Source organism: Peromyscus californicus, unplaced genomic scaffold (genome assembly GCF_007827085.1).
Source record: "Peromyscus californicus insignis strain IS unplaced genomic scaffold, ASM782708v3 Scaffold_22__1_contigs__length_63687245, whole genome shotgun sequence".
Classification (NCBI taxonomy): domain Eukaryota; kingdom Metazoa; phylum Chordata; class Mammalia; order Rodentia; family Cricetidae; genus Peromyscus; species Peromyscus californicus.
Window position 1 is genome coordinate 25,095,533 of NW_026294525.1, and position 144,179 is coordinate 25,239,711.

The following is a 144,179-nucleotide window of genomic DNA, read 5'->3' on the forward strand; positions in this document are numbered from 1 at the left end:
TCAACTTTAGACTTTTGATTGTCTGCTCTTTACTATGTGCTCAATAAACATTTGCTGACTGGCTGAATGAACAAGCACTATTAATTCTAAAAGGGGCTTTACCATTATAAATATATAAATGCAATGGAGTTACAATATGGTAATTGATACGAGTAGAGAACAGGTCAAACTAATGAGTAGGTGAAATTATTCTACATTATGGATTGATTGAATTATTTCTGTTTAATTTTTGTGGGTTTCTGTAGTTACTAAATTTTTTTTAGATTTGTGTATATGCAAACATGTAATGTGTTTCTATTACTTATCATAGTCAAGACTTTAGTGTCTAAAGTAAGCCAAGTTTTATGGGTTGCTGCCTCAACCCAGGTTTACTTTCATATGACTCACTCAAGCCTAAGGAGTCAAGACAACGTTTGGAAGTTAGTATGGTAGCCTGTTGAGAGCTACTTCATGAAATGTAAGCACATTGGTTGTACATGTATAGCTCTCTATGCAACCAAATTCTTCTCTTTTATGCATTAAAATAAGACATTAATTACACTAAGTTGCTCTTACACTAAGTGGTAACAATTCCCATGCCACAATTCCTCTTCTCTTCAGAACAATGCTTTTTGCTTTTCTTGTGATTCATCAGAAGCTGTTTAGCAAAAATATCATCTGTCTCCAACAAAATGACCTAATATTCTAGACAGAGTTTTCCTGTCCTGCAGTCTCTCTCAAATAAACTCACTGAGACTTAATATTACTTATAAATGTTCGGCCAATAGCTCAGGCCTATTACTAACTAGCTTTTACATTTTAGCTAACCCATATTCCTTATTTATGCTCTGCCACATGGCATTACCCTTATTAGCATGGCACATTCATCTCCTGTTCCCTCTGTATCTGGCTAGTAACTCTCTGACTCCGCCCTTTTCCTTCCCAGCATTCTCAGTTTGGTTTTCCCACCTAACTTTATCCTGTTCAGCTATTGGCCAGTCAGCTTGTTTATTAAAGCAATCATAGTGACGTATATTCACACAATGTACAGAAGGATTATTCCATATCCAAATGTTATCTTTATTAACATGAAGACTTTTCTGTCATTCTTTTTAAGATTAAATATTTTCTCTCTTTGTTTCCCTCTAGTCATGACGTTCTGAGGGGTCTTAACGGTGTAGCCAGTGACTTCCTCTTACAGAGACAGTTTCTTCTCTTATTAGGTCATGCTTGCTTAACCACTGTGTGGCTCTCCTCATCATAACTTCCAGTGGGCAGTGTAAAAATTGGAGGGAGAGCCAACAGTTTGCAGTGACTGCTAGTCATAACCAGTTTCCATATACAGAAGAGTTTCATTAGCAGCCTCCCAACTTTCTTTTTCATAACAAAAATGTTAAGAATATTATCTCCAACACCAAAACCATTTTAATTATTAAAATACATGTTAGGGGCTGGAGAGATGGCTTGGTGGTTAAGAGCACTGGCTGCATTTCTAGAGGTCGTGAGTTCAATTCCCAGTACCACATGGTGGCTCACAACTGTCCATAACTAGTCCCATGGGATACGATGCCCTCTTCTGATAATGCAGATGAGACATCCATACACATTTAAATAATAAATAAATCTTTAAGAAAATAAAATAAAATACATGCTAGAATATAGTTGTCCAAAGCTATGGTTTATAAAATACCAAGAGTGATTATGATGTAAACTATGGACTGTGGATGACCTTAGTGTCACTGCCAGCTCATAGATCATAACAAACGTAACACCTATCTCCTGGGGGCTTTGGATGCTGGAGGTGGCCTGTCTGTGTGTGAGGACAGGGCATGTATAAGAACTTTGTACCTTCCACTCAGTTATCCTGTAAGCCTCAAACTGCTGTAAAAAAAAAAAAAAAGTCGATTACACATAGTTTTTCAAGCTTGGGAACCTGAGCTTGATCCTCAAACATGTGTAAAAGATGTGGTGGCATTCACTCACAATTCCAGTACTGGGAGCCAGGACAAGTAGATCCTGGTGGCTCATTGACCGGGCAGCTTAATCTATTTAACAAGTCCCAGGTCAGGGAGAGTCCTTGCCTCAAAAACCAATGGGGAGTGCCTGAGGAACAATAACTGAGCTTGTCCTCCAACATCCATGTGCACGTGTACATACACATATGAGCACACATGAATAGTACACATGTATATGAACAGACAACATACTTATATAGGACATAAAATTATGGCATCTCAAAACATTTCATACATTTTATGAATATTAGTATGTGTAATTACAACAACATCAAAATGGCACTATAAATTATTCTCTACTAACAGTGATACATCTCAATAAAATCATCATGAGGTAGAAATATCTAGGCAGAACTGCACGTAGCATAGCTAACCTACCAAATATCACAGATTAGGGATGATAGAATGCTGTATAGTATTCATTGTTTACTCTCCTGAACACATGAATGGCTGACAGCTTTATATTGCTGCTGTTGATCAATCTAGCAAAAGAGGATCAATATCCTTAGCCTAGTAGAAGAACAAACACCAGAATTCAAGTTATGGTTTCTACAGCTTTTACCACCGCATTGTAGAAAAGTTATAGCTACAACTATATTAAATCAGGAACCAAGTATATCATACCCCTTTTAACTGATGAGGAGACTTCTGCTAAGAGATCACCGGACCCTGAATATCCAATTACACCTCAATCCTGCTGAACCATGCCTCCAAGCCCTCAAGTATGGTTCCTCAAACCAGCAGCTACAGCTGTTTCATGGAAGTACTACACACTCTACATGAAACATTCCGTAGATGATATATATTAAAATCACTGCATGTGTCTACTCAAGACAGTGGAAACGAACACACTCCTAACAGGTTTTTTCAGGAAAGAGGAATGTAGAAATCATTTGAGATTTTCATTTGCATCAAGGTCACCAAATAGCACTGCTGACTTTGGGTATCTGCCCAGTTCTGAAAGAGTCCGCATGTTCATGACATTCATTTGGTAGTTTATTTCCCTGGCAATTGCATGTTCATTGAGATGTTACTTTTATTTCCTTTATTTTTTTCTGTTTTAAAAGTTATCTGATAAAGTCCACCATATCTAAAAAAAATCAACAAGATTTCCATTTTTTAGTAAAGAAAATGTACATCTAAATTGTTTAAATAATTATTCTGCTATAGACCAGGGAAAATTTCAAAGGATGTGTGTGACTGTTCCCAATGTCCAAACTCCTCTCAAGAGAGTTAATTTCATGAAAAGTATTCCACAAATAAAGTTATAGCTAAATATAGACATATTCTGAATATACCACCTACCCCTGCCCCCAAACAACATTATTTATTTATTTTTCTTTTAGGCAGAGTTGCTTGGATACAAGAAGAGTCTGACAAAATGTAAATAAACAAAGGGAAATTCATAGGATTTTTAAACAATAGAAAATGGTACTAATAGGGAACAAAGTCTCTGAAATTGGGAGTCGATGAGAACAGAATATAAAAGCAACATTATAAGCATCTGCTGAAAGATTTTTAAAAATATTAATGACTATTGAAACAGAGAAGTGTCTACACTATGGGATGGACAAAAAATTCTCCATAATGAGATTTTGTGAAGTAAGCAATAGTTTTCAATATTTTCCAAGTCATTAGTTTGCTATTTTAAATTGCACAAAGTATTTACCTGTAAAAACCAGATGTGTGGTCAATTCAGAAGTGATTATAGACCATTAAAGTAGAAGGAATTTCTCTGACCTGAAATATCACAAAGAAAATAATAGTTTGCATCCTCTATGGCAAGTCTTAAAGAGTCTAGATGAACACTGACTTCAAACAATGTTGATCTTCAAAATTGAGATTTACAGGAGAGAGAGAAAATATAGAAGCAATGTGCTGAGGACACACACAGAGGCTGCATTGTTTCTGTGGGTTGTGTAACCACTTTGAAAGAGGTTTTCCTTTTTTCTATCAGCAAAGAAGAAATTGTGCCACCACCAGAGTCCTCCACTGTTTGACCCCATAGACCTCAAGGAGAAACCTGCGAATGGTTGGCTAGTTTCTCAAGAGCATTCTTACCTCCTCTGAGTCTGTGCCTTGGACCCACATGGAACACTCCAGTTGTTTGCATGCTTGCTTTTTGTTTCTTTGTTTTGTTTCTGTTCTATTCTATTTCGTGTTTTTATCTCATCTCATTTAATGGAACTAAAGTGAATTACCTCACCTGTATGTCACCTGGCCTTTGTGTCATAGAAACCTAAAAGGGTTAGACTTGGGACGACAAAATTGTGATTCAATAGGACTTTCATGAATGGTATTTTGTCTTGTTTTATGTTTTCTTCCCATTTTTATTATAAAGAGATACCATGAATTTTAGACTGAGTTTTTATCTGGTACAGAGCCTTTCCCCTTAAGGGACTTTGTTATCTAGATCACAAGTCAGCACGTGAACTTCCACGTGATCCGCATAATGGCAGCGCTGAGTGCATACTTATATCTGCTCCCAGAAACAGCACAACACATTGGATACTATGCTTTTGCCCAACTCCAGGTGAAAACACAAACACAAAAAGACTACATAACTTCCCCAGTTATTCAGCTAGAAAGGGACACAGACAGGCAGAGATGCCGGCACTGTCCCAAAACAGCTAGGGCATGTGACGACAGCATACCATACCTCCTCCACTTGGCTGTACTGACTGACCCTCAACGGGAACTTCAAATACACACATTATTGATTGAATCAATAAAGTATGAATAAAATTAAGTTTTCTTTGCTGGTGATGGCTTAATTATTGCAATGGTTTGGGGTTTTCACAATAGTAGAGCTCTATTCAATAAAGTTAATAATTTTAATGGCTCTTCTCCAACCCTTATATGTAGTAGTAGATTTTACTGTCCAGTGGGCAAATAAAGATAACAGAGGGAAGATGCCAATTTTCATTCTGCTTTAGGGTCAGTTGAAGTTTCTAGAAATTCATAGCTAATAAATTATAAGATGATCCCAGGTGTTAGGACAATGCATGGTTGCTAAACAAAAGTCAAATATTTCCATGATGAAAACCAACAATATCAAAACAAATTAATTCACACCTGAAGTAAATATGCTTGCCTCAGGTATCATTATACACTTTAAAATATTTTTAATTAGAGAGACATTGCAAATATATTTTAAAGAGATTTTTAATAAAACACGTCTAAGGTTATTATAATAGAATTCTGATTTTCTTCGTATGATATTAGTAGAACTTGGCTAGGACTGATAAATGTTCAAATAAGCATATAGAATCTTTTCTTTTCATACTTACAGTGTTTTGTTTTAGTCAGTTTGGACAATTATGACAAAACACCATAGAGTTTGGGTGGCTTAAATAATACACTTTTTCCCCCCTCAGTTCCACAGGCAGAGAAGGCTAAGATCAAGGTCCTGGTAGACTTGATTCTTGGTGAGGGATATCTTCCTGACTTGTAAGAAGTTGTTTTCTCATTGTTTATTCAAATAGTCCTGGTACACAGCATGTGAACAGAAAGGGTATTGGGGACCCTTCCTTTACATAGAAAGGCACTAATTTTGTCACAAGGTGCCTATCCTTATGACCTCATTACTGATCACTTCCCAAAGGTCCCGGCACCTTTGAAACAACATATTGGAGATGAGGATGTGTTAATTTGGAAGGAAAAGAGACTTACCTCCATTTTGTTAAGATTTATCTGGTGCTACCATACGACAGAGAGCTGAGAAGAGAGGGAGGGAAAAAAAAAGAGTGTTATCTTAGCACTTCAGCTCACCACTCAAGGACCTAGGAACAGATTTCCAACTTAGAAGAAAACCAGTGACTGAACAGTAACACCTAGTGCTTGAGGGGGTCACACATAATCTCGCTAAGAAAGAAGTAGAAGAGAAAAACAGAAAGGGTGTGAAGAAAAAGGAAGGCAAGGGGTAGGAGGAAGTGAAGTTTGGGGCAACACTGCAAATCTGGAACAGTGGAAAGGAAAGAGAGGATGCAGAGAGATGGGAAAGGCCCAAGAAATAGAGAAACAAGAAAGAGCATGCTGCTCTTTCACAAGACCCGAGTTCCATACCCAGCATCCAGGTCAGGTGGCCCACAAGTGCCCATAACTCCACCTCCAGAGTGATCTGTTTCCTTGGGCGCTGGCACTCAGAGGGACAGGCCCCCACACAGATATATACATATATACATAACTAAAAATAAAATAAATCTTTAAGTACAGAGGTTGAGAATCATTGTAACTGATTTGAATGTAAATGAACTCCCTTGCATATAGCTCAGGCGACAGATTCCAGTTACCTAGTGATTTTGATGCCCTTTCCTTGGAAGTGACAATGTCTGTCTTCCTCCTGTTCCAACTTTCTGTTCTTATTGAAACCGAATATGGTTAGAGTAATCACTGTCAGCTTTATTGTCTTTGCATTTTTACTACCTCAAAGCTTACATGTAAGGGGTTTGTTAAACTGTGGTTTATCACCTATAACCCCTTTATGAAATGTGAATGAAAACTAACATATTGTCAGTGGCTGCCTATACACATAATGACCTTATCAAAAACTAAATAAGTAAATAAATGAATGAATAAATAAAACCAAGGGGCTAGAGAAATGCTCTTAAGTAGTTAGTATTTCTCTTCCAGAGGACCCTTGGCCAGTTCCCAGAACCCATGTCAGGCAACTCAAAACCACCTGTAATTCCAGCTCCAGAGAATCTGACACCTCTGGCCTCCATAGGCATACACACACAGGTGGCATCCACATATGCAAGACTTAAAACAAACACATAAATAAATAATTAGTTGGGGCTGGGGAGATGGCTCACTGATTAAAAGTACTTGCTTTTGAAGAAGACTGACTTTGATTTCCAGTGGCCCACAACTATCTATAACTCTAGTTCCAGGGGCTGGAGAGATGGCTCAGGGGTTAAGAGCACTGGCTGCTCTTCCAGAGGACCCCAGTTCAATTCCCAGCACCCACATGGCAGCTTACAACAGTCTGTAACTCCAGTTCCAGTGGATCCAGTATCCTCACACAGACATATATGCAGGCAAAACACCAATGCACATAAAACAAAAATAAATATTTTTTTTGAAAAATCCTTTAAAAAAAAACCTCTAGTTCCAGGGAGTCCAACACTCTCCTCTGACCTCCAAAGGAACCAGGCACACACACATGTGATGCACAGACACACATGTGAATAAGACACTGGTGCACATAAAATAAAGCAAAATAAAATATATTTTAAAAACAAATCCTGTGTAATTTAGGTGGTAGCACATTTGTCCTAGTATTTTGGGGTACTGTTTAAATACTAAATAAAGCAGATTTGATGAGCAAGTTCATATATGGGTGGGTGTATGAATGTGTGTGTGCGCATGCGTGTATGTGTGTGTGTGTGTCTACACTATTGATAAAAAAGGTCAAGGCAGCTAAATTCACCCTAACTTGGTGACAGCTATGAAGCTAATTGTTGACTTCTACTGTAGAAACCGTGTAAATTCCAGTAGGAAAGGGGTTTCTCAGCCCTTGGGAGCAGGGGGTAGTAATTATGTCTAATGGAGTCAGTTGAGAAGAGGGACATTAGGCATATCAGGAAAAAAAATATTCCTCCAAATGAAAACTATTCGATAATGGAATGACCTCCCAGGAGAAAGGTGAAAAACCCGCACAAAATATGTAGAACTCAGCTGGACACTAGAGGACATCCCATTGTCTCAGCATTCATGATCTTTTTTATGTCCCATGTGTGTTAATATTTTATTTGATGAAGCATTCAAATCTCTTCAACAGAGATTGTGAACACAGAAAGACTATAATGTATATGTAAAAGATAATATAAGCATATGATTATTGATTTCTCTCTAGATAGTGCATGCATACTCATGTGTGGAAAGATGATAGAGAGATGATACATAGATAGAGACATACATATATACATACATACATGCATACTAAATGATAGATACATACATATATACAATAATACATGATAAATGAAATGATAGATGATAGATAGATAGATAGATAGATAGATAGATAGATAGATGATAGATAGATAGGTAGATAGATAGACGATAGATAGATAAATAGGTAGATAGATAGACAGGTAGATAGATAGATAGATAGATAGATAGATAGATAGATAGATAGATAGATAGGGTAGATAGAAGAATAAGAGAAAGAAAACCAGAAGGAATATGAATAATTGAAGTTCTTTATGCTTGTTTTTAAACTTTAATCTGGCAATTAAAAAAAATAAAACTGTGGCTGATGGATGTTACAGAAATATGCTAAGAAAGCAAATCTCTCCATTGTCTGCTTTACACTGCATACATCTTCAGTATGAGAAGCAACCACGTTGCATTTCTCTTCTCTTTGCACTGGTTGCCTTTGAAATAAGCCCAACCTTTCATCTAAAACTCCAAAAACAGCCAAAAAAGTTCAGGTGACAAATTAAAAATGTCCCAAATATGAGAGCAAAAGTTTCAAAAAGTTAGCTTTTTCTTGAGAACAGGACAACCACTTTCCGAAAGCCTCTATCCCCCCACGAAGTAACACAGTCTCTTCCTAAGCACAGATCATTTTATCAGCGCTGGCAAATGTATCAACAGCATCCTGACCGGTGAACACTGTGTTTATCTAATGGACCAGTCCACAGCCAACTCAAGCAGGGTTGGAGACAGCAAGCTCTACAGTATTTTCCAAGCCAATTCTGTTTCTTCTTCCCTTTTACAATTAAAAGAAAGGAAGTTATTAAGGCAAGACAGAGACAACAATACTGTTTAGATCGCTGCACCGAACCCATGCCTGTTTGGTGAAATGTCACATTTTCTTGTCGTCACACAAGAACTAGACCACATAGGAAAGCACACCATGGAGCAAAGTTTGTACCAAATGTCCAATCAAATCCACCATGAACCTCACAGAGGCAATTTGTAAGGACTCCTGAGAGAAATTCTTAGCTTTTACCCTCTGCACAATGATACAATCCAACGCTGAGGAACAGGATGGGGTCGACAGGAACTTTATGTAACTACTTTGAAAAAATAAAATCATCCAAACAACTCCATGTGGCTTAATATCAGATCGAATACATTTTTTGTTATAAAATGTTCAGAATAGATATACATAAAAGAGAGAAAGTAAGTCACATAGAATATTACAATGCCAAAATAAATAGTATTAAAATTGTGGTTTATATTCTTTTAACCTGATATGTTCTGAAATCTAGTATTTTAGAAATAAAAATTGGATATATATATATATATATATATATATATATATATATATATATACATATATCTCACCTTGCTATTTTGTACAGCAATTTCAATATACACTATGCTGTTCACAAATTTTTATTTTGTTATTTTTCTGTACCATTGTAGTTACTAGATAATGCTGTTTTGTATTCTCTGCCCACTGTTCCTTTAGACTTTCCTCAATTGTTGCCCAGTGTTGGTGATTATTCTGAGTTCTATGATTTTCCTCTCATCTTTTCTTTGACATATACCATAAATATTTCCTTGAGATGAATCATGTCAAAATATAAATGAAACTCTTAAGACTTTGTGATATAATTGTTTCAAATGTCCTTAAAATGCTTGTAATGCCTTTCTTGTATCTGTTATGGTTTTAGATAGAGCAATGTTTTGTATGTCTTTGGTTTCTGTACCCATGAGCCTATAAATTCTGCTGTATGGTTACTTTCATTGATTCATATTTTATTGGTCCCAGCCATCCCGCCTTACTGATTTGATGTGCTATCTCACAAAATTATTAAGACACTACTCTCTAATTAAATCTATAAATTGATCATAACCAGTCTCCTTGCATATCTCTAAAAGACCCGAGTCAGATTTACTTCACGTACATAAGAAGCAGTTGAAGTTGAAAAATTTATCTCGTATGTTTTTCTCTTCCAGATGGAAAAAGAAAAACTATAACTATTAATCTCCGTTCAAAACCTTAGTCTATGAATGGGTATAGAAATTGACAAATTACAGTAAGACCCAAATGGACAGCACTCACGGGAGAGAGGAAAGCCATGCTGCAGGAAAAGCCTACTCTCTTCCCTATCTCAAGGACCTCTCCCCTTCTCCTATCCTCTACCTGTATTTCATTAAAGAGATCTCATTCAAAGTGATATCTCTAGACCAGCAGCATTTCTGAGACTTTGTTAGAAGTGAGTTCCCTGCTCCAGGGACACTGAATAGCAGCCTATGCTTTAGTAGGCCCCTCACATGGTACTCACGCACAAAAGAGCACAAGAACACTTGATATAAAAGACCTTTGTGGTGAAACTATCCAAAGAGAAGCCAATAAAATATTACAGAGGTGACATTGTTCTAGAACCATCCTTGACTGGATTCCTCAATATAGATCTTCCTCCATTTGCCTCTTGTCATTTGTCATGCATTTTTATTTATTATGCAGTTTTAACGTATCTAAAATACACATAATGAATGAATTCAACCCTTTCCTCAAAGGCATCATAATTTAAATGCACACACACACACACACACACACACACATACACCACACATCTTGTGTTATCTTTTAGGAAACTACAATAATTCATAATAAGAAATAACACCAAGCCATTAGTTTTCTCATTTGTCACTTTTTTCATCTATGTGACTAATTAACTAATGCCAAGTATTCTGCTCTGTAAAATATAAGCTTTTGATTGATTTAAAAAAAAAAAGCTTCATAGTAACGTGCAAGATATCTAACAAATATGACATTACAAGTAGTTCTTAATTGAATTGGGATTCTGAGGGAGTGGACATGGAGTCATAGGTCATGAAGAAGCCCAACGGGCACGGGTTGTTGGGAAGGGGAGATAACTGAGAGAGCAGAGCCTTACAAGATAGCAATTACAATGAAGGACAGCCATGCAGAACCAGAGACTTTAGGTCTGGGAAATGAGTAGGGTCAGATGAGATGAAGGGGACAAACAGACACCTTAGGAGGATAGGAGGGTGGGTATAGCATTAGAAGGAAAAGGGAGGATGATCTTGTATGTAACCTTCCTCAAATGGGAAAGGTTAGCCATAAGAAAAATGAGGGGCAGGATGGAAGAACTAATTAACTGGGCTTGCAGTAACTACACTCGCTATCAGTTTTTTCTCTGAATCTGAGGTTCCCTCCATGGGGAGGGAGATGGCCTTAGTCTCCACCTTCCCTTCAGGCTCTGCTCAGAGCAGCATGCTTTCCCTGCTCACCCTTCTCCAAGTTGACTATGCACTGCTTCCAAGCCTCTCACTCAAACTCTCACCCCCATGACAGGGCCCAAAACTATCGTTAACAGTCTAGTACAGGTTTAGAAATGACACAGGGAGATGAATTCATTTAGACTGCCCCCAAAGGGAAGGTGAAAGCAGAGAATAACACAGGAGAGCAGTGGTCTCCAGAAGGTTCCGGGGACACTTCCTCTGAGTACTTCCTGCTCCCTGAAAAATAACAATAGCAACAATAACAAGAGTGAAGTTTGCACGACCCAGGTTTGATCTCACTTCCTTATCAGCCAATGTTCTTGGTTTTTAAATTCATACAAACCCTAGTCATTCTTCACAGAGATCACTTGTGACTTCTGTCCCCAGAGCTCTTTCTGATTCTCTGGAGCAGTTCAAGTCCCTCTGGGAGAGGTTCTCATCTTTGCCTCTCTTCACATCATCTACTGTATATACAGTACTACTTTTGCTCACATGACAATAGTGAAGTTACTCCACCTGGCTCTCCTGCCCATGTCTACTTTTAATAACTCTTTGGTCATTGTGGTGATATTGTGTCCCCCAATATATTGTGCACCTTAATAAATTTATCTGGGGTCAGAGAACAGAACAGCCACTAGACAGCAATAGAAGCCAGAAAATGGTGGCACACACACCTTTAATCCTAGCATTCTGGAGGCAAAGATCCATCCGGATCTCTGTGAGTTCAAAGCCACACTGGAAACAGCCAGGCATGGTGACACACGCCTTTAATCCCAGGAAGTGATGGCAAGAAGCAGAAAGGTATATAAGGTGTGAGGACCAAGAACTATAGCCTGCTTAAGCTTTTAGGCTTTCAGCAGCAGTTCAGCTGAGATCCATTCTAGATGAGGACTCAGAGGCTTCCAGTTTGAGGAAATGAGATCAGCTGAGGAATTGGTGAGGTGAGGTGGCTGTGGCTTGTTCTGCTTCCCTGATCTTCTAGCATTCACTCCAATACCTGGCTCCAGGTTTGTTTTTATTGATAAGACCTTTTAAGATTCATGCTACAGGTCATTATGACCCAGGGAACTGTCAAGCACATAGTAGGGGCTTATAAAAATAGAGCTGGCTCAGCAGTTAAGAGTAATCGATGCTCTTGAAGAGGACAAGAGTTCAATTCCCCAGCACCCAATGGTAGTTCACAACCCGGTGTAACTCCAGTTGCAGTGAACTTGACAGTCTTGTCTGACTACTGCAGGCACCAGGCATGCATGTGGTACACATATACACATACAGGCAAAACACTCACACACATAAAAAATAAATAAGTTTTTTAAATGTAATGTAAATCTTTTGCTGAATGAATACACCACTTGTAACTTTCATAAACAAGCAAAACAACTTCCCTTTCCCTACCTTTAGGTCTTTTTACTTATTATCTTTGTTCTTGTGAAGTCTGTGTTTCATTGCCACAATTCCATTCATACTATTTGTTGAGTCATGAATGGAGTTCTTTCATTCTCTTATTTTAATACAAAAGCCACTACTCTCGCCCAGTTTACAACTCGTGTGTGTGCCTGTGTACTGCCTCTGTATACACACAGCCCACAAACATAATATAATAAACAGCTATGGCAACAAAAATCACTTGGTTTATTACTTTCATTCCAGCTCCATGGAGTGTTTGAATGGGAGTGGGGGAGAACCAGCATCCTAGAGTTGGAGCAGAGCTGAGACACGTTAGAGTTGACTACATGGATTATGATTAGCCACGGTAAGTATCCTATCCGCTCTAGGTCCTCCGTAGTTAAGGAAACAAAAAGAAGAGTAGCAAGAAAGAGCTGAGGAGGTGATGGAGTATACAAATATGAAGATGTCTCACATTCTGAGTCCTCATAACCAAAGCATATGATAGCTAAGCTTTTGGGGACTGAATAGCATGAGTGAGGAGGCCTACAGAGTCTTTTCCAAATGTGGGATAATTATAACGCTGATATGCATTATGTTCTGATAATATACCAATACAGCTCTTGGTCATCACACTCTGTGAAATGTAGGTTATGGTCACAAAAAGAAACACTGTTAGGCCAGGTGGTGTTGGCACATGCCTTTAATCCCAGCACTCGGGAGGCAGAGCCAGGCAGATCTCTGTGGGTTTGAGGCCAGCCTGGGCTACAGAGTGAGTTCCAGGAAAGGCACAAAGGTACACAGATAAACCCTGTCTCGAAAATAAAAAAAGAAAAGAAAAGAAACACTGTTGAGTCAATATAGTTAGTCCACATCTCCCCTTAGGTTAGCATGAGTGTCAGAACCTCACAATTTTCTGGTAATTGTCAGCATGCAAATGGTATGCACCTTGTGTTCAATATGTTATCATCGTCCATGTGTGCTGAACTGTGTGTCCACCAAGTCCACCTGCTAAGACTCCCATTGCCTCAGAAAATGGCTGCACTTGGTGACTGAGTATTTATGCAAACAATTAAGGTTAGGTTAAGTTCATGTCATTTTGGTGGATTCTAATCCAATTTAACTGATTTTATAAGAACTTAGAAGAAACACACATAGAAGAAAATTAATCTACTAGCCAAAAATTAAGACCCCAATAGAAATCAGCCTTGGACGTGCCTTGACCTCATATCTCCAGACTCCAGAACTATGAGAAAATAAACCTACCCCATGCTGTTTGGTAATGGCAACCCTAGCAAATGAATAAACCATCTATTTTTAAACGTCAGAGTGCAATCATGCAAACTTAAGAACCAAGTGGGTACTTAATATTCTAAAAACTTAATTGTTGACTGATTTAATAAAAAGGGGGAGAAGTGTTCAAAGTGGACAACAGGAAATACCAACTGCAAAGTTCAATGAACAAAATATTTCAAAGACATTCAGCAGAGAAAATTCCATCACAACGAAAAGGATTCTCAGGCCCGGGGTGGTGGCACATCCCTTTCATCCAAGCACTGGGGAGGCAGAGACAGGTGCATCTCTATGAGTTCAAAGCCAGCCTGGTCTGAACAGTGAGTTCTCAGACAGCCAAGGCTAGATAGTGGGACTGTGTGTGTGTGTGTGTGTGTGTGTGTGTGTGTGTGTGTGTGTGTGTGGAGAGAGAGAGAGAGAGAGAGAGAGAGAGAGAGAGAGAGAGAGAGAGAGAAAGGAGAAGAAGAGGAGAAGGGAAGAAAGGGAGGAAGAAGGAAAGAAGGAAGGAAGGTAGGGACGGATGGAGGGAGGGAGGAAGAGAAGGAGGGAGGGAGGGAGGGAGGGAGGAAGGAAGGAAGGAAGGAAGGAAGGAAGGAAGGAAGGAAGGAAGGAAGGAAGAAGGAAGAAAGAAGGAAGGAAGGGAGAAGAAAGAAAACTAGTCTCCAATACTACACATATTCTAGCTCCTGTAAACTAACACCTCAGGCTCCACCATTGAAACCTACGCATAAAACAGGAGGCAAAGCCGGGTGGTGGCGGCGGCGGCGGCGGGTGGCGGCGGTGCACGCCTTTAATCCCAGCACTCGGGAGGCAGAGCCAGGCGGATCTCTGTGAGTTCGAGGCCAGCCTGGACTACCAAGTGAGTTCCAGGAAAGGCGCAAAACCACACAGAGAAACCCTGACTCGAAAAAACAAAACAAAACAAAACAAAACAAAACAAAACCCAGGAGGCAGGCGTTGTGCCTACTTTTAATCCCAGCACTCGGGAGGTATAGATAAGTGAATCTCTGTGACTTCCAGGCTAGCTACATACATAGTAAGTGAGTTCTAATCCAAACAGGTAGAGATATAAATACAGCTGTATACATAAAATTTTAAAATAAAAAACATAGGAGAAGATACAATAGAATATCCATGAAAGATATTACTGCCGGGAAAGTAACAAGCAGATTTGGAAAAATGGAATCATCAAAAAGATAAAAGTGTAGATTATAAAATAAACTTTAAAATAACCCATAGAAAGGGTAGTAAATGAGTCTAAAATGTAAAGTGGAGGCAGAGGAACAAAAGAGAAACATTACCATCATTGACTCAAGATAGGGCCATATAACATTTCAAAGGTCAATAGCAAGGTCTGAAGTTTTAACATAAAATACAATGGACCCTTAAATAAAAAGAAAAAGAGTCAACACTTAAAATCCATAATGGTTCTCAAATAGAACCATAATGTTCTTTAGCATTCCGGATCTTCCATTTATCCAGCCATCACATGTCAGTTTTATATTAATTACCTGGCCAAAAGAACAGCTTAGCATGCTAGATGGGGTGCATCTAAAAGAAAGAGAGCCAGGGGTCTTCCAAAGCCTTAAAATTGCTCTGGGAAAAGGGGGCAAAACAATGTCAGAGAAGGATATAGTAGGGGCAGGTGAGTTGTAGCTGTATTAGGGTATCGCTAGGTTTCTAGTTGTCTCTGTGAGGGTCATCTGACAGTCGTTCCTAGAATGAAAGAAATAGGGGCAGTATCCACAGCTGAAGACTAGGAGTGTCTTACCCTTGGTGTTACAGTTGCTAAATTATAACCCGAAAGCATGCCTTTGCCTCAGCAATGTTTTATTTTGTTCTAAGTGCAAAGTTAGTCTAAATTATGGCAGTTAAACATTAATTCAGCATGCTCAGTGAGAGACACGTGCTGTCAGAGGAAAAACTTACTTCACCAATTGCTCCGTATGAAGAGAGAGCTTTTATTTTTCTTACTTTTTCAAGAGATTGAACTGTTGCTTCCCTTGGAAATTACCCAATAAAACATGTCCAGTTGTGCACGGCAATGTGAGTCCATAATTCAGGAAAGGGTGGCTACACTGGACCATTAAAAAGCAAAGGTTCTGTAGAATGCAAATAGGCAGGCATGTTAGTATCTTCAGAGTAACTTCTCTAACACTTCAAATAGAATAAAAGTCTATTGATTAACACTTAATTAAAGAGATAAAGCAACCAGTGTGATTTCACACTTGAAAGAAAAATTATGACAATTTAATTTAATGCCAAAATAAGAACTTTATTTTTTAATAGAATAGTATGGGAGTTTTAAGAAGGACATAACTGCTAATAAAAATTGGGATGTTTATCATATTGATAGATCATAATAAATTTTTACAACACTCTGTCACCATGTGAAATATGAAAATAAATTTGACTGGAATATATAAAAGCCTGTTTCAGTTCTCAGAAGAGGAAAATCGATTATTTAAACCATGAAAATTAAAACCATATTTTAAGTTTCCCATCATTAAAGCTTCTAATGTCCAGCAGTAGGCATTTCACAGTATGTATTTAAGTACATTTTTAGGAGATAATTCTAAGTAGATTCAGTATCCCAAATGTTTCTCTCAACATGTGCAGATTACAGGTTTTAGAATTAGTTTGATTTCCCTTGAAACTGAAACTATCACTGGATGCAAATTTACTGTTATACATTGAGTTATTGCATTTTGAATGCCTGTGTCATTGTAGCCCATCAATAAAGTATATTAACCACCATCCTTCAATTCATAGGTCAGCATTTCTATTATAAAGGAATACAGCAAATGAACTTCCGTTGCTAGTGTGAGCAATACTGCCAAGAGATAACAATGGCTTGTGATACTTACCATCATGATGGGGTACTTGGAACTCCATCTGAGACCTTGCACATGCTAAGTTGTAACTATATTTTTCTCTTTTATTGAAAATATATTATTTTCCCATACAATATATCCTGATGACAGTTCCCCCGCCTCTATTCCTCCCAGTTCCTCTCCATCTCCCCTCCAATAAGAATCCACTTCCTTTCTGTCTCTCATTAGAAAAGGAAAGGCCTCTAAGAGATAATAACCAAACATAGCAAAATAAAATATAATAAGATAAAACAAAAACCATCACATTGAAGTTGTACAAGACAAACCAACAGAAGAAAAAGAGCCCAAGAGAGAGCACAAGAATCAGAGACCCACTTGCTCACACATTTGAGAGTCCCATAAAAATACTAAACTGAAAACTGTAATATGTAAACAGAGGACCTGGTGCAGACCCATGTCAGCCCTGTGCTTGCTGCTTCAGTCTCTGTGGAGTCATATGAGATTTGCTCAATTGATTTAGATTTTAGAGCGACCTCTTCTCCTGGTGTCTTCCATCCCTTCTGGCTCTTACACTCTTTCCACATCCTCTTCCTCAAAGTTCCCTGATCTCTGAGAGAAGGGATTTTATGGAAACATTCCATATAGAACTGTATATTCCAAGCCCCGCCCCCCTCTCTCTGGCATAATGTATGGCTGTAGGTCTCTATTTACGCCCATCTGCTGCAGGAGGAAGCTTATATGTTGATGGCTGAATAAGGCACTGATCTATGAGTATAGCAGTGGAGAATAGCCTTGAACTCATTGGCACAAGAGAAGAGTTCCTGTTGTGAAATATTAGTTGAAGACGTGTTACATTTGTTTGTGCTGTGGAACATTTGTTTAAGGATGCAAATATGTGCTACATTCTTTTATGTTGCACTTGACTCTGTGAAGCTGTTATTTTGCCTGTCTAAAACACCTGATTGGTCTGATAAAAAGCTGAACAGCCAATAACAAGGCAGGAGAAAGGATAGACGGGGCTGGCAGGCAGAGAGAATAAATAGGAAGAGAAATCTGTGAAAAGGAGATCAGGGAAGGAAAAGAGAAGGAGAGGAGGACTCCAGAGGCCAGACACCCAGCTACACAGATAGCCACTGAGTAAGTAGTAAAGAAAGGTACATAGAAAGGTAAAAGTCCAGAGGCAAAAGACAGACGGGATAATCAAATTTAAGAAAAGATGGTCAGAAATAAGCCAAACTAAGGCTGGGCATTCAAAAGTAATAGTAAGTCTCCATGTGATTATTTGAGAGCTGAGTGGCATACCCCCCACACCCACAAAGAGCAAAGAGCAAAAAAACAGCCAGCTACAAGTTCTTTAATAGAACACCATTAGCACAGGTACTAAGACCAACAACTGATAAATGGGACCTCATGAAACTGAAAAGCTGCTGTAAGGCAATTATATGTTTAGCCCTGCATTTTTATACATTAAGTTAAAGAATACACATAACCTATATACACATATCAAGCCTTAAAGTCAATCCTATTACAGGCTAAACTTTTCTTGTTTGTTCTTATTGGTGGCACTAGAGTGAGTCCACTGAGTTCAGATGCAAGGTCAAAGTCAAACTTGTTGATTCAAACTCTGGAAGACTAGCCCGTCAGTGAACTTTCTGAGGCCAAGGTTTCTTCATGTAAACACGAGTGTAATTGTTCTCACACTGCTTGAGTAGCCCATGTATCGCACAACACTAAATGATTATTGTCAAAATACTGACTCCAATAGAGACCAGGTGTTCTTAAGAGAGTTATTACGTAGGTCCATGTGATATTGAATTATTCAGTCCATCTCTTGGACCTCCATTAAGGAATATCGAGAATAATAAACAACAACATTGTCCTTATGTCAGACACAAACCACACAACAAGTGTATTACTATGTTTCAAACATGGTAGATTTTGAGGACTACAGTAAAGAGTCTGTTGAACAAAAGCTAAGTAGATGATTAAGAAAAGCAATTGAAATACAAAATTTTGACAGTATTTCTGTGTAACAGGAAGCACCTAAATATCTTCAATTCATGAAAAAAAAAGAAAAAATAAAATCTCTCTGTGGGTAAAATAAATATAGAAGAATATAGTATATTTCTAATGTTATGAAAAATGTGTTGAAGAACAAAAGCATGTGAAAACCTGATAAACTACTGATAAATACACAAAACAGTCCATGTTGTTAGGATTTGCTCTGACGCCTCTCTCAGAAAACAAGATAGCTTTTTGTTTGTCTGTAGCAGCTTTCAAGTTAAAGGCCCCACTCTAACTTTTTTATTTAGCGGTGCGTGGTTGCTAATTGGTTAGGGACTCTCTGGAAAGGGCAGTTAAGCTGATGGGCAAATTGTCTACTAATAATTAATGTAAGGAGAACCATGGTCCATTTGTAGGATTTCACATCAAGAGTGGCAAGAAGGAATAATTATACTGGGATAAACACACACATACACATAAACACATGGAGATAACTTTAAAACATTTAATGGTAGTGAGGAGTAAATTATTTAACTCTAACCAGGGATAAGAGCCTTTTGGTAGCTATCACTCATTGCTGTAAATCTGCTGAAGTCTGCATTTCCTGGCTGCTGGCTCTGTTTATTTAAAGTCATTCTTGATGCTCTGCGGGAAAGGATTTCAGTGCGGCTGCCAAGCACTCACTAGATTAAAAATGTGCTCTACTGATAATATTTTTACAAACACTACACACTGAGCATGAGCAACGTTCTTTAGTTATCAATTCACTGCTCTTCCCCAGCCAGGCTTGCCAGGAGGGCTTGTCAATCCACAGGTTCAGGTCAGTCTGGCTAGTTCTGGTATTAGAAAACTAACATCCAAGTCCTCTATTGCTTAATACTGAATCAGGTGTCGCTTTCAGGCAAAACAGTAAAGACAATGTGTCAGTGTGAATGTTGGAATGTCTAAATATTTACTAGAGAGAAAAAAAAATGTCCAGATAGCAAAGGCAATTCTGGGAAACAAATGATGTCACACGTGACTAATAGACAAGGGCTCTGCTTTTGAAAACGTGCCCCTCTGTTCCAACAGTCAGCAGAAAGATGCCTTCACTACAGCTAAAGCAGTCATGGTTAAGTACTCTTAGATTTCCATTACTCCCTTAGATGTATCCACAGACTCCAAAATCACCAACTGCCTTAGAACAAATTTTGTTCACAGTGTGTTTCATGAGTAGCTGGGAGAAGTGTCTAACCTGAGAACGAAAGATGAATAGCTGAGCAGAAGAAGAGAGGACAAGGAACAAGAGATGAAAATGTATTTCTACAAAGTTAAAGGCAATAGACAATCGGGTAAGGAGGTCAAACACATAAGGCTAAGAGGAAGGAAAGCGTGGAAGTAGCAACAAAGATAAATGTTAAGCCTCTCTCATTACCCAGTCTCTGGACCACTTCCTGTGGATTCTCTAAATTACTTTCAAACTCCAAATTTCATCCGCCAAATGACGTCTGACTCCTTAACGCGGGCTGAACTGCCTGTGCTGAATTAATTTTGGAAATGGGTGGTAGAGGACTTTAGTGTTATTTTAAATTTTTAGTTTTTTAGTCTTTGAAAATAAACATGAATTCATTTAAAGAGAAAACTTGAGAGATTTTTTTGTAATATGGCAAACTAGAATTTCCCCATAAGGATGGTGTCACTTTACGTTTTTGACCCTGACTTTTATATCACCCGTTCTACTTAGGGACACTTTGAATAGCACAGAAGGGTAATTATTCCAGCCACTGCAAAGAATAGTATTTTAGAGTAAGTTCAAGAAAAGCCTCTTAATTCTTCCCAGGTACTTAGGCCTCCATCTGGTAGCTGCTCTCCTAGCTTTTTAATGGGGCCTCATTAAGGCAGAGCAGTAATGGCCTTTTGACTTTCAGCGGAGATAACTGAGACACACGGGCATGTCTATATATAGCATACGCACGCATGGAAATAAAATTTTAAAACAGATAAATTAATTCTATTTTTATAAAAATAAAACAAGATAGAACAAAAAAAAAAAACAACAAGTAACAGGAGTCAGTCCAGGGCTGCAGCATCTTAAGCATTATGGTTCTGCTAGATTTGGTCTATTTTCTTAGAGCACTGGATACAGAGCAGAGACCTGTGTGTGCTAGGAAACTGTTGTCCCACTGGGATATAGCACCAGCCCTTTACTTAACCTGTAATGCAAGTAACCTCCAATGAGCCCAAGAATATTGAAAATGGGATGTTGCCTATTCCCTATGCAATCTTACCATCACTGCTAGCTTTTATTCATGGTAAGGTGTCATCCTTAGAAAGTAACATCAGTTTCATCAATAATTGGGTTGGGGCTTATGGTGATATTTTATTTGTATTAAAATGTTATTTGTATGTTAATAAATAAAGTTGCCCGGGGGTCAGAGCTATTAGCAAGCCATAGGAAAGCAGGGCAGTGGTAGCGTACGCTTGTAATTCCAGCACTTAGTAGGCAGAGCTGGGTAAGTCTCTGTGTGTTCAGGGATACAGCCATTATTGGATACACATGCCTTTAATCTTAATACCAATCATGGAAAACCTGGAGGCCTATACAGACAGGCTGTGAGGAGGCGGTCATGTGGTTGGGTTTACAACCAATGAGAAGGCAGGACAGGAACTCTATATAAAGACTTTAACACAGGGGTAGCTCTGGTTCGGAGAGATAGGACCACTGCAGGAGGAAGGGTAAGGTTTTGGCTCTTGGCTCTGACCTCTTGGCTTTCTTCTTTGCATTGGTTCTGTGTTTATTGTTTGATGGGAAGGTTGGATACATCTACATTTGGCGCCCAACGTGACAAGAATTCATTAAAAACCGATTGGCTTGGCTTGGCGGCAGGTCCGGTTTCCAGCCTGGGCGGCCCGGCTGCCTAGCTTGGGCCCAGGCCTGACTGACCTGCAGCTGGAACTGCTACAAACAACTCAGACCTGCCCCGCTGAACAGGGCCCCTGCCTGTAAAGCCAAGGCTTGACTCGGCTCAAGCGGCTACACTTTCTCTCTCTCTCTCTCTCTCTCTCTCTCTCTCTCTCTCTCTCTCTCTCTCTCTCTCGCTGGATTCACACCTCGAACACCAGGTGGCTGTGAAATTCCCTGGGATCCTACTGTTCTACCCAGACTTGGTAAGTCAATTAACATATCTATTTAAAAGAGAATTTTTTTCTACATTAAAAAAAAATGGGCTTTATGTGTACATTGGAAGAAAATTGGGCTTTGTTTGAAATTTTAGGCACTCTGACAATGGAACAACTATATGAAAAGATTAATATTGATCGAATTATTCAGTTTATTACTTTTCTTATCCTCATTTTACTATTTAAAAAGATCGTCAACTTAAGTGCCAGGATAACAGTCTTAGAAAAACTTGTTAAACCGGTAAAAATGAATTATAGAGAAATTCAAATTCAGACAGAAGAAATAAATAGTGAAGTTGTTTCAAAATTGGATCGTAAGGTTACAGAAAGAAAGCCAGTTTTCACACAATCACCCTTAATTTATCCAGTAGCCGTACAGCAGTTACCTGATGAAGAGAATGAACAAAATACTTGGGTTCCAGTTGAAATGTTAGACTTACGAAGATTTAAGGAGGCAATAGCATCTTATGGCATGCACTCCCCATATGTAAAGCAAATGTTAAACACCTGGTCAACTTGTAATAGGATTATACCAAAGGACTGGCGGGAATTGGCACAGGCTGTTCTTGAACCCGGACAAAATCTCCAGTGGAAAATGTGGTTCAGTAATGAGGCTAAAAATATAGAAAGACAATGGAGGGATAGCGGAATACAAGTCTGCCAGGATCAGCTTATTGGCGAAGGCCAATATGCTTCAGTACAAACACAATGTTCATATGATGTCCAAACCCTACTTCTATGTAAAACGGCAGCTTTGAATGCATGGGACAGAGTTGAAGAACCAGGAAAAAAAACTGAGTCATTTACAAAGGTTATACAGGGCCCCAAAGAATCTTTCACAGACTTCTTACAAAGATTGACTTCAGCAGTACAAAAAATGGTCCCGAATTCACAGGCTAGTCAGATAATAATTGAATCTTTAGCCTTTGAGAATGCAAATGCAGCGTGTAAAAGAATAATTAGGCCGTTAAAGGCAAGATCTGCACCTTTGGAAGATTGGATTAGAGATACAGTTAATGTAGAGGCTTATGACCATGATGATATGTGGGTAGGAAAAGCAATTTCAAAAGGTTTGAGCAATGTTAGATGTTTTGGATGTGGAAAGCAAGGACATTTGAAAAGGGATTGTAAACAGGTCATTCCTAGAAATAATGTTTATTCAAGGAACACTGGCAACAGAATGCCCCTTCCTTCTGGAGTATGCAGAAGGTGTGGTAAGGGAAAACACTGGACCAACGAATGTAGATCAACAAGGGACAGACAAGGTAACCCTCTGCCTCGAGCTTCGGGAAACTCCCAGAGGGGCCTCAGGCAGGCCCCCACAGTAAATCCAGTTCAAACCTTTCCTGCAGTTGTAGAGGAAACCCCTACTCAAAGCAACTAAATAACCAAATGTCTATTGGAATAAATCATGTTAGTCGAGATGATGAAACAGAGAAAATAGGAAATACAGGAAAAAACATAAAGAAAATTTTTTGGCAAACTTCTATTAATGAACAAAGACCAAAACTAACAATAAAAATAAATGGCGTCCAACGTGGTGGCAAGAGTTTCCACCTAAAACCTGAGAAAAGATTCTAAAACGGAGCTAAAAACAGTTCCTAATTGTCTCTCTCAAATGAGCGGCAGTTGCCGGTTTGAGCTACTTGTGGGTTCCTAGTATGCGTGCTCGACCTGCGGTATGGTGGGAATGAGGCCTCTGCAAGTGGCACATTAAGCTACATGGTGGATTTAGCCTTTGCTAGTGCAAAACAAAAAAGGGTTTCTGGGCTACTTGCTGCTTGGATAAAAGCATAGACCCACGATAGCTCCCAGAGCTGGCGGTAAACCACTGCCATGTTGGGAAGCTGAGGTGGGCGGAGCCAGCAGCCACAGCTGCTGCAGTTTAAAGCAAGAGATTCACAATAAGACAGATTCAGATGTAATAGTTTGCAATGTGTGTAAAAGATACGTAGGCTTGAAAGAGACAAAAAAGATGATATATAGAGTTATAGAAACAAATACATAGTTTTAAAAATAAAGTCTTTAAAGAGACAGTAAAGGTAGTATAAAAAATAAGCCACGTAAAAATGGATATTACACAGAGAATCTACATTGTGTTGTCTTTGGGACTTTTAACTGCAGAAAAACATTTGATTGTAAAAGCTGTTGAGTTATGCCAAAATGTATATTTTAAAGGTACCTTGACTTCAAAATTTGGATATAAGGATATGTTACTTTGGAAAGGAGACTCTGCTTTTGTTTCCACAGAAAGCCAGAGGCTATGGATTTGTTCCAGATTAAGACACATCAGGTTTGACCAGCCAAGACCCCCTGAAAGGTCTCCGATGACACCATGGCCCAGATGATCCAACATCCAGAACGGTTTGAAGGCATCTGGCTCAGACGATACACCCTCATGGACTATTCCATAATCCTAAAATTTTCTTTGTATCCCCATAAGATACAGCGCCCCCCTCCAGCAGGAAGTAGTAAGAGAAGCTACGCCCAAATTCCCAAATTATATGTAATTTTACTTTGTTAAGGTTAAAACCTTCCTTTTTTTTAAAAAAAAAAAAAGGGGGGGGGAAGTGCTGTGGGATGTTCTGTATGGCAAATGTGTTGCTAATTAGTCAATAAATAAAACACTGATTGGCCGTTGGCTAGGCAGGAAGTGTAGGCGGGGCAAGGAGGAGAATAAAGCTGGGAAGTGGAAGGCTGAGTCAGAGAGACACTGCCAGCCGCCATCAGGACAAGGAAGATGTAAAGTACCGGTAAGCCACAAGCCACGTGGCAAGGTATAGATTAATAGAAATGGATTAATTTAAGCTGTGAGAACAGTTAGCAAGAAGCCTGCCACGGCCATACAGTTTGTAACCAATATAAGTTTCTGTGTTAACTTGATCGGGTTTGAGCAGCTTGGGACTGGCGGGTGAGAGAGATTTGCCCTGACTGTGGGCCAGGCAGAAAAACTCTAGCAACAGGGGCTTCTTTGACTATAAAGAACCTGGCCAATATCATGTGTCAAGAGCAGAAAGTGAAAAAAAGAACTGGGAAGATATATGAGGCTTTGGGGAGAAAATTTATCCCAAGGAGGAAGTCTTGTGCAGTGAGGTTGATGTATAGGGGAGACAGTCAGTCACTGAGATAGCTCAGTAAGCAAGGGTACTGGCTGCCAAGCCTGGTAACCTGAATTCATTGGATTCTCTGAACCCACATGGTGGAAGAAGAAAACCAGTTCTCTCAAGTGTTCCTCTGACCTACACACACACACACACATACACACACACTCCCCACACACATTTGTACTCAGGCCCACACTTCATGTCGTGCCTATGCCCCACCTTTCACCCACTGCATAAATGTGAGTAAATTTTTTTTTAAGGCAAATGAGGGGGAATAGCATGGTGTTGGCATGTCCATTTTCTCTGCTGTGTGAAACCAACAGGTTTGTTCTGCCACATGCTCCCACCACCATGATGTTCTGCCCCACTGAGGGAGCCGAGAGTATTACATGAGAGCTCTGAAGCTTTTGGGAACATAAATCCTTCCTCTGTCTGTTGTTTCTCCCAGATATCAGAACACAGTGATGATGAGAAAGGTTGACTCATACAAACCCTGCTGTGTAAGGGACCTGCAGATTGTAAAAAACAGGCAGGGACAATAATAATAATCTGAGGGCCTAACCTATACTACAGTATGTAGCCGGCACTGTTGAGTTGGAGACGATTCTCCACTCATTGACAGAAGGACAATAAGAAGCAATCCCCAGGAAGACATAGTAGCACCATTTCAAGTGGTAGTCCAAACAACAGCAGCTAGAATCAGCACTGAATCATCTGCCTCGTGGTGATAGCAGCACTGAGAAAAAGTGTAATATCATCCTAAGACAGTGACAATAAAACAGACATCAATGAAGATTGATCCATAGAAGATTAGAGCAGCTGTCAAGGGGGTAGGGGGTGTTGGAGAAACCATGATGGCTAAATGGAGCCTTCATCTTTTCACTGTGAAATGTTAAGAAACAGCCAGCTAATAAAGTCAGGTGTGCATCTGTGGAGACGCAGTACCTACAACCTAGAGAAATCTACAAATACTGAGAAAAGAGAGCTAGGTATGACATAAGATATCATCAAGGCAGTAAAAGGGCCCAAGAACCAATAGAAGAGCAATAAGAAAGAGGAGACAAGTCAGAAGACAGTGACGTCTTGAATTGATGTGACTTCTGATAGATGATCGGGGATATTTTTATTAAAAATGTTAAAGATAGATATAAATGCCTAATAATGTCAATATCCTCTGATTTTCTGGGGAGTACATAAATTTGCAACCAAAATATCTTCAAATGACCCTTCTCTTTTGCCTGTTTTCTTTGTCCATTTCTTCAGCCTCCTGTACATTCGTGTTCAAATAAGTCCCGCCTTCTCTAGCTAGGCCCCCTCCTCATCATGCCTACTCAATATCTGAATATTCTAGATTCAACCTCAACAATGTTTTCTATTTGTCCTTTTTCACTAAGGTATAGAACATGCCATCGGATTCTCTTAAATGTCTTTATAGAAAGTTATATCAGTCACCCATTGTCACAAGTTCACCTTCCATGGCTTTCATTATTCATAGTCAATAATCTTAAAATATTAAATTGAAAATCCCAGAAATAATTTACAAATCTTAAATTGTAATCTCTTGTAATAAGTATAATGAAATCTCATGCTGTCCTTGTTCTTCTTACACAGGACATAAACCAATCTTTCCCTCTTTGTTTATTTTTTGTTTTTTTGTTTTTTTTTTTTTTTTTTTTTGGTTTTTCGAGACAGGGTTTCTCTGTGTAGCTTTGCGCCTTTCCTGGAACTCACTTGGTAGCCCAGGCTGGCCTCGAACTCACAGAGATCCGCCGGCCTCTGCCTCCCGAGTGCTGGGATTAAAGGCGTGCGCCACCACCGCCCGGCCCTTCCCTCTTTGTACAGTGTATCTGTACTGTATAAGAAGCTACCCACCCACTAGTCACTTAGTCACTTTGTAGCCCTCTTGATTATAGAATATACTGTAGCTTGTCACAATTAATAATGACCACAAAGAAAAAAATAGCTATATAGTTAATTCAAGTATGCCAAAGCTGAGCCACAAAGTATTTCCTTTAACAATAATGAAAACACAGTAAAATAACCTAAGAGAAAAAATTACATTCACATATATTTTTACAATGTATTTTATGACCACGATCCTATTTTATCAATTATTGTCGTTAATATTTTACTGTACTTAATTTATAAGCTACGTTTTTTAACAGGGATGTAGATATAGGAAAAATATAGATACATAGGATTCTATATCACCCATGATTTTCGCTATCTACTGTGTGGTCATGAGTTGTAGCATCTACAGAGTAGTGGAGACAAATATGTTTTCTGAATGCCCACATTTCTTAAGCTCTTTTGCCATTCAAAAGCCTGAAACTTTATCTATGTTGGGCTGTAAAGTTGTGGGACAAATTTTCAATGCTTGGTTTTTAGGAAGCTCAAACGTGCTAGCTGTAAAGTAAGTATTTGCCTGAATTGAGTGAACATATGAAAAAAAGGATGAATGGAATTCTAATTATTGGGTAATGGGCTAAATATTATCAGTGTCAACATTTAATATAGTATTTTTAAATATTTACATTGACATTTATAGGGTCTTCATATAAATTTTATTGCCTTATTGTTTTCCTACCTACAAATATCTGAATATATATTAGCTTAAATGGCTGTAATTAAATACATGACACATATGAACTAATGAAGAAGAGAGATTTGTTTAATAATCCTAGAGATTCAAATGACATAGCGAAGGTTTTAGGGTGCAGAGTGGCCCCCATCTACATCACCTTGCTTTGTCTGCAAGAAGCAAAAATATTCTTTCCAGAGCCAGGAAGTGGAGAGAACTGGATGGATCCAGACTTGTTCATTCTGTAGCAACCATTTCATGAGAACTAAAGAGGCTAAGCCCTGTGGAGAGCATGAACTTAGGACGTCCCACCAAGGTAAGGCTTCCACAGAACTTCCAAACACCGCCATCCTGGAGACAAAGCCTCCAATCACATGAAGCCCTCAGGGAACACCCAAACCATCGCAGGTACCCTTTATACACATATCGCTATGCTACACACACACACACATGCACATCCACGCACGCACGCACGCACGCACGCACGCACGCACGCACATGCACACCTTCCTATACTACTCTAAGGAAGCAACATGGAACAGTGGTAGGCTTAACTGAAAGACTTGAATTCTAGTTAAGTTCCACCAGTTGCTAAGTTACCTCTCTGGAAGCCTCTGGTTGTTTGGATACAAATGGTTTCATTTCTAGATTGTTCTGGGGCTATAATGGTGCGACAAGTGACAGAGCATACAGTTTATTCGCATAGATCGCAGTACTTTGTAGGCACTTAGCTTGGTGGAAACTGATTGCATATTTTCCTTTTACCTTTTATCTCTTCCCTTTATTGCCTTGTTCCTTCCTCTCAGTTTCCATCTCTCTATTTGTTCAAACTACTGTTTAATGTACTGTGCTAGAACAAATATAAGACCAGAAGCCAAAGACTTACATTCTACAGTTTAATATTTGAATGACCTTGTGTAACACGCTCCATGTTTACAGAACGGCTTCCATTTCTATATAATGAAAAAAACTCTGAATGTCATGAAAGCTATAAATATTTATTAATCTATAAGGTTTTTAGAAAGTTAAAAACAGCATGAGGTCATTACAGCTTCCCTGTTTCACCTAACATCTTCCTTTGAGGTCAGAGTCTTGACTTTGAACATGAGCAAGGTTTTTAACAGACGGCTTTCTTCTAGCAAAACCTGAATGTGAAGTTTTCTTTTAAATGCACAGATCTCCATATGAAATAATTCAATTGATAAAGCCTTGGTAAGGTTAAAGTATGAGGGCATAAAAAACAATTAGTTTGTGTGTATGTTTATGTGATGTGTGTGTGTGTGTATGAGTGTGTGTGCACTCATGTGTGTTGGTGGGGGTGGGGGTTGGTGGGGTTGCATGTGGAGGCCAGACTTCAGTGTTAACTGTCTTCATCTATTGCTCTCCTTGTTTTCTGAGATAAGGTCTTTCACTGAATCAGGAGCTCAAACATTTGGCAAGACAAGCTAGCCATTAAGTGTTGTCTTCATTTACCAAGAGATGGGATTACAGGTACTTGACTTTTTATGTACACAAGCGATCAAAACTCAGGTTCACATGCTTATACACCAAGGGCGTTACTTTCTTACCATCTTTTCAGTCCCCCCCCAACAAAATAATCCTTATACACCATTGTAGTGTTTAAGGTAACTTACCTGGACATGGACATAGATACATACACTGTAGGAAGCAACAGAAATTCTGAGTCTGATAAGAAAGTCCCCAAAGACAGACTGGCTGAGGAAACCAGGTTCCCCACCTTATACCTTATTCAGTGGCTCAGGATCTCCCGTGCTCCTCAGTCTTCCAGAAGCTGGTAGACATACTGGGTACCAGGTTGGTTGAGCCCTTTCTCCATACTACCTCAGGAATTCGCTAATGCCAGAAAAGAATCAAACCAAATGGCAATCAGCAAAGATCACCCCAGTACTTTATTACTTACTGTGTTTAGTATCATCAATAAAATCTAAAAATGGAAGCTGTCAGATATGCAAATTCTCAGAAATTGACTAAAATTTTACGTAGCCTCTCTTCAGAAAATTTTTGCATGTTCTGGCAAAGATGATCAAGCCATCATCACTGAAAGAAAACTCAGTTTCACAGGCTGCTATTTGCTGTATTTTTCCAAGAGTCTGTCATTACCACCTGTACACATTAGGTAATTATCTCCTGTCTGTTGTTTAAATAAATGTATTTTGTTTACATTACTTTGTACTGCTAAGTAAGAGGCCTTTAAAAATAATCGATGATGGAAAACTTGTTTTCAAAAATGAAAGAAAGGCTGGGAACAGTAAATATAATTTAGGGAAAGGATCATATCTTAAGAACTGAAAAAACACCATACAGGAAGAATAGAAAAGGAGAGCTAGGGGAGGGATATGTGCATGTTGTCACATACATGGTCACTTTGTAAAAAAATAGAAACAGGCTCACATGAAAACTAAAGTTAATTCGCTTCTTTTCTGTTATAAATTATGAAAAAATTGTCTGGATTTGCCTTAGGCTGTGCGATGAGCAAGAAAGATAATATTCATTGTGTGAAGGCACTGAGAGATATCTTGGCTATTTCTTAACAAGGTCATAATTAAATACCATGATAATATATTAATTAAATGCTAATTCATAAAGTGAAAAATCTTAGGTGCCATAGAAGTTTCTTTTTAATGAAGCTCTATTAACACCTAGACATCATGTCCTCTAATATTTCATAGAATTCTCCTTCTGCATGCTGCCTTTAAACAGGTCAGAGCAATTACAGAAATGACAGAGAAGAGGGAGAAATTGAGTTGGAATTTTGAGGTAAATGGACTGTAAACGAGCAGCAAAATTGGTATCGAACCAATCACATTGCTCAAGACTGTCAAAAATATTATATCTTCTAGAAGTCTTAAATCCAGGAGTTAGAGTTACACCGACTCTTCTGAGGTAAGGAAATCCATCAATATAGGGATGAAGATACTCGTTCAGTTAGATGTGCTGCTAGGGAGAAACTGGACACGTGGTTTAGCTAAGAGCCTCTCAGGCGTTTCTCAAAAACACTACTCCGTAAAACAGCAACACTAGCATAAGCTTTGAATCACTAAGAGAGACAGATGTCAAGGCAAAGAGTCATGTTGGCAGCTCTCTAAAATTATCAACTCTGGGAATCATATCCAACTTCACCTGCTCTGTTGAATGTGGTGGTTTGAAAGTTACTTTTCTTCACAGGCAATCAGTATTCATTAAAATCTTTAGGGTAATTTCTTGGGACTGCAGCCCACATCCATGCTTCTATTCTCTTTTTCCTTTCTTGGGCTCTTCTGTCTTCTCTTATCCCACATTTTTTATTCAATATATTGCTACAAACTTTTATGGCAGCATAAGTGTATAAATCTTAAATGCACAACTTGAAGACTTTTTATTGAGGATATCACTCAAAACCACTCACATCAAGCAGTAGAACAGTTATTGGAAGAAAAGAAAAACTTTTCACAGGCCCTCTACTTAATATCTATCCCAAGAACTTGGGTTTGCTTTTGACCTGTGTATGTATGGAATGCTATAGTATGTACTCCTGGGTGTCTGACTTCTTTCATGCAGTAGTGGATGTATGAGATATATGCATCCAGCATGTTTCATATGCAGTGGTACCAAACAATTTTCATGCATTCATCTGCCTGTTGTTTATTGGTGCTAAGCGCTGTTTTCAGTTGTTAGGAATAATAAAGCCATGAACATCATTTTACATACAAGTTTATGGAAATATCAACATATTTATCTTTGGGAACATATCAAGATGTGAAGATTCTAAGTCACAAGTTATGAATACAATTAGCCTTAGGTAGATAACATCAGGGAGTTTCCCAAAATAATGGTTCCAATTTAAACTGCATCAACTTTTAGGATTCCAGTTTCTGTACATCTGTGCTTCCAGATCATGATGCCTGGGCTTTGGTTTGTTTCTATTTTAGCCATTTCAATAGGGAAGTATTAGAATCTCAAAATGGTTGTTATATGCATTTCTCTCATGACCTAGAACTTCTAAGGTGTTTGAAAGATAACTTCATGTCCTTCATGTAAAATATTTTCTGAATATTTTTGTTGAGTTTTAATGGGTTGCCTGCCTTCCTATTGATCATAGATGTCTTCTTATGTTCTACATGCAATTATTTGCTATTTATGTGCACTGTAAACAGACTCATCACCACTGCTGTTTGCATTTTAAAAGGCTTAAGCATTTTAATAAAACTTTTCTTATCAAAATTTCCTTAATTTTTGTGTCTTTTATCGAAGCTCTCCTCTCTCTCATAATTGAAGAGTTTTTCTTATATTCTTCTCCTAGAACTCCTATTGATTCATGGGAGACACAGCTACTGTAGGCATGAAGCTTACTTTAGGGTATGAACTTTCCCCTCTGTCTAGTTGCTAATGCATCTCTTGTTTAAAAGACCACCAATTGTTGTTGGTTGTTTTTACCCTTTTGGGGGGACCCGCCACCCAGCTCCCAAATAAATCAGGCATGGAGGCTTATTCTTACTTAGGAATGCCTGGCCTTAACTTGGCTTAGTTTTTAGCCAGCTTTTCTTAACTTAAATTATCTTGCTACCTTTTACCTCTGGGTTTTTCCTTTTCTCTTACTTCTGTAAATCTTACTCTTACTCCATGGCTGGCTGTGTAGCTGGGTCGCTGGCCCCTGGAATCCTCCTCTTTCTCTGGCTCCTAGATCTCCTTTTCCAGATTTTTCCTTCTATATATTCTCTCTGCCTGCCAGCCCCACCTATCTCTTTCTCCTGCCTTGCTATTGGCCATTCAGTTCTCTATTAAACCAGTCAGGTTTTTTAGACAGGCAAAGTAACACAAGTTCACAGAGTTAAACAAATGCAACATAAACAAAAGTAACACACCTTAAAGTAATATTCTACTACAACCAATTGCTTTTACCACATTGCCATGAAAGTTTATCATGCATTAGAAAACCCAATAGGTGGTTGTGGTGATATTGTATTCCCCAATATATTGTGCACCCTAATAAATTTATCTGGGGTCAGAGAACAGAACAGCCTCTAGACAGACATAGAGGCCAGAAAATGGTGGCACTCACAACTTTAATCCTAGTATTCCAGAGGCAGAGATCCGTCTGGATCTCTGTGAATTCAAGGCCACACTGGATGGTAACAAGAGCCTTTAATCCCAAGAAGTGATGGCAGGAAGCAGAAAGGTATAAAAGGAGTGAAAATCAGGAACTAGGCTAGTTAAGCTTCATTCCAGATGAGGACACAGAGGCTTCCAGTCTGAGGAAACAGGATCAGCTGAGGAACTGTCGAGGTGAGGAAGCTGTGGCTTGTTCTGCTTCTCTGATCTCCCTATAACTGGCCTTGGGTCTGTTTTTATTAGTAAGACCATTTAAGATTCGCGCTACAGGTGGTGGTCTCTTTCTTTGACCAATGCATACTGCATCAAGTATTTTAATATTGTAAACCTTGATGTCAGGTCATGCAAGCATTCTGACATTAGTCTTATCCTTTCCGGGGACTGCAGAAGTTCTTTGTATTTGGATATGGATTTGTAATTTATTTATCAATTACCTGCTGAGATTTTGATTCCAAGAGGTAGCAAATATATGCATCGGTTTGTAGAGAATGTTTGTTTTCACAATAACAAGCCAACCAACCAGGCCTGGAGGTGGTGGCACATGCCTTTAATCCCAGCACAGGCAGATCTCTGTGATTCAAGGCCAGCCTTGAACTAAGTGTGGGTTCTAGGACAGCCAGGACTACACAGAGAAACCCTGTCTCAAAAAACAAAAAGAAACAAGACAAACAAACAAACAAAGAAGCAGCCGCCAACCAGCTCTTGGCTGTGCAATATTCCAATATCCAATCATTTCTTTGGGTACTTCGGTTTTTACAGATTTTAATGTTAAATACTTTACTTCTTGAACAAAATTGTCCTTAGATGATTTTGAAGTGGATTTTAATATACTATGAGTCATGTATTCCAAAATACCTTAAAATGTTTATATTGAATTTTTTAAAATCATAAGATTTATTGAAGAGTTAATGATACAACATCTAGTACACAGATTTTATAGGCACAGTTTGATGGGTTTCATGAATGTCTATCCATATAAACAATGCCATAATCCAGATTTTCCATAGCCTCAGAAGTCTTCTATTACTCCTTTTTTGTTTGTTCGTTTTGTTTTGTTGCTGTTTTGAGACAGGGTTTCTCTGAATAGCTGTGGCTGTTCTAGAACTCACTCTGTAGACCAGGCTGTCCTTGAACTCACAGAGCCCTGCTTGCCTCTGCCTCCCAGGTGTTGGGATTAAAGGCATGTGCTACCACTGCCCAGCTTTATTTCTTCTTTTTAATAACCTACTATACATTATCTGAGACACCCAAAACTCTACTTTCTAACATTGTTATGTATTTGTTCTGTTCTTGAATTCTCTATAAATAGAATCATATATAAAGTAGATTTCGTATTAATGTCCAATTAGCATGCAAAATCATAGCATGTAGACCATTATACTTTGCTTCCATTCACCCTCTTTATGCTGTCTTGTTTCTTTTACCCATCCCATTGGTATTGTATGTGGTTCTATCATAATGTTTTTATCTGTTCAGATATCCACAGGCAGTTGTTTGGACTGATTCCTTGATAGTCAACTATGAATGAGGCTGCTCTGGGTCTGTGGACTTCTGGCTTTAGCTCTGACACAGATTGGAGGACACTACTCCTATCACTATAGGAAAAAGCTGGAGAAACTGAATGTGGATGATTTTCTTTTATTGTTGGATAAATGAAATCATAAAGCAAACAATTACCCCAAAATCAGGAACTGCAGCTGCATGCAGAACCCCAGGGCTCAGATCTGCCTGCCTGGAGGAGACATCTCTAAGTCATACAGAAATAAGCACACCAAAATGATCATTTTTCGGCATTACTGGAGTGACCATGACAGGAACTCCTGAAGGCTGGACAGAGGCCGAGGGTCCAGACCTTCTGGTATAGAGCTCAAAAAAAAAACAAAAACACCATATTCTCAAGGAAAATGTAAGAAGAGGAAGATGAAATCCCCTCTGGCTTTTGCTGAGCAAAGGAGGAATAATCGCTGTAAAAATACATCTACAACAGTGGTTCTCAACCTTCCTAATGCTGTGACCCTTTAATATAGTTCCTCATGTTGTAGTGACACCCCCAACCAAAAAATTATTTCATTGCTACTTCATAATTATAATTTTGCTACTGTTATGAACCATAATGCAAACATCTGATGTGCGGGATATCTGATATATAACCCCAAGGGGTCATGACCCTCAGGTTGAGAACCTCTGATCTAGCGTCTTCTCACAGGAAAGCCAAATTCCCCAGGGAAGAAGATATTTTCAGAAAGAAACTCTTCCTATTCCAGCCTCTCCGGGGCTCCTGACTCATCTGAAGAAGGCAGAGCCTCAAATACATAAAGGGAATGCAGCAGGATGGAAAGTCATTGAGTAGCTGAGCAGGAAGGGAACACTTTAGGTACCACTTACACTTCTGAAAACTCCATAAAGATGCTAGACAGCATAGAGACATAGGCACACCCAAGATTTAACCCCAAAAATAATAAAATGTTCCACCTTACTAAAGGTATATACACATATATATATAATAGAATATATATATTAGTATATATACATTAGGATAGATAGATAAATGATTGATAGATAGATGATAGGTACATACATACATACACACATAGATGATAGAGATAGATAGATAGATAGATAGATAGATAGATAGATAGATAGATAGATAGCTTCTACCTTACTATAAGGCTCTAGCAAAGTAGTGGATTGCAGGTGAATGAATTGTAAGACATAGATTCACTCCAAGGAAGAGTAAAATAATTTGGAGCCTCCAGCACCTAGGCTACAGGCAACATTAAACAGCCATTTTCAAGTAACATCAATATAAGTCCTTACACATCACAGAAATCCATATACTTCAGTTCCTACCACTCAGTTCAAAATCTGGTATCCAACAAAAATTGTAAGACATGGGAGAAGGCAGGAATTTTAGTTTATAGGGACAAACCAAACAGTAGTTTCTGATTCAGACATGACTCAGAAGGTAGAATTATTAGACAAAGGAATTTAAAATAACTGGGATTACTATTTTATGGGCTCTTATTGGAACCCGCAAGACAAGAGGAATGATGAAGGCAGAGATGTGGAAACTGTGAGAAAGTACTGAAGAGAAATTCAGAAACCAAAAAACATTGCAGTAGGAACATAGAAATAACCGATATATTTGATGAGCTCATCAGATTTGACCCGACTGAACAGAAAAGACAAACAGTGAACTTGATGACAGGTCAAAATGACCTTCCCAAAATGCAATGCAAACAGAAGAGCCAGGGGTGGGGGGAGGGGGAACTAAGAACTGTGGGTAAATATCAACTGTTGAAACACATTTCTTCTCCATTGGAACATCAGGAGAACCAGAAAGTGGCAGAAGTATCTCGAGTACCAATGGCCAAGAATTTTCGAAAACTGATAGCAGAGGTAAACATTTAGGAAACTGAGATGAATGGCACCAAATCCTAAACCTTCAAATAGCATAATGGAAAGAGCCAGGTGGAGGGAAGCCACACCTTCAGAGATACAAGTAGAAGAATGCCAGCCAATATCATAAGAGAGATTGTTGAAGAACATGAGAATAAAGTGCCAGACGTTAAGGTGTGGAGGGGAGTAATAAAAGGCTATGATCAACAAAATTATCTTTAAAAGTAAAGTAAATATAAAGCTACTGTCACTGGGCAGTAGTGGCACAAGCCTTTCATCCCAGCACTGGGGAGGCAGAGGCAGGTGGATCTCTGTGAGTTTGAGGCCAGCCAGGTCTACAGAGCAAGTTTCAGGATAGCCAGGGCTACCCAGAGAAACCCTGTCTCAAACCAGAAAGAGGGAAAAAAAAGATACTGCCAAATAAACAAAATCTGAGGGAATGTATGTTCTGTAGACCTGCAGCCCTTCAAGATGCTGAAAAGGAAATTTCAGGAAAGTGAAACAAGGACTGGGAAGTCAGCTCAGTAGTAGGGAAGTGCCTCTGCATAGATGTGAATGCATGAGTGTGATTCTCCATATAGATGTACAAAAACCTAGGCTTACCGGAATAGCTTGTAATCCCAGGACTAAGGAAGTAGAATCAAGGTGATCTTGAGGGCTCAGCAGCCAGCCATTTGAGCCTACTTGTGTGTTCGATAAGTCAGAGAGAGTTTGTCTCCACAACAAGGGAGGACCAGCACTTCTAATACTTCTAAGGCGCAGTTTGATCTCCGCACACATACATAAACAAGGACAGGAGCATCTACATACACACATACCCAGACACACAGAAAACACACATACATACACACACAAAGAAATGAATCAAAGGGAAAATAATACAGATAAAAATCTTGGTGGATGTAGGAAGGAAAGATCACTGGGAAAAGAATAAATGGAGGTAAAATAAATGTGCACCTGTCTTTCTGCAGTCAAAAAGATGGCTGTTAAAATTAATAACAGCATTGGTGATTATAAATTGTTGGTAATGACAGTGTTACAAAGGAGAGAAGGAAATAATTGGAAATATTCTTTTTATCATGTACCATATAGGAAATTGTATAATATTACTTTAAAATATATGCATATTGCCGGGCGGTGGTTAAAATATATGCATATTGCCGGGCGGTGGTGGCGCACGCCTTTAATCCCAGCACTCGGGAGGCAGAGCCAGGCGGATCTCTGTGAGTTCGAGGCCAGCCTGGACTACCAAGTGAGTTCCAGGAAAGGCGCAAAGCTACACAGAGAAACCCTGTCTCGAAAAACCAAAAAAAAAAATATATATATATGCATATTAGCTTAAAACATACTATAAACTCTAAATACAGCATTAAAATATTTTGTAAAGAATTATGATTGATTGTATAGGTTAAGAGACACCATGGAATAACTTAGAAATCCTCAACTCAAACCCAAATAGATACAAAAAAGCCTCCAGAGACATACACAAAACAGTTACAACCATGGTTGATATTAACTCAGGCATAGCAGTCATCATTTTAAATATGAATAGTTTAAAGATTACAAAAGAGGGATTAAAATGTCAGGCATGATGGCTCGTGGCTGTCTTCTTAGCACTTAGAGAGCAGAGGCAGGGGAATCACAAGGTAGAGGGGGGCATGAGCTACAGAGTGAAACTCTGATTCTGAAAAACAAAACAGGGAGGAGGCACAGGTCATCAGAGAAGGCTTTTTAAAAATACCCAGCAGCACGTTCTCTGTAATAAACCCATTTTGAAAGATACAAACAGTAGTTAAAAGCAAATGCCTGGAGAAAGACATACCATTCCCCCTGATATGACAAAAAAGCTCTTTTTAAAAGTAGATTTAAAAACAAGAGGGAATCATGAAGAACGGGTCAATTCTCCAAATTAAAATTTAAAAAAAAAAAGCATGATAGTCACTGTGTGTGAAGTTAACAATCGAACACGAAACTGATAGATCTGAAGGGGGAGCAGACAAGGCCACTATTATGTTCAGGGACTTCAACAGCCTTCTGTCAGCAATTGATAGATCAAGCGGGCAGAAAATCAGTAAGGATGTCGTTGACCTGAACAGCACCATCAATCAATTTGAATATTCCCTCCAACAGCTGCCAAACACACATTCTTTTCAATCTCACATGAAATGTTCTCCAAGATGGACCACATTCAAAACATAAGGCACACATTAACATATTTAAAAGTCCAGAAATAATATAAATTATGTTGTCAGGTAAGAGGCTAATTAAAGTAGAAATCAATAACAGAAAGAGAGATGGAAACCTTCCAAATAATCCGTGTATCAAAAGAGACATTGCTAAAACAACATCTATCTCAATGAAAACTTATCTAAACTTTCAGACATGATGTAAAATCAGTGCTGAAAGAAAATATATCCCATTAAAGGAGAAAGAGAAAAGTAAAAAAAAAAAGTACAAGATCAATAAACTAGGCCTCCAACTTAGAAACTAAGAAAAGAAAGAAAGAAAGAAAGAAAGAAAGAAAGAAAGAAAGAAAGAAAGAAAGAAAGAAAGAAAGAAAAGAAGGGAGAGAGGAAGGGGGAAAGAGAGATCGAGAGAAAGAAATTGAACTCAATGCATGTAGGAAAAAAGATAATAAGATTATTATAGAAGGAGTCAGTGCAATGGTAATCGGGTAATTTACTTGACAAATTACTTGGATCTAAAATAAGTCTAATATAAATATTTGTGTAGAAGATTTTATAACACTATTTTCTTTTATTTCTTTTGTGTATGTCTGTTTCACTTCTACTGATGTGATTAAATATCCTGAGGAAAAGCCATGTAGAGGGAAAGCGATTTATTCATTTTGCAATTCCAGTTTATAACCCATCAGATCAGGAAGGTGGAAGGGACTGATTACATCACACACATTCGAGAGCAGAGAGAAATGAATGCATGTCATGCTGTCTTGCTTCCTTGCTTGCTTCCTAGGGCTTGGCTCAATTTCTTTACTCTTACATTGTTGCCTAAGATATGGTGCTGCCCACAGTGGGCTGGATACTCCCACATCAACTAACTTTAGTAAGATAATCATCCACACACATGTCCTCAGGCCAAATCATATGGATAATTCCTCACTGAGACTCTTCTTCTCCCTGATTGATTCTAGGTAGTAATAGGTTGACAAACCTAACAATCACAAAACAGATCACTAATCACACACACACACACACACACACACACACACACACAATCACACACAAACACACCATATTTATTTTGTTTTGTTTTTTGAGAAAAGGTCTCACTGTGGAACATTGGCTTGCCTGAAACTCCCTTTGTAAATCAAGCTGGTCTTGAAGTCCCAGAGATCCACCCACCTCTGCCTCCCAATTGCTGGTATTAAAAGCTTGTTCCATCACACCTGACTTCTTAATCATTTTTTAACACTTGGTATTGTCAGCCTTTTATATTTGGGGCACAGAAGGAAGTGTGTAATGGTTTACAATCACTTGAATTTTAATGTTAACTTCCCAGATCAAATAGACATTAAGTATCTCTTCCTATGCTTACCAGCCATTTTGGTTTTTTTGTTGTTGTTGTTGTTGTTGTTGTTTTCGAGACAGGGTTATGTAGCACGAATCTTAAAAGGTCTTATTAATAAAATTAAACCTGGAGCCAGGTATTGGCGTGAATGCTGGAAGATCAGAGAAGGAGAACAAGCCACAGCTTCCTCACCTCGCCAATTCCTCAGCTGATCCTGTTTCCTCAGACTGGAAGGCTCTGAGTCCTCATCCAAATGGATCTCAGCTGAACTGCTGCTCAAAAGCCTAAAAGCTTAACCAGCCTCTAGTTCCTTGTCCTCATGCCTTAAACACCTTTCTGCCTCCTGCCATTACTTCCTGAGATTAAAGGCGTGAGTCACCATGCTTGGCTGTTTCCAGTGTGGCCTTGAACTCACAGAGATCCAGGCGGATCTCTGCCTCTGGAATGCTAGGATTAAAGGCATGTGCTACCACTGTCTAACCTCTATGTTTAATATTGTGGCTGTTCTGTTCTCTGACCCCGGATAAGTTTATTAGAGTGCACAATATTTGGGGGAACACAATACCACCACAGGGTTTCTCTGTGTAGTTTTGGTGCCTATCCTGGATCTTGCTCTGTAGACCAGGCTGGCCTTGAACTCACAGAGATCCTCCTGGCTCTGCCTCCCAAGTGCTGGGATTAAAGGCATGCACCACCATCGCCCAGATAGCTCAGCCGTTAAAGGCTAGGCTCACAACCAAAAATATAAAAGCCATTCTTTACTTTCTGTTGAAAATTGTCTAAGCCTCTGACCATTGTTCCAGAAAAAGAATTATTATACTTATCATTGTTGAATTTTAAGAGTTTTCCTATACAACAAAAATAATTCCTCTAGAATTTATGTACTCATATAGACACACACACACACAGTTATTTGTTTCTAAAAAAATTGTGTAGGTTTAAGAGTTTACTGGGCTTCAGAGATGACTGAGTCAGGAAAGTGGTTGTCACTCATACATTAAAAACTTGACCTCAGATCTTGAGTCCCCACATAAGAGCCAAGTGTGGTGGCATGATCTTATAATCTTAGTGTTGAGACAGTAGGATTTCCTGGCATTTGTTAGTCAACCAATCTAGCAGAGTAGGCAAAGTCCAGGTTCAGTGAGAGACCTTTCTCAAAGTATAAGGTTAATAGCAATAAAAGGAGACACTTGACATCAATCTCTGTCTTCGACATGCATGAGCATATACACAAAAATATACATATCAATACATGACAAATGTGTACTCATACAGCAAAAACATATTTTTTAAAAGGAGATTGTATGTATAAAACTATGTCCAAGTAAAAAAAATTAAAGGATGAAAATTTTTGTTTCTTGTCCTATTGCTTTGGATGAGACCATTAACATGTGGCTAATAACAGAAAGAGCATTTATTCTTCCTTGTTCTAGACATTACAGGAAAGCATATACTTTTCCAATGTTAATTATGACTTTCACTACAACTCTTGCATATGTCATTCATCATATTCACAAATTTCTATCCCAGTAATAGTTTGTCAAGAGTTGTTTTGTTTTCTCTAGTGCTGGTGATTGAACCTGGGACTTAACACATGCTTAACAAGCACTATACTACTGAGATACATCCCCAGCCTCTTTTTTATCTTAAACAAATGACTGTTAAGTCACAGATTTTTTTCAAGGAAATGATGCACAGTTTCGCCCTTTTTGGTTTTTTTGTATGATGAAGATGAAATATTGAATCAACTTTGAATTCTTGCACTGAACTCCACCTGGTCATAATCATTTACTCTTTTTGTATATTGCTGGATTTCATGTGCTAAATTTTTATTAAGTATATTTGTGTGTGTGTCTCTGGAAATTATTGATCAGAATGTCCTCTTCATGTAATATCCATTTATATTATAGTAACAAAATAGCACCGGTTTTATAAAATGAGTTGAGACATCATTCTCTTGGATTTTCTCAAAGAACATGTGATGGGTATGAATTTTTATGAATTGCTTAATAGAATACACCAATGAAGCCTGTTGAATTTAAAGATTTCTTCCTAGAAAGTTTTTAGCTAGAAAACATTTCAAATATATTAGAAAACATTTCAAATATATTTTAGTCAAGCTCAATTCTTTTCTTTTATCTTATATAGTCCATGGGACTTTGTGTTAAAAGGACTTCCTACTTTGGATCTTTCTATTTTCTCTCATTTATTTAATGTATTGGGATAAATAGGTTCACAGTATTAACTCATTCGTGTATCTGAGATTTATACTGGTGCCCCATCTCATTCATTCCTTGTAGTGTGAACTTATGTCTTTCCCCTGACCATCTCTTCTTCTACCAGTCTAGTTCTCAATTATGTAGTGTATTAATCTTTCAAGAAAACCATCATTTTGTTGTTGAAATTTTCTCTGTTGATTATTTTTATTATTAATATATGATTTGAAAATCCCATACATGTATAAAATGTATTCTAGTCTTGCCCATTTTTCCTCCTTACTATTTGTTTTTGGTTTGATTCTGCTAGATCTTATTTTTCTTACTTTTTCTGCTTACCTCATATTTACTTTGTTCATTTTCATGTTTAAGGAAAAACTCACTTTTTTATTAGAAACACCAGTATTTATTTTCTAACATTAGAATATAATCTATACATTTGCTTATAAATTTTGTCTATAGCCAACAAATTTTTCTATATCACATTTTGACTATCCATTGTACTCAAAATACCTTCTAGCTTCTATTTTGATTATTTTCTTTATTCCCATTATTTATTTTCCAAATATTGGGAGTTTTCCATTTTTTTTTTTTTTTTTTTTTTTTTTTTTTTTTTTTTTTTTTTAGTGAGAGGTGAGGTTTGACCCCAGGTTAGCCCAGGCTCTCCTCAATCTTAGTGTCTCTTCCATGACTCCATAATTCTGGAATTACAGGCATGCACCACCACAGCTATCCTCAAATTTTTTCTGATTTTTTAAAAAATAATTTTAATGCTGTTAAAAGGAATATTTCATATTCTTAGTGAATACTCAATGTGAAAGATGAAAAACAATGGCATAAACTTCTATAAGTTAAATACCCAACAAAAGCCAAGTAAGTTCATATTGGTTGAGAATGATGGTCATTAGTTGAGATCAATAGATGGTCATTGGTTGAGAATGGTCAATGGTCATTGGTTGAGACCATAGATGGTCATTGGTTGAGAATGATGGTCTCTAGCAGCTTGATTTTCTGTTTGCTTATTCTATTTTTTTTTTTGGAAAGATGCAAGTTTGCTTCTTCTCCAAAAATCTTTCCTCTTGCTTGTCACTTTATCCCAGCCCCCAACTCCAGCAGGCATTCCTTGGGAACCCACAAGCTACACCGGCCAAAGAAACAGGTAGACTAACTGCAGATCTTCATTTCTCTCTCCTCTTCTCCAAATCCAATCTCCCATTCTCAACCCCAGCTCTGCAGCAGACCACAGCCTCCTCTTCCTCTCTTCACCATTCTCCAATGGATTACACAGATCTTCCATTCCAAATTTCCTCGTCCCCATTCATTGCTGAATCCCAGCCTCCAGCTCCAACAGGCATTAACTTGGAATCAAAGGCCACTTTGTCCAGCATAGCAGGTAGGCTAACTGCAGATCTTCACCTCTTCCTCCATCCCTCTAAACCTAACGCCCTTCATCCCCATCTCATCCTTAGCTCTATAGCAGACTTTCTGCTGTGGCCTCTCTTCACTTCCTGTCCCCATTCCCAGAGAACTAAACAGATGTTGGTAGAATACCCTGCTTTCTTCCCTTTGGTGAATGTCCTCATCACCCCTTCCTAGGTCATCTCCATTCCTAAATGTCCACTCCCAATATGTAAAAGCACATTTACCTGGAACCCCCAGTGACCACACCCAATTTTATGGGACACAATGAAAGCTGTTCTAAGAGGCAACTTTATAGTACTAAGTGAATACGAAAAATTTTAGAGATCTCATACTAACAACTGAAGAGAACGCCTGAAATATCTAGAACAAAAAGAAGAAATAACACTCAAAAGGAGTAGGTGGCATGAAATAATCAAACTCAGGGATGAAATCAGTAAAAAAAAAAAAAAAAGAAATAAACAAATATACATAGAACTAATGAAACAAAGAGTTAGTTCTTTGAGAAAATCAAAAAGATTGACAAACCCTAATCCAAATTAACTAAAAGGCAGAGATGGAACATCCAAAATAACAAAATTAAAAATGAAAAGGGGGACATAACAACATACACTAGGAAATCCAGAGATTCATAAGGACATACTTTAAAAACCTGTACTCCACCAAATTGAAAAATCTAAAAGAAATGGATAATTTTATGGATATATACCACATCAAAAGTTAAATCAAGATCAGATAAGCAATTTAAACAGATCTATAGTCCCTAGTGAAATAGAAGCAGTCATTAAAAGTCTCCCAACCTATAAAAGCCCAGGGTCAGAAGGTTTTAGTGTAGAATTCTACCAGACTTTCAAGGAAGAGTTAGTGACAATACTCCTCAAATTAATCCACAAAGTAGAAACAGAGGGAACATCGCTCAATTTGTTTTAAGAGGCCACAGTTACCCTGATGCCCAAACTACATAAAGACCCATCAAATAAAGAGAATTATAGACCAATATTCTTATGAACACAATGAAAAATTTCTCAATAAAATATTTGTAAACAGAATCCAAGAACGCATCAAAAAGATTATCCATCATGATCTAGTCAGCTTCACCCCAGAGTTGCAAGGAAGGTTCAACATACATAAATAAATAAATGTAATATAAAACAAATAAAAATAAAAAATAAATGTAATCTACCATATAAACAAACTGAAAGACAAAAACAACATGATCATCCCATTAGATGCAGAAAAGGTCTTTGACAAAGCCCAACACCCATTCATGATAAAAGTCCTAGAGAAATTAGGGATACAAGGGACTTAGCTAAGCATAATGAAGTTTAGAGCAAGCTTATAGCCAACAACAACTTAAATGGAGATAAACTCAAAGGAATTCCACTAAAATGAGGAACAAGATAAGGTTATCCACTCCATACTATTCAAGATAGTGCTTGAAGTCTAAGTTAGAGCAGTAAGACAACTGAAGGGGATCACGGGAATACAAATGGAAAGGGGAAATTCAAAATATCTTTATTTGTAGATGATATAATAGTACAAATAAGTGACCCTAAAAATTCCACTGGGAAATTCCTACAGCTGATAAACACTTTCACCAAAGTATCTGGATACAAAACTAATTCACAAAAATCAGTAGCCTTCTCATATACCAATTACAAATGGACTGAGGAAAAAAATCAGGGAAACAGTATCTTTCACAATAGCCTCAAATAATATAAAATATCTTGGGGTAACTCTAAACAAGCAAGTGAAGACTTGCATAGTAAAACTTTAAGGCCTGAAGACAGAAACTAAAGAAGATATCAGAAGATGGAAATATCTCCCATGCTCATGGATCAGTAGGATTAATGAGGTAAAAATGGCCATCCTACCAAAAACAATCTACAGATTCAATGCAACTCTCATCAAAATTCCAACGTGATTCTCCACAGAACTTGAAAGGAGAATTTTTAGCTTCATATAGAAACACAAAAGAAAGCTCAGAATAACTAAAACAATCCTCAGTAATCAAAGAATTGCTGGAGGTATCACCACGCTTGGTCTCAAATCATACTACAGAGCTACAGTTAAAAAACTGCCCAGTATTGGCAAAAACAGACATATTTTTCAATGAAATCGAATTGAAGACTCAGTCATAAATCCAAACACCTATGGACACCTGATTTTTTTATAAATAAGCCAGAAATTTACACTGAAAAAAGGAAGCATCTTCAACAAATGGTGCTGGTCAAACTGGATGGCTGCATGTAGAAGAACCCAAATAGATTCATAGTCATCAGCCTGTACAAAACTCAAGTTCATATGGATCAAAGACCTAAACATAAGGCCAAAGACACTGAATCTGACAGAAGAGAAACTATTAAATATCTTAAACACATTGGCACAAGAAAAGCTTTCTGAACAGAACACCATTAGCACAGGTACTAAGATCAACAATTAGTAAATGTGACCTCATGAAACAGAAAGGTTCTGCAGGGCAAGTGACACCACCATTCAGACAGAACAGCAGCCTACAGAATGGGAAAAGAGTTTTACCAACTACAGATCTGATAGAGGGCTAATAACCAAAATATATAAAGAACTGAAAAAAAAACTAGATATCAAGGAAATAAGCAACCCATTTAAAAATGGGCTACAGATATATACAGAAAATTCTCAAAAGAAATTCAAATGACTGAGAAACCCTTAGAGAAATGTTCAACATGGTTAGTCATCAGAGAAATGCAAATCAAAACTACTTTGAGATTCCATCTTTTACCCATCAGAATGGCTCAGATCCATAAAACAAGTGACAGCTCTTGCTGGTAAGGATGTGGAGTAAGGAAAACCCTCATCCATTGCCATAGTAGTACGTTAAACTTGTACATCTACTATGGCTATCAGTGTGGCATTCCTCATAAAGATGAGAAACAACCTACCTCAACATCAGCTATTCCACTGAAGTATATTCCCAAAGAATGCTTCATCCTACCACAAAGACACTTATTCGTGCATGTTCACTGATTCTTCATTCATAATAGCCAGAAATTGGAAACAACCTAGATGTTCCTCAACAGATGAATGGATAGAAAAACTGTGGGTGCATTTACATAATGGAATATTACTCTGCCATTAAAAAAAATGAAATGATGACATTCACAGGTAAATGGAACTAGAAAAAAATCATCATATGTAACCCTGACCCAGAAAGACAAATATGGGATTTATTTGCTTATATGTAGATATTAGCTGTTAAGTCAATAATAATCAAGCTGCAATAGTTGAAACCACAAAGGTTAGTTGTAGAGTAAGGGACTGGGATGCAACAGATAGTTTTCCCTAGGAAAGGGAACTAGAATAGATAGTTATAGATGAGTGGGAGAGGCAATAACAGGAGAATAAAATGGGGAGGTGAGGGAAGAGGAAGATGATGGAGGGAATATCAAAAGAGACCAATAAAACTCAGGGCCATTTGAAAGATATCTTTGGGCATTTCCATTTATATTCTCCTATATGTAACTTGTCTTTTTCTCCTTTAATTACATTTTCTTTATCATTATTTTCTCTTCACCAATGCCATTGCATTTTTATGGATTTTTCTTGATTTGCTACATCATACAAATGATAGTCTTCCATTTGACTTTTATAGACTTTAATGATCTGTTTTCGTGCCTTATTACACTGAATAGGACTTTTTCATGATGTTGAATAAAATGGTGTTTAGGTTCATTTTTGTTGCTGTGATAAAACACCCTAACAAAAAGCACCTAAGGAGAAAAAGGACTATTGTTACCTCATAATTCTAGCTTACAGTCAGGTGACTGAAACAGAAAATATTGAGTCACAACTCATCCACAGTCAAGAACAGACATAAACACCTGCACACTGCCATTTGCTTATTTATACTCTCTCATACAGTCCTGGACCTCAAGCCTAGAGAATGGTTCTAGCCACAGTAGGCTAAGTATTCCCACATCTGTTAAGGAAATCCACACAATCCACCATGGAGACTCTTAGCTCAGGTCACCTCAATTTGGCAATTAAACTATCCATGACAAATGACAATAAACAGGAATTTTGTCTGATTTCTAATCTCTTTTTAAAAAAAAAAAAAAACAAACATTTTTTATTGATTCTTTGGAAATTTCAAATCATTCACCACCCCAATCCCACTCATTTCCCAGGTCCTCCATATCTGCCCTTCACCCTTGTAGCCTCCCCCTAAAAGGAAAACTTAAAAAGAAATAATTTTTTTAAAAAAAGATAAAAAATACAAATAAGAATATTAATTAAAAAAACAAACGTAAAAAAATAACAAAAACAAACAAAAAGCAAACAAAACACTTTTCTCCCCTCCTCCTCCTCCTCCTCCTCCTCCTCCTCCTCCTCCTCCTCCTCCTCCTCCTCCTCCTCCTCCTCCTCCTCCACTTCTTCCTCCATCTTTCCCACATCTCCATTATCTCTTCATTCGTCTCAGTGGCATTTGGAGCTGCTGTGTATCACGCAGTACACCCTTTTGTCCAAACAGCTTTCCTTGCAAATGTTCATTGAGTAATGTGTTGTTGGTCATGTTCAAGGCCTCTGACTTCCGGCACACCATCAATACTGGACCCTCACTGAATCTCCTCTCTGATCCTGCTGTTCCCAGAGTCATGGAGATCCTGTGACTGTGGTTCCACAGGACCAGTCCCCCGATGCCTCCAGCAGGTCATAGGTTGGGTAGATGTTGAGGCGTGTCAACTCAAAGCCCTGGTTGTATGCCTGGGTGGTAGCCGAGTTGGTCAGTTGGGACCTCTGGGATCACACTCCCTCAGGTGAAGAGAAGGGTCAGCTCTCCCATGAAGAAGGGCGGCTCTCCCTGGGCTAGTGAGGGGCAGGACCAGCTCAGCAAGGCCCTCATACTTCAACACACAGTTCAACACATGGTTCACATGAGCCCATGTGATAACATGGGCAACATACATCAACACAAACCCCAGCTGCCCCAGCACCACGGACCCAGACATGGCCTGTAGCAGCAGCTTGGACCCAAATGTTACCTTGGGCCCAGGTGGCAGCACAGCTTCTCTCAAAGCAGCATGATCCCCAGACTCCACATGGCCCAGGTAGTGGCCCAGACCCCAGGCAGTCGCATGGCCTTCAGGGGTAACAGGAGCCACAGACCTCAACACAGACCCTGGCTATAGTAGGGCCACAGACTCAGATATGGTCCCTAGCCACAGCTCAGCCTGGATATCCCCATGGCCCCCGGCGGCAGTGCAGGCCACTCAGATCTTTTTGGCTCTGGTGGCAACATGACCCTCAGACACCAACATGGCCTCAGGTGTCAGCCCAGACCCTGGGCATCTATATGTCCTTTGGTGGTAACAGGAGCCATGGACGTCACACAGATACTGGGTGCGGTAGGGCCTCGGACCCAGACGTGGCCCTCGGATGTCGCCATGACCCCGGGTAGCAGCACAGGTCACCCATATCAGGATGCCCCCCCCCCATAGCAACATGGACCCTGGGCACAAGTGGCTGCCCAGACTTCGGGCATTCTCACGGCCTTCAGTAGCAACAGGACCCACAGACATCAACACAGACTGCGGCTGTAGCAGGGTTATGGATTTCTAATCTCTTGAAAAAAAAAATATGGTTAGGAATCACCTTGGTTCAAACTATATGACCAGAGAAACATTCATGGGTTAAGAGCATGGTTCAACTATTTGCAAGGAGCAATCAAGTACGATGCTGCTTCATTTCAAATGCTGGCTATAGTCTGGGTGTAAATGACACAGATTTCTCCATTCATACATCAACTTCAACTGTCCATATTGCAATAGAAAGCCCACAGCATCACCACTGAGGTCAACATACTTCTACCATGTAACCTTGGCTCTCCAGTAGCTCCCACCTATTGATGTGAGAGATTCACTTGAGCACTTCAAGGGACAGGTTGCTTTTATTTTCGAAACTTCCACTAGAAATACCTTCATTAAATAACTCCAAATGCTGCACCTACATCAGCTATGATTCAAATATTCTCTAGACAGTCTTTCAGCTACAATCATGACTTCAAGTTACATTAGGTTGAGTAAAAGAATCGAGGTGGGAGGAGGTGGCCCAAAGCTGGGATGGTATTAATATCAGAAACTCAAGGTACTTATTTCTCATCAGCCAATTAATCTAAAAGTGCCAGCAGTCCACATGACAGCATCTAGAATCTGGGTAATTGGGCTGGAGGAAGACATGAGGACATTAACATTTCACAAACCCTGTCTTGGGCAGGACATTTCTCAGCAGCTGCCTGTGACATTTCTACTTAGCTTCTACTGGCTGAAATGTATTCACCTGTCTATACCTAACAGCAGAGGATATTGGAAGGTGTAAAAGACACTTACTTTTAGTCTTTACCAACTAGCAGGCATTGCTCTGGACCCTGTGATTCATTACAATAATTCATCTGTTTACTCCTTCCTCTAAGGTCTGTTTACAGACTCTCTGTCACGGATAACTGCTCTCTGTAAGTGTTGCCGCACACTCCTAGTGTCTGCTGCCCTGTGATTTTTGCTGCTGTTGTTGTTCCAAATCTATCTCACTTGCTTGCTCTCTCCCTTTCTCTGGCTCTAACAGGGTTTTAGCGCATGGCCCCCAGGCTGGCCTCAAACTCACGATCCTCCCACCTCAGCCTTCTGAGTTTTGAGATTTCAGGTCTGTGCCACTACGTAGGGCTCCATATCTCTTTAGAAGCCCCTCACGGAATTGCTAGGGAAGTGAGTTTTGGTGATTTTTCTATTATCCCCAATGCAGTGGAGTGCCCCTACCGGCAGGGGTGTTCTATTTCTCTGTACCCAGCATCATGGCTAGTGCAGAGAGAGCTACTTGTAGTCCGGTGCTTAAATTTCCTAAGGACACAAAGATTGCTTTTATATTCCACATGAATGACAAAGGATATATTAAGTAGGGCAAGTATTTATGACTTTTGTTTAGTTTTCTAGACCACAAGTCATCTTCCTAATAGTTTTAGCATAGAAAATTGAAAAGAAATAAGACACTAATTTCAGCCTGTTAAAAATCACTCGCCAGATGTTGTAAAAGGAACCACTAATGAAAGGTCTCTCTGGAGAGTCTAAAAGTTTCTTTATATTCGACCTAATGCTCTTTAAAAGAATATCACATTTCATTGACATACAAGGCATTTGAGTCAAATTAAAAGGCTTGAAAGACACCCTTGTCAGAATCGAAGCCTGAAAACTGTTTTTGATGTTTACCTATTTTTCTGCTCCCACTTCCCTCTGTCCAAAACCAAATGATTCTTCCCAGTTTGAATCCATGCCATTCAGCCTTTTGAATTAGCTCCATCATCACGATGCTACCTACACTCAGGGTCCAGGTGAAGCTAAGCCAAGAGCCACACTTGGAGTCTGTTAGGGCACGTGAAGCAAGCAGGTAAGCGAGATTTGAAATTAAGAAACAATCTCCACGTTCTTTGTGTTCAGAAATCAGAAGTAGATGAAGACAAAGCAATTCAATATTGTAAGAGGTCAGCTTCACAGAAAAATCAGCTACCATTATTTCCTATTCTACATTCAAAAACATAATTCATGGATACAATCTGGCAGGACTCAGACTTCAATGGAGCCAGAAGCTGAATTTTATTTAAATAAATGAGGCACGGTTGCTAAAATCTTATCTTCACCAATAACTAAACATTTTGTTTCTTCATTTTTTTCTCCTCAAATCAACTACTCTGCAGTTAAAGTTTTCATTCTGAGCTATGGCTTACAAAAGCTCTCCTCCTAGTTATTCAAAGCAAACTAATTTCTTTCCCCACCCCCACGATTCTGATACGATGAGGTAACTTTAAACATTTGTGTGCATAACTCATTCTCCTCGCTGCTGGAAAAACATGAACTGCTTGGAGGAGAGCAGCAGATGCTTTAAAAAAAAAAAAAAAAAAAAAAAAAAAAAAAAAAAAACCTGAAGCTGACTGTAGGTTCATATGTTAAAAGAAAATGGGCACTTCACATTTTCCTTTCTCCCTTACCTTCAATTCAAAGAACCAAGAATATTCAGCTAGTTCTGATAGCAAAGGTACATTTAAAAAGCCTTTTTATCTAGGAAATCAGGAAGAAAAAATGTGGGAGAGATGACAAAGATTCAGAAAGGGGCAAGTCATCTGCAATAATGTTCCGGAAGGCAGAGAATTTAAGATCAGAGCTGAACCAGCTTTCCTAGCAGCTGACTGAGGTTGAGGAATTGTTGTCCGACCTTCCTAAGAGTGCAGAGAGGTTCTGCCTAAGTGCTGAGGAGAATCTGCTCTGGTTTCTACATTCGTTTTCCTGAGCCTTATAGTGAGCTATAGATTAAAATGATAGTGATTAAGATATTCGGTAGGAATTGCCTGTACTGGCAGCTCTCAGAAGGAAGAAGATGCCAGGGCAAAAGCCAGAAAGTCACATTGTCTATGCACAGTTGGTTGACACCTCTGTTACTGCTCATTTCACCAGGAAAAACAAAACAAAACAAAACAAAAAATACCAAAAGACCTAGGAAAGATTCTTACACAGAGACATTCATATTGGTTTCTGCAAACACTTATTTGGGGTCTGTGAACTATTATCCTTCCCCTTCTCTTGCTCTTACCTCATACCTCAGCCCTGCCACTCACAAGCCTGCTGTTTTTTTTTACCTTGGCCTTTCACTCCACTTTCCTGAGAATTCTTCTGACCTTTATGGACCTCCTCATCTTGAGCTTCCATCTTCCTTGTGTGATTTGCTCTCAATAAATATTTCGCTACTCACAAGTCACATGAAAAGAGTCACTGCCCTTATCAAAGTAATTTTATTTGGCCTCTCACATCTCTGTCCAGGTGATACATGCTATGTTCCCCTGATATCATGAGACGTCTTTGAAAGTCTGACACGTTTCCCAAATCAGCCAGGGTGAGCCTAGGCAGCGATGCCTAGGGTTTCTGATTTCTCATAAATTCTGAAAATTAAGCAAGGTGTAAAGGATTTGAAAAACAATTTGTATACCAGAAAGAGAGAAGAGAAATTTAACACTGAGGGCTAGAGAGAGAGATGGTTCAGCAGTTAAGGGCACTGACTGCTCTTCCAGGGTACCTGGATTAGATACACGTCACCCACAGGGTGGTTTCACAACAATCTATAACTCTAATTCCAAGGGGATTTGATGCCTTCTTTTGGCCTCTACAGACACTGTATATACATGGTGCAAGAACACACACAGACAAAGCATCATACACGCGCACACACACATTATAATAAAAATAAATTCCCCCCAAATTTTTAATTTTACTGTTGGTTTTTCTCTCTGAAAAACTAAAAGATAAGAACAGAAAGATAAACATCTAAGATCAAGATTGATGTCTAACAGAGCAATCAGTCTTCATTCAAACCCAATAATTAACATCCTTTAATAGAGTTCCTCACAGTGTGGTGACTCCCAATCATAAAATTATTTTCGTTGCTACTTCCTAACTGTAATTTTGCTACTGTCATGAATGGTAATGTATACATGAATAAAAAAGCTTGCTTTAATTAATTTGGCCATGATGATTTGGGTCAGTGGTCTTTCTTGCTGCATCTTTGGGGTTAACAGTATCCACAAGAATGGCTCAGAAAAGTGGGGAGACTCGGCTTAACCTCACGTCTGCTCAGTTTGTGGCCTCTGTAGTAGGTGAGGGCAGTTCTGGGAAGAGAAAGTATACTCTCTAGTAAAGGAATAATTATTCCACCTATCTCTTCAGCATGGCTAAAGGTAAACCTGCCTTCCTAGGAGATGGCCCTGCCTTCATATAAAAAGGTCATTGACCCTATCCAACTGGAATGTTAGCTCTCTCCCCATGCCAGAGTCTATTCTCTTAACGAGGTTTTGCTAGATATCAAGCACAAGCTCAGTTTTAATGAAATATGCTTTTGTTCATATTTAGAGCATAAGCACTACCTATCTAGTAGCTACAGGGGTCAGGGCTGTCAGATGAAATCTGTGTGCTGATGTTATCTGCAGATACTGAGTTCAATGGAAGACCACAGGAATTTCCAAGTCCATGTCTCCCCAAACAAGCAATTGGATGGGGCACCCGGATAGACAGAGAAGCAGAGAGTGTATTAAGGAAGAAAGCTCTTCCAAGAGATGAAGTGGGCCAGAGCTGGGAGAAAGGTTAGAAGCTCAATGATACATGTGCCCAGCAGACTGGGACCTTTGTATGTCATTTGTATCATGCACACTGTTTTGTGGGCATGCTCTGTTGTATGTGGCCTTGGTGGGTGGGGTTTCCAGTATTTCTGTCAGTTGTTTTCTTTCATATACTTTCATAAAATTTCATAATTTTAACCTCACTCTCTGCCCTACTCCGCTGATACACCAAATTGAAATAAATAAAGATTACCAGAATCAAGAGCAAAATAAAATAGATGCTAGGCCCAGATAAAAATCTCACTTCTGATAACCACAGGTCCCAAATGTGTTTCCAAAAACACTAACATTACTGAAAGAAAGAATGAATGAATCAGCATCCATGGTCAAAAGTTAAACAGATCTTACTTTAGAATTCTTTTGTGTCTTTAATATACAAATCAATGTTGGCTCTCCAAAGGGGTAACCAAAATGCAAGTTCTTCTACACTAATTGTATTGTGAAAGTACTGGATCACAAAAAAGCTCATTGAACATTTTGCAAATCAGAAGTGTTTCAGAAAGCAGTTTGAAAAACTATACAGAAGTTCAACGGACAATATCAACATCTTTGTTCTTTTATTGAACCCTAAAGCTTTTCATTAAAATAATGAATTAATATAAAGAACAGCAACTTATAATAATAATGGCATAATACAATAGATATTATTTTATGTCATAATATATAATATATAATAAATATAATAACAACATCATTTAATCATCACTTTCCAAAAACTGTCATCCAAAGAGCAAGCCACAAATTTATCAATGTACATATGCATTCAGTAATTGAATTATGACCAGATTCCCACTGACTTTTATAAATATACATTATAATGCAGAGGAAATATTGCCTTTCTTTGTTACCACGTGCCAGTCTCAAAATGTTACAGATAATTGATTCATTAATCATAAAGCATTTGCATCATAATCCTTTATCTCCCTCCTAATGCTAAGAAAACATTATTGAGGTTGTCCCAGATCAGCTTTGTATTTAAAAAAAAAAAATACTGAAAAGGTAGAATGGACCAGAAATGGGAAAGGTGACTTTGTGTCCAAACACTTCAGGTACACAGTGGCCATGCCGAGTCCTGCCCACCTCTTACATTAGAGTTTGAAAATTCATCTTTGCATTACAGGCAGCTGCTCTTCACCCCAGTCGGTCATGATCAATTGTTTCTCTATTTTCCCATTTTATCAGCCTCCAATCTGCAGTTCATGCTCTCTTTTAATGTAGAATTCACTCCTCTGCAGGCATTGAAATTGCTGAAGAAGCTTATTCTCACACAATAAAGCCTACATATAACATGTGTCATGTGATAATCCTCATGCTAATTTAAAATAAATAGAAATCATACATGAACTGAAATCTGACCTGTTTCTTGAAGCATAGGTCCATGGTAATACAGCATTTTGAGACATTTACGTTTAAAAGAAAGGAAATAATTTCTGTACCTTGGAAAACCATACATAATTTCTAGAAGTTTTGGAAGAGCTAAATTGTATTAGTGGCAAAAAAAATAAAAATTGAAAAAAAAATAAAAAAAGTTTGGTTTGTAGTTTTGTAATGTGAAAGATGTAGTTTTAGAAATTCAGTGATCATGTGTTAACATCTGCAACTTTCTTTAAGGCTAGCATCAATGAGGACGCCATCTTGTTTTCCACATCACGGGTTCTAGTATGCTTCAGAAGATCACCATGACAACAGGAGCTAGTTTGCCCGGTGTGGAGACAACAGTGTAGGCCTCATTTCCTAAATGTATGTTTCTACCGAAGTAGAATCACCAATTAAAAGACTTTTCTCTCCTCGGGGTCTTCACAGATGTAAATGGTAATGGGAGGCCTGCTGGTCAGCTGCTACACCTCAAAACTCCTCCTGATTATCAGAAGAGAAGAGAACTCACTTTTAAACTGTTAACAAAAACCTAGATGGTTCTGAATCACACCAAGTTAATACTCAAAACCAATAAACTTGCTTCAAATAATGAGGTACTATTTCTTATGACTTATTATAACTCTTTTTTTTTTTTTTTTTTTTTTTGGTTTTTCGAGACAGGGTTTCTCTGTGTAGCTTTGCGCCTCTCCTGGAACTCACTTGGTAGCCCAGGCTGGCCTCGAACTCACAGAGATCCGCCTGGCTCTGCCTCCCGAGTGCTGGGATTAAAGGCGTGCGCCACCACCGCCCGGCTATAACTCTTTAAATACTTAAAAAAAACTGCTCTGAATGTGTTTTTACGTCCTATGTTATGACATTATAATACACAGTGTTATCTTTCCCTAGCATACATGTGAACAACAAATACAGAACAGAATCATGAAAACTGAATTTTTGTTAAAGATTTTTTTTTTTTTTTTTTTTTTTTTTTTTTTTTTTTTTTTTTTTTTGGTTTTTCGAGACAGGGTTTCTCTGTGTAGCTTTGCGCCTCTCCTGGAACTCACTTGGTAGCCCAGGCTGGCCTCGAACTCACAGAGATCCGCCTGGCTCTGCCTCCCGAGTGCTGGGATTAAAGGCGTGCGCCACCACCGCCCGGCTTGTTAAAGATTTTAAAATGTAAATTCAAAAGTAAAATTTAAGTAGTCATCTGAATGTATTTCTGCAGAATGTCTTTATCATTTAAAGCAAGACTATACAAAGCAAGAATTTTTAATTACTCGTATCCAAAAAAAGAATTTTCCTTGTGTTTAGGAGCTGAAACTATTTTGATTTTAATTTGTTTTGATTTTAAGGAAAAAATGTACATCTATATTAGAGGACAAGAAACTAGAAAATGTAACTCAAATGTTTCCCAATAAACATAGCAATTTTTAAAATGCCAATCAGTATTATTTTTGTATACAATGATAAATAGCTGTGTGACAGCTTTCACCCTGAGGAATATGATTGTATGAATTTCTCCATTCTGTAATGATTTCATAGATGGATATTTCAGTTTTGACATCTTACTACCCTTCTTACAAATGCAATGCTAAAAATATACAAAGGATGTTGCTCATATACTAATGATTTTTATATTAAGGTTAAAATATAGAAATTCAACAAAATTAAATCTTCAGTAAAGGCACACATTTCTATGAAAAGGCATATGATAAAGACATATGTTGTCAAATAGTGCTATTCAGGAATTATGTGCCCAAATTTCACAGTGCACACTGGCAAATTTTCTAATGTGTGTTTGTATGTTTAACTGTTTCTTTGTATAGCTAATTAAATGTTTGTTGCAAAGTCTCATGGGAGGCTCATTTGCATATACCTTGTTATAATGGCTACACACATTCTCGCTAAGTATTGCCTGATGAATAGATATTTCACAAATGCTTGCCATGGACACAACAAACCACGGACACGTGTGATTATTACTGTAGTTCAGCCAGTGCTCTAGCTGCATAATTGGACTCCTTCAGGAATCACTCAGTTGTTTACGAGAGGTTACCAGGGCAACACTGCCTTTTAATTCTCAATGTTAAGTGACTTGAATCCATAGATATTTTAATGTGAATTCACACACGTGTCAGATTTTAGTAGAAAACATTATACCAGAGATGAGAAGAATAAACCATCAGACTCAGATAGGAATTAAAAACCGAACACACAAAACTATAAATGCCACTTATGCCTTCGTCACATAATTGTTATAGGGATTATGATATGGTCTAAGTAAAATGTAAACAGAGTAGTTTACAGGAAGTAAGAGAGGAGTAGCTTCCTTCCAGCTTTAGCTTGAAAGGGAAACAGCACGCAGTAGCCCAGAAAGGGCCATAGACAGCCTAGGACATCACCTTTTCTAACAACTAACAAGGCACAGTGCCATATGTATGAATGAAAGCAGTGAAGTTGTGATTTGTTCTTCACTCTACAGGCACAACAAGACAAAAGCGGAATCTTTTTGTGATAAAATCTTCACTCCATTTCCTATGAGTAACTGGTGTGCTAAGTAATCAGCTTTTACCACATTCACATGAAACCTTTGCAATCCAAATACTATTTGACTATTTCTTACCTGTATTTCTAACTCCTTGAAATATCTGCCTTCCTGGATGTTTTGAACATGCCTAAATTTAGCATCATCTGTAAATTTAACTAAATGGTTTTTTTTTTATCATCTTTTCTTGCAGATCATTTTTAAAGCCCTAAATTGGGACTTTGGAGGATAGCTCAGTGGTAAAGGTCTTGTCTGGTAGGTCCTGAGTTCTATTCTCAACATTGGAAAAATAAATAAATAAATAAAACAAAGCTATCCCATGGCAGACTCCTGTCAAGTCCCGTGATATTTTGTCATCAAATACATTTTACCTCACAAAACAGAAAAATTACCAATGATACTTAAAAAAAAATGCCAGGGTCCAAGGATGCTGCATTCATGCTGAAGAGAATCCTAGGAGTTTGTTTCAAAGAGAATTCTAAAACCTGACAGTTATGGCAGCTATAATGTTGATACGTGAACAAATCTTATTAAACCACTGATGCTAAAAGGATGATATGCACATATACATACACACATCTGGAAACCTATTTTGCATGTACAGGTGTGAGTCACCTATATGTCAAGGCTACTTAAAATGGCCATATGACTATGGAATAAGACTGAGGAAAAAATTAGGAGTACTTTCATTTTTTTTTTCTACAGTCTTCCAAGTTTTTGTAATAATCGTGACTTACTTATATACTTATTTATTTAAAACTTCTATTCCATTTATTTAGTTAGCTGGAGGGGGCATGTGCCACAGCATGCTTGTGGAGGTCAGAAAACTACTTGTGAGAGTCAGTTTTCTCCTTCCTCCACCTGGGCCATAAGGATGAAACGCTGGTCATCAGGCTGGGCACCAAGCGCCATTACCTGCTGAGCCACCTCACTAGCCCTCTATTGATTTTTTTTTAAACTGAGGCCATTGCATTAAACTTTAAAATAATGTATTACTTATATATACAATTAATAAAAATACATACCACACATATGTTATAATACATACGACTAACATCACATTTTAACCAATTGTATATATTTAATGTATGTGTTAGAATATGCCGCAAACTTTGCTCTTACCATGTCAATGGAGAGTCAACTCAATGTGTCACCTAGAAAATCCTGAAAGAGGGTGGTCACTCATGGTTATTTCAAAATATCAATTTTAGGTCATCCTTCTGCTGTGCTGCACATGGAACTCAGGTTCATCAATCAAGAGGCAGTATAGCTGAGGAATAAAGATGAACTGATATGGCTGTAGTTGCTACCATCTCTGTGTTTTTAAACTATTTAACTGACCTGTTGGACATTGATTTCTTCACTTCACAAGAGGGTGTCATCACAATATCAATTTCTTCAACTCTGTAAGAATTAAATGAGGTGTTTTGTTTTGTTTTGTTTCTGAGACAAATTCCTCCTGGATAGCTGAACTCTTGTTGCTCTGGTTCTTTTGCCTCTGCCCTCCACATATGCCATGATTACAGGTGTGCACCACCGTGCCCAGCCATCTTTGCAATCTGAGTAAAGCATTTAGAACAGATCCTGGCACTTTATGAAAACACTGTAAATACAGTATTTAATTAAGTAATGAATTAAATATAGAGTTATTGCAAGATGGTCCCAGCTATCCTAAATCTTTGAAACAAGCAGAGTTATAGGTAAGCCAATAAATAAAATGCTATAAATTACTTATGGATATATAGGTAAATAGACAAGAGCTACTGAATGCATTCCAACAAGCAGTACCATAATTTATGCTCCGATTGAATGGAGAAACAAACTAAGATGTACAAAGAAAGTGCTCTTTAGATTATTCTCTGGGGAAAGCCGTGTGAATCAGCAAAAGCAACAGAAACCCCAGCTTCGATGATACTTTCATGATGGTTTGAATAAAATGGTCTCCATAGGTTCATAGAGAGTGACACTATTGGGAGGTGTGGCCTTGCTGGAGGTAGTGTGTCACTGGGGGTGAGCTTTGAGGTTGCAGACACTCAAGACAGTCCCAGTGTGTCTCTCTCTCCCTGTTACCTGCAAATTCAGATGTAGAATTCTCAGCTACCTCTCCAGCACCATGCCTGCATGCTGCCATGCTCCTCACCATGACAATAATGGAATAAACATCTGAACCTGTAAGCCAGCCCCAATTAAATATTTTCCTTTATAAGAGTTGTCATGGTCTTAGTATCTCTTCACAGCAATAGAAACCCCAACTAATACAGTCCTGATAGAGTCTCAGTGTGAATTCCAGAGCAGGACTTGGAAGCCAAATAAACCTGAGCCTTTCATATATCCCTTTCCTCATGTTTATAGGTTCAAGTCCAAACTGACTGGCCATGAAATATCCTACACAGCCTGTTCCAAATTGTATTTCTCATTTCCTCCCCCTGCCTCACCCTAACACTTAGTTGAACTTCTTCCTACATTCCAGCAACCTCTTGTTCAGCTGTGGTACAGACTAACTGACATCCTCAGACTTCGAAGGGGAATTTGGTACTCAACTTTAGATTATCTGTGAGGAAAACAGCATATCAAATACATCGGTACAACTGCAATAAAAACATAAACTAATTCATCTGCCACAAGTTCAGGTGAGGTCGTCCTGGTGAGTGAGATTAGGTCAGATCAAGGTCAACATGAAATGAGTTAGGAAAAAAATTTACAGCACCCAGAGCCTTTGAGATTTTGAAACTGTAAATACGAAGTCAGTGACATTTTGACCCAAATACTCCATGTTCTCCTTTGCCTTTGTAAAAAATCTGTCTCCTCTATTGATATTCACTCTTGAAGATGCAATTCACATATTATTATCCTGATAACAATAATCCTCTTGGGAGCTAACATTAATACATTAAGGACCTACACTCCTCCCCCTCTCTCGTATTGTTTTGATGACATTATGTGACAATTCTTTTCGCTTACATGTTTACATGTCCAAAGTAGTATACTACTTTTTAGCTTTTAACTTTTAACTTTTTATTTTAGCTTTTAGGGGCAGGGATTTTCTTCTTATATAGACTAGCATATGACAAAAACTCAATAGCAGTGGCACACTACAATTAATGTATGATCATTTAGGAATATGAAAAAATACACCAATGTGCAAAAATCAATCATGAATAATTTGTGAAGTGCATCACCAAGAATTTCCTCAATGAACTATGAATGGTTCCAACAATACATTGTGAAAGAACAATCAGAAAACTATAATGTATATATGAATAGATTAGGAATATTTAGTAGATAATAATTAAATAAGTATATTAATAAATGATGATCCAAGCTAAAGAGTATATTAAGGAAGTGATCTAGGTGAGTTAGAGAGAAACATTCATGTCAGAAGAAAACAAAAGATAAGGCCAAATGTGAAGGGTGTTGCTCAATCCGGAAAAACTCAGAGCAGCACAGTAGACAGAGGGTTTATTCTACAAAACAACCAGACGTCAGGGTTTTTATAGTCCTATATTGGACAAGGAAAAACCAATGGAGTGAAACTGAGCAATAAATCCTTCCATGTTGTGTTTTGGTAGGCAAACAGCTTATACTGACTAATAAGCAAAACAATTTCAGGTAGATGGCTGATGAAGGAAATCACTACTCACTCCTGGACAGTGAACCATGAAAAGCAAATACAGGTGAGGATATTTGACTGTGACGCAGTCAAATCAATGCAAAAAAAAAGTTAATTGTTTTATAAAGAAAAATGTATGATTGAAAGATGCATTTTGAAAATGCTCTTAATAACTTTATCCCTACTCCATGATGTTACTAATGTTACTCTTCCAAAAAATATGTTGCTTCTAATGTGAATAATTCCTCAATATTCAAGGGCAGCAAACATCAGCAGAGACACAAGTCAGCAAGTGTTTGCTGCCAAGACTGACCATTTAAGGTCCATCCCAAGAGTCCACATGGTAGAAACAGAGAACTAACTCTTGCAGGTTGTCCTCTGACATCTACATGTGCCACACACACACACACACACACACCACACACACACACACACACACACACACACACACACACACACGCACACACACTACACACCAGTACATTTTTATATTACAGTGGGTTTATCGGTGGTTCTCAACCTATCCGATATCCTGCATATCAGATATTTGCATTCTGATTCATAACAGTAGCAAATATTACAGTTACGAAGTAGCAATGAAATAATTTTATGGTTGGGGGTCACCACAACATGAGAAACTGTATTAAAAGGTTACAGTATTAGGAAGGTTGAGAACCACTGGTTTAGACACTTCTGTAGTACAGTTTTGATAACTATCATACAAGTCTTTCATTTTGATGGTTTTGACCTAATAGGAAACCCAAATATTGACCATGACTGATTATCCCACTGAATCCTATTGGATTTCCATCTAATGGGTTTTCCTATTCTAATGTGAATATTCCGCATAAATAATTCTGAAAGTCACTGTGAGCTGCTGTAGGCCTATTCATTCCTTGGGGGCTACAGCACTCAGGTAGTGAGAGAACATGAGACACTCCAGATAGAATTCAACCCAAGGTGGGAAGCGGCTATGAAATATGCAGACTTCTCTTCTGAAACTTCACTGTGTTCACTGAAATTATACACATGAAACTACATTACTCTATGCTGATACCTCCTGCTCCATAAGAACTGGTTTCACAGTAAATAGTTTTCTCTCAGTTAATCCGGAGGCTGTGTCTCCAGCCATGCCTTGTTAATACTGGTCTTCCCCCCAACTGACCCTACTGACTCTTTTGAGCCAATCTCCCTTAGAATCCAGTTCAGAGTCATAGGTAACACTATAACACATGGTTTTCAGGGGCCACTACGCAAAAACATATACTACACGGACCAAAATAAAAATTCCTTTTCGCTTGAACAATAAGCATTTATAAATAAATGTTTCAATTAAATTAGCAAATTGGCAGAAGCCATTCCTTTCTTTAACTAAAAGTTCATGCTGAACTTAGAATAGCAGCAATGTGTTAAAAATCCATTAAATTCTTAGCTCTCTTATATTGGTATGAACTTTATTATTATTTAATCACATATATTTAATTCATATTTAGATTATATTACTGCAACTGATCCATGTCCTTTCTGAAACAAAGAGGAACAAAAATAAACAAAGCTTGCTTCATAAAATTTAAATGAATCTATACTCAGAAAAGTCCAATCATGTATTAAAGTAATGGGCTGGAAGACCACTACAATTACTCCCTATATAGCCAGCAAAAGACTTTGAAAAAATTTAAGCAGAATTTGTACATTTTCAAGAGTAAATGAACTCATATGGTCCTCCATCTCACAAATTCATATTTTGGTTCTATGCTCTTCTGTATATATTTAGCACAATGTTATGCTCACTGTGGAGCCTGGATAATTTTATGATGATTATATACATGGTAAAAGGCAATAAAACAGGGTTTCTGAATCTTTATGGAACCTCTGCCTCTCTTACACACACATTCATGTGTGCACACACATACACACATGTGCATGCATGTGGACATGCACACCTGCAAAGACATGTAACTCTGTGAGCTCATTTATACCCCAGTCTAAATCTCAACAGAATAAGTGACAGTAGCTTTTCAAATGCTCCACCATATTGAGAATAAAGTGGGTGAGTGTGTATAGGAGAGTCTACCTGAAGAATACTGTTGTGACTGAGCCAAGTCCTGGTACATTGTTTCCTCACGGCTTATGCGGAGACAGCATGATGGATTGCAGAGCTATCATTTTCTACAAAAAGAAAGCACACCAGTTCATCAATTGGACAAACTTTCTTATCTCTGAGTTTGAAGATGAATTTGTCAAAATGATCTTTATATAAGGGACAGCAAACTCCATAATGTCCCCCATAGCAATTTTACAGGCAATATAGATGCGTTCCACATAGCCATTCCTTACATTGCTCTGACACAAGCCGAGTGGACTTTAAAAGTTGTAGCTCTATAACAGCATGGGGGCAGGGTAAAGTTGGGGAGTGGAAAGTAAAAGGAAGTTGGCAGAAAGAAAAGGCACAAGGGTGTGTGTGGCTTACTCTGTGTCCGCCTAACAATTGAGAAGTTAATACTTCGAATACGTTACCCCACTGCCAGGGTCTCGCCTGAGTTCCAAAGGCGGTTATCTGGCAGATCGTCGCCAAGTTGTGAGTCGCGCTACCAGACACACAGGTGACAAAGCTACCGTGTTATTCTGCTACGTCAACAAGTGATAGATTTGTTGTGTTAGACAACCGTGTTCCGAAAGTAGTCCATAGGGATAGTCTACTCCCTTTCCTTTCTTGTTCCTTCAGAAAAGTCGCTCTGCGTTTTGAACAAAGGCTCAGAGACATCAAAGTCCTTCCCCACGGAGTAGTGTACGCTGTTGTGTGGACAGCTTATGTGGACATCTCAACCTTGTTTTACTCACAATACAATGGCTTTGTGGAGATTTGAGGATAATAAAGTTATATTTAAAAGCTTTATAATTTACCTAGAAAATAAAAGTCAGAGATGCGAATTGTAAAAGCGGTTGTCTTGCCCATTGCTAAAAACAGACTATGTCTTTTCTAACAAAAATAATACTCAGAGAGATCTACAGGTAGAATCAAGTTTTAATATTACTGTTGACATATTTAGGACACTTGTCTTCACCTTTGTTAGCATTGGCACCATGGCTGGTGAAATGGATAAGGCTTTAAGGTTGTCTAGAAGAGGTGCTTTTACTTGGTGCCTGCACCAAGCTTGAAACAAAGGCACACTCTTCAGTCAGCCCATCAAGACGCCATAGATGGGGGCTTGGAGGACTCACTGGGTAGTGTTTCCCTTGCAAGCACGAGGACCTGAGTTGGAGCCCTATAACACATGGAAAAGCAAAGTAACAACAAACAGTCAGAAACGAATAGATGTGGTAGCATGCTTGTAGTCCCAGAGGTGGGGAGAAAGAGACCAGACTGTCCGTGGGACTCACTGGCTAGTCTAGCTACTTGGTGATGTCCATGCCAGGGATGGACACCGCTCTCAAAACACAAGGCGAACAGCACCTGAAGAAGTAAACAGGAGATTGTCCTCTGGCTTCCACACGAACATGGATGCACACATGTGCATGCACAGACCCCACCAAACACACACACACACACACACACACACACACACACACACACACACACACACACACACACACCCTCAGAGAGAGAGAGGCCATAGCTAAAGCCTTTGAACACTACAATCTCATCTTAGAATTGAGCCCTTTCTTTTCATAGAGGAAGAAATTCTACTTTATGCCACATACTGTTTGTTTAAGGATTTGTGGTACCTGAATGCCAAAATTTATTTTTAAAGGACTATGTAAATAAAAGGAGAAATGAAGATCTTCAGGTTGTTTTTTTTTTTTTCTCTACTGAAATTCCTGTATGTACAAATGTGTGCATGTCTGTGATTATATGTATTTCCTATGTGTTTCTTGTGCTTTTTCTTTGGCTCTTATTTTGTTTTTCTGTGTCCTTGTCTGGTTTGGTTTGGTTTTATCTTACACTGTTTATTTTATTTTATTACTATCCTTTAGCTGCCTTTTTTTTTTTCTAACAAGGTGTGGATGGGAGGGAAAGTTAGAAGGAACTCAGAGGGGCTGGGGAAGGGAAAACAATCAGAATATATTATATGGAAAAAATCCATTTTCAATAAAAGACAAATAGAACACCCCCCCCACCCCCCAAAAAAGCTCTTCAGTTTCTAACAAGCCTCTTGCTTCAGCCAGTAGGTGAGACATATAAATCGGGGTTACAGCATGTTTACAAAGTGTGTGGTACCTACACTTCTTCAGATGGGTTTGGGTTATAGTCTATTCATGGAGCGTATGGTACCTACACTTCTTCACATGGACTTGGGTAAGTAGGCTTTATAAAGGCTAACTAGGATGCTAAAGAAAACCTTTACTAATATTTTCATGATCATTTCTGTAGAGTTCCAATGTTTATTTGAACTAAAATCTAGTAAATCAATGGATCCAGGAGCTTCTGCTGAATGTAAAGTCCACTCGTGCGCCACTATGGCACTAAATTGACAAGAATTTCTTTTTAAAGATGTAAAGGGTTTATTATATGATTTATTTGTGTGTATGTGTGTGTGTGCATGTACACATGTGTGTCTGCGTGTGCACAAGTGTCACAGCATATGGATGGAGGCCGGAGGGCAGCCTGGGGGAATTGGTTCTCTCCTTTTCACAATCCGGTCCCAGGGATTGAACTCAGGTTCTTTGAGTTTGGCGGCAGTCACCGCTACCGGTTGAACCTCCTCACCAGCCCATCAATAATCTCTTAATAGAATATCCCTCCACGGGGCCTCAAAATGTATAGGGGCATCACAGAAATCTGGGGGCATTCCAAGAATTTGTGACTTAGGTTGTTTTCATTGTATTTTGCTTATGTGTGATTTGTTCCCTAATGTGGATGAAAAAAAAAAAATGTGTCTCTCATGATGTAAATACAAGGGAATTTATTTCCCCACATCACTTCTGATTTTATCTTGTTTGTTATCTCTAAGAAGGGAACAGTTCATCCATATTTTTTTTCTTGTCTCTTAGGTAAAAACTGGGTAGCATAGACAAGGGTGTGGAGTTCTAATTTAGATCAACCCATCTTTTAATTCTGGCTCCTGTTATTTGAGTGACACTGAAATACATACACACACATAAATAAACACATTTATACGTTTTATATTTATATTTTAGACATCTTCCCGTGTAAAAGTGACTGAAAACCATCTTCCTGATTAAAGTTAGCTTCTCTGTTTTCCCGGAAAGACATTATCTTCTCCTGCACATGAACCTGTCCCTGTGTAGAGACTGACACAGAGTATAAATGAAAGCACACGCTAACTCCAGAGCCACCTTTCCCTTTCAACAGTGACTGCAGAGGAGGAGGAGGAGGAATCCGAGTCACAGAGAGGTGTTAAGTGTCTTTACTGCTCAGCCACACATACAACACACCAATGGCAGAGGAGGCTGGGTTTTAGCTTGACAGCCGAATAACCTCAAAATATCTTTCCTTTTCTCGGAAGTCAGAAAGATGACAGAGCTCTCAAGGAATCTGCAAGAAGGCAGTAAAGGCTCTCCAAACTAAAGCCGTGCCCAAAGCCTCAGACATTGTGGAGAAAGGTCACACACAGCTCCTCAGCCTCATAGGTGAAGTGGGTGGAGCCTTCAGGAGTAGGGCCTGGCAGAGGGTGGAGCCTGGCAGGGGTGGAGCCCACAGGGGTGGAGCCTGGCAGGGATAGAGCTCTCAGGAGTGGAGCCTGGCAGGGGGTGGAGCCTGGCAGGGGTGAAGCCTGGCAGGGGGTGGAGCCTGGAAGGGGTGGAGCTCTCAGGAGTGGAGCCTGGGAGGGGTGGAGCCCTCAGGGGTGGAGCCTGGCAGGGGTAGAGTCTGGCAGGGGGTGGAGCCTGATAGGGGTGGAGCCTGGCAGGGATGGAACCTGGCAGGGGTGGAGCCTGGCAGGGGTGGAGCCTGGAAAGGGTGGAGCCTGGCAGGGGTGGAGCCTGGAGGGGGTGGAGCCTGGAAGGGGTGGGGCCTTGGAGGGGTGGAGCCTGGATCTTCTAGGGCAGAGAAAGCTGCAAGGTTGGTCTGAGTCTGCCTAATCACAACAGTTAGCCTGGTAGACCTTTCCGAGGGTGTTCTGGAAGAGCAGGTCTGTTGTTTGGTAGTCAGTCCAGTCAAACGTATCATTGCTACTGAGTTCCTGAGAAGATGAGTACACACAATCTCATTACATACAGGCCTTAGATGCCGAACAAAAAAGTAGCATTTTGGGAGCATTTGAACCTGCTGGTGCCTTTCTATAGTTACAGTCATGTCACCATTGATTTTAATGCATGTGTGTGTGTGTATGTGTGTGTGTGTGTGTAAGCATGCATATGTGTGTATGTATGTGTGCATGTGTGTGTACATGCATGTATATGGAGTGTGTGTGTGTGAGCATGCATATGTGTGTATGTATGTGAGCACACACATGTGTGCGTGCGTGTGTATGTATGTATGCATGTGTGTGTACATGCATGTATGTGGTGTGTGTGTGTGTGTGTGTGTGTGTGTGTGTATGAAAGGATAATTTGTAGGAACTGGTTCTCTCCCCTCTATCATGTGGATCCAGAAGATCAAATTCAGGCTGTCTGGGTAAGGAGCAAGAATTTTTACTCACTGAGTCACCCCATCACCCCACTTCTCCATTCTTACCCAAATATGCAGAAAACTCAAAATAAAACAATATACTGCTCATCTTTTCTCTGCCACATCCTGAGCTTCCTAGAGCCAAGCAGCGGCTGAGAAAGGCGATGGAAAGGATGTAAGGTGGACGGACAGCCTGCGGCTGTAAGCTGTTTCTCCTAAGTGCGTTCTCATTCTACTAAGTGCGTCTGCTTTAATGGAATGAGTGTGTCATTAGGATCTCAAAAAAAATTTTTTTTTAAGTTACCCTCATTATATAATTAATTCTGACTTACGAAAGCCATCTAATACACCAGATGTCAGTTTCTGTAGTAAAAAAATAAAAGGACTTTGGAGAGAGATTTCTAGAACCCCTTCTTTTCTGAGCAGAAGTTAACGACATGGTCCCCACACGTGTGGATGGATGTGTCCAGGTCATGCTTCAACCAGCTGAGCTCACTACGTTCTTTGGAAATGCTAGTTTTCTTGCCGACTCTCCTATCATTATCCTCTGTGTGCAGCTGGCTAATGTTAGCTCAGTTTTCACTGCAGGAGCGCAAGTGGCCTCGCTGACTCTTTTCCACACAGTTGTGGCAAAACAGTTTACACATCTAAGTGACCAACAAGACTTAGAGAAAGATCACTGAACACGGGTCTTGGGACACTCTCTTCAGCAGTAGGCAGCTGCTCAGAAGCTGTCCACATCGTGATTTAACACTGGGAACTTGTTTTGAAACAGCTCCTTTGGACACCAGATGTCCAACAATGGCTATTTTCACAGGCTTTGCACAGTCTCAGCAAAGCTCACACATGTCACTGTGCTCCGAGACGAATTTTATCAAGGGCACATCTCCACATCGTCTCCTAGCTCAGGTTTCCCCAAGCAAAGGAAGGGGCAGGAGTGATATTCGGAGACTCCCCTGGATGGATGGGTACATCCTGGCCTTATCTCAAGTCCCCCATGTTCTGGGATAGTTTTGTGCACTTTGGCGATGCTGAGAACAGATTGATGCCAATAAGCCATTTGAGATAAGGACTAATTGGAAACAGAAGGTTGAAGAATGATTATGTTGGGGATGAGCAAAGGGGAGAGACTAGTAATTATTCAGGCAGAATTTCTTTACACAAAAGGCAGATGGAGGTGGGAACAAAACTCCAAAGTCTGAGGCAGGAGTAAGCAGCTGCACATTTCTTTTTTGTTGAAAAGCAAACAGTCATTCACTGGCTGGGAAATGGGCTCAGAGACCCCTAGAGATTCTTTGTCATGTTGGCAGCCCACCGCCTGTAAAATAACCCAGTGGTCCCAACCTAGCTCACGTCCTCTGCTGACTACACGTGAGGGACAGGGGATGAGACATAAAGGAAACCCCAACATAGGTAAGTTACAGCAGAGGGTCTTGCACTAATAAGAAGGCAGAACCCCACAGCACAAGCCCATTCTGTAGATAGCACAAGCCATTGATCAGATTTATCACAACTAACTTGATGATTTCTCTCATGACCATAAACCCAGCACAAACAAGACACGGGGAAAAGGAGACTCTCGTAAAAAAAAAATGTATATGTTATTCAAGTTTATTGTAGAGTTGCTTGACTGCAACTAAACACTATATGATATCTGATTTATCTTGAAAAGAAAAAGACAATAGTAATTGGGAATCTAGGTAAGAAACTGAGCCTCACAACATCAGCCCAATGCCAAATTTATTAACAGCAGCCTTACTCAGCAAGACTAACTCAAAAGCTGCTCAATACTGCACTGTTCATAAATATACAAAATGAAGACAGGAAAACATTGTCTGGGCCTCAGAGCTACATATGTGTGTGTGTGTGTGTGTGTGTGTGTGTGTGTGTGTGTGTGTGTGTGTGTGTATAACAATCATCTATCCTCTGTGTGTGCGCACAAACCTGCATATGTTTCTCTCTGTATTGTGTTGTTATATACAGTTAAGAGTGAATTAAGGATAAATTTATGGGGAGAACATTCAGGGATATCCCCTCGCCAAAATAACAGTCAAAGTAGGGACTTCGCTGCCCACTCAGTTCTGAGTATGAATCTACATCCCAGAATCCACATTCATCTAACATACATGAATATATATATATATATATATATATATATATATATTTTTCAATTAGACAAAAAGAACAAATAGAATACTTCATGGGAAGCAATTGCCATAATTTGGTAATAAGGAATAAGAAACAACAAGATCAATATAGTTATTAATGAAAATGGAGAAAGACAATAATAGATCTCAGAATAATAGATCTTACAACAGGATGATGTATGGATTACTGCAATGCTTGATGCATTTGGAGCTTTTACCAGTGGACATCAAGTATACCCAATTATAGCCTCTTCTCTGCCTCCTTTCCTTCCTCCCCCAAAGGTTTTTAATTCATCCTTGCTTCAGGAGGACGCCCAGGTTGTTCACTCCAGTCACCTTTCCTGACTTTTTCCCTCTAGCTAAGCCTACCAATCTGGCCGTCTTGCCACTTTACTTGCAGTTTGGAGTCCCATATTTAGTTCTGTGTTAGTTAATGATAGTCCTCCTCATTACACTGTAGACTCCTTTTGAACGTAAAATTGTTCTGTCTTGTTCACCATTGTTAAGCTTGGTACCAGACAGGAACACAGCCAGAGTAGGTGCCCAATAAAAACTTGACTATCAATTAAAACACCAGCCCTAGAGCCTATTACAGGTCGTGGTGGCTGGGAACCTGGTCAGGAATAATAAAGCTAAATAAAGAGACTGATATTTGCAAATAAAATCTTCACGTTTTAAATATAGGTAAGGCTGGGGCTGGAGAGACGGCTCAACAGCTAAAATTACTTGTTGCCTCTTGAAGAGGACCCAGGTTTGGTTCCCAGCACCCACATGGTGAGTCACACCATCTCTAACTCAAGTTCTGGAGAATCCAATGCCCTCTTCTGACCTCCACAAGCACCAGACATGCATGTGATATATATGCGTGTATATATGCACATATATTGTACTTGTATATATGCAAGCTAGATATTCAGACACATAAAATGAAATAAATATATATAAATAATTTAACATATCTATACAGGTTTTTGTCACTTTTGACCAGCTGCAGACTACTATTACTGCTAATAATGATACTAAAAATAACAAAACAAGAATTAAATCTAAGACTTAAATGAAGATCAGTGATTTGTGAGGCATTGTCCTAAGAACTTTATTCATATTAATCCATTCACTCTTTTATGAGATCCCATGTTGCATTATTATGATGTCCATTGCAGAAAGTTAAATAAACTGGTTGAAGTCATTCAGCTATGAAGGACTAGATCTAATACACTGTTCCCCAGAGAAACGAGCCAGTGGGATGTTTTTCACATAGAAAAGAGGTTTGTTTTTAAGAAGCAGGGTCATGGGATTGGTAGGTAGGCGAATCCATCATCTATAAGATGATCCAGGTGAATGTGGGCCGGAGAAGTGCTGATATTACAACTCAAGGCCAGGGACATTGTACTGTGACAAGTGGCTCATTCTTGGGAAAAGCCAGTCTCCTCTTTTAGAGCTCTGAACTGATTGGATGAGATGCACCTATACTACAGAGGGCAATCTGCTTTACTTGAAGTCTACTGGTTTAAATGTCAACCACACCTCAGAGTAATCACAGTGACATGGAGATTGGTGTTTCAGCAAAACATAGTGCCCCAGCTTCCCTGAATTGACACAGAAAATTAGCCATTACAGCCTACTTCAACATTCAAACATCTAATGGATATGCTACCTAGGCATTTAAATTATAAAAACCAACTGAAGCATTTAATCTGAAATCCAGTGGCTGTATTATTTCACACATAGAATGCCTTTTCATCATTTGTGACAGTATGATTTTACATCCATGATAGATATTTCTGGAGTCTGTGCATCATGTGTGTGTGTGTGTCTGTGTGTGTGTGTGTATGTGTGTGTGTGTGTGTGTGTGTGTGTGTGTGTGATGGAAAATATTGTACTATTTTGTTTCCATCATTTCCACAGATAAAAGACAGTGTCTCATTTTATTTGCAATACTATTAAACTGGCAAAAAAAGAAACTACAAGATTTATCATGTAAAGAAAACATTATTCATTATCAGTTCTGAAATGAGCTTCAACTGCAAAGAGAGATGCAAGCACTTTGAAGTATTCAGGATACCACGGTATTCCAAGACAGCAGAAGGACTGAACCTGAATGGTTCCCAAGTCCAGACAGAATGAGTCTTGATTCTGTAGGTAGAGTCAACCATGAACAATCAGAATGGCCACATACTCTTCTCCATAGCATCCCCACCAACAACCCCAGAGCAATAAATCCAAGCTTCAAGTCCACTCCTTGGAGACAGGTACTGTATCTAGAAGATCAGGGCTGAAATATGGGCTACCCTGTGGTTAATACATGAGTCTGTGGATGTAGTCTCACTAAAGCAACTTGTAGTTTATTGCCTGTAAGTCACAGCACTGTAGAGCCAAGTTCTGACAGAAAGGAGTATAGGCTCATACAGCTTTACATTTCATATTCTTAAAGTAAGGCTAGAATTTGCAAGCATGATTGTCAACACATTATAGGACATTGGGAGATCCCCTCCTTAGTGAATAACTTTTTCTCGAAAGTGGAGCCTGGCTTCCCAAAAGTCAAGCACTTGAGATCTCCACTAAATATTTGTAAGGGTTATTTTTCTCAGGAACTGAAGATAGCACATGGTTTCCTTGCTCATGGCTTTCCTCCAGCATTCTAAGAGAAACCTTGAAGCCCAGAAGGGCACGGAGTTAAACTCCACCCCTCGACACACCTGCTCTTTGCACTAAACCCCAGAGGAGGTAGTGTACTGTCACAGGTCAAGAAAATAAGACTCTGCCGGTCAGGTCCTTCAGGGCAGAGCATGCAACTGGATGATACTCATATCTGCTGCCAGAAATAGACATCATCAGTTAATCGACAACATTTAAGTTGAAGAGACTAAATTGAGGAATGACAATTTTATGTGTAACCAGAGGCATGATAATTGATGATTCAGAACGTCACGAAGCAATGTTTACATTTCAAACACAGAGAGCTTGACTTCGCTGGCATGAACATGAAAAACACAAAGAGGATATGCACAACCACACGGGAGGAAACATGTCTCAGCGGTGAACATTTCACTGGAAATGACAAAGCGGGCTTCTGGGGAAAGCTGGAGGACAAGAGAATTGAATGAACAAGACAGGGATTTACACACTGAGATGATGTTAAGGAGGGCAGAGCCAGGCCCTTGAAGACGCGGGACAGAAAATCGCATTTCATAATTTCTCCAGTGCCTGCTTTCTCCTGTTCTCAACCGTACCAGAAAATGTGCTGTTGACTCACCCAGGCTACCAAAATGTGATGCCACACTGGGACAGTTCCACAGGGGCTAAACACTAAAAGAAATACATTGATTGGGGCATAAGAACACATAAGAAAGGAATACGCAAACGGAGAAGCTGGGTTGGTGAGGAAAAGCAAAATGTATCTGCCAAGCGACTACGTAAACAAGGAAAAGGGGAAGTGAACGCTTTTCCCGAATTCTAAGCGAGGTGTCAGAATAAACAGCCAGTTGCCTTCTGAAGAGAACAGGGGTGGGAAAGAAATGCCTGGGAAAGAAATCTCAACAGTCCACTGTTTTAGGAAGCACCCCAAATGGCTCTGGAGCACATTAACATCGTCTGGAGTTCAGGTGGCTTCATCTGAGAAGCCAAGACAGGCACCCGGAGGAAGGAAGGCAGAGCCTGCCACTGGGTACCGCCAGGAACTGGAAGCTAGAGGGTCATTAGCATGCTCAGCAGGCAGCAGCGGCTGTGCCCAGGGAGTCCGCAGAAGCCCCCAGGTGAAAGAGCAGCCGCAGAGCAAATGAGAAAAGCAAACAGGTGGGGCAGGCACCAGGAGAACCGCTCAAGTCATAAAAATAAGAATTGGAATAAACAGTGGACTAGAAAAGAGGAAGTTTCCAGTTCCGTGGAAAGGGGAAGAAAAAAGCCTGTAAAAATAGAATAGGAAACTAGTGAGGAAAAGGGACGCCACACAGAATATTTAACCCATTTCACAAAATTTTCGCAAGAGACAAATCCATTTTCTCGGTGAAGGAACCCTGAGAATGTTAGAAAACACAGGATTGTCTATGTGCCTGTGTGTGAGTGCACATGTGTGTTGGTATGAGTATGTGTTGGATATCTCCCTCAGCTATGTTCCAAACCATTGCTTTGGCGGGGGGAGGGGGGGCGCGGTGGAGGGGGGCGTCTCTCACCAAATCCAGAGTTTACCAATTTGCCTAGGCTGACTGGCCAGCAAGCCTCAGGGATCTTCCTGTTTCTGCCTCCCCAGGGCTGGGATGGCAGATCCAACCACCACACTGAGCCCTTTACATGAGTACTGAGATTCCCAGCTCAGGTCCTCATGCTTACAACTGCAAGTACTTACCCAAAGGAGTCAACTCCTCTCCTCTCCTCAGCCATCCCGGCCCCCACCCCCCCCCCCCCCCCCCCGTCTCAAAAAAAAAAAAAGCAAGATCAAGTTTGAAGATTGTTCCCTACATGCCACCTTCTCAGGCCTGCAACACTTTTACACTGTTTCCATCCCAGAGCTGAAGAATGCTCATCCTTTAGTCATGGGAGGAGCAAGCACACAATTAATTCACTCTCCCAGGGATGCCTGACAGCCTGACGGGGACATCTGTGGTCACCAGCAAGCTCTATAACCATAGGCGACAATGAGTGTCCAAACATCTTGAGTTGAGGGGGATGCTGGAGCTGCATTCCTAAGAAGGTTGCACTGGGAGATGTGGCACGCCCTTAAAAGAAAACTCCATGGGGTGAGGTGATACACCCCTTTAACCCCAACACTCCAGGGCAGAGGATGGACGATCTCTGTGAGTTTGAGGCCAGCCTGGCCTACATAGTAGGCTCCAGGCCAAACAGGGGTTCACACAGTGACAATCGTGAGACCCTATCTTTAAAATAAAATGGTTCCACAGAGGAATAGTGATTGGGGTGTCATAAGTTGCCTTGACTTTATTTATATTCTCTCTCTGTTTGTTGTTGCTGTTGCTGTTGCTGGTGGTGGTGGTGGTGGTGGTGTGGTGGTGGTGGTGGTGGTGGTGGTGGTGGTGGTGGTGGTGGTGGTGGTTATTGGTTGTTGGTTTCCTGTCCTGCTTCTTGCTGGCAGTGAGGATATCCCTGGGTATTCTCCTGCCCCCTCTGTGTTAGCATCTTGAAGAGACAAACTGCCAGTTATCATAGTGTGTATTTAACCACTTCTGAGCCAAAGGACATGTGTCTGGTTTTATAATTCTTAGGAGAATTGCCTTGAGAAACCACACAACCCCTTCCTTTCATAGCTTTCCTGCATACTAATATATTCTCTGTCTTCCTAGGTCCTAAAAGTGAACCGTTTGAAGAAACTGTCACCCATAAGTCAGAAGCAGACTGGGGGTGGAAAGGGTCTTTCTCTGCCCTGCCCACTCCAATATTTTTAAAGTCCATCATGCTCTCTGTTTGTGGAAAAGCATAGGGCCACATGTCTCACATCTCCATTTCCTCTGAATGTAATCTCCCACGGCTAAGGATTTTGCAGTATTTATGGAGAAGGGCAGCATGTTAGTGTTTAACTGTTGTGATAGTACGGTAGAGTGATTGTGTGAGAGTATGAGTGTGTGTGTGTGTGTGTGTGTGCGTGTGCGTGTGTGTCCTTCCAGAAAGGAGGTGTTCTTTCCACCTCTTTGAGGCTGCAGCAGGGAGTGAAAGCCCCGACCGTTTACACTCGCTTTGTCAGCCCTGTGAGCGACCATCTGTTTTAGCTGCAGAGTGGGATCCGTCAGTTTTGTTTCAGGCTGGGATCCAGGGGCAGGGGCTTGCTCATTGTTGTCTTCTTAGAGCACCGCAAAGTAATTAACCATTCCAGTACTGGCCACAAAAGAGATGGCCACTCTCAATGTTGGGCCAGATTTTTGCTTTTCCCCTAGTGCTGAAAATACTAAAAAAAAAACAAAACTGAATAGCTATTCATCCTGTTTCATTGTTCCCTAAAGAGGCAACATGCCCTCTGTTATAAAGGCAACCTGGATTTTCCAACACACCATTTTATTTCAATGTCTGTGCGCCAAAGATGAAACAAAGTCTGGGTGCCTCTGATGAACAATCAAAACATGATAGTCACTAACAAACACCCTGAGATACCTCATTCACCAACATGAACAGTGAAGTGTCGGTCACAGGCGATGGGAGGTGTGAGCTGGGGGTGGGGAAGAAAAAAAGAATGGTGGTTGATGTGATGGTGTTTGTAATGTTTTCTTGACTGAGAGGAGCATCGTGGGCACCGTCCACATAAATCACAGACCTGTGGAAAGAGGTGAGGCCAACAGGTGTTCTGTTTCACTTGTCTTAGCAGATGGCTCCTCTGTTTGTATGTTCCTTCTTTCCCTTCTTGAGCATGGTATTTCTGTCTCCATCCCTATCCATGCAAAGCGATTAGCAAGTGAATTTTGTGTTAACAGCTGTTGACCAACACCTCTAAAATGAATGTATGAAATAGGTGTTAAGAACTTTTAGAAGTAGCCACACGAGAAATACGAAACTCAGGGAAATGAATAATTTATTGTTTTGTCTTTCACATCCAGCTCTCTGAAGGCTTTATAATATCCATTCATTAGCTGAATACATTTAGTCAAGCATAAACGCTATCTTTATTTCCAACTGACTCTTTCCCTTTTCTCAGCAAATTAAAAAGTAGGACAAAACAGGTCGACTGTCAGATGAATCCAGAAGATAAATTCTATTGATAAGGACCGCCTATTCCTCATCTGCACCTATCCAAGCCAGGCATACAACAGCCAGGGCTGAGTAATGCAATGAGTTTTTCATTCTCTCAGCGTGTCCTCTACAAGGCATTTCCCCATTTTTCCTGACAGCTTACTAAATTCCTCGATTTTTCTAATTAGCATTTATTATGCTTTAAATAATAATTTACGAAGATATTTTACTCTGCAATTAAAACTATCCCTTCCTCATTAATGAGGGTAATTAATCCATGTCTGGTTCTCAGTGTTCCGCTTTTTATTTTTTAGCAGATTTTGAATCGTCCCTTTTTTTTTTTTCTTAACACTGAATATTTAAAGGTTTTGCTTTTCTATATAAAGATTTAGTTGTCCTTTTATCTTCAAGTTTTGTTTTCTCTGTTGATTTGTTTCCTTTTTTAAAAACCATATGCATACACAGGGTTGAGGTCTAACCAGTACCATGTGGAATAGGATACACATATTTTCTATTTTTCAGAAATGAGACTCTCAGGAAAATTATTATGTTTCAAGTTAAAAGAAATCATTTACTTTAACTCATTTATTTTGTCAGTGATTCTTCATGTAGCTTGAAAACTTTTGGAATACTGGGTTCATGAATTTTAACTATTATTAGAGTCATACATGCTTTCTATGCCTTGATTAAATTTTAGTTTTAAAGAATCCTTTTGGATCTGTGTCCCTAGGTCTTAAGGCCCCTCTAGGTCTATGGAGGTGACAGTCACAATTACATGGTGATTGACTCAATGGATACCTTTTCTCCTGCTTCTGAAACAAAGAGGACAAAAATCTCTACTATTGAGTTTTTTAAAGCATGCCGAAGACCCAGCTAGGGAGCCGCATCTGTATACACTACAGAGAAGCACTGTTGAAAGTTCCGAATCTCTGACCTGCTCATTAACAGGCAATGCCCTAGAAAGCAGGTTTGAGGCTTTGGTGGACTTTGCAAGTCCCCCTTGTCCTTCTCAGCCCAAGCTCTGTGTCATCAAAAACCTTAAATGGAGTAGAAACAAGAAAGTGTCCAAAATACTTGCCTATCTTCTCTCCCCCTTCCTCTTTCCCTCCCCCCTTCTCTCTCCCCCCCCCATCCTCTCTCCCTCACTCCCTCCTTGTCATCCTCCCCCTCATTTCCTCCCCAGGGTCCCCAGAATTTCCATTCAGATCTGCTCTGCCAAAGGTTTACAAGTACTTAGCATGTTCTTACTTTTCTAGGTGTGTCAAAGTTTGGTGGCAGCGTTGATCACCTATTTCATCAGCAATCCATAAAACCTCCAAGGCTAATGTATTCTGTGCATTAAAGTGGATAAGGGAGAAAAAGAAACATGTTCAGGAATAGCTACTTTTCGGTTGTCTTCATCTACTGTCTCTCCTTACCATGTGAACATCACAAGCTGCCAGTCAACAGGATGAACTGATACATGAAAATCTTCATTTTTATATCAAAGTCTGTGCTCAAGAGTAGATAGTTTGCCATGTCTCCATAGTTTAAAATGGGATGAGTGGATCATAAATCTCTCTTTTCAAAGCTAAAAAGCCATTCTTTTTTTTAATATAAGCTGAACTTAGCATACAAATATAAAATCTTACCAGGCCTAGGAAAGGCTATGAGATGAGTAGAGAGCATTGTCTTTGCTAATTAATGTTTAAGTAGCTGTAAAGGTTCAAGGTTCCTAGACTCCTGAATGAGAAAGTCTTACCTGATTTTCCTGCCTTCTCTTCAGATCAAAGAAAGTTACCACAACTTGAGTTAATATTCTTATGGGTGCTAAATCGATGTTTTCAAAAAGAAAGAAGACAAATTAAAAATAGATTCAAAAAAGGAAAGCATTTCAGCAGAATGCTAAGCAAAAGCATGGTTGCTGATCTTGTATTTTCTAAAAGTTATATCATTTGTCCCATCAGTGAAGAAAATGGAAGTTATCTCAAGATGTCCCAAAATCAGCTATTATATGGCGTATTGTTTTTATGGTATAAAACAGAGTTCAAGAAACTTTGAAGACTTGGTTCAAGAACAGTCAAAAGAGTTCATGAGACTCTGGCCAACGGCTTGATTTTAAAATAAAGCTTTATCAGAATACAGTCACACAGCCATCTCCATCTGTTTTATTGTTTATGACTGCTTTCCAGTTGCCAAAGTCTCTCATCATGAACAGATCAAATAGTAGTTTCTAGAAGGCACTGAAGTTGCTTGGAAACAGTAGTTTCCAAGCAGGCACTGAAGAGAAAGAAAGAGTAGCCTCATGTGGGAACTCTGTATGAATGTGGGAGGCAAAAGAAGTTTCTCTGAGCATCCCTAAAAAAGGACTAACTCAATGGAACAACTTTCAACAATTTTATTTCACTTGTATCTGCCATAAGTACCTCCATCTAGATTTTCCTTTGAAAAAAGTTGTAAAAGAAAAGCAATTCACTGACTTAAACCAATGGAGACCAGTGAATTTCTACATTTAGCTAGTGAATGTCATTCCCAGGTAAATAAGGTTAGGGCACTCTGCCCCAGATACCAAATATTTTCTCTCCAGGAAATTAGCTACTTTGCTGTGTGCACCCTCTAAATCAGCAGTTCTCAACCTGTGGGTCATGACATTACAATTCATAACAGTAGCAAAATTAGTTATGAAGTAGCAACAAAATAATTGTGTGGCTGGGGGTCACCACATGAGGAACTGTATTAAAGGGTGGCAGCATTAGGAAGGTTGAGAAGCACTGCTCTAAATCATTACACAATGTGTCCAGTGGCTGTTTTTGTTGACGTTGTGTCTTTAGTTAGATTGAAGGGGCAGAAAGGTCACTTTGGACTCTCTTTTTAGTTGTGCTCAAATTTGTGAACCTTACTGTAGTCAAAACTCCAAAATACCTGGATCCTAGAAGAACAAGTGTCAAAGGGAACAGGCTAGCTGCAGAATCCCAAATGAGAGGCAAGCAGTGACAGAGGCCATTCACAGGAGATGATGCAGTACAATTAGACTAGGAAGCAAGTTGCTGCTGTCTATCTCTTCAGGGGAAAAAATGTGAAAATTAAAAAAATCATTTTGGTTAATAATAGCTTTTCCATTGCTCTGATAAGCATTTTGTAACTTTTTAAGAATACAGATTATCAATCTATCATGAAGAGATGGCATTTGATTCAGAATCAACTCAGTGACCAGATTTGAGTAAAATTGGAGTTTTGGAGATGATTCAGTATAAGAAGACATTACAGGCTTACACTTATAGGGATGTCTATCCCTATTTATGCACAGAGTAAATCACACACACTTGCCGAGGATTTATGAAACAAATGATGAAGGAATTCACAGGCAAACTAAGGGGAGCGTTAGGAAGTTGAAAGTTGTTTCTGTTTGTGAACGGACAGGAGTCAACTGATCACACTTGAGTAGCACTGATCAACCCATCGGACAAACACAACAGCAACGTGTCTACTCTAGAAGAAGAGAGAGTTGGGGAAGATGCTCATTTGACTCCACAACTTGGTGGTGTGTGCACTGCGGATCATTTTAGACTCTCTTTGCTTTCCAAGCCTTCTTCTCTGTCTCTTGTCCAATGCCCCATGCTAAGGCTCCTGATGGGCAGTTATTTATAGCCCATGCAGTCAGATGCCAGTCTGTCTTCCCATGTAAACAAGCAGAGGAAGAGGAGACATGTTGACAGTGAAACTGTAGTTTGGAAATTTATTCCTCCAAGCAAAACTGAATAGTAAGTATATTAAAAAAAAAAAAAAAACAGGAAACACTCAAAATCAAAAGATGAAAATCTCTCAAAGATTTTTAGTAGTTGATCAGATTCAAGAGTCCAGATAAAATTCAAATATTTTATGCAAAGAAAATACTGTCTAAATGGAAATGTAAGACCAAAAGAGTAGATGACTTAGTTATTAGCAGACCTGTGATGGGAACAACCCTCTGCAGCACCCTGTGGAAACCTTTTCAAATGATGAAGTCATAGGAGGTGTTGTTCATTGTTTTTGAAATTAGAATCTGGTGATTTGAAAGAAGTCCACAATCAAACACTGACTGGCCTGCTCAAGAGTTCAGTAAAGATGAAGTTTAACTTAGGCAGAAACCAGTCAAACCAGACACAAGTTAGAACTCAATTTTGTAGACATAGTAATTATGGCTATAAAAATAAGCTATGGTGGAGTCCAACTTAGAAAAAAAAACAAACAGTGTAATGTGTTAACAACTGGATACTACATGTAAAACTATCAACATCCATGCTACATTTTATTACCCACATAACAGAAAGTAAAGTGATAAAAATGACAGTTCCTTTAATTTTGTTTTTAAAACAATGTTTATGTTATCAAATCTAAAAATCTTTTTCTTATTCTAGATCATGGAATAAAATTTTCTCAGAAAAATCCGAGGTTTGTATCGGTTTAAAGTGATAGAATATAAACCAGATAAAATATAAACCAAACAAACTATAAATCAGAACAATTTAATAATAAGTAGGAAATCAGTACAAGAACATTTATTGAAAATAGAGGTTCTTTAAAATGTTCATTTTTCTTTCTTTGACCCTCAATTTTCCAATTATCTCTGATAATATTTAGCTCAGATCTTTGTAAAAACATTTAAGTATAAATAATTCGTTACTGTCTGCATTATAGATTAATTACACATTTGCTTCATGATATAAACATCAAAACTTTTGAGGCGCTGGGCAGTGGTGGCGCACGCCTTTAATCCCAGCACTCAGGAGGCAGAGGCAGCTGGATCTCTGTGAGTGCGAGGCCAGCCTGGGCTACCGAATGAGTTCCAGGAGAGGAGCAAAGCTACACAGAGAAACCCTGTCTCGAAAAAACCAAAAAACAAAACAAAACTCTTGAGGGTGCTTCCTATATTCTATTGGGAACAGAGTCAATAATTGCAATTCAACTTACTTTTAAAAACTATTCACTTACTCTATTTCCTTGTTTTCTTAATATAGATTTAGTAGCTTATCATAACCAAAGAAACTTAGACATTCACACCTAGAAATAATCACCAACTCCCAACAGGCAGTGCAGAGTTTATGATATCCATTTCCTTCAGCAAAATTCTCTCTCATTTTATGTTTCATATATGTTTTTATATAAAATGGCCCCGAAGATTTATATGCTGGAGTCTTGTTCCCCAATTGGTGGAGCTAATAATGATGGGAAGACAATGAGGACATTAACCTCATCAGTGGATAAACCGAATGATGGATTCATAGCTAATACCACTGTTAAGAGGTAGGAGCAGGTTGAAGGAGGTAGGACACGGAAGATGTGGCTATGAAGGATGTATCCCCAACTCACTCTTGAGTGACACTTATACCTAACTAACTAGATAGCTAGTTAACTATCTCAGGCTCTCTCTCTTCCTCTTTTGCTGCCACAAGGTAAGCCCCTTTGCCATAATGATCTGCCTCACCAAGGCCCAGAAACAATGGTGTCTAGTGATCATGGACTGAAACCATGGGCCAGAACATTAACAAGTCTTAACCCTACCTGGGGCTTAATGAGGCTTATCTTGGTTGAGGCATGGGGGAGGGAGGATGAGCTTGCTCCACCCATGAGATGTTCATGTGCCTCTTCATCCCAGTGTCTTGGTTTCATGTACACCCTCACGCATGGTACCCAGGAAGCTCTGCCCTTTCAAATTGTTCTATAAAAGGAAAAGAACTGGCCAGGGTGGCACATACCTTGCATGCTAGCACTAGAGAAGCAGAGGCAGGGGACTTTCTGTGACTTTAGAATTAGCCTGGTCTAGAGTTCCAGGGTAGCCAGGGCTATATCGTAAGACACTGTCTCCATAAAAAAAAAAACCAAATACTTATGATAAAAGTAAAAGTAAAACCAGATTTCAAACCTCTATCCACAGACATTTTTGGTCTATCTGACCCTTGGCCAGGAAAAAAAAAAATGCTGCTAGACCCAGACATTTCTGGCTTCTGCCCAGGACATAACTGGTTCTCAGGAGAAATGAAACTGCTGTCTTTGAAGTCCCTATTCCCAAACTGCCTGGCCAGTTTCTTTCTTCTGTCTTATCAATAATTAGGAAAATTCTTACGAGGTTTGAGAAGAAAGCAAGAACTCTATTGGTAATTAGACTCGAGGCCATTTGGGTGCTATATTTAGGCAAAGGACTCATCTACATCTTACACATACCTTCCGACTTGGTGGGAGTCTAGATTTAAAGATGATAGACTGATCTAGCAGAGAACTTTTCCACGCAATGCAGCATTCAAGCTGTGGTACGGTTAATGGGAGCTGCCTTTGTCCAGATATATAGTACAAATCAGGAATATTAAGCAGATACTCAGGTCCAAAACTATTACAAGTTGCCTAGAAAGGAAATCTGTTTTAGTGTTGGCAGTACAAAAGTTGCTAAAGAGGTTATTGTCTTAAAAGAAGCCAAGTACAAGGTGTCTGAACAACAGAAAAAATACCTTGAGCCATTTTAGAAAATGATCAGCCTTTACCATTGCAGGCTTAAGTATGTGAACATATAAGATAGTTTTAGGAACACAGCTCTGTGATGCCCTGCTAGCATAAGACCATTTAGAGAACTGGTTCCCCATCTTCATTCAGCCTTCTGGGGACTTTTAGGCTGTTTTCCCCATCATCCAAGTGGGCTTCCACAGTCTTCCTCAAACTGGCAGCAATCCTTAGTGTCATCTACATAACATTGGTGGTGTGGGCATGTGAAATATAAGAGCCATAAGGTCCTGGAGGCCTCCACTCATATTTCCAAGACACACCTAGGACAACAGGTAATGTGTGGTAGGCAACCTTTGAGAAGTTCATATGCAAGGCTGTGAGAGCACAGTTGAAATCGTAATGTAAATGACAAAAACCCTGGAAATGCAAAAATATGAAATGTCTGCTGAGAAAAGGCACTGACAGGAAGCAGAGTCAAGCCAGAGTAGCCTCATGGACTGCAAACAGCAAGGCTGTAGAAGTAGGTGTCTCGAACGTTTTTGGGCCCATGTTCTGCCACCATATGCTCTTAAAATTTAACTACAATATTTAATATTTTCCTGATGACCTTCAGTCTTGATTTAGTCCAGTCCTTTTTTAAAAATGCATTGGTTCTTCTCTTTGAAATGGGAATGTTCACCAATACCATTGTATATTGAGAACATGCATCTTGAGGGCATGCAACTTGTCTTTTGATTTCAGAGTTCACAGCTAGATATTAACCTTGAGGCAGTCTCAAGGGTAACTTTAGACCTGAGAAATGCTAGAACTGTTGAGACTTTGGAAAGCTTTTGCAGTATAAGATGGACATGAATCTTTAGGGGCCAGGAAAGAATGTTATGGGGTGGACATGAATGTATTCCCCCCAAACAGGCTCATGAGGGCTTAGACCCCAGGTGGTGCTCTTACACTCATTGGATCTCTCAGGCACTTACTTCATGAGTAGATTAACCCACTAATGAGCTCCATTGTGCCTAACTGGATGGACTATTCGGAGGTGGGTACTATTTGGAGGGACTAGGTCACTGGGACCATGTCTTTGAAGACTTTTATCTTTTCCTCAAATGCCTCCTCTATTTGCTTCCTATCTGCCATAAGGTAAACCACAAAACTATATGCTCCCTGGCATGATGATCTCAGTACACATGGGATAAGGACCAATGTAGCCCACAGACCATGGGCTGAAAGCTTTAAAACCATGAGCCAATTGTCTTTAATTGTTCTATATTTTTTTTGCCACATTAACAAAAGAATGAATAACACACGATATTTAAAGGTAATTTCCCCTTTTTTAAAAACAGTGTGAGTATATCAACATTGTGTATTAATATTCTCAATACAGCACACATTCCTATGATATTAAAGTAATTAGAAAAAATGGTTATGACTAACTGTATGCCATTTGATAACTGAATTACAAAATTAACCTCATGGGATATAGAATAAAAGAAGAGCAATTATATATAATATGCTATAATTCCACTATGGCCTTAAAATAATGAAACTAAATCTAAAGGATATTTTTAAAACAAATAAACAATTAAAAAATAAGGTTTGATTATAGTGTTAATTGGTAAATGAAATCTTCATTGGATGCACTGATTAAATTGCTTGGAAATATTTCTCTGTTTTTGGTGGTCTTTTTGCTAGGCATTTGTGGCTACATTTTCACATGTTAATGCCTACTTAAGCCTTTTGCTTTATTTTGTTTTGTTGTGCTTTGGTTTTCCATCTGAAGAACAAAATACCACTGAAAGCAAATTCATGCCATGAGCAGCATGCAGCCAACTATTACACAATTTCCAAGGGTGGGTCCAAAGCAAATTTGTCACAATAAAGAAGCTGGCCCAGCCCACTTCCCCACAGGTATATGAGTGACCCTCTGCAGTTTCTGAACCTCAGTTTCCCTGTCTTCAAGAGGAGTTAGTGTTTTTGTTTTCTGTTTGTCTGTCTGTTTGTTTGTTTGTTTTCACTTTGTTTCCATTTCTGACATTCCATACGTCTGCCAGGGTTTTTTTTTAGCTTGCTGGAATATTAGATAACAGTGCTATGCCAATTACAAGACTGCAGATAACCTCACACCCAGCACCATACACACGATCGTTCCTAAGAAGATTATACAGCAGAAGCAGGAGAGCAGGAGATGTTTGCCTAAAATAGAGCTCTGCGGAATGAAAGAAAAAAAAATGTAATGAGACCAAGACGTACTCTGCTGGCACTGTCAAAGCTGTTTGGGTTGCACAGTGCAATCTGACCCCAAGTGAAGAGAATCAGAGCCGTCATCCCTACTGAAGGCCTCCATTGCTGAAGAGGCAAGACCCTGACAGTTTCTTCCCATCACATCAGAGTCGACAGCAGTAGGTGCTGTGTCAATGGATTTTTGATCCTCTGGCAGAGGCTGTTTAAATGGATAGTCTGACTAATTTGCACACAAAAATTAAGCAAACAATACATATAAGTAGAAACCTCCCTACTTAACCCAACAGACATCATCTGTGCCGTCAACGTTAGGAATAAATGTGCTGTACTTGTTAGGTGGAAGAAACCGTTATGCCAAAATTAGCCATTAGGTCAACATCAAATGAATAATAAGATGTAGACACAGGAGCTCGAGCTGAAGAAGACAGCAACGGTGTTGTATGTCTATATTATTGTTACAGAAGTTGACTCTAAGTACCATTTTATAAACCCATTAAAAACTGTCAAGTCTCCCATGACATATTATATTCTCATAAAATGACACAAATGCTAAATTAAGTTTGAATGTGAATTAGCGAAGAATAGGAAAATCAATTTAAGTGCTCCCAATGCAATCTCAACCCTTGCACTCTTGCTTCGCATCTGTGTGTTTCATTAGTATATTTTGTTACATGATCATGTAATATTTATGCAGTAACATAATACGCTCCGTCCATGGAAGATTAGAGGGAAAAAAAGTGCAGTTCCTTTCCACGATTATGTGCCCTTTATCTGCTGCACACTGTGTAACCTTACCCGGGGTTTGGCGATTATGTAGTGAGGACTCCTGTTGTAACACACCCGGCACAGTTGGAGGATGGCTGTGGGAAACTTAACTCTGGAAAGCCTGAGTTGTGGAACAAGGAAAGCCTGGGTTTTAACATTACATTCACCTCCTTTTCCCCCAAAATATTTGGCTTCCCTGCCCCCACCTAAAGTCCCTAAGTACTACAGTAGAGGAAATGCAACAAGAATTATGGGGAGAGCTCCTCTGAAGACAAAATAACAATCACCATCTGGTGTGCAGCAGATGTGTGTTCCACAAACTCTTTTTTTTTTTCCTCCCCACTTTCTTTCTTCCTTTTTTTTTTTTTTTCCTTTTGCATTCTCCTATCCAAGCCCTGTCCAGACCCAAACACATTGCCCAGCTTATGAGGTCTGACAACTTTACAGCCTCAGGCTGGATGGCTACAGGCTCATGTTTTTCCTAGACTCCACTAACACTCCAGGGAATGAACTAACAGATTCAAGAATGATACTCAAAGGCTCTCCTCCCCACCCCACCCCACCCCCCCCGAGCCCCCAGAAATCTGTGAGGAATGCCACGAAGTTCCTCATATGAAACAGAATCCGAAAAGATTGGAAGAGAGGACCCCCCAGACAAGAAGCAGGACTCGGGAGACAGGACTCAGCCAGAGATGGGGGCACAAGGTCACTTCACCCCTGCTGAGGTACCATTCCTATCTGCATAGGGGTAGCTCTCCTAAAACCATAAAGCCCCCTGCCATCTGCCCCCCTCCCCCACCAGCACTCCACATGTCCTAAAATTCCCAGGACTGCTGATGTCTCTCAGGAAACCCAGAAACATGAAAAGCAGCAGCCATTGCCATTTTTGATTTTGTAGGACAGATCTTTCTTTCTTTTTTTTTTCAATCTGCCCAGATAAGAATCAGATCACTCGATTTTTAAATGAGTCCACAGAAATGGTTTTGGCTTACTTCCAGAGCTCAAGCACTTCTTAAAACTAACCTTCAAATATTGTCATCTGACTTGTTTCATGGATCATGTAAGTCTATTCATAATGGATTGTGATCATAATCCACCCAACTTCTCCTTGCTGTTATAAAAATGAAATTCCTAGCCGGGCGGTGGTAGCACACGCCTTTAATCCCAGCACTTGGGAGGCAGAGGCAGGAGGATCTCTGTGAGTTCGAGGCCAGCCTGGTCTACAAAGTGAGTTCCAGGAAAGGCGCAAAACTACAGAGAAACCCTGTCTCGAAAAAAAAAAAAATGAAATTCCTCTTTATTACTCAATAAATGTAACCCTTGTCTCTCTGGCTTCCATTAACCTTGTAGTATAGAACTATGGGTAAACTTGCAGTCAAGGAACTAAGGGTATCGTTGCTATGCTATGAAACAGTACAAGCATGATTCTTGGATTTCCTGGTTTATTCCCATGCTCAGTAGTTTTTATTTCTCTTAGTACAATGCCACCGAGGCTAAAATCTTGATAGTCGTTATTTGTTACTTTTGGAACTCACTGTTATAGAAACTGCCATTACGGTCTCAACTGTGCTGAAGTTGCAGACTGTAGACCTTCCAGATAGTCTTATATCTGGTGACATGTTTGTGACCTTCCTTGACTGCCTTGCTACTGTTTGTGATAATGTGGCTTCAAGATGTAGGGTCTGCCTTTGCTGTTCCCCGTTTGTCTTTGAAGCTGTATTCATTGGCATAATTGTCATCTCAGTCCAAGGCCTTTCCCTTGTCTTAGTCTACCATGATGATCTCAGCCAGATCACTTGGGAACAGTAATAAATTTAGAGTTAATGTGATGTGACTTGCTATTTGTTCATGCAGATAATATGTTTATGAAGCACAAATATATATATATGTACATATATATAATTACTAAAGGGAAAATCCTTCATCATAGTTTTGTATATATGTCACCTAATAAACACTAATAAAATAAACACTAAAAAATACTAATTTATAATTTAATTGAAAATCACTAGGATCAGGCCTATTATTGGCCTCCCAAATAGGGGAGATTTGAGGTCTGAGTCCTCACGCCAGCCTTGGTTTCACAACACTTTTATTGGACTAATCTAGCGGTCCTGCTCTGGGAAACCTGAAACGAGTTTCTGGGGAGGATGGGCAGGAAAGGGGAATGAAAACTGAAACCAGCATAATTTTCTGTCCCTGTGTGAAATGTCACTGAAAGCAAAGCAAATATAACGGCTTGTTCCACAAAGTACTTGCTCCTTGGGGCTAAGACTGCAAGCCAACTAAAAACCTACCTTACCATGAATAACAGCTTGTTCGACAAGAGTAGTTTAACAACCTGGGCATCTTAAGAGTCCATTGAATCCAGAGCTACTATGAAATAAACTCTGTCCAATGCCCTACCTTGTAGGATCTGACTTTAAACTTTCTTAGTTTAGACCCTAAAACCTTACATGGTATTTTACCTTGACTTCTGCCTTTGGAAGCAGGGTGAAGGTTTCTCAAGGTCGTTTCTCTCTCATCCAATAAACTTCTTGCTCAATTATTATTTTTGGTAGATGTCTAAGTAGGCGACAACTCACATCCTAGAGGTCCCACTGAGACTCTGCACTGACCTGTGAACAGTCTGGAGATGTCTGTCCCCTGTGGCTCCTTGATCTTAACCTGGAGTTAAGAACGGGGTTTCTCACAAGACTGAGTTCTCAACTAAATTGAACCTCAGTTCAACTTTGTCCTAGTAAGTCACAAGCGTTAAGTTCATTTTATCAGTTGAAGATTAAAGATTTGAAATTGACCCCCACAGCATCACTTCTCTTTGTCCTTGATGAGGCTGTAAAAGAAAGTCTGTAGGGAGTGGAGGTAAGTATTCCAAGAAAGTCCAACCCTAGAACCAAAGTGTTTAAATGATTATGTAACACTAGCATCCTTTGGACACAGTTTGTACTGGGTCAGCTTTACAAAACCATATGTCTGTGCTCTGAGTAGATATAATGTATGGTCATAAACTATACTTTAATAAAGGTAATTAAAAATACACATTTAAAGGCTTTTCTGAGGCCTGTCTTTGTAGCTATAAAACATGCTTTATTTTTGTCTGCCTTGAGCTAGATGGTTAATTGGGCACCCAATGGTTGATAACTCATGTTTGAAAAGATTCTAGAAACAGAGAGCAGCAACCACCTCTGACTGTTATCATCTACATGCAATCTCCTTTCGCCTGTTATCTCAAGAGCCTCTCTCTCTAAAATAATTCTACCCAGGATAATCTGATCTTTCAGGGGTAATTTGGGAAAACTTGACAATGGTAAGGATGCTTACTCGAAAGGGGCATGGAAAAAAATCATAGAGATATTAATGGGCTGGCCAACTGTCTCCAAAAGAGTTGTCTTTGACAAGGCAGTCTTTGCTTTTTTTACAAACATACTTCAGAGGTTGCTTTACAATTAGAGGGCTTGATAGAATCGTAAAAAGACCTAGGTACTGTTTGAATCAACTGTAATGAGTTTCAATTTCTTTTTTCTCCTCTTGTGTTTATGTGTGTCTATGTCAAATTGGGTTCTGCTGTATCCAGGCTTTCTCTCCTTCTTATAAAGGACAAGATAGTCTGCCATCTGCAGTGATAATTTAATATCTGTCTGAAGCATTCTGCCTCTCACTTCCTCTCTTTTTTGTCTGTTTCTTGGGAAACATTAGAGATAAATTCAACAACAAGAAAAATTGTTTTGTTACAATATAAACATTTTAGGCCTAGCTAGCCAAAATAAACAATCAAAATTTTCCCAAACAAGAACAAGTTGCTCTAATGTTATATGTAATTTCCTTGCCAAAACAATAAATCAGAAGGTATATTTTACCTACGAAAAGAGATAAGTTTTATTTGTAAGTAAAAAGATAATTAAAGACACAGATTCCTTGCCATGAATATACCAAACTTAGTAGACTTTTTTCTAAGGTATAAAGCAAGTTAATATTTTTAAATTGTATTATTTTCTATTTTAAAATTTAGACAAATTAATGATTAATTTTGACTTAAAATTTAGTCATATTGTTAATATCATTACTAGAAAAGTAAACTATGAAAGTTTTCATGAATACATGATTTAGGTTTAATTTCTTAGGTTTTAGACTAAATTTTCTAAGTCCATTAGATTATCATTATTTCTATAAATAACTACATATCAACATTAAGATGTTTGACTAAATAAAAGTGGATGCATATTAAGACTATGTATGTATTTTTATAATGTCATAAAGATAGCATGTGAAATTCATTCATGATTTCTAGATTCATACTCAGTTCTAAGATCTAAGGCTAATATTAAATTATATTGGTTAAGAAATTATTTCTGAACAGCCCAGTTATAAATAAGAAAAATTCTATCTAAACATATTACTTTAGATATTTTTTTCACTAATTCAGTTTCTTATTTCCCTTTATTTTTCTTACAGTACTGAATACAGGGCCCAGTATTAGGGAAGTACTCTGCCACCAAGCTATATCCAGCACCTCCTCGTCACTTTCATTCTGAGGTTGAGTCTCACTAAATTGCCCGTGATGGCCTTGAAATTACACTGTAGCCCAGGCATGCTCTGAACTTGTGATCTTCCTTCCTGAGGCTCCAACCCCCATGCCAAGAAGCTAGGATTAGAGGTCTGTGGGACTAGGCCCTGCTTTTCTTTGTTTGTTTTTTTTTTTTTTCAATATGAAACAGGTATTTAATAGAGTGTGAAAACATTGTGCATATGTTTACCCTGTCATCTTAAAAATATGTTAAAATTGCATTAATATAGGTGCTCATAGAAAAATAAAGCTTGATAATTCTTGATGTACTTTCTTCCAGCATTTTATGTAGTAGAAAAACAAGAGCTGTTTCCTGTAGTTATAGATGATAATTAAACTAAGTAGTTACAGAGAAACAGGAAATTTGATACAAAATAATCAGTGTGATTTGCCTGGTTTTTTGAAGGGAATTATTCTGGTTTATTGAAATAGTAATGTTAAAACAAGACATATATTTTGACTGTTCACAGGTGATTAACTGCATTCAAAGGGTAAGATTCAAAGCCCCGGTGTTATATTTTAATACCTAGATGTATATACATATAAGTACATCTATAAAACATAAATCTATGACATGAATGCCTCTTACATAAAAGTATATACTTATATTTGTATATTATTGTTATCAGTTGAGTATGAAATGCAAGCCCCTGATTCACATGTGGAAGGTCTGGTCCCCAGCTGGCAGTTCTATTTCAGAGACTTAAAAACTGGGACTGAGCAGAAGTAAGTGGGAAGATGGGAACTAAGGACAATTTCTTTGATGTGTATGTTATCTGTTGTTGCCTTTCTCCTCCTCTTCCTTCATCCTCTTTTTCTAACTCTCTCTCTCTCTCCCTCTCTCTCTCTCTCTCTCTCTCTCTCTCTCTCTCTCTCTCTCTCTCTCTTCCCCTCCTCAGCCCCCTCCATCTTCTCTCTACTTCCCAACAATCACTAAGTGAGGGACTCTATGTCATCATGTTCCTGCCACCATCATATTATCTCACCTCAGGGTCCAAGGAATGATGTCAGCTAAACACGGACTGAAATCTCTGGAGCTGTGAGTCAAATCAGTCATGACCTTGTATTCTCCCATTTTCTGCCACAGTAACAAAGCCCAGATTGACAGAGTTGTACAAATAAATACACAATATGTTATCTACACCAAAAGACATTAAGTAAAGGGTTTAGAAATAATGAAATGTGGTGAATTCAATGTATCGAAAGTAGACATTTCTCACAGTAAGAAGATTTTATTTACCTGATAAAGTCATATCAGAGACTTTTATCCAAAACAATAGAAAAAAATCTAAAGTATTGGCTCTTGGATCTGCCCTTCTCTAGAATATTCACATATCATCACTGGGTCCTATTCTAATCAGAAATATCCATAGAAATCCTTCAAGTTAGTATTGCCTTCAGGATTAAAACTAATAAATTAAAAAAAATACTTTCAAAAATTTTGAGTAAAGATGATTACAAACAGCTCCAATGCTAGACCCATACCTAAGAGCCAGGAACTGCAAAACTCTAGTCTCCTTATGTTATCTCTTATTTTCTTGGTGACTTTCTTTTCTCTCAGCTGCTTTAAGAGTCGAGGTGTTTAACGTATACTTACTTTCTCTTGACGCTGACATTTATATGGTTCTCGTCTTTGATTTTGCCTTTGATACTCTTAGCCACTCCTTACAGTAAATTCAATACCCTGCTACGGTTGACTTATGATTTGGCAAAAACTTCAATCAAAATGATTGTTGGGTTTGTGCTCATTTTCCCGCTTGTCACCTGGCTTCCTTTATAACAGTCACCAATAAATCTATTGCTTGCCCTAGTAATTAGGCTAATAGAATACACAAGGTTTTAAATGTAAAACAATGCACCAGGCCAGCCAGACAGAAATCTATAATCCATCATCACGCTGACCGTAAAGCCAGAAACTTCCAGAGAATCAACACTCACAGACTTTCACAGGAGCAAGACTCCACACAGCTAAGGATCCAACAGTGTGAATGTGGAGACTCAATCATTTCCATCCCCCTTATAAAAGAGGCCGGCCACTTAGGATGTGTCCCAAGCTCTTTGGATACAGTTCTATCCAGTATCTCAGTGGCCCAAACTCCATCACCTCTTACAAGACCATGTTTCATTATATTGCCCACAACTATGCCATTTGAAAACCACATAGTCGTATTTTAACTAAAAATATATCATTACGTGATTTTCCTGGTGCCAACACCATAACATACATGTTTTTTGCCTCTTACCTGGGGATGAAGACAAGCACTTATCTTGCTGTATGATGATACCCTGAGTGTAGTCTCTGAAATCATCAAGGGTCCCTTTGGCCTGTCAATTTTCCATTTAAAATATATCACCTCAAGAACAAAAAATAGGGCTTGAATTAAATTTAAAAGTGTAGGCTTGGAAAGGAAATTTGTGCTGCCTCAAACATTTCTTAATTCATGATTCTTAAAAGGCTCCAAAAGCAAGAGGAAATGACATACACTCTGACTCAGATTAACTGGTGAACTAGACCATGTCACTACAGCTCCCTGTATTTCTGTGGCTTATGTAATAAGCTATTTTAAATGACACAAATTTACTCTCTTACAGCTCTTATCATTACAATTGTATTTTCCTAGGCTATCATCAGTGAGTCAGGAGGGCTGTGAGCCTTTTGGAAACTCGAGAGTACAATGCATTTCCTTCCCTTGTACAGCCCTGGGAGATGCCTGCATTCATTGACTGTTGCTTCCCTTTCATCTTCAAAGCCAAAATCTCATCACCCTGACCCCTACTTTTATATCACAACTCATGACTAGCATGAGCCCTTCCCCAAAGATAATCCAAGAAAACCTCATCTCAGTCAAGTAGCGAACTTGATTCTCCCTTGCCATGTTAACACTACACAGTCACACGGCCCAGGGACTAGGAAGAAGACATTATTCCATTGACTACATAGACCACGTGGTTTAAAAATTGAAGTAGCCAAATAAAGGCACTTAAAACACTGGGCTCTTAATGTAGAACATGTAACTATCCTGTGTGTCCGTGTATATCTCTGTGTCTGTGTGTATGTATGTGTGTGTTTCTGTGTGTGTGTGTGTGTGTGTGTGTGTGTGTGTGTGTGTGTAGGTGTGTGTGTATTGTTCTTTCATTTTATTTTGTTTTATTGCTGGAACTTGGGACTGATTCCAGGGCATCTCACATGCTAGGAAGGAAGCACTCCCCAATTTAAGTGAATCCCCACTCCTTTTTAATGTTTAAGTTTGAGATAAGTTGCCTAGGATTTTCTTAAACTCACTCTGTAGCCTTAGTGGACCTTGAGCTTGTGTGATCCTCCTGCCTCAGCCTCCCAGGTAGCTGGGATTCCAAATCTCTACTGCCAGGCCCAGCAGCCTGTGCTATCTTGAGGAGGAGTGCTCCATTCGCAGCCCCAGAAATCTAACAGTTGTATCAGTAATAGAGGTTGGAAACAAAGAAGTCGGGCAATAAGAAAAATTGGCTAATTTCCTTCACCCACTTCTACAGCACCTTCAGGTTAGGAATGGAGTCCAATATTTTGTTTCATATGGAGGACTCCTAGCTCCTAGCTTACGAAAGTGCTCTAAACTATGCTCATTCACCTGAGTCACATGTCGCAAGTGTGTGATCCCCAAACCTTCAATACCATTAGACAGCTGGTCTCTGACTAACCATCCAACATATGCTATAGAATATATACATATAGAGAGAATATATACAAATATATAGAATATACACGTATAGAATATATATGTATATAGAATATACACATAGAAGAAGGCAGTTGGCAAATACAGAGGCTGGTATGGGAACATCTGAGGTTATACTAAGCATTGGACAGATCTAGATGAATCAGTTCCCCCAGAAGATACCTATCTATCTCCCAGGGTAATGAGAATGGCCAACATGGAGGCTGAGAAGTGAACGCAGCTTTGCCCCCAAGTGAAATACCACTTGAATTCTTGGGCATATATTCCTATACCTGTGGTAGAGTAAGTAAGACAACGTCTTCTTTTTTTCTTTTCTTTTCTTTTCTTTTCTTTTCTTTTTTTTTTTTTTTTCAGAGCTGAGGACCGAACCCAGGGCCTTGCACTTGCTAGGCAAGTGCTCTACCACTGAGCTAAATCCCCAACCCCGACAACATCTTCTTAAGGGACAGAACTGCAAACCAAAACTATCATTCAGTTACTTCAGGTAACAGCATCTCATCAGGTTACACATGGAGATCCTCCCCCGTGTGCGTCCGCTGAACCAGCGTCATTATGCGTAACTATCGCCTTCTCCCTAATTGACTGGAAGGCCTACCTTAAATGTATCTAGCCCCTGATCTAAATGTCCCCTGACATTCCTCTTCATTGACCCTACTGGAAGGGCCTGCCAAGGTGACATTTTCTCTTTCTGCTATAAATCTAAGGAATGGAGTTCCACTTGCAAAATGGGTCTGTCTAGCGGTCATTTGGGGAGTTGGGAATTGACAATGGCCAGGAGAGAAAACTGCTATCCCACAGCAAGTTCCTCTCCTGCAAGGAACTCTTTGGAGGCTGAAGGACAGGTGTTATTGTCACCTTTCTTGAGAACCTCCTTCAAAAGATCAGCTGTGAATTCCTTGTGAGGAGCCTTTGGGGGGTCTGTGAAGACTGAACCTATCAGTGTTCTACATGGAGCTGAAATTAGGTTCCCCAAATGACTCTGTGGAGGAATGCTCATTTAAAGCCACATCACACATTATGCCACACATATGAAAAAGCACACATTATCTCATTTGTACATATTGAAATATGCATATGATAGTTAAAACTTCATTTCCTATTTTTACCAGGTGCAAGACCTGAGACCATGATTCTGAACACACTGCATCTTCCCTATGGACTCTGAAATACAACAGCCAAAACAAATGAATCCTCAAGAAACTTCGATTTTACTAAAATTCTTCCAATAGTTTTAGCTCTCATAAAAAGAATATGCTTAGCCTCTCTAATTATTATATTATATCACGATTAGTGGAGTAGAAATATCAAACACACTCATCGCTTTATCAGATTTTACTGAGAATCCATGGGCCTGTTATTATGAGTCAGCTAGCTACCAGACTGTGTATTTCCCCTCACATGTCAGGGGTTCATCATGACTTGTTCTAACAATGATGAGTATTATAAAGATAAGCCAGGATTTAATTTTTCCGAAGTATAAAAATTGGTCTAGTTTAAATAAGTTTCAAATTAGTATTTTAACCTAGGACGCAACTTTCAGATTTAAGAAGAAATAGCACACATCTCAAGGCCAGGCTGAATGTCTGGTGCATGTCTGCCTGCAACTGCTCGAGCTAGTCCTCCTTGTTAGATCGATCCCCCAGAATAAATCAAGTTAAATTCAGAGACAAGACACAGAAGCAGCCTGAACAAGATGGCATTTTCATACAAGGTTGAGAAAGCCAAGGGTTTATTATTTGAGTACAAAAAGTCCCCAAATTAGCTAGGAAAACATATGTATGAGCTGCACTGAAGAGATCTAATCTTAAAAGAATAACAAGTTCTAAATGGTTACCCAGTGGAAGCCTTCTAACTCACGGTGCTATTTTCATGTCTTCATCCATTTGAAACCATTTTAATCTAATGTCTTGACTCATCTTCCAATTTGAGTCTGCCGTGTTGGTACCTTACTGTGAGACTCTGTGTAACCTCTCTGGGTTTTCGGGGGAGGGCGCTCAGGGGAGAGGAAGCAAAACCACTCAGTCTAGTTGTTAAAACCAGTTCATAATATTAACTAAGGTTTTCAGGAATCTGATAAGACGGTATGATTGCTAAGTTTGCTGCAGATGAACTGCATGATTGGTTCACTTTGTATCTCCTCGTCAGTGTTGTGACGACTTCGAACGTCAAACAAATGTGCAACAAAAGTAGCAAATACGAAGATAAACATAACAGGTATTGGTCCAAGGTTGTAGCTCATGATAAAGGACATGCCTAGTATGTTCAAGGCCTGAGTTCGCTGCCCAGAACAAAAATACAAACACACATACATACTTACATATACACATACATACATAACTTTTTAATGGATCAGAATAGAGGACAAATATTAGACTTGGAAGTTACTTTTTCTTCCCGCCACATTGGAAACCAATGCCCTGAAAGACTACAGAGCGCAAGGCTAGTTGGTGTGGTTCATCAAAGACATCCAAAAGACCTTCATGACGAGCAGAATAGTTCTGAGACCAGGTAAGAACCGATTTAATTCTCAAAATTACCTACAACCAAATTTTAATTACCAATGCAGTAACCATCATTATTTAGAAAACAGTTTTTTTAACTTCTCGTTCCTTACCCATCAAATGAGCAGATCTCTGCTCGGGAATATCATGAGAAACTAAAAACAGTACTGGATAAAACTCTAAACACCAGGCTAGCAAGAGGGATCATTTATATTTGGTAAATAAGTTTTCTAAACAGCATTTTAGCCAGAAGATTATTCTGAAAACTTAAAAGTGAATTCTCTAGGTTTTGTGTTTCTCTCTGTCTCTGTCTCTCTCCATCTCTCTCCCCCACATTGTGTGTGTGTGTGTGTGTGTGTGTGTGTGTGTGTGTGTGTGTGTGTGTTTACTGGCTCATGTGTACAAATGTATTCACCAATAAGTGTGCATGTGGAGGTCAGGGGTCAACTTTGGATGTGTTCCACCTTATCTGTTGAGATACTGAGTCTCTCATTGAATCTGGACTGGCTGAACTGGCTGGTCACCCCTGGAATCTTCCCGTCTCCACCTCCCACTGCTGGGGATACAGATGTACACCACCATATGCAACATTTGCTGTGGATGCTGAGGATCTGAACTCAGGTCCTCAAGCCTGTGTAGTAAGTGCTTTACCAACACTCAGTCATCTCCCCAGCTCCTAGGTGTTATCTTTCTAACCTATACTCACATTGATTTAAAATAAAATCTTGTCACCCTTCTCTCGATCTTATGAGGCTGTCATACAAAAATAAAGGAGTTTGCACAGGTGTGGAATAGCTGCCCCCTGACTGAGAGCAGTTGCAACATGGCAGATTGTAAAATACTATTGATCACTTAATACACCACAGAGACCTTTCAGTTTTATAAATGTCTGTTTTAAGAGCGATGGTCCTTATTCACTGCACTGATATAAGTGAGTGTCTGGGAACCTAACCCGATCTCCTCTTCCCCAGCTTCCATTGAACTCTGTATTAGCTTCCCCACCTCCACATGACTCCCTACTCTTTCATGTTCCCCTTCTCAGGAAATCCCACTTCCTCCTCTCCTGCCTCTCCCTCAGATACCCATGACCATTTAGTGTTTCCCACTGTTGTGGTTAAGTTTTGGCCTTGTATGGAGTATGCTTCCTTCTGTTTTGGGTTCACATTACTGTGTGTACTTTGAAAACACTGACATTAAATACTCATTCATGTCTTTACTTACTACTGTGCTTCATATAGGATATAGACTAATATAGATATGATATGATTAAATCAATGAAACTAGAATATTTGCATTTCGATGAATTTTATTTCCAAGAATTTAAAAGAAAACCAGTTTCATAGCACATAATACTTAATGTTTTTTTTCTTCGTATTCTGTTTGTTTTACAGCTGTTCATTGGATGAAGTAAAATGAAAACTAGATGTATTTCCAACACTGCTTGCTAATCACTGGAGACCCTGCTCAGCTGAGATCCTCCAGCACACCTTGTTTGGACAGTGTTTCACAATCTCATCTTTCAAAGTGAGAACGACAAGGATGGGAGCTGGCTCAACAGGTAAAGCACTAGCTATCTACAGACCTGACTACCTGAGTTCAAGTCCAGAGTCCAGGTCAAAAGCCAGGCAAGATGACTCACAGTTGTAATCCCAGCATTCCCACAGCAGCAAGATGGGTGTCGGGGACAGGCAGGTACTGGCCAGCTAGCCCAAAGTGAACAGTGCAGCAGCAAAGACAAGGCTGGTGAGGTAGAAACAAGAACTGACTCCCAAAGCTGTCTTCCCACCTCCACATGCCACACTGACATGTGTGCCTCCCCCACAGAGACATATACATTAAGCAAAATTTTTATTAAGAAAATGACAAAGACAGTACCTAACAATTGCTATATTTTCAAAAAGATGTTGAACTGTATTGAGCAACAATTTTATGACAGTACCTATCATAACAAGGTATCTCACAAGATGCTGTTCAAAATATATGAAGAGCCTCCTACTTTACCCCCTTTGCAAGCCAGCCTGTTTCCGCCACAGTTTCATAAATGCAGACAAGAGACACACAACTCACAAGTCAAAAATAGGAATAGCAGGAAGCAGAGTAGTACTATTTCTACACTACTGCCCCAGTCTCAGCACCTACATGGTGATACAAGAAAGATTGCATGACATCTGAACATACAGCAGGTCATGAGGTTAGGGAACCAAATATTTAATACATGATAGACTAGATCAGTAAAAATCAGTTCTATAATACTACAACACATGCATTCTCTCAAAGTTTCAATGCTCTATAAAACACACAACTTACAGGAAAGATGGTGTCAGCACAGAATACTCAAAGATCTTGTCAATCTCCCATTAAAATAAATAGGAACCTAATACAGAGAGAAATGTATTACTAAACAGTTAACTATTAATATGCCAATGCTACAATCAACATGGCGCTTTACTATAAAAGAACTTTGCTTATGCAAACGAATGTCAATAATCAAATGGAAAGTTGTAGCAACCTGTCTATATAGACATGAATCATAATCCATAGAGTAGAAGATTGAGATGTGTATAATGTATATTTTTCCTGCATCTCAACTGACCATGTAGTTTTCTGCATTTGCTTGTTTCTTGTGAATGAAGTTGTAAGGATTATGTCCTTATTATGTCATCAGAGTCCCAGCCTAAAAAGCAGGCATGCCCTCTCTGTGTTCCCTCTTCTCCATATTCCCTCTGTACTTCCCCTCCACGAGGTCTCTCTCTCTGTGTGTCTGTCTGTCTGTCTCTCTGTCTGTCTGTCTCTCTCTTCTCTCTCTCTCTCTCTCTCTCTCTCTCTCTCTCTCTCTCTCTCTCTCTCTCTCTCTCCCTCTCCCTCTCCCTCTCTCCCCTCTCCTCTTCCTCTTAATAAAGCTCTAAAAAGGTAACCATGGCTCGTGATTCTTCTGCCACCACAGCATCCAGCCCTCTCTTCTGCCACCGCAACCACCACAGGCAATGGCCAGCCACGAGCACAGCCGCTAAACCTCTTCAGAAGTCACACATGAAGAGTCACTAACAGATAAAGTCACACGATGCAGCATTTGTGCTAACCTATACCTATTCCCTAATACATCACTCTTTCTAAGGTGGGAAAGGACACCTCATTTCCAAGACCAAGCGTTAAATCAAAACTAATTTTTATGTGATGGACTAGTCACAAATAAGCCAATGTTAATTTTTTCATTCACTATTCAAGCTTGTTTCCTGCAGACCATTATTAGTTACAATCCCCTTTACCTTAATTCCCGTTAATCTGTGCACTTGCAAGCATATTTTTTATTGGTTTGTGTTGCCAAAAATAAAATGTAGTTGTGAACATTCAGAATCATTAATTAAATCTACCTTGTCTTTCCAGCTATAAGCCTTGGCTTACCCCAAGTTGACTGTGTAGCCATGAAACATTATCTTTCCTTCTCTTTTACATCCATGAAGTCTTTTTATGCTTGTTCCTCAGATTCATCTTCTTCATCTTGAGATTCAGTGGAATGTGTAGATTGGCCATAATAAACTCTTCTCCTTCCCTCCCACATCGTATCCAGGCTAGGAATGTAGCATCAGTTATGCTGGCTGTGTTTTTCTGAGTAAGCATTCCTAAAAAGAGGAGAGGAAGATGCAGTGTTCACATCTGTAGTTCCTGTAGATAGATTTTTTTTTGGAAGTGGCATCTGTAGATGCCATTTTATATTATTATATATCAACAATAGATGCCATTTTATAGTATTTCTATCATTATCAATAATTTTATATAATTGACAGATTATTGGCAAGTTGACTGTAAGTAGAGCAGCATTAGGTTATACTCTTACTCTCTTCTCTACATCTTTGCCAACACTAGATATTATCCATCTTTTGGCCAATTTGGTGAGAATTGATTTAGAATCTGCATTTGATGTAACTTACCAGTGAATGTGAGTATTTGCATGTGTCCATTCGCTCTGCATTTCACACCTGAGTTGTTTGTTTATACCTTTGCTTACCTTTGTCACTAGATTCTTTTTGGTGAGATTTTCTAAAATATTTATTTGTGAAGTTTTTAGAGGGCATGATTAACAATCTGTTGTCTTTGAAATAGGATGCAAGTAATTCTCTCGGAACCCTTTTGTATTGAAACAATGACAAGGTTAACTGCAAAGAAACAGAAGAAGAAGAAAGACTTTGCTTCTATAAACTATTCTGAAGTGTTTTAAAATTGTCTGGCTAATTTAGAGGAGTTGGGTGTTAGTAAGTAAAAACTAAAGAAGAGGCTGAGCATTTAGAAAAAAGAAAGAATGGGCAAAGGAAGACAAAGCTGCCAACCTACTAAGGTGTAAGACGTCACTGAGGCTTTGGGAAGACAAGGGAGCCTTCTAGTGCTTCTCTCTGGGAGAATCCTACTGAGAGTCCATGAAGAAAGCCAAGCTCTTTTATCTTAGGAAGAGAAAAGGCCTCTGATAAAGAATAACACAAATCTATAAAAACTATCAAGATTATTTTTACATATGTAAAATGTAATCATAATATCAATTCAATGGACCGGTGACATTTAATGGATATGGTAATACGGCATAAAGAGTTTCTTTGAAAATTTAGGACATCCTAGAATTAGTGTCAACCCAAGGTCACAATCTGTCTTATAGGTGCCCAGACCAACGCTCCAAAGGAGGTGGTGGGCTCAAATCACTAGAAGACTCTTTAGAAAAAAGTCAGTCCAGATAAAACCAACAATACCCAGGCTTTGTCTGAAACGTATTTGGAGAAAGGATAAAAGGCAATCTTTTTTTTTTTTTAACTTCATTTCATGACTTTAAAATATTCAAATATATTTATAACTGTTGGGGACTGCAAGTTCTTTTTAATGCTCTGGGAGAGGAATTTAAATTTTTCTCCCATGTGATTACCTGCATTTGCAAGGTCAGTGTGAAAAAGAGGCCACGTTGTAACAATGCAATGATATCTGCCTTCTGCTGATTAAAGGGAAAGAAACACGCGGCTGACAGAGGCGAGGGCTGCCACATGCAGGGGTGTGATTATAAGACCACCGTCCCCGGAGAACCTGGGAGACATCAGATCCGTATCTCGAGGCCATTCTGGAGATGAGAGACTGTCTGTTAGTGAATACAGATAGACAGGGTGCCCACATTTCTCAGCTCTAAATATGATGCTGCGCATAGCTGGGTGCCATTAGTACAGTTGGACTGGAGGGTGGTGATCTAGACCGGCTTTGTTCTCCCCAGAAAGAACTGATGCATTTCAAGTTGCTAATCAGCATTGTCCCTGCATTGGCTCAGCTAATCTTCTGGTACCGTGTGATGAACAGTCTGCCTATTGACTGGCTCAGCAGTTGCCGGCCCCTCCACCCTCACCCCACGTTGATCCCTGGCTCCTTTCTGCTGGCTGCTCTTTTTTTCCCCCGAGAAAAGAAGGAGATAAAGAGCTGCCCATGCTCTTCCCCTCCCCCAAGATACAATTCCCACTGTCCAGGCCCGTTCTCTAGTCCCCCTACTCTTAGTGATTCCTTCTGGAATTTGAAAAATGCTGCCTGATTCTTGGCTAGCACTTGGCTGCTTTCTGAAACCCAGCCTCCTTCAGCTGCTTCCCAAACAAGAGGTGTGTTCCTGCTGTCCTTCACATCTGCAAATATGTGCATGCTGAGAGGAGTTCCATTATAGAAAATAGGGACACTTTGGTAACATCTGTCATCACTTCACCCAGAAAATACTTGTGATTAGCATTTTTGTATTAGGAGTGAGAGCAGGCACTCGGAGAGACACTGACCTACTTACTATTCTGATAAACACATGGATTTGCTCATGGATCCCTTGACAACAAACACAACTTTAAGAAGGCAACATGGAAACTCTACATTTGGTATTTTACAAATTTTTACCATTTACAAAAGGAGGAATGAAAAAGGAGAGACTAAATATGACGAAACTCAGGCTAGATTTACTTCTAAAAGGAGTTGTATTGCACAATGTACTTAATTATAATTTTAAAATTACCAGCACAGTACTAGCAAAGTATGATTGCCCGAGAGTACAGAACTTGACTTCTTCCATCTGTGTTAAGTAGTTCACAATCAACTTCAAGCAAAGATGCATTCATTGGCCAGGGACAAAGTGTAAAAGAGAAGCAGGCAGTCACCTGTGTTTCTACTGAACCTTCTGGTCTTAACCACATAAAACAAGAGAAAACAGAGTTCCACACAGAGTGTCTTCGGTTTTTGCGGCACTCTTACCATGCAAGGAAAATTACCCTGCAAGGAAAAGTCACGAAACACGACAGAATCCACTAACAAGAGTTAACTGACACTCTGTGTGGATAAGGAAGAGAGTCAGAGAGTCAGGCGGTGGTGGCGCACGCCTTTAATCCCAGCACTCGGGAGGCAGAGGCAAGTGGATCTCTGTGAGTTCGAGGCCAGCCTGGTCTACAAAGCGAGTTCCAGGAAAGGCACAAAGCTATGCAGAGAAACCCTGTCTCGAAAAACCAAAAACAAAACCAAAAAACAAAGATGAGGGAGACGGACAGATGTGCACAAGCTTGCGGAAAGACACGTGAGTGAAGGGGTCCTGGGAAGCATGGCGCTGGCTTATAAAGGCTGGGCCGCCTGCGCACACAGGCCCATGTGGCGATTCCACGCGTGCGCTCAGATCACATGGTTGTGCTGCGCGCTTTACGCAACCACAGAAATTCACGGGGTCCTGGTCACGGGTTTTGACCCAAAAATGACCAGGTAGAAGTGACTAGGTCCCACCGGGCATGCGCGACCTTACCCAACCGTGGGGGCGTGTTGTGACCCATATCACAGAGTATTTGCACCAATGGGCACTTTAATTCATTTAAACCCCTCTCTCCCAGGCTGAAAAGTTCTGGAGAGAAATACATTCCAAAGATGAAATCAGGATCTTAGGCCATGAGCCACTGCTTGCCCACTCAGGATTTCTGGGCATGCTCAGTTGTCATGCATAAGCTCGAAATTCATTGGAGACCGATTCTAGAATATCTTTGCTTTTGCCTCCTAGGGATCGACACCAACTAGAAAGGGCCCTTAAAAGAAAAAACAAAACAAAAACAAACAAACAAACAAAAAATCCAACACCAACTGTACCCACACTCCTTCCCCGCCCAGATAATGTACTGTGGTTGATCCAAACTTTCCACTCAGTCTGAGAACTTGAGGATCTCTTGGGTAATAGAATTGAGTTCTATAAATTTCAAATTTTAGGGAATCAATGAAAGAAGTAACTCCAAGCCAGTAGATTGTTGGGGTAATTATTACAGCCACTATAGCACCACAGCGGCAGTTACCCCGGCACTTTGTGTGAGTGCTTATCCATATCACATTGCCATTTTTTGATAGCTGATTCTACCAGCTAGTGGACTCTGATTCCTAAAATAATCGCTTTAAAATAGTTTTCATTCTTATTTCCAATCATTCGTGCAATGATGTGAATGCATACACACACACACACACACACACACACACACACACACACACACACACACACAGGCTCCCATGGGTCTAGAACAATGTTTGATAAATGGTAGACAACTAGGCTGGGGGTATAATGGTAAGAACACTTGCCTGGCATGTGTGAGGCTGTGGGTTCCATCCCCAATAGTATAGCCACCCTACCCTCCCCCCCAAAAAAGAAAAAAAACCCACAGTCAGTCACACTTGGTTACAAGTAGTAAACTGTGAATAAGCATAGAGCCATGAGGAAACAGTTTGAATTTAAACCTAGCTAGAATTCAGCCTTTCCTTGTCCATAATTTCCTTCTAAACCATTCTCCCTTTTCCTCTTTCTACTGAGCACCTTCCAGGAAGTATGTCTACATGCTGTCTGCAAGCAGAAGTCTCCAAGACAACTGAAAGTCTTAATCATGTGGTTCCAAGAAGGAAGCACAGAGATTGAAAACTAGTCACACACACACACACACACACACACACACACACACACACACACACACATTAAATAATTTTATCATGAAGTACTAATATTTTACTTAAAGGGGCAAGCAAATTTAGAAAGCCTAAAATATATCTACAATAAAATGGAAAGTTCCCGAAGTCTTCTCTAAGGCACTTACTATGTTTTCTTATTTTATTCTGCCTCCCTAACAAGTTCCAGTAGGACCATCTCTTGCTAATGATGTTTTTTTAAGTGTTCTGTGCTCTCTTGAGAAAAAGCTTTTGAGTCCTCACTGTCCAGTCACTTTGGTTCACGGTATGACTCATTTTCAAAAGCTTCTGCCTTCTGAATCTTTATTAGAGTTACAAACATAAATTCAATCTTCAATTACTTTGTACCTTTTGTCCTAAAAGAAAAGATTTTGCTCCAGGAAAAAAAGGGATGTAGTCTGGAACACAACTGCTCAGGGTACACACAAACATACTCTATCACCAAAAAATTCTCCACCTTGCAGATGAACTTGTTGGGTGTAAAAAAGGGAGCCCAGAAAGTCAACCTTATTATCTTATACAAGTGCATGCTTTATTTTCATTTTATTACAATGGATCTTTACTATCAAACTCTTGAGGCTGATTAAGCTAGCATCATTTGCAAGAATGAGTCAAGTTCCTAGTTTAGATTGGTAGAGCAGAATATGAGGAAAGAGTCTACCTGAACAGCATGAGCCTGAGCTGTATCCCCAACTCAGATGGAAATGCACAGCACCTCCAGAGGATAATTTGGGGCCTTATTAGTGAATTGTATCATGATGAGGACACATAGAGAGTGGGACCCTCATGATGGGGACACCAGACAGTTAGTGACATGGAAAAAAGTAGACATTCTGCAAGCCAAGAAGAAAGCCCACACTATTGGGCGTGTCAATCATGGACTTCCAGCCTCATAACTATGAGAATTAAATTGCTGTTCTTTAAATCACCCAGGCTTCTGTTTTGTTATAGCAGCCCATGTTAACTAAGACAGAGAGGAGACAGAACTTGTAACAGAGGAACAAAAGCTTCCAACCTACTATCATTTATGTTTTACCACTGGTGCTCCAAAAGATTACCAGTGTCAAAATTGCTTTTGACAGTGAGTTAGAAATATTTGAGAATAGTATCAAATTCACTGACTTTTTCTGCTGGGGAATAAAGCAAGAGATGAGATCATGTTCACATAAACTTCTGTCAGAGCTTGTGTTAGCCAAAGTTCTCCAAAGAATCAAAATCAATAGAATGAATACATAGCTTGAAGGGAGGATGTATTGGACTGGCTTACATGATACTGGCTGGGTAGTAAACAATGATCCTCTGCATGCTGGAGAAGCTGAGAGCTGGCTGCTACTCAGGCCACAGGGCTGGATGCCTCAGCAGTCCCATTCTGGTGCTGAAGGCCTTGGAAGACCAAGAAAGGTCGGTGCTGATGTGAGCAAAGGGTAGCAACAGCAGCAACAAGAAGGGAGGTGGATGCACGTCAAGGAGCGAAGGCAAGTGTAAGCAACCCTGCTTGCTCTTGGGACCTCTTGCCACCAGAAGGCACTGCTCCTCTGAGGGAGATCCTTCTCCTCTCAGTCAGTCCTTCCTGAAGATGCTTTCTCGGAAACGTCTAAAGGTGTGCCTTTTGATTCCAAATCCCTTCAAGTCAAGATGGCTTACCATCTCAGGCCCAAAACAAAACAAAAAAAAATCCTTTTTGCAGGTATCAATGTCCTAATTCTAATTTCTCAAAAATGGTTAGGAAATCGTTAGGTTACTTATCAGCATCATGCAAACATGTGAATAGAGAAGTTAAAAATGAACAAAATCATCGCACATTGGGGAGTTTGTGAAACAGAAAATGCTCAACTGAAAAGATGCACCAAACCTCTTCTTTTTTTGTTTGTTTGTCTGGTTTTTGAGACAGTGTTTCTCTGTGTAACAGCTCTGGTTGTCCTGGAACTCACTTGGTAGACCAGGCTGGCCTTGAACTCACAGAGATCCGCCTGCCTCTGCCTCCCGGGTGCTGGGATTACAGGCGATGTACCACCACCACTACCACCACCACCTGGCTCAAACCTCTTTTTATCTCTGCTCCAAACTCATGAGAAAATAGTAGACCAGGGAGAATAACATGGGTATGATTATAAAAGTTAAAATTATATTTTTATTTATTTTAGTTTATTTATTACATGTATAGTAGCCAGTGTTTTGTTTTTTCTTTGTGTGAGGGGTGGGAGAAGGCGCATGCTTGCCACAGCATGCAGCTGGAGGCTGGAAGACAACTTTCAGGAGTCTGTTCTTGCCTTCAACCATGTGGGAGCGAAAATTAAACTCAGGGCATCAGTCTCAGTGGCAAGTGATTTACCCACTGAGGCGTCTCACGGGCCCAAATTTTAATTTGAAAATGGGATTCAAGGCACACATGTTTATTTAGGGTAGAAACAAAACGATATGGCTACATGACTGACAGATTTACACTATTTGATAGGCAATTTAATACATTCCTACAGCAGCAAACTAAAATGCTTATGAACTATGTTATGCTTATTGTGAGTTCAAAGATATTTAAGTGAGAAGCAATTGCAGGGAAATTGGAAAGCAAATCATCAAAAAAAAATGGCTGAAAGTGGAGAAGAACAATAATAGGGCGGTGAAGAGACTATTTGTACATTGAAAGGTCGAAGAGTCTCAGGGCTTCTTTGTTTTTATAGTTTATACAAAGAGATAGTATGTAAGTCCAATACTTAAAAATACGAGCTCTGAAGTTAGTCTACCTAAGTTCAAATCCCAGCTCTGCTCTTCCCTGCCTGTGTGACCTTTGGCTAACGACTTAATGACTTTGTATCATTTCTTCATCTGGATAATGAAGACTATTGTGAAAGGCAGTCTGAGGGTAAACTGAGGCAATCTGTGCCACGCACTGTACCGGGCCCTCAGAGAACAATTCAGAAACCTCAGTTGTGCTTAGACTAGTGCCCATCTCAACAGTCCCCCCGGATTATACAGTTCCCAGTTCCAGCCTGTGGGACACAGGAGCGTGGATCATTGGGGAAACAGGGAGCACGTGAACCCACCTGTGTGTCCCTCCCAATACAAGCCACACATGTGGGTAGAGCTTCAAGTACTTCCAGTCACACTGATGTCACAGCAGAGGAGACAAAGTGCAATCCGATTTTTCTTTATTTCCCGAAGAACGAATTAAGACAGCTAGATTCCACTGGTTTCAAACGCAACCCTTTGAATTTGATGATTTCTTTTCTCTTTTAAAAGGTATTTTAATGAATAACACCGACCCATTTGTTCCCTGATTCCCATTTCTGAAGCCGCTTTGCCAAGACAACATCATCAATCAAGGAGAGAATGTGTCAGCGGGGGGGCTTCTCTTCCTTTGCTGAGGGTCTCTCGTGTTTGTTTCTCAACAGAAACTGAGCTCTGAGTAAACACGAATTTTTATTTCAGAGTAAATGCCCCTGAGTTCCACAGCACCTTTTGTTTTCTGGGAATGTCAATTTTATTTTGGTTCCCAACTTGACAGAAAATGAAAGAAATCATTTGAAGAACTACATTTACTTCTTGTGACAAAATGATCCGTGGAAACAGCCAGAGTGTTCAGTAGAGCAAGGCACTTGCTAGATAAATGAGAATTTCACAAGCCGAATGAGGAACACAGGTACACACACATATGGCTCCAGAGCAGAGGGAAACAGGCTGACATGGCAGCCTTCAGCAGAAAACCTTTCTGTGCTGTGAGGCATTTCTGTGAAGGCTGTAGAACAAAAACAGAAAGAGATTTGATCCCTTCCCCCCTCCCCCACCCCGGCCCCAATGCCCTTGCTCCAGGTTCGTGTTCCATCTTCTGAAAAATAGGAACTTGAAAGTCAACACCAAGCCCGAGCGAGTGCTCAGATCTGGGGAAAGATACTTATTTATCGAGGTGCTCAAATGCTGACCTCCACAGAGCAGCGCAAACACACAGGAAAGGACTTCAGAGCCTTAACTGGCCATAGGATACAGGAACCCTGCTTGATCTGTTACATGTTAATTTAACGACTGCTTCTAAGCATCATGCATAAGACTCTCCTGGCTCCTCTGGGCTGCACCCTTGACTTTACTGTGGTTCATACACACACGCACCCCCTTCCACACAGCCTCTACAGAGTTAGAGTTATCTGCAAGTAGAAGTTGTCATGGGGCACAGAAAATCAAGTGGATTTTCTGAAAATCAGCCATCTGTTGAATGTGTGCTCCGTAGATAGACAATCCCCCATTTAGAAACTAGGGTGGATTGTTTTGCCCTGAATGGTGTGAATCTCCTCTCCAAGCAGCCCAGATCCTCAGAGAATGACCACGTTGTACTGAAGAGGCCTGCTCTGAGAGCTTTGAGGCCATCAAATAAAATCATACATTGTATTCCTTCTAGGAGAGGTCAACTTGCTTTATGCACACTATCTCATCAATTCTCAAAGCATTCCATTGAAACACGGCTGAAACAGCTACCACACTCACTTTACAGATGGGTAACCTGAGGCTCTGAAAGGTTACAACAGTTTTCAAGGTCACCTTCTGCCAATTCCACACAACTGCAATTACCTGAGCCGCCAAGGCAAAGAGTAACAGACAGACGGCGGCAGGCTGCTTCTGCTTAAATAGAGGTGGAGTGCCTGGTCACTAAAGAAGAACCAGGACCAGGCCCGAGCTAGCCAAATAAGCCGCCTATATGCCCAGATTCCTCAGATGATTGACAATTTTCTATTCAACTGGAAACTGGAAACTGCTAGGCAGAGAGAGAGGGAACAGCGATGAGGTCACAGTTCTGCTATTTATAGGCTATCAGCCACCACACTCAGCTGCTTTTCAGTTAAGGTGAATATTGAATGCAATTTTCTTTCTCCGACTCCATCCAGAGAAACTAGTTTCAGAAAAGGAAATTATAGAATTTAATAATATTTCTTGTGACATGGTGATTTGCTTTGCAACAGTCTCAGCAACGTTTACCACATATTCATCTGGGCTTATTGACCATAAATAAAAACACAGTCACATTCTTTCTTGCTCCACAGGTTTGTTTTTTTTTTTTCTTTTTTAAAAGTAAAGCAAGCAAGAAATGATTCCATGAGCTTTTTTTTCTTTTTCTTTTCTTTTTTTCCCCTACTTGTTTGTTTAATTTCCTACCTGGAAAATGTTCAGTGAATTTGCAAAGTAATAACAAAACAGAAAACCAGTGTGGACAAAAACAAAGAACTAAATAACATGACCATTTATTGCCTCTGAGGCAATGCTGTGTGCCTATGAAGCTGCTAGAGTTAATTCCTGTGAAACTACACTTCCTCACATTTCCTTTAGCTGCCATGGATCTGAGGTATGTGAAGGCTTCAGAGAGCGAGGGGGGGGATGGGCAGCCGGAAGCCTCCAGCCTTTTGATGTAGATTGAAGCATGACAGTAGCCCCTGCCCTAAATATCAAGTTTTGTTTCTCTTCAGCATCCCTCCCAGTTCCTGAGGAGACATTCCTTAGCTGAAGTGTGCACTCTCCAGTCCTAGACCACACCAAACATGGCAGATGAAAATGGCTGGTGTGTTCTGTAACTCATCAACTGAGACCAAAACTGCTGAAATCTGAAATAGAGCAACCGGGAGCTTTCAAGGTTCAAAATGAAAGGCAAAGAAATGAGAGGAAACTGCCCAAGGGGCGTCTCCAAGCTTATATTTGGGATGAAACTCTAGAGGAGATGAAGAGCCCAAGACCCTTGTCTTTGCCCCAAGGAAATGGCAACGGGCCAACTGCCCAGGATTGTAGCTGAAGTTTTCCTGTGTCCTGCCTGGCCCATGGTCAAGACAAAGCTCTCTCACCAACCAGTCACACAGCTGCACGGACCCAAGTAGCTGCTTGGACCCAAGTAAACACACAGAGGCTTATATTATTTATAAACTGTATGGCCATTAGCTCAAGCTTATTACTGACTAGCTCTTACACTTAAATTAACCCATAATTCTTATTTATGCTTAGCCAGTTCTCAGTTCTGCCTTCACATCTTGCTTCCTTTGTGTCTGGCTGGCAACTCCTGACTCAGCCTTCCTCTTCCCAGAATTCTCCTTGCCTGCTTATCTTGCCTATACTTCCTGCCTGGCTATTGGCCAATTAGCATTTTATTTAATCAACTAATCAGAGCAACACATTCACAGCATACAAAACAATATCACCCATCACAGGATCCTGAAGCCTTCTAACCAACCAGGAACTACTGCAACAAAGAGTCAACAGAGTCCCAGGACTCTGGTGTAGGCATGTGCTTTCACCTGCTATGGATATCCATTGCTCTGTATGCTGTGAATGTGTGGCTTTGATTTGGTTGATAAATAAAATGCTGATTGGCCAGTAGCCAAGCAGGAAGTATAGTATAGGCGGAACAAGCAGAGAGGAGAATTCTGGGAACAGGAAGGCTGACTGAGGAGATGCTGCCAGCCGCCACCATGAGAAGTAAGATGTAATGACCCGTCCCGCGGGCCAGGTTATTGGGGAGACCCGAGGAGGCACCTCCTGAAAGATCAATGGGGGCGAGAGAGAAAGGAGACCAGGCACAATAAGGGAAGACAGAGTCAGTCTGAGTCGCGTCAAGGTCTCGTTTATTGACTGGGTATTGAGGTTTATAAGCAGGGCTTCAGGCAGGGAGGGGGAGCAGGGAAAGCAGAGAGAGAAGAATGAAAAATTCCTGAGGAAGGGTGAGGTCGCTTTGGTCCCAGGCCCCTGCAGCTAACTGATTAGCACGTACTACCGGAAGTTGTACAGCCCGAGGTTAGGCCAGGAACCTGTTTTTTGCAAGGTTTGATAAAGTAAGGAAGGTCACACAAAATTCAAGACACAGCTGTCCGGAGTCGGGTCTCCAACAATGTAAAGTACCAGTAAGCCACAAGCCACATGGCAAGGTATAGATTTATAGAAATAGGTTAATTTAAGATGTAAGAACTAGACAGAAAGATGCCACGGCCATACAGTTTATAAGTAATATAAGTCTCTACCTGTTTACTTGGGTCTGAGTGGCTGCGGGCCAGCAAGACTGTCGAAAACTCCGGCTACATTGACCAGATCAGAGATCTTCACATTCATGTGGACATACCAATTGCTTAAAAGTCATTCAGATTATGGACTCTCAGACAAGCCCAGAGTCACTGCTATTGATTGAGTTAAAAATGGGCTGCAGGTATATCTGTATGTTAACCAAATATACTTGTATCTAGATAGATAGATAGATAGATAGATAGATAGATAGATAGATAGATAAATAGATAGATGATAGCTGGCTAGATTGTTAGATAGATAGATAGATAGATAGATAGATAGATAGATAGATGTAATCCAATAGTCATATGACATCATGTGAAGGCTGAGAAATTCACTGATAGTGCCCTGGAGATGTTTTCAAAACTATTTACACACTCAGCCTGCCAAAACACCACCTTCAACCTTATATTTGATGAATGTGGCAGCTGCCTAGATAACATAATTTAAGTAAAGGTCCACAAACAAACCTATAAGATTTCATCTCAACACTTTTTTTGCTCCCCTCAAATGAGAGAGCAATTAAAATTCTTTAAAGGATCATAGCTGCAGCTGTCACTTTGAAATTAAGAATTGGTTTTATATTGGTAAGAAAGATTAGAGACATATTTGCCCTACAAACTACTCTTTATTTTACATGCAAGATCTACTGCTGTGGCTGCTGTGTGTGTGTGTGTGTGTGTGTGTGTGTGTGTGTATGCATGCACACTCATGCATTTCTTCCGCTGACCAGTGTCTTCTGGGAGCCCCTCCCCCAACACCATATGTCAGTCTTTTTCCCATGCTTTCTCTCTTCCCTTTGTCTCATTTGACAGTCCCTCTTTGCCCATCGTTCAGCTATGGCTGATGTCACAAAGCTTGCAGAGAGGAAGGCTCTCTGGTGAGAAACAGTTGGCCACTTAATAGAGACGAGAACATGAATCATCAAAATCGTAAGTCACCATTCATTAAAATTTTAAACTTCCAAAAAACACATTCACATTATGTCATGTGACTTCAGTCAACAAAGAGTCATGAAAGGAAATGTTATTGTATTCAATGAAGCAAAGTGACCTGAGGAGAAAGTGTTTTGTTGAAGGCCATTGTCTAGCAAAAGGGAGAGCCTGAGCTTGGACCTAAAAATCACAATTTTATCCCCATATTTGGGAGAGGAAGGACTCTTAAAACTACGCAAATTCTCAATGCTGTTGAAGTGTTCCAGTTTGAAACTAGAGTTTAAAAAAAATTGATTACATAAAACCACCGGACTGTAAACAGGATTCAATTTATCCTGAGGTAATTTATCCAATGGTGTGAAGAAAAGCACTTTTTGCATTTTCCTAGGAAGGAAGTGGGAAAAAATAGCACAGAAAAGGCATCCCATAAGCTTATAGAGTGAATGCCCATGCCCTGGACTCTAACCCAGCTGGGGTTGATCCTCTCAGTCAGCTCGGTGGGTCTTTGTTCATTTCAAGGACAACCATTCTAACCTGCAAAAGAACAATGCTAAATACAATAGCCCAAATAACTCAGAATTATCTGAAATGTACCAAACCAAGGATGGTCACACCCTTGTATGAAATCAGGCAATACAGTCAAGGCAATCATCCAATACCATATAGCAAGCCCATGAGACAAGTCTTGGAAAGATGCTAACAAAGCCCCATTTTCTAAGTCAGCTACTAAGCTTGATCCAATCAATGAGACAGAATATCTCCTCTCTTCCTATACCTGGTACCTATAGCCACAGTACCTGAGGCCCAGAGTGGCTCCTGAGCACTCATACTCTTGTAGCAGTAGACAATCAAGGCAACACAGAAAAAGATGGTCAGTGCTCATGCTCACTACTGACCTTCCAGATACTGAAAAACAAAACAAAACAGCCTTGCTGTCCTTTGTGGCACAGTTCATTAAGTCATTTTAAAGACACCCCCTTCCAAGTCAATTACAAGCTACTAGAAAGAACTTTTCGCATTTTTAATTAGCATCCTTAATCACCAGAGTATAAAAACTAAAAACTGTGGATTTGTTGGGGAGACTATTCCAAGGAACCGGAGGGTCTTTGTCTCCTTAAAGGAGACGACAAAGCTCTAAATTCAGACAATCGTCTCAGGATCTCAGATGGCTGTGGAGGTTTGCTTTCATTTCATTTTATTATTTTATTTTACTTTATTTTATTTTATTTTGTTTTATTTTCTGGTTCAAAGTACATTCAAACCTTCCTGGAGACCAGTGCTGAGGATGAGGCAATCATCTCATTGGGCCGCCGTGGGCAGCAAGGATTCTGAAAACTCAGCAGTATGTGACTATTTCCTGCTTATGGAGGTCAAGAGACACAGTAGCTGGAAATCTGAGAGAAAAATGCCACCCAAAGGACAGACTTAATGACAGAGTGGTGGCACAGAGACCAAATGAACTTTACTTGGACATTATATACAAAAGAGCTCAGTGAGTACTCATGTCGACTTGGAAAGAAATTGAACTGCGACTTGGCTTGTCCCAGCACCCTCCTCCAAAGCCCCACCTGCATCATTTAGATATGATAATAACCACAAGTGTGCTATCCAGGTTTTTTTTTCTCCTCTAAATAAAACCTCAGAAATGTCCAGACCCAGATGTACCTGTTCTTCTCTCATAGCGCATTTACATAACCTGTAAAACCAGACCGTTTTTTATGCCTTGGAGCTCCGCCTCTGTAGACCTCCACCACAGGCTACTCCCCCTTCCAAGATGAATAACAGAGGTACATAGGAATCATACGTCATAGGAATCAGTACGTCACCATTATTTTCCATCCCTGCTCTTTTATTGGCCCCCTCCCAGAGTAGCTTCACTTCCCAAGTATCCAAGACTTGATTTCTGACTCAATACCTCTACTTTAGGGGAAAAAAAAAGTTAATCTGGTTGAAGAAAATGAATTCTTATGAGGTAAGCTCTAACTTAAGAGATTCCTTCATGCAAGAGTTTGCAACTGGATTAAACTAATGATGGCCTTTAGAGCCTTTGTCAAAGACTGCTAAAAGGTGTAGAAAGGTTTCTTTGGAGCCCTCTCACATCCTGCTGTGGAGATCACTATAATTGTCAACCTGTAATAAACTTCAACCAGCCATATTGTTAGAAAAGAGCTCATGCACATTGAGGCTAATAAAGATGGTAAAATATCTTTTCGTCTACTGAGACAAACAACTTATCATGAAATTATTTGGAGAAAAATGCGAAGAATGTCCCCTCAAAGCTAATAAGATATTCAGTAACTATAGAAAGCAAAGGCATAATGACACAGATACTCTAGCTCCTGTGTCTAAAACAGTCCCAATCATTTGAACAGAGGGGGATAAAATATCAAAAGTCAAATCAGGCATCTCTAAATTCGTAAAATCGTAACACTTCATTTCACCTTGTGGACACAGCAAGGGAACATTTGAGACAGTTGTTGAGAATTCCCTCTAGGGTGGTCACACTATACAAACACCACAAGTACATTCAGAGACGTTTAATGGACTGTATCTAGATTTTAATTGTTCTGCCCAGACAATTAACTAGGGACTGCTCATAACAAAGAGGAAAAAGTAGACCTAAAAAAAAAAAACCAAAGAAAACATTCAAAGTTTACAAGTGAATTTTTGGGTATGTATTCACATTTACATATAATATATACACACGCATATGAGGGTGTTTGATGTGTTAATTAGCTTCCTGTAGTTGTAACCAAAATACCTGAGAGAACTTCAAGGTACCTGTTGAGAGTCATGGTTTCAGAGGGCTTTCTATGTTGTAGCCAACTCATTACTTTGGCCCTAAGGTGACACTGAATGCTATGACCATAGACACATGGAAGAAGGGATTTTTCACTTCACAGCAGACAAAAGGAAGACTGAAGGACATACTCTTCAAAGACATATCCCCAGTCACCAACTTCCTATTGAAAACTTCCACCATCTCCCAAAAATCTAGCCATAACTTGAACTACTCAATGGATTAATCTGTTCATGAAGAACCCTCATGAGCCAGCTGACAGTCAAGCTCCCAATACATAAACGTCTGAGGAAATTTAAGTTTCAAGCCATAAAGTATATCTCACAATATCAAATGCATTTAGTCCATCCATGAGACTTTCCACATTCTCAATAGTTTGCGCAATTGCTCAAAAGTTCAAGTTCAAAGTTTTCAAGACACAAACAAAACTCTTAGTTGTGAGCCCCTGTAAAAATGAAAAAACAAAATTGAATATTCCAATAACCAATGACACAAAGTAAACCTTCTTCTTCCAAGGGGTAGGAATAGAAGACTAGCAAGAAAAGCTTCTACCGAAGCAAGCCCAGAACCAGCATGGTAAATATTAAATCCTATACATCCATGTCTAGCATCTGGGGCACACAAGTGGCATAATATGAGCACATAAATCTTCCCTACCCCTATGGAAGTCCATATAGTCTCCCTCCTCATCTGGCTCTACTCACTGACTTTCCTCAGCAGATATCTCATACTTAGAGCATATCTAACTTCTGATTTTTTCATTACCCTCAAGCCTCCACACAGCACCCTCTGCAGGGATCCTGATTTGACACATAACGAGAGCCTCCCAGGTCTTCCTTTATCATGTAGGTAGATGCCTCCATGGCCACAGAACTCTTGCATTTCACATGTGTGCAAAAGCAGCCTTGTGTGGATAACACTAGGGTTTGTGGCCAGCTCTAACCCTAACCAAATTCCTTTGGGTCACTATTACAGTGGTCTGTGAGTTTGGGGTGGGTTGAGCATACATGCTGAAGAGGATCTTGAGAAAATACTTCCCTATGTCACCCTTTGCTAGCAGGGTGCCCCAGAGGTCTTTTCTCAAAGTAGTCTTTAAAATGGTTTACTCTGTATCTCATGGAGCCTCTGAAGAGTAGGATCTGGAGACTTCATGAGATACTCCCAAAGAATCTTCCTCCCTTTTCCTCTACTGTAAAATTCTTGGCTTCTTCCCGTTCTTCTTTTTTAGATTTGTTTACTATTTTATGTCTATGAGTATGTGCCTGGATGGACAGATGAGCATACCTAGTACCCACAGAGACCAGAAGATGGCACCAGATCCCCGGGAAAATGGAATTACAGATGGTTCTGCCCTGCCATGTTGGTGCTGGGAATTGAAACCCAGTCTTCTGTACAAACAGCGAGTACTTGTAATTAACTGTTGAGCCATTTCTTCAGACCAGGTTTTTAAAGTTGCTGATGTGTTAAACAACCATGCTTTCCTTAGACCAAACTTTGCACAGGAAGTCTTCAACTCTTCCTACACCTATTTTGTCATTGTTGCTTGTTTGGAGGCTCACGTACCGCTGTAAATCTGGCTAAGCGTTGCTAGCAAAACCATGTCACAGCCTGAACTGTAAACTGCCTTGAACTCTTTCTCAACCAGAAATTAAACCGATTAAAAGTCCATTACTTTAAAATCCAAAGTGCCCCAAATGCCAGTACACACAGACAAGATGCAGAGAAGTTCTTTACTGGAATTTAACACAAGTGGCCTTTAGTCCAATTTTTAATAAAGTCTTTTTAATATATGTAGTATATAAAATATGTGTCATATATAATATATAACCTTAAAATACATAAAAACTTAAATATATATTATATACAAACACTAAGAATATAGTTGTTACTCTCTATATTTCTTTTGGCATTCCAGTCTTCCAAGCTCCTACCAAAAATCACCATTAAGTTTCTTCCACTTACAGCATTATAATTTTTCTAACCATTTCCAAATTTCTTTCACAATCCAAAGTTCCAAAGACATAAGAAGAACATGATCAAGTTTAGTCACAGCAATAACAGTTCTCTGGAGCTACCTTCTGTGTTAATCATATGTGATCATATACTTAAGAAAGTCAACGTGCAGGAGGAAGAATGTATTTATGATAAGAGATTTAGAGGCTTCAGCCTAGCAAGACAGAACATAGTGAAGTAAATTCCTCGTGGTACACAGGAAGTTAAGCGAGGTAATAGATAGAGGCCAAGGCTAAGTAAGACATATCCTTTGAGAGAAGTACACCCAGTCTTCCAGCATCAAGATTTGACTATTCCCAAAACTTGACTCAACTTTTAAATCCATCAGTGAATGAATCCACTAATGGAATCAAAGTACTCATGGTCCAACCCCCTTTTAAAAGCCCACCAGTTGGCAATCAAACCCCAAATATATTACCATATGGGAGATATTTCATACTCAAACCAGAACATCTCATTAGGACATCTGATGTAACAATGCCCACTTTGATTAGGTAAAGCTTGTCATTTCAGTGAAGTGCTTCCTTTTGTGAGGACTCCCTTGGAAATTTTGCATTTGGTGGGGTTCAGGAGATGGCTTAGTGAGTACACTGCCTGCTGCACAAGAATGGGGACCCACATTTGGATCCCCAGTATCTATAGCAAAGCTAGACATGGTACGTTCTTATAGCCTCAACATCGGAAAGTTTGAAGACTCCCTAGCCAGTCAGGCTAACCAATCAGTGAGCTCCAGGTTTAGTGAGAGAGCCTGACTCAAAATTAATTAATTAGTTAGTTTGTTAGTTAATAAATGGAGAATCAATTTATAGACACTCTGAACTCAACATCTGGTCTCCACATGCATATTCACACAGGTGAGAACACCCACAAACATGTGTACTCACATATACATCATCTCTCAACAACAACAAAAATTTAAACAAAAATTAAAAAGTTTATATGTGGGCAAAGAAAAATCCTTAGCTACAGGGCATATTAACTTACATAGGTACATAACAAAAATAACAAGCATGCTCAAAAAAAGACAAAAAATACTGCTTTATTTTGCTTATTTACAAATTTGGAGTGTTTTCTTTTTAAACACCCAGATCACCTAACATACCCAAGGCAAATATAAACACAACTCTAACTGAAATCACACACACACACACACACACACACACACACACACACGCACACACACAAACACACATACACACACACAAATGCTCATTTCCTTACATTTGCTTTGTTACAAAGTTTCATCTTTTTCTTATCATATTATTATTATTGCAGTAGAGGTCCCCCGCCCCAGGAAAATGAAAAGAATGGACCTACCTTTAAAGGATTAAATGAAGCTTGGGTGGCTTCTAGCAGCAGCACCATGGCCCTGGACATCAACATGGCCTCAGGCAGCAACCTACACCACAGGCATCCAAATGGCCCTTGGTGGCAACAAGGCCTGGGATATTATTTTGGCAGGAGGTTACAAGGGTGGAGGGCAGATATGAAAGGACTGGGAAATGAGTGAGACTGAGGTGCACGATGTGAAATTCTCAAAGAATTTATTAAAAATATGTTTTCAAAAAGGATTAAATTACAAAATATTCCCACACTGCATTTATGAAAAATTCCATATATTCAGCTAACCACTGTTTATAAATGCGTAATAAATCAAATGGGAAGAGTAAATAATATTAAGATCCTGTTTGAGGGAGTAGATTATCCAAACCAAAAAATCTTGCAAAAATAAAATTAACAATCTCATTCATTTACTATATATTTGATTTAAAATTGCGTGTATTCATTAAACTCTTTTTAATAGATATGAGGAAGAATAAATGATGTGTAAATAAAAGAAGATGCCAAATTATTCCTGCTTTCAGATGCCACGATTTTATAGTAGAAAAACTCAGACTCCACTAAAAAAAAGAAAAAAGAAAGAAAAATGAATCCAGTAAGTTTGCCTAATGCACGGGGTATATACAAAATCAATAGCCTTCTCACACATCAACAACAAAATTTCTGAAAAAATTAATAAGGCAGTAACATTTAATTAGGTTCAAAACATACCTAGAAATAAATTTCAGCAAGGGAATGAATAGTCTCCACCATGGAAATTATAAAACACTGAAGACAGAGGCTAAAGCCATTACAGAAGCAAAATCAAAAACAAAACATGGAGAGGTGTCTTATGTTCGCTGGTGAAAGAACTGACATTATAGAAATGCTCACAATGCAATACACAGAGTCAGTATAATTCCTATTAAAATACCAATGAAACATCACAGAAATAGAGAAAACACTACTGAAATTTTCAGGGAATCACAAAGACAGGGTAACTAGCCAAAGAAACCCTGATTGAAAGAACAAGCTGGAAGCATTACAATATGTGATATCAAAAACTAACTTCAAAGCAACAACTACAGAAACAGTATGGCAGTAATACAAAACAGGCACAAAAACAAACAGAGGACTTGGAAATAAGTGCAACAAAGGCATCAAGAATATTTATTGGAGGAAAAATGTTTTGGAAAACCCAATGTTTAGAAGAAAGGAATTAATCCAGTATCAAAAATTGGCTAAAAATAGATCAATGACCTAAATATAAAACCTAAAGCCATGGAGCTTATTAGAAGGAAATATAGGGCAGAGGACTCTTCCAGGATACTGTACCTGGCAAGGATTTTGTTTTGGATATGACCTCAAACGAACAGACAACAAATGTAAAATTTGCAAAGTGTGGTTCTATCAAACTAAAAACTTCTGCTCATCAAAAGAAAGAATTGAACAGCGAGGGGAGGGGTTGCAGAGGGGGGACCACCTGTAGAACAGGAAACATTTTCAAACAATTCACCCAAGAAAGGATTAATTTCCAGAATATACACATGACAAAAACCCAATAGCAGAAGCCTAAGTAATCCTTTTGCAAGGAGACAAATAATCTGAACAGAAATTTCTCAAAAGAGAATGAACAAATGGTCTGAAAGCAGATTATTTTAGAAGTGCTTATCATCACCGTCTTAGGGATGCAAATCAAAGCCACAAAGTCATATCATCCCTCCCCAGAACAGCAGCTAGTAAGAGCTAGACAGAAAAAAAAAAAAAAAAAAACCCACAATGCTGGCCATGATGTGGAGAAAGAGGCCATCTCCTGAACTAATAATGGTGGCAATGTAAGTTAGTAGAGGCATTATGGAAAACAGTACAGAGGCTCCTAAGAAACTAGAAAATGGAACTTTGGTGAGCTTCTCATTCCATCACCAGATATAAATACAAAGAAGCTTAAATCAGCAGGTTAAAAAAGCCACAAAGCATTTGCAGTGGCTTTATTCACAGCAGCCAAGTTAGAGAATCAACCTAGGTGTCTCTCAGCTGGTGAATGGATAAGGAAAATGTTGTACATATATACATGATGAAATGCCACAAAAGAGAAAGAAATCTGTCATCCGCTATCATTTACAACAGCTCCAAAAAATATTTAGAAATAAATTTAACCAAGGAAATGAGCAGTCTCTAAAATGATAGTTATATAGCACTTGTAAAAGAGATTGAAGACATTGCAAAAAGCATCAAAAGATGTCTTATGTTCCGTTGAAAGAATTGAAATTGTTAAAGGATTTATAAAGTAACAGACAGATTCAATGTAACACCCATGAAAATGTCAATGAATTTCTTCACAGAAATAGAGAAAACACCATTGAAAATTTTAAGGAATCACACAAGAAATGCAATTCTCTATAAAACACCGAACAAAAGTGTGGGGGATATTATGTTAACTGAAATAAGCCAGGCACAGAATGGCAAGTATCACACAGGTTCACTTATATATGAAAGCAATGCTTCACTCAAGGCAATGGAAATGAATCATAACATCTTGCTACAGTTTAGATCCCAATGCTCCCAAAGGCCCATATGCTTGGGCTAGATCTCCAGAGAGACACAGTTGTGAGGGATAGAATCTTTAAGAGGTGTGACCTTGGGTGACTGTGTACATTGGATCTTGGCTCTTTGGGGTTGTGCCTCAGAAGGAGATGGCTGGATTAGAGAGTTTGTTCTGATCCATACATCCCATCCTAGCTGCTTGTAACACTGATGTAGGCCTCAGGCCTCTGGGTCTCAGACCCATGAACCAAAGTCTCCCTCTTTACATCTCCTAGATATTTCAGTGTGTTGATATGAAGTTGGCAAGCATGTTAGCAGAGCCTGCTGAAGCCATAGTCATCATCCATGAAAACAGACTATTCGCCTGAGAATAGAATTCCCTGACTCCAGTAAAGAGGAACAATGTACTCTTGGACAGGAGCTATCCATAATTCAAATACATACAATGATAGTCATAGCTATAGGATTCCTAAAGGAACTTTCAAAGTTCTAGTCTGCAGAAATAAGCGACTACGTATGATATAAATGATAATAAAACATATACGAGTGTGTTAGACTCAAGAGAATGCTTAAACACAAGGGCTTTCTTTGAAGAATTGTGGTATGAATGTGAGTTCCAAAGCATGTTGATGGCACCACGGTTCTGCAAGGAACAAGTCCATCTCCAGAAGCAGCTAGTGCCAGGGTAGAAACTTCTACTTTGTATGCAGCAAAGCAGTTCTCAAAATTATCTTGCCAGATGCACTTCCCAGATGCAAGGGCATCCCATGCTTTAGCAAGTAAGAAAGGAGAAGGAAAGGACAATTGGGCACCAATAGGTAAATTAACCATTTGTTTACTAATTTACCGCACAACCATAGAAAGTGTTTGTCACGCATTAAACAGTTAATAGAAAATAGTTTACTTTTTTTTTCTCTTTTATTGGCTCATTTGCTCTATCTATCTGTCTGTCTGTCTATCTATCTAGATTTCTCATCTCTCCTCCCAAAGGGGGCCCCTTGAATTTCTTACAAACTGAGATTTACTCATTGTGTTAGTTTGAATGTAATTTTCCTCATAAACTCATAGGGAGTGGCATTATCAGGAGGTGTGGCCTTGTTGAAGTAGGTGTGGCCTTGTTAGAGGAAGTGTTATCATTGTGAGGGTGCTTTGAGGTGCCCTATGATCAAAACACCTAGTTCAGATTACTTCCTGTTGTCTGTGAGATCAAGATGTGTTCCTTCTCCAGCATCATGTCTGCCTACATGCTACCATGTCCCACCACGTTGATAATAGACTAAACCTTGAAACTGTAAGCCATCCAATTAAATCAATAAAATGTTTTCCTTTATAAGAGCTGTTGTGGTGATGGTGTCTCTTCACAGCAATAGAAACCTTAAGACATTCATGTTTCTACATTTTTAAATATTTTTTTCCTGTGTGTGTGTGTGTGTGTGTGTGTGTGTGTGTGTGTGTGTGTGTGCATTCTAGAGCCCTGCTGTGTGCATCCTTGAAGGCATCAAATCCCATGGAGCTAGAGTTATAGATAGTTGTGAGCTACCCAAAATGGGTGCTGGAAATCAAGCTCAAGTCTTCTTGTAGAGCAGTACATACCCTCAATCACTGAGCCATCTCTCCAGTCCATCATGTTGCCACATTCAAAAGTCCCCCCTCCCTCATCTATCTCTATTTTGCAAAGAAGTATATTCTTCAAAAAAATCTTTTTCAAAGAAAGGTATGTCATGAAAGGATCATAGTCAACATTAACATTTCTAAATATACTATAATTTAAAAAAAGGATTTCATTCTATTTAGGTGTATGTAAATATCTGTAATCATTTTGTATTTAGGCAGATATAGAAAAAATGTATAAGGAAGGATTTTAGTAAGCATATCAGAATATAATTTGCTACACATAAACTGTATTTACATTATATCTCAACCTAATATATAGAATTGTTTTATTTTATTTATCATAAGCAATAATTATTCAAACCCTTCCCATAAAAATATTACAAAATATCACTATGTATCTATTGTTGTATCTCAGGAATCATAGTACTATATATCCTTGAATGTTGAGATGACTGTAAAATTGCTCCAAGAGAAAGAAGTTCACTGTCAATGCAACACTACCTTGAGATGTGTGGTAAAGTACCACAGAGGGTGAACTTTCCACTCTGTAGTGTAGTCCCAAAACTTGACTCCTCCACATGCCGAGAACGGAGTTTCTTCTTGTGACATGCCATCCAGGACCTCAAAGAATAACATACGTGTTTGATTCCAATGTTGAAGATTCAGTGACACTGTGGGCTGGAGTCGGCTAATTCCATCTGTAGAAGCGGGTCAGAAAGAAAGGTGACTTTAAGAGACCAAGAGGACGTCTAATGGGACAAGTCTTTGTGTCAAGGCAAGTCTACCATGGTGTCTAGACAGGGAACCACTCCAGGTACAAAATCCTCTGGACAGTGTTAGAACGGCCACTATCACCGGTTGGTGGCCTTTTCCATTTTTATAACTGACCAGTATTCTGATCTTCTTAAGAAAAATATGAATACTTTTAAAACATACAAATACATACAATCTAGACACAATTGTTTATTTTTAAAGATGATTTTCATTCTTGTTGATGTTAGTATTTTCCTCTAAGAGGAAATAGGCATGAGGCTTCATCTTCAAAATATAAATATAAATAAATGTATAGCTGTTGATAATAGGAACTAATCAGACTCATTTTTGTAAAAAAAAAAAAAAAAAAAAAAAAAAACCACCAGAAGTATGCATTTAGAAGCCAGTGCCCACAGAGAACAAGACGTGCCACCATGTACTCCTAAAGTGATCATTGGTCAGATGGGTCAGCCTTTCAGATCCTTGGCCTGGTCCACCCTAGAGTAAGAACATCTGCCTCCCAGGCAGATTGGTTGAGTGACATGGGGATTAAGGTCTACAGGGCCAAGTGGCATGTTGCCCACTTGACTTCTTTTCCCATGCTGCTCACTCCACACCTGCAAAATAAACCTTTCTGTCGTTTCCCATGGCACCTCTAATAAGGCAAGTGATTTCATGTGGAGTCACCTTCTGTGTGACCACATCCTCCCTTCAGTGGTGGTAGCTCGCTCTCAAGGACCAGCAAAATAACCTACAGGCTAACATCTCCTTTCTCAATCTGTCCTGTGTCAATTTGCACTTGAAGACACGTGGCTTCTTTTCCTTACTTCCTCTGTGACTTGTTGCCCTAATGTTTCAGCTTCTGGAGGGTAAAGGTTTTGCTTTCTAGTTCTTTTAACCTGGCCCCTTAGTCACCTTATCCCATACCCCCAGCTCTGTCTAATGCTGGAGTGACATTAATTGTGTGTTGATTGTCTGGCTAATGAGAAATTATTTTAGTATTCTAGCAGGAAGAAATCTACAGAGGAGCTATTGGACATATCAAAGCAGCAGAACAAAGAGAAAAATCAAAAAAAGGTGAAGAAGTTACCCTTTTCCTTCGTCTAAAAAGTAAATGATATATTTGCTCCAATCTCGCAAGGAATCCAGGCCCCTTCCCTGTGGCTACTTTCTACAAATAGTGGCAGCAGAGAAAGTCAGAAATGCAAGTCTCAAAGCAGAGGTAACAGAAACACTTGGAGAAAAAAAGCTGCACTGAATCAATAAGTACTTAGAGTTACAAAAGAATTAAAGAGACTGCAGACAAACATTTTTCTCAAGTGTATTATGCCGCCATCTTTTGTGAGACTGATTATTGCCTGCTACACTAAGAAAACAGACGTCACTACCTTACAAAATCCTTCCTGTGGTGCTGGGGGTGAGTTCAGGGTCTTGCATGCACTTAAGCTTGTCCTGTTCTAAAACGGCCACCGTCAAAAGCTGTATTTCAAAAATGTGTGTGTGTGTGTGTGTGTGTGTGTGTGTGTGTGTGTGTGTGTGTGTGTATTTACAATGGCATATGATTGAATATATGTAGACTGGAGCTAGAAATAGCTCTCTATAGCAGGGTAATTCTCTGTTCACACAATTGAAAACAATAATTTCATAATGAATGTAAGAAAAATCTCTGCATGATTAAAAGTGGATTAAATGGGAAGCAACATGGAGCTCAGTGCTGGTTCCTGGGTCTGCTTTTCTGTCTCATTAAAATCCTTAAGAACTTACTCCCTCCTACCATTTCCCTAAGGAGAGCCATTTATTCCAGGAATGTGCCCCCACCGAAATGGAGAATGGCGTTTTTTGCTACAAATGAATCACACCTGGAAAACACTGTTTAAATTGTGAGGCAATCGGAGATGAGTTAGGAAGCAGGATGCAACTCGGAGCAAATTCCCATCTTATCAAAAAGTGGTAAAACAAACCCCACCTGGATGTGTGCTAGTGAAATTTTCACTAACAATAAAAATGAGGAGATAGCTTCAAGGTTTAAATCTCATTTCAATGCAGCCCCATTAAACCTTTATCATTCTAAGTGAATGCAATAATTTTAATATTGTATAACCTACATAGGATTTTGATTAACATGACTTGACAGGTGGGAAAGAAATTTCCCTTCAAAACTACTTCAGAATGATTATAAAGAATAGCTAGTTCAGAGTTAGATGTTGAAATGATTTTTAAATGTATTGTGATACAAAAAAATTCTTGGGAATTATTTATTTAATTTTAAATACTTTACAAACCATCTTGGCAGGCATTTCTTATTAACATTAATGTGGATTTATGTTGATTCTATGAAGCATAAAAGACTTTAGGACACTGATATATTTTGTGACATTAGTGAATCACAAAACATATATAAATCCTTTATCTAAAAGAAGACAATGCCCTTTAAATAAGAGGAATCTCTGGAAAAATTAGTAAAGAAAATTCTGTAGGATGAAAACTCCCCGTGCATTGTCATATTTAAAGTAGAAGTCCATAGACTGGAAAATGCTTATTATTAAGTTTTCACAGATCTTTTAAAAAGTGAATTTCAGTCAAAAACTAAAGGACAAATGGATGGAAAAGAATGGCAGTGAGCAATGAAAGTCTGGGAACAAGGTCTGTGGAGATAAAAAGATGAGAGATTGGTCACTTGTGGGTGTTCCAAGACGAAGCTATACCTGCCATAGATGAAAAAAATTTGGATATAAAGCTACCAGAAAAAAATAATTTAAGCCAAAGTATGAAAAGTTGTGTGTCTACCTGTCTATCTGTGTTGTATATTTGAAAGGCATACAACTTCTATCTTGATACATATGGCTGAATCCTTTCCTCCAGGAGATACATACAAGATCTGAAATATGGATCCGACTAGTTGGAGTCCATAGAAGACTTGAGAAAAGATCTATCTCCTTTTGGCATAAAATAAAAGGAAACAAAAATCAATAGAAGCCAAAGAACTAAGGAATAAAAGTAAAGAGAGAGAGCAAAACGTCTCTAGGGTTATTATGTTATAGTCATTAAATGGTTTCTACAATTCTTGGTTATGAATGGATAAGGATGAGAAGAAGGGGGAGGAAGAAAAGGAGAGGGACCAGAAAATTGAGACAAAGCCAAAAAAGAGAAAGAGAACAATATTGACTTACCGTATTTTTTTTCCAGAATTCTCATTTGAAAGCCCCTCTACATCAGTTCCACTGATTTCTCACAGATAAAACTTACTAAAAACTTCCAAGGAGATATTTGAAGTGCATGATGGCTTGCATCTACCAAAATCTATTTAATACCAAATTCTCTGGTAAACACTTCACACAAACTTATCACGTTACTGAACATAGCGCTAAACTTGGTCATCTTTTGAAGAAAAAGAACACTGTAGTTTAACGGTATATTATATCCCCAGTCACACAGGTAACAAGTACAGAGACTGAGAGTCAAGTATGGGGCCTTCTAGTCTACCAGCCCAGCTGTTGAAGATAACAACAACCATAGAATTACATCAGTAATCCTTTGTATTGAACAAAACTTTTTTTGGACAGAAGAGTATTTCAACTTAACAACTTTCAGATCCAAGAATTCAAGGCAGGAACCTGAAGGTGGGAACTGATACAGAGACAATAGGGAAACACTGTTTACTGGCATGCTCCTCATGGCTTGCTTAATTTGTGAATAAAACTTATGAAAGTCAATATTTTGAATTTTCTAATATTTCGCCAATGACTATATCTCTTGAAAGAATGTGGTCTACAAGAAATAGCTAGCAACAACTTGACCAAATGTTTTGTAACCAAAAACAAAACAAAACAAAAACCTGCTTATTTTCTGTCTTACGATATCTTTTTCTTCTCTACTTCTTTTAGTTAATGTCACGTTTTAGGTTTGATTTGCTATCTAAAAGGAAAACCCCACAAATAATAGAGACTTAAATAATATAGCTTCTTTTGGATGCTCAGGGAATCCAAAAAGAGAGGGTCTGAGGCAGAAAGATATGACGACCATATACCTCAGTGAAGTACCAGGTCTCTTGCCTGTAGCTATCAGCATTTAGTACAGAGCCTCTACCCTCAACACCATCATATGTAGGTCCCTGATGGCTGTGGCAGCTATAGTCATAATAGATTCTAAATAATAAGAAAAGGAGTGGGTAAGAAGAAAACCTTTGTATTTAAGAATGTATTTTGGAAATAGTACATACAACTCTCAGTGAAGTTTCACTAAGTACATCCTACACATGTGGCCTACACCGTCACAGGCAAAAGAGAATGGGGAATGTTCTCTTTTAGCTGGGTGATTTATGCCAACCTGAAAAACCAGGATTTTGTTAAAAAAAAAAAAAAAGAAAAATCAATATCAGCAGATACATCTCATACATACTTTAGATGGTTCTAACAGGAGGGTTAGGCTAATTTTATACCTGCATTTGACATCAAGCATATTTTTTCTATCAACGTATTTACAAGTCATTTGTTTCTGTCTGCCTTATGGTTCTTGGTCCTATGCAATGGAATAACATTAGAAAATGTCTACTGATGCTGGAGATTAAATTAAAAACACACTATGTACACATACACATAAATAATATAAAGCATACTAAATCACTATAATGAAAATATCTACATCATAAAATTTACTGCCATAATTTATTGTGTGAGATAGTATTTTATAGTCTAGCTAGTATCTATTATACTTACATTTAATAGTAAAGAGGTTCCCCCCAAAAAAAAACATATTCCTCAGAAATCTTTAAAACTTGAACTGAAGGAAATTTGTAAGTTAGAAAAAAAATTTTTTTTTAAAAATTCCTTCTTGAATTCAGTTAGCACTAGACATAACACTACAAAAAAAAATGCTGTTTGTTTTACTGTTTACGGCCCCCAAAGTACTGGCTATCCCTCAGGAAATTCCAGTCCTTGGAGGATTCCAGTAAACACCAAGAACTGAATGGTTCAGACTAAAGCACAAACTGGAGTCAGAATGGGGACTTCGCTTCAAGTCTGATGTTTCTAATTTCAGAAAGTCAGCCTTCGTTCATGCAGGTTCCAACAGCAAGACATTCACAAATGAAACTTAAGATAAAAGAAACCCTCAAAGTCCATGTTCAATCTCTAGTCTAGAATAATAAAAAGTATACTACTCTCATGTGCAGTCCATTTTCACAACCTTATTTTGTCATAGAGAGTGGTGTATGCAATGATTTTTTAACATTGACCTACAGAATTCAAAGATGTAATGAATTGCTTAAAATCTTGAATATTAGTGTGACTAATGTAAGATCCAAATACATACCAAATATGCAATTACATTCATGAAATTGGTTATTTTTATTTATGTTTATATGGGTTTCAGGTAATTATGCATGTATTATTTAGCAAATTTTTCATTGTAATCTAGACTAAACACATTCATTTAATAAAGTTACTTTGGCTCTCAAATTAAATGATAAACACTCAGCCATATGTTACTGGATTATTTTCATAATATAAAGTCCATTGTTCATATAAAATAGATCCTTTCTTGTTTTTACTCTACTACCTTGGTCTTACTGGTTTCTTTAGTGAAATGTCCTGTGCATGGAAGATACTCAACAAATAAGGTTAGGTAATAGGTAGGTCAATGGTAATGTTAGAATTGGCTTTATACAAAGAGATGCATTAAGAAGCAATGTAGGTCAGTCCCACAGAGCCTGACTAACTGGTTCTGACACTGGCAAACAGTGTCACTCTGACTAATCCTAAAGATTGCTTATTAACAACACATGCAATTTTAACTGACTGAAGTCAGTAGAGACAAAAAAGATGAGAAATGATTCAATCCACGTTGCTACACTTCAATTATCGAGGAGAGACAAAACATTTTAAGATTTCCAGAAGTTGCAAAACCTTTCTATGCCCAATAATTAAAACAACCTGCTAACAAATAAGTTACCAACAACTCAATTTTCTTTACTGTTAGTCATTGTTAGATCAGGGAAGATTTACTAGGTTGATTGACTTCCTCCCACAGTTCATACACAGGACCCCAAGGAATCTGTGACAGCATAAGAAAAGCAAATTCATGGTCATTGATAGCTAGCTCATTAATTTGGCAATATATATTTTTCTCCTCTTAATATTTTCTTCTAACACACAAAGATGCATTTTCCTTATCAATAATTTTTCATGAGGTGGATTTTTAGTGTCGTGAATAGACAGAAAGAAGATGGACAAGAAAAGCAAACAGAAATATTTAGTGTGACCTTTTAAATAATTAGCATGTAAATGTTGGACATAATAATGTAAAGAATGAGATTCTACCATCGGTGTCTTTGAATAAATCAGTTATATTCCCAAGCTATATTTTTCTTAATTGTCACATAGAGTGATAATGCTCTCACATTCCTTACCATGGTTTTCTCTAAGAGTCACATCATCAGAGTAAAACACTGACTTCATTAAAAAGGGAATCCAAGAGTCTAGAGAGGTGGCTCAGTGGGTAAGAGCACTTACTCTTGCTGGCTTTGATTCCCAGTGCCCACATTGGAGCTTAAAACCATCTGTAATTCTAGTCCCAGAAAACTAGGCACCAAATATACACATGGTGTACATAAATATATGCATGCAGATAAGGGGCACACGCACACACTCAAACACACACACACACACACACACACACACACACACACACACACACACGCTAAATCTAAAAGAGAAACACAAGATAGAAACACACCATTCTTGAAAAAAGACAAAGTTCTTCTGCTCAATCCAGCCTTCACAGCAAAGCAAGACAGCCCTGAGCAAGCAAGGCTAGGTGAGCCTGTTTCCAGAACATTAAAACTGAGCCAAGGATCTCTAGACAAATCAGTAAGCCACTCACAACCTGTGTGGTAGTGTAATCATTCTATCTGTATGCATGGGGGCAAAGTATTCCCTACCTTGAGTATTCCTAAGACACTTTCTACATAGAAGACAACTCATCCAAGAATTCAGCAGGAATAAGGTGACTGAAGCAAGGGTTGTAGCTGCTTCTCTCACAAAACCACCGTGGAAACCTTATAACTGGGTATTTTCTAAGTCAAACTCACCGTCTTAAGCTCCCTGTAAAACTGGCAATGTCCCCCCAGTCATCTACTTTCAATTCTTCTTAAAACCCATGGCTCTGGAATCAATGGAAATACAAATACATATAAGGTCATATTGTCAGGGTTTCTGGTGTGAATGTCTTAGGATCACAGAACACAGAGTGATGTTTTTAATTCTTTCCTTTTCGAAGTTCATGTCCTTTGGGGGTAATTTTTTTTCTTCGCTAAAATAAAAGGACAAACACTAAGTTCAAGTACGACAGTATCATGGGCTAAAGACTTTGCACACCAAAATTAAATCTGAACCAATTTCAGAGTTGAGGTCTTCTTCATAGCTTGATTTGATTTGTGTCATGGTCCATGTGTCATGGCCCCGCCCCCTCAGCACAACGTGGTTTAATAAAACTTTCTGTACCCCTCCCGTGATACTCTCGTTCCCAGAGTCCAGCTTTCCAGGGAGTGAAGTCAAGAACGGTGGCTGGTGGGTCATATTGACACTGCTCACATGGAGATGCTTTAGAGTTCAGCCCGGGTTCTTACTCAGGACCACATGCGTGCACACACAGTTACATACATTCAGGCACACACACGGAAACTTAAAAGCATTCTTCTAAAAATAATCCTTAGGAACAAATGAATAAAAGACAGAGTTTTCAATCTCTCTCTCTCTCTCTCTCTCTCTCTCTCTCTCTCTCTCTCTCTCTCTCTCTCCCTCTCTCCCTCTCTCCCTCCCTTCTTCCTCCCCACCTCCTCCATCTCTGTTTTCTTCTATTTCTTCCTTTCCTTCTTTCTATTTTATTTCTACTTCGCATTTCCCCTGGAGAGGTTTCTGGAGTTCAGCAGTGATTTCTTTAATTAAGAGAGAGAGAGAGAGTGGGGGAAAACGAAACACTTGAGAACAAGAAGGAGTAGTAAACAGTCCCTTCCACCGCCTAAGGGGCTGGTTACAAAATAAACAGCTCGTAGACTGGGCCACATCTCCTGTAATGAGACAGCTGGAGCTAGCAATACTACAACTGAAGTCCCCCATTAAGGGCATTCCCGTGGAAACGTGAAGTGACCCCCCCCTTGTGTTGACCACAGAGTCCTCACAGAGGATCTTCTGCAACCACCTACGGCATTTTTGACAATCCACCTTGCACCTCACGCATTCTGCAGGCTCTCCCTGCTCTCCCCTGTTTTAATGGCTTAGCCCTCCCACTGGCAGTTGAAAATCCAAGCTTTTCCTCAGAAGCGTCTACATAAAGTAAAACTCCATATACTGGAGACATGGAACGGCGGTTCGGGAGCCAGGTTTGATTTTTGGTGGAATTTAGACAGGATATGAATACTGCTTTTTTTTTTTTTTTCCTCTTCTCCAAACCAAAACACACTAACAAAAGAAGATTGTACACATTTGCAAATGTTGCCTTGAGCTCCTCCGGGGAAAGATGCTGTATAAAACCTAAAAATAAGTAATGATCGAAATGCCTTCTAACAAAAACGGCATTCTAGTAATAACCTCAGAGATGTTATCGTGGCTCCAAGAAATGAAGGGGGAAGTCACACCAGGATATTATCTGCCCTCCACAAGCACGCTCTGTAACAAAAGGGATAGGGCGACTTGCCAAAATTGGGTCACAATGTTTAAATTAAGGGATGTAAGCAGCAGGAATATGCTGCTTTTAGGAAGTCAACGAGAAGCTAGAAACAGAGTACAAGCCTGCCACCCATCCACAGAAACGACTGAATTTGGTCTCCCAGGGAAGGGAAAACAAACTCCGAGGGTCATATTTCATACGAGGAAGAGATGAGAAGAGACACAAATCCCAAGCATACACTTCTATTTGCCTTTCACACTACAATTAAGGGCTGTTAATTTCCAGAGGTGTTTGTTCTGTTCTCAGCCAGTGCCGCAGAACACAGTGAAGCCGGCAAGTCACTTCCAGGCTTCTGTGCCCGCTACATCTTTTGTTTTATTATTTATTTATTGATTGATTGATTGATTGATTGATTGATTGATTGATTTAGACACGCTTTTCTTATATCTAAATAATTCCTGCTTTCCTGTTTTGACTATTCCAAACAAAAGGAAAACACCCCCAAGTAGGTGTGCCAAAATGTGAAGCCATGTGCACGGTTCCAAGTGTCATTATACATGTAAGTGTCACACGGTAGATGAATACCTCGGGAGCCAATTAGGAGGTAGGTGGCATCAGGCTTCCTGAGAGGCCCTTGGATGCTCACGGCCGCCCGTCTTGTCTACTGGCTGTGGAGTCTTGACATCAACTTTACCGTCTCCCCTTCCTTTCCCAGACTCAGAAAAAAAAAACGAATACCTCGTGCTCTTACTCATACGGCGGGCCTAGCAGCATCTATTTTTAATTGTGTGTATTTATGCGAGAATGACGATGAATATGGGTCATGAAATTAGGAAGAGGACTATGAGAGAAGAAAAAAAATCAAGTTTTCAATTTTGTTTGTTTTCATTTATTATTATTATTATTATTATTATTATTATTATTATTATTATTATTGTGTGTGTACATACAGGCATACGTGCAGAACTCACATGCTAGCCAGAAGATAACTTCAGTGGTGAATGCTTACCTTCCCCCAAGAGCTCTAGGGCATCTAAGTCCAGTGGCCAGGTTTGCAGGGGGAAGCTCTTCTGTCTGCTAAGCCATCGCACTGGCCCGAAAAAGAAGTCTTATGGAAGGGGGGTGGGAGAGGTGATGAAATACAGGGAACACGAAAGGGGAGAGGGGCATGCTGGGAGCTAACGTGTACAAGTTGGGGGAAGATGGGAGAGAGGGGTCAGAGAGGAGGACCGACCAAAACGAAGCGTGTGTGAAAACGGCACAGGGAAGCCCGGCACTGTGTACACTGATTTGAGACAGGGAAAGCTGGGCTGGAGAGATGGCTCAGTGGTTAAGAGCACTGGCTGCTCTTCCAAAGGTCCTGAGTCCCATTCCCAGCAACCACATGGTGGCTCACAACCATCTACAATGAGATCTGACGCTCTCTCTGGCATACATGCAGACAGAGCACTCATACCTTTAAAAAATACATAAATAAAATAAATCTTAAAAACAAAGAAGGGAGAAAGGGAAATTGATCATCACTAGAGGTATCAACTGCTTTCCAGGGCAGGTTCCACGACCAGGAGTACTTGTCCAACACAAAAACTCTATGTTTTCCTGTGTGCTTTTAATTTTGTCATTATTATTATTATTATTATTATTATTATTATTATTATTATTATCATTTCAGTTTATTTTGACTTTAGTTTGTCTTGAGAGAGAGAGAGAGAACATGAATTTGGGTGGATAGGAAGATGGAGAGGATCTAGAAGTTGTTAGAAGCAGGAAAAGAATATGACCAATTCTACAAAAAACTTCATAAAAATAAATTAAAAATTCTATTCAGCTGTAAAGAAAAATTAAAATCTTGAAATTTCCAGGTACATGGATGGAACTAGAAAAGACAAGCACTGAATGTTCTGTCTTACTTGTGGGGCCTAGCTCCAAATCTTTAGGTGTTACCACAACTGGTCAAAAGAAGAAAAGAGCGGATGAGGGGTTGGCCAACCCCAACCCCCAACCGATACATACAAAACACAACCCCTCTAGCCAAGGCTCAAGGACATCACAGAAGAGGGGCAGAAAGGTTGGAAGAGCCAGAGCCCCAGGATGCCTGATGCCAGATGACGTCCCCTAGGCATAACAGAGAACATGTATCTATGGAATCACATCAATGCAGTCACCTAAACAGGACCTTCATAACGACACCACCTGGCAGGACAGTGTGCACGGACACCTTGTAAGATGAAGAGCCACAGGCTCTGAGAGGAGAATAAGTCCGCTGGGACTAGTTCCCTGATCTGTTCACCAATCCCAAGTGGTCATCTCTAGACACATATATATATATACATAATAGCAACAGTGAATGAACTCAGTAGAATATGCGTGTATATACATGTATACACATACATGAGTATTTATAAGCATGTATACATATATACACATTCATGTTATATACGTGCAACCATAGTAACTAAAGAAGAAAAAGTCAATAATTAGAGAGTTGGCAAGGAACACTGGAAGAGAAGAAGGGGGTGGTAAATAGTTTTCATTTATGAAATCTCCCCCCCAAAAAAACCTCTAAAAAATTTAAATTAAAAAATCTCCCCTCCCTCTTTTGTCAATCCAAATCCAACCCAGATTTCATAAGCCTGCGTAAGTAGCGGCTCTTTTGACCTTCAGTAGTCTTTGGACTCGCTTGCAATGCTCACCCTGCTCTGAATCCTTTGGGAGCTAGATGTGAAATGTCAAAGACTGGATTGTTTTATGTGTGCTGGTGTTGTCATTCATTAGTTTATTCCACACGTATTTATGGAGTGCCTACTACATACCAGACAGATCTCTAGCTTCTTGGTGCACAGCAGGAGGCTTAGCAGATAAACCTGTTCTAATGGGAATTCACTTCTTATTGGGAGTAGCAGCCAATAAGTAACATGAAAGGTTACAGTGTTCCGTAGTCACTGTGTAAGCAAAAAGGCTAACATGGGGGGCAGAATGAGTGCAAGAAATCACGGTGAAGATATATATGGGGAGGGGGTGTTACTACGTAAATACAACTTTGGTTATCTCATTTTGTTGAAGACTCAAAAACGCCTTTATAAGTAAGGATAAGAAAAGTCTCCGCCTAGCCACACAGTGATGGACATAATGCAAGTATCAATATATAATCAGTAATTAATTCCTTTAGTTCCCTGCTTCTGCAATTATAAGTAAGCTATTTCTGCCTCTAACTTACATTCTCTGATGAGAAGGAACACAAAAGGTCTTAATTCTGCTTCAAGAACAACTGAAGGGCCTTGGAGTCTGAAGTCTTGGATTCTGAATGGCCCTCTACTACTCATTAACCGAGCGACCTTGGCCAAATCAATTTCCTTAGCATGGCTTTTATCACTTGCAAAACAGCAATAATTAGTCCAGCCTCACAGAACAGACCCAATGAGTTCTGGCATGCGACAGCATTTGTAAGCTGTTCTATGTTATACCACTGGTGGCTATTAGCATTATGAATGAGGAGTTTGGAGGAAAGAAATTTCTAGAATGTTCACTTAGGATAGATGTACATATAAAAGGAATCTTAGGCCAGAGAGAGCTGAGTTAAGACACTAGCTTCAGGAACATATTAATAACATTTCATAAGGTAATATTTTCAGACTTGCCCAAGGGCTTCAACTAATAAATCTAAAGTTGCCAATGGTGAGGTGGAAAAAATGTCCAGAGGCTTTACAGTGTCTGTTCCTTGTCATTTTATCCTCAAGTGGAGAAAAGCAATTACCTATACCCAGAAATACCAAGTCAATCAGGCCTGACATGGTTACCAGGAACTGGGGGCAAGCTGCATACTTTTGTCTCAATAACTAACTGAACATGTGCTTCATTCCGGTCAGATCTTGTATATTTTTATGGCTTATAGTTAACTCTGATGTTCCCTGACCATAGTTGGTGATACCATCATGAACTGTTCCATACAATTGCAACCCTAATCTTGGGCTGGCTATACTCACACTTCACATTCTACTTAAGAAATAATATGTTTGCAGACGTTCTGAGGGCAAGCTCAGAGTGCCTTTGACCTTTGGCACATTGTCTGTTTATTCTAGAGGCCTTTTTTGGGGGGAGGGGGTGCATCTAACTGAAGAATATAAAGTGCAAAGATGGTTAATATGGACAGGAAAAATGTTTGTCCCATCCACTCAGCCATTGCCGAGGGCTGTGGACGTCGAATTACTCAGATTCCTTACTGGCACATACGGAGGAATAAACATTTTAAACTAAGTCTATGGATTAAAGAGTAGTTAAAGAAAACAACAACAACAAAGTGTTGTATTTGTAACAGGACCCAAAGGAAGGATCTTTGTGTGTGCTTTCTCACAGCACTAGAAAGACAGGAATGGTTCTGGAGTGGAAGGCCCTGCAGCCAGCTGCAGAGGCAGGGGGATGCGGCAATCACAAATCAGCATGGTCCTACTCTCAGGGGCAACTACTGTGAGGTGAAGTTTTTTTCCCCAGGGCGGTCTTTTTTCAAGACCAAATGGTTCTTTCAGTGGACCATTGGAAAAGCGAGCGTTGAGCGAACTGCATTGATTGTCACGGGGATAAGTCTTCCAGATGTCGGGACGCAGAGGTTAACTTGGGTTTTGTTTGCATTACTGACAGACACTTTTCTGCTTAAGTCAGAAGGACTCCAGGGTCTGCAGGAAGTGACATACAACCTCAGAGGTGTTTATGCCTACGCTCTGTAACAGCCTCGCACTCCACGCCGGGTTGTAACTGCAGAGACGTTCTTGGACATGTGTTCCCAGCCTCAAGTAATCTCCATAAACTGAGCCATAAATCTCACTGCAGCTAAACGTGAGAGTTTCTGTTTTGTTATTATATATCTTAATCTTCCTTACGGAACATCATTTGCGCCGCAAGAAAAAAGAGGAAGAAGAAAGTCTTCAAACAATACAGTCCTCAATGTGTCTCCCCAAATGGTGAAATAGTTAAGAAAAGTGTGACCAGAACATGAAAGGAAGCCCATCATAAAAAAATAGAAAAAAAAAAAAAACATAGTCTGGTGGGCTGCCTCTGGTTGGAGGCACGTCATCCCTGGCGGAAGGGTTGTAAATGCTTAGGAATGTGAATCTTTGGGTGTTACTGTTTTCCTGCAAGCAAGAAAGGAAAAGATGGTAAAAACCCAGCTCAGCTCTATTTAACGCTACTACCAGAAAGCATGTTCCTCTCTGTGAAACTGTAAAGATAGATGTCGGGCCCAGAACCGTTTTTCCTTATCCAGTAGTAGAGACCAAAATCATTACAGAGATAGAAAACCCTAACATTCAACCATATATAATAAGTGGTTTAAAGTCGGGAAAAATACAGAAATAGTTATTGGCCAACACTGATAGAAATGATTTCATATTTAGGTCTGGCCTTGATGTGCGCGGATAGAAACAGAATCAAAATAGGTCAGAAAAGGAATTCCGGATACATCCAAAGACTCGAACAGATTTTGTTTATGACATATTCCCTCCAAAATTGGCAGGGAAGGATTTTAAAGGAAGAAAAGAACACTATTCAAGACATCATTGAAAAATGGAGAGAAAAAGAGATTTTGTTTAAAACAGGAAATCCGAAGAACAAATAATAACTGAAATAGCAAGAGCTTTACCCTACCTAAAGTGGGCTCGAGCAGTGAGCCGGGTCACACGAGCCTTGGGGACAGCCTGGAAGCACCAAGCGTCAGGTAGCTGTGAAAGTAGATTACATAGTTAAATTCCTAGGGGTAGTCGCTAGCATGCGGAATAAGAAACAGAGAGACCTGGCTACCAAGAGGCCCATTCCTGCCACCGGATAGGCAGTAAAATCCCACTTCTTAGGGACACTTAAGAGAATAACAGAGGCCCACAAGGCAGGGAAATTAGGCCCAGGTGAGGGCAATGATTCTCCCCTGGCTTGTCCTCACTCCCCTGCTCCTCCTCCGCTGTCTTCCCCTCAGATCTTTCACGGTAGGGATCCTGGAACTGACTCCCCAGGGACCTGGGGGCCTCTCAGCCTGGGAGGAAAACTTTGCTCTACCCCTGAGCACTCTATGTCCCCGTCCCTTTATGATTCCTTTCTCAAAAGAGGAAGATTAAGTGAAAGGCTATGCTCTGGGCATCTGAACGTTACCTCAGCTCCTTGCTTGGATCTATGGTTTGAAAGCGAAATGCCCCCATAGTCTCATTCTTTTGGACGTCAGATCTGCCCCCCTCTGCTATCTGAGGGAATCTGGGGAACCTTGAAAATAGTGGTTCTCAACCTTCCTAATGCTGAGACCTTTTAATAGAGTTCTTCGTGTTGTGGTGACTCCTCCCAACCATAAAAATTATTTTTGTTGCTACTTCATAACCGTAATTTTGCTACTGCCGTGAATCGTAACATAAATATCTGATATGCTACCTGCAGAGGTGTCTCAACGCACAGGTTGAGAATCACTGCTTTAATGGGTAAAGTCAAACTGAAGGAAGTGTTCAGTGAGGGCCAGTGAGAGCTGTAGCTGGGCACCCAGTTCTAGCTAAGACCCCTGTTTGCTATCTGCAGCCTACGACATAGCACATTGATTCCGCCATCTTTCCCCACCACAACGGTATGTGATCCCCTGGAATCGTAACCCAGAATAAAACCTTCATCCCTTAAACTGTTTCTATCAGGCATCTTGTAAGTGTCGAGAAAGGTGACCGATGCACTGGGCAGATTTCTAGGGGCGGGGGAAAAGAGTTACCAGTGACAAACACTTGCCGCCGGGTCAAGCAGGGAAACCGAGAGTTGAAGGGGTCCTGGGATCACGGGATCAGGGAGTCTGAAGACTATCCAGGGAGGCTCCAAGAACATTTCAGAAATCAAATGCCTAGAAAAGAGGGCTCGAAGGGTGGCATCTGTCAAGCAGAAGATGGGAGAATTACGCCGGACAGAAGAGAAAGAGGTATTTAGATTTTAAGACAGTATTGGAATAAACAAGAGGTCACTATCAAGTGTTGAAGGACAAAATTTCACAGACTTCAAAGAGTAGAATGAAATTAAGTGGAGAAGGAGGTGCAAGACAATAAAACTAGAATATCAAAGAGGGCCAACATCTGGATAATAGGACTTCCTCAAAAAAAAATGCATACATGTACACACACAAAAAAAAAAAAATCCAGGCGTATTTTACAGAGCTAGGGGGCATGAGTTTTTACATTTAAAGATTTCACCAACACTCCAGGCCAATTTATGAAAAACAGACCTGTGCATCCTAGATAAATCGGGAAAATTCAGAGTGAGAAAACCAGACACTACACAGTGGACAAAGAATCCACTGCATCTCTTTCCTCACATCTTTCTAAACTAGCTCATTTGGTCCAAATCAAAGGATGCTCTCCTGAAAATGAGGAGGGATTTTTCTCTCAACTCTCCTCATAGAGCCTACCCAACAGTTTTCATCAGTTCAGCTGTACATTGACCCTTTGACTAGAAGCTCTCTCCCAACCTCTGAGTTACTATGCAGAATTGAGGCTTGCAAGTAATGATCATGTGCGCTTGCAAATCGGGTTAATAACAGTCAAGTGCACAAAAATCTGTCGGAAACAAAACCACAAAGGTCTTATCTTTGATATGTTCCGATGTCTTCAGGGTTTTTTTATTATTATTATTCTTTCTGTTTCAGCATGACACGCATTGTCTGCAGGGAGGAGAGGGAGGGACTCTGCGGGCAGCTCCATTATCTGTGCCTCATTGTTAGCCTGGGGAGAAGATATCATTTACCCTGCCACCTCCGTACCTCTTGGAGAATCAGATAACCTACTTATGCTTTCTAGCCAGTGAAGCAATCTGGACCCTCCAAAGAGGCTGCAACTCCTTGGCACTGATTTCTAGTGCTACACTATTTCACAGAAGTCCTGAGGACAGCAGGCAGGTAAAAGAAGACTCGGATTAGGTAGAACAGCTTCAATGGTGGTGATTCCCGAACTTGTCAATCACTCTCTATCTAAGATCCTCCGTCTTAATTATTCTTTAATAATTTAATAATTTAAAATGGACAGTCATCAGTTTATTACTCCACCGAGTGTCTGGGAAAGGGAAAAAATAAATACCAAAAAAATCAAAAGGTTCCTACTAGCCAGATGTGCCACCAGTATGCAAAGGCCTTCTTCAGTCACAACAGGGGCATTTCTTAGGATTCAGTTGTATGGTTGGTGTGACCCCTAGGGTAGAGACTTTACAGGAAACCCAAAGTGAGTGCATACTACTCACTTTGACATAATTGAAAAGGTAACAGGAGTAGAGACAGAATTGAGAGAAAGGGGAAGAGGATAGAGTCACAGCTTTCACGGATACCTTCTTAGAGAAAATAAATAAAAAGCTACTCTGTGCTTACACCTTTCCCAGAAATGTTCAGAAGCAAGGATACGTCATCAGAATGAATAGTCCTATCACTGCAAATAAAATTGCATTATTCATTGGTTTTTATTATCATGACTCTATTATTATGTTTAATTATTCATTATTATGTTTCTCCATTATTACTGTTATTGATGGTACTGTTTTTTAACCTCATAATAAAGCCACTTCCCTTAATCAGTCACTGTTTATTTTCTGTATTCTGTTTCCATGGTGCAAGGGACATGATTGTCTTTTATTTGCCACAGGCAGCAAGGATGGAAAGGAAGGAAATATGCTGAAAAAGAGAGGCTCTCCCAGTGCCTGGCACAGCGTGCTTGACAGAATTTCTCTCCAAAGCATTATGTCCTTAGCCAACTTTCTCAAGACACTTAAATAATGACATGTGTTCTGTGGAGGAGGAAGACACCTGTGGCAATCATTAACCCAGAAGGACCAGTTCTTTCTTACAAACCCTGTAAGTACTTATCTCAGCAAGAGCCAAAAAAGCCTACATGATAAAGCTAACAACTATATATTATTTCCCTGAAAATATTACTTCTTCTTTCCCCCTATTGGATCATAGCTTGTTGTTGAGTGGGAAGAGGGGGAGGGGCTTGTCTTCTAATACCTACCTGTGAAATCTACTGAGAATTCTAAATGTTAGAATGAGTGCGAATTCAAAGCACTAACCTTTACAGATAGAAATATTGAGCCTCAGAGAGGTCAAACAATCTGCCCAAAGTCATAAAGCAAGCGAGGAGCAGGTCTCAAAAGAAAAAGAATGCTGAGTCCCAGGCAAACTTCCTCCCTCCTCCAAATCAGTTCTTCCCCAAGTGGTCTGCTAAAGATGACAATGTTGAAAACCAGGATTCAAAATCATTTCTGAATTATCATAAAGTCTCTTTGTGCCCATGTCAGAAAAAGTCTTACTACTAAATTGGCATTTCTCCCCCCCAAAAAAAATCTGATCTCCAAAAAATATTATGAATATTGAATGTTTCATTCTTATAATTTACTATCAGTAAATTTTATGAATCCTCATAAAAACTGAGATAAATCAGAGATCTAAATGATGTTGATTCATACTTTACTGAATACTACCAGACGAGGACATGTGAAGTGTGTTAGATGCTTTGGGGAACAAAGGCAGCTTTCAATTAGAGCTCACAGTCATGGAGGCTAGCCTCCATCTCCTCCTGACACCTCTACAAAACATCTCGGTGCATTCACCCACTTCCCGAGAAGCTTTCCCCCAGCCCATTGAAGGAATCCCGTACATTTCTCAGTTTATTTCCTCACTTTGCACCTTGTCCCACTTGCAAGCCCATCCCAGGCCTGCAGCAGGGGAAATAAATGGTCACTAGGGAGCAGGGACCCAGACATTCCGGCTTCAGGGTCTAGCCGGGTTGTGTTTGCAGGAAAGTATGTCAAAGGCAACTCCATCTGATTCTTGGGACTTCCTGTCACACCAAAGCCATGTCTTACAGATAAACAAGGAGAGGTAGCTGGGGGTGGGGGGTGGGGGGGGACTGGAGTGAGACATTGAAGATGACACTTCTGTTAATGAGCAATGAGTTTACCATCTTCTCTTGTTGGAGAAGTATAGTAGGTCAGATTAGCATCCCCAGTTCTTTGCCTTTTGGTCCATGCTCCCATTTCGTCAGACAGTCTTGCAATTCTTCCCCCAGAGGAAGGTAAGAGCTTACCTGACCTTTGGTCTTCCACTCTACCTGTCTTATTTCATCCTTCAGGATCTGAGTAGCAGCAACAGTGAGCCAGTGTCAAGCTCAGGTCATAAATACTTTCATCTGTTTCTCTGCTAGTTTCCTTGTGTGGAAGCCATGGCCACAAGGAAAGCTTTCCTGGAGAAGCAATTTTCCATCCGTCCTGGGCCACAGGGTGAACACATATGAAGCCAGGCAGAGGCCAACACATAGGAAGGAGCCAATCCAAACTAGCTTCTCAATTTAAAGAAAAACCTCCCTACAGAGTTCAACCAACCAAGAGATAAACGAGAAATAGATTCTGATGCTCTGTGCCCATGGGATTTACTGGTCACCAATGCAGCATTGGTTATATAACAAAGAGGCTGGGTTTTGTTGCTATGGTGGTTGTTTCTTTTTCATGTTTGTTCCTACCTGGACTAGACCACCTCGAGGAGGGATGGAACCACTTAATCACTAATGATTACTTTTCTTCGTGACACAAAATCTTCAAATGCCCTTCTAGTAATGATTACTTAAAATCTCACCAAATACTGTTAACTATTACTTCTTTTAAGGAAAGAGGACATATTGTCATAGCAATAGATACAGCACAGTCTTTGGAATATAGCATTTATGAGAGGAGAAAACGTTGGTGTGATCAAAATTGTGTAGCTTTCCTAAAGTTGCAATTCAAGCTCTGTGACAAGTTATACCACTTGCCTAGTCCAAAATTTATGCAAGAGGGATGAAGGGACAAAGGACCAGAACAAAGAAAAGGAAGGGGACAGTCTGGGTTGACACTTGCAGCTTGAATTACTGAGAGGTTGGGGAAGATGGTAACAAAAATGTTCAAGTGAAAAAATAGATAATCCTCCCCCTCAAAATCCGATTTTAAGGCCACAAAAAAGGTGGCCTAGGAGGGAAGGAGGTTTTAGAATAGTCCATAGCTTCAAAAGGAAGAAGAAGCCTGCATGAGACTCCCAGGTGAAAGGGATGGAAGAGTAACATGAGGACAGAAGTATGACAGGAATATGATGGATGATAAAGGGAAGGGTATATGAAGGATGCTGTCCGCAGCTGTCAGTGCTACTGAGAATCAGGAAGCTAAAAGGCAAACAAATAGACACTGAATTTGTAGAAGTGAAAATGAATGTAGGCTGACAAGCCACCAAATACTTAACCTGTAGGAGGGAGAGCAGTGAAGTAGACAGGCAAAAAGAAAAAGGAAAGGCTTGGTTGTTGGGGAGAATGAGTAGATAACTAGAAATATTGTTTTTCTGTTTAGTTACATAGAAGACAAATGTGACCTGGACAATTTGTTACTGCATGCCTAAGTAGTAACACAAAAAGAAGAGGGTAAAGAAACTCAGTAGATAATAACTAGGGTGACCAGAACTATGTTGTTTGTTCACATTTTATGTGCTGGGAAAGAAGATAAAGTGGCATTTTCAGATGGATAAAAAAGAAGTAACTGAGTTGGGTGGTGGTAGTACATGCCTTTAATCCCAGCACTCAAGAGGCATAGGCAGGCAGATCTCTGTGAGAAGTCATAGATTCCTTCAGGAATAATATGCATCAGGTATGATCAAGGGAAACCTCCTGAATCTTGACAGGTGATATCTATTAGCAAAAGTTACTGCTGGTCTTCCCAGGGCTTGACCATTATCTCAAAATTTTCTCAGGGACCCCTAAAAAAGATGCCTTTGCCCACATACAACAGGAAGCAGTCTAGAGAAAACTACGTCCACATTCCCAAGAGTTGGGGGTGTAAGTGGTCTTTGGTTATTTGATAGGTTATGCATGTTTGTTATAATTTAAGAGAATAGGAATATAGGATAAAAAGACAACTATTTTATTTTACATTGGCATGGACTTTGATATATTGATATAAATGTAAAGTCAATTTTGTTATGCTGTG